The sequence below is a fragment of the Calonectris borealis genome, chromosome 1 (genome assembly GCF_964195595.1).
Source record: "Calonectris borealis chromosome 1, bCalBor7.hap1.2, whole genome shotgun sequence".
NCBI lineage: Eukaryota > Metazoa > Chordata > Aves > Procellariiformes > Procellariidae > Calonectris > Calonectris borealis.
The window spans coordinates 36,157,218-36,301,396 of record NC_134312.1 but is presented as its reverse complement, the minus strand read 5'-3'; the positions used below and the strand labels follow the sequence as shown (position 1 = coordinate 36,301,396).

The 144,179-nt window shown below is 37.8% G+C and overlaps 1 protein-coding gene across 1 annotated transcript; it reads right to left on the bottom strand.

Moving 5' to 3' along the window:
* Nucleotides 1-42,051: 42,051 nt before the first annotated feature.
* On the bottom strand, nt 42,052-127,913 carry SLC16A7 (solute carrier family 16 member 7). The gene is made up of 5 exons (XM_075148504.1): nt 127,715-127,913; nt 73,535-73,777; nt 48,975-49,118; nt 46,546-47,358; nt 42,052-43,918 (listed from the first exon to the last, which is right to left on the bottom strand). Exons 2-5 carry the CDS (start codon nt 73,746-73,748, stop codon nt 43,647-43,649), a joined length of 1,443 nt encoding a protein of 480 aa, XP_075004605.1. The 5' UTR covers nt 73,749-73,777; nt 127,715-127,913; the 3' UTR covers nt 42,052-43,646.
* Between the last annotated feature and the right edge of the window lie 16,266 nt (nt 127,914-144,179).

Below are 144,179 nucleotides of genomic sequence, written 5' to 3'. Positions count from 1 at the left end.
CTGTTATGAAAATAGCAAGGAACTGGATACGAATGAAATGGCTGCAGTGTTTTTTAGACTGACTCATGAGCATGAATTCTTACTGCTGTTACAAATCACGCTGTTCTGGGGGTTTGACCATTAGCTGAAGAATTCAAATCAATGGTTCACAATTTCCCCACAAGGACACTAGATGCATACCCTTATGTCTCATGCAGCTTGATAAAATGCAATTAATCTCTTTCTTCAAATTGGCTTGCTGCCTCTATTTATAATATTAACAAGTCCCAAGCAGACCAGACAGAAATGTATAAATTAAATGTAGCTCTGAAAGCACTCAGGTGCTTTTTATTTTGCTTTGCTTTCTCCCTTTCTCTGAGAGAGTGGACATTTGAAAATATCATGGTACTGCAGTAAAAGAGGAACAATTTCTGAAGAGAAGTTGTAAGTAGAGCTGATGATCAGCAGAGGCAACTGTCGGTTCTTGGAACAGTGAGCAAACAGAAGCACTAAGGAACTGCTGAGATGAATAGCACACAAAAAATGTTCACATGTGATAAAGAATCAAGAAGGAAGGAAAAACATAATTTAAAAATTACAGTAGAAAAAAAACCCTGATTTATCCAAATGCATCCATGACAGTATAACTTCATAAAAGAATCATTCCTGGTTCACATATTACTACTTAGGAATATAGTGGCCTCTCCAAGCTATCCTGGAGAAAGATATCTCTATGTTCTACTGAACTGAACTGGAAAGGTGATGATGTTGGCAGTCCTGACATATACACATTACAGTTTCACAATATGTGTCTATACATATTTAGTCATTTATACAAGAATTCCCATACACAAGTATAATGGATTGCTTGCTAGTTATTACGCCAATCCATTCATCTCAGGAGAAAATTCATATTCTAGCTCTATTTTTAACCTGATACAGAACTTGCAAATAGATCAGGTATGGAGGTGGTCTGCTCAGAAATCTCAGCAATTGGTCACATTATCTGCCTAAAGAATGCCCTCTTCCATCCAAAATAAAGCGGCTCATCCTGTTCTGAATATTCTACCCTTAAACTTAATCTCCCTTTATTGTGTGTTAAATATGTACACACATATATATGTATGTGTATATGTGTACACCCCCCCCCCCATGCACATACATGCATATCTGAGGGCTTCTGCCATTTCCAAGGACTTTGTTTTGAAGAAATACTTGGATGACAGTTATGCTATTTTCATCACATCACTTTTGAAATGTCTGTCAGGCTTGATTTTGATGACATCATCTGTTTTGTCTTGTGTGCTTCAGGCCACAATTTAAATGAAACTTGAGAAAACTTTGTCATCAAATAGTCTAAGAATGAGATAAGTACTATGCAGCAAGACATCCAACATGAAAGTGGGACATAAAAGACCTCCCTGTCAGCACCTGTTCAGAATCTTTACAAGTATAATTCTATCTCTGTTTTAATCTAGCCTTTAGTCTTGAAGCCTCAATATATTTTTAAATTTTTTTTTTTTTTTAAATAACTGATCTGGAGGAATTGAATTAATGGCACTTTTGCAATTTTCTCACAATTGTGAGTTTGCTCTAAACATTATTAGTAAGTAGTTATATGCAGTATTTTCTAAATTTATCATACTTATTTTAAGAATCAGGAAGTATGTTACAGAACAACAAGGGTTCTTGATTTATTTATTAATGAGCAAAGCAGTGTCTCAGATGTTGTATCTCAGAGGCTTGAATTCCATACTTATCATTTCTGGATCACAGGATCACACCTGCTATTTTTGTAAAAACAAATGAAAAGAAGAAAAGAAAATCCTTTAAAATAATACAGTTCTGTTCCTTCTCTCTCCTGTAAAGAAAAATAAGAACAAAAGAAAGAGAGGGGAAAAAGAGGAAATATTCTTAAGCAAAGTCCTGCAATGTCAATTGTGATAGTTTAATAAGTGGATGAGTGAAAGTTGCTAGTTTTGCTGCAATTTAACCAAAATATATATTCTAAGTTGTGATAGAAATGCTTTGAGCTATTCTTGCAGCCTGACACATCCCAGCTTCCCTTATACCTTTTTTGTCAGTGTAGCTCTTTCTTTTGCCTTGTTGTTTGCTTGTGTTTTGGGGAGAACATGGATTTCTCTCTGGTATTACAAAGACACTGTTCTTCCAGTCATAAGTGGCCAATGATATGGTGTATTTTTCTTTCTCAATTGAAGACTGTTAGCAAGTACACCTCTGGATTGTGTTAGGAGACTAAATTGTACACTAAATCTGCAATGAATGGTAAGTGAAGGGTGAAATTCCCTCATTTCAAATCTTACATATAATTTAAAATGTTGATTCCATCAGGGAAGGGAATGTAAACTGATGCATAAGCCTTTATGCACCTTACATATTTTCTCAAGGATCTCTGTTTAGACTACTGAGAAAAACCGAGGCTTTATTGTTAATGCTGCTAAGTCAATACTTGAATCACAAACAGAAACTGATTTTTTTTCTGACTCATGGATCGCTAGAACTGCTAAATTCCAGTTTGGGAATATATTAGCATATGTAGTACCTACCAAAGTTGTTTCTGGAGCTTCAGAGTAAACTAATCTTTTAAATCAGCTCTTCATATTTCATACTGAACGGTTTTATAAAAGGAAGGGGAGATACAGGGGCAAGTGGGACAAACATTAAGAAGTTTTTTAACCTTAAGCATTTTTATCATCAGTCTGCCTTACCATCTCTAAAATTAAGCACCAATATTGATTACTTAATATCATATGAAGAAACCTAAGACAAAATACAGAATACACAAAATTTCCAACAGGAATTTGCTTCCTCTCTATATTATAAAATATTCAGTTTTCTAGGTATAGTATTAAAAATGAAGCAAAGTATGTAGCCATGGAAAAGTCAATCTGTTAATTTGAGTCAAATTTAGTGTTGGATTTTAAAATGCAGAAAGGACCATGAAACAGAGTTTTCACTGAAACTAATAATGTTGCTCTCTTCAGAGAGGTTTCTTAATCTCTTCAAAATTTAAGAAATAAGATTAAGGAAAGGGCATAAGAAAAGTTTATCATCTTCTCTAAAAAATTGTAGATAACAAAAAGTTGTTGATATTTTAAAGGTTCCCTATGTTTGGTGGCTGAAATCTTGGTATTTTTGACATCAGTGAGATCAGATTTTCAGTAATAAGTTATGAGGTTGCTGCAACAATATCTCTAGCACACATATATTTTGGAGTTCTCCACGTACTTGTGCTGAACTATTGCCATAAGTTACAAGACTCAATTCAATAAATATTAAAGAGTTAACATACTGGAACATTTGTCTGAAATTTTACAAAAATCTTCTACTAGAACTCATTAAGTTTGTTCGTACAGTTTTTTAGTACTATAGACTGCAATTAATACATGAAAACCTTATAATGAGAGAACAGGTTTTGTAACTTTGCAGGTCCTATTGGTTTTGCAGTATTCCTGAGTTTATGCCTATTCAATACTATTGTTAGCACACACAGACAGAATAAGATGTAACAGCCATGCATTATTTAAAAGCCATGCCTTGACAAGTGATGACAGTTGAACACGACAACTTTGGAGATGCTTATTTGTTAAGATTTCACAATAATAACTTTTCAGACTTCTTGCAAAATTAAATAATAGTTTGAGGCAGCTCAGCAACAGTACTTTATTCTATTAAACTAGAAAATTCCTCCCCAAACCGTCTGGGCTGGCAGGTGTTCATCACCAGATCTAGGTTGCTATGAGACAAGAGATTGCTTATGCTAATTAGTCATGTAGCAAGAAACTCCAATTGTGCTCATTTGAAACAACTTATGTTTGCAAGGGCATATTATCAGTACCTGTAAAGCTCAAGGTGTAAAACTCAAGAATGTGAGAAAAAGCTGCTTCGGAGCAAGGCCTGTAAGGCTTATACACATAAAAGCTCTCAGGTTCGCCCCTACCTCTCTGACCCATGGACAGTTGTTTTATATGAATGATGTGTTAGCGTTTACCTCTGTGAGATAGATTAAGTCCCAAGTCCAGCTCATTCAGTTTAACTAACAGAAATTAGGAGTGCCTCTCCGAGTTGGAGCCATTGTAGTGTTGAATTTTTCTCATGTGAACCTTCCTAATGCTTCCAGGCCCAGGAGAGGAGAAGGCAGGAAATATTATGCAGTTCAAATATTCCAGTTATGATTTTTTATTATTTGTGTTATAATAAGACCCAGAAGCTCAAGCTAAGGTTAATATAGCATTCAGTAATCAACATTATAAACAGCCAATAGACATGGCTACAGAATTTCCCATATTGCCATTAGGCAAAGACCACTGAAAAGGGGCCGAGTTCATTCTAAACTACAGTTGTCCAGGATTTCACAGTCATGGTGGTTTCATTCAAGTGTGTGGGAGACAGCATAACTAATAGTTTCACTGAATGGTTTCAAGAGGAACTTCTTGTCCCTGTATCCAGGGTAGCATATGCATATTTTTCTTCAGTGCAATATGTGTAAGGATTTCCAAGAGACCAGAACTCAGGGAGTCCTCAGGCCACTGGGATACAGTCAAACTTGGGTTTGCTTATTGTTATTTTTGCCTCATAAATCTTCCAGAGCTTGCAGAAGTGCCTTTGGCCGGGAAAAGGCAGCTTGTCACAGTGTCACCCATAACTGGAGAATAATACTGTAAGTGAGGATTTGAATTCTCTCTGACCGATGGAGTCCCCATCACCCTTATCTAATGGCAGTTTCTCTGTTTTTTCAAGTACTCAAAAGCAGGATATTTTTCTCTTCAAGTTTCCTATGCCTATTCCGAAACCCAGCTAAAAGATTCCTAATGAGCAGCCCTTAATCAACTGTCAAGGCATCAGAGATCACCTTAGACATGTTCTTTGCCTACTCTTTTTCATTGGCTGGTTGTAGCTGCTCCCTGCCAAGCCTGCAAGAGCACTGAATCACTCTTTGAAGATCCCACTGTCTGTTAGAGGGCTGAGACTCACATATCTGAGGCCGTGCTGTCTCTTAGCGTAAGGTCATGAAATGAAGTCAGATCCAGAGACAGCATCTATATCTCCTGAGGTCATGCATTCCAGGTATGTAATTAGTTCAAATGGCATAACAAAATATTTATTTTTGCAGTTAGAGGCTTTTTTTCTATTTTGTCTCTGTCCTGTTGATTTTTGGTGTACTCAACACAATGCGTGTGGACTGACTCCAAGAAAGAGACTCTGGGCAGTTGTAGGTTCCCCAATGACTAATACTTGATCATACCTGTTTTAGGATAAGCATCCATCTGGCTTATCAGTATATAGGGGCTCAGATTCTATTTTCCTTTCTCTTGATGGCATGCAGCCACCTTGACAATGAAGCATTAAAAAAAAAAAATTAAAAAATTTACAGTATTTAATGTGACAGACCAGCTTATGATGAGCACAAAAATGCATTAAACTTTTAATTCATAGTGCTAATAAGCAACAGGCGGCCTTCCACAGATGCAGTGATTTGCAGTGTGCAGTTTATGTTGCTTTCCCTGATTCTACACACACCCCTCTTTTTTTTAATCAGAAGAGTCCCTGTTTTCAATTGAAACACTTGCAGAATAGTCAGAATGAAACTTTACTGCTAAAAAATCTGCACTTGTTTGTTTGCAAGAATATCTAAGGAAGAGATTTTATCTGCAATTTGTACATGTCACAGTACAAACACTGGTTTTGTCACTGTATACCTGCCTCGGGTGGTGTGAAATGCATGTGTTAAAACAAGAGGAGGAAGTTAGTTTTCCAAGTGAATGAACAATCAATTAAAATGAGTAAGAAGGAAGAGGAATATGAGGAGTATCCTTTGCACACAAGGGTCCTTTGCTGGAGAGCATTTGTTGTTCTTCAAAGGGTCCACCGTGTAGCTGGATAACAAGACAAGTTGAAAGATTAGACATTGCACAACATGCACTCTGTATAACTGCACTTGTGCAGACATAAGGTAGTGGGCTGTGGGCTTCCTGACTAGTCTGACTAGTCAAAGAGCTGCTGGGAAGCAGAAATAGCACACACAGTTCTTTGTTCAGGGAAAAGTACAGAACCTGGAAGAACCGGGGAAAGGGAGTCATAGAAACAGAATAACACTACTTCTGACTTGTGTAACACCCTTCCAACAATATGAAGGCTGCTGAATACTTTATCATACTGTCCTACTGTGTTCTCATTAGCACCTCATCATCTGAAGTGCAGGTCACTTAGTTCCCAAATAGTAATTTAGAAACCAATGTTTCTTACTTTTTAACAAAGTTTTAAATTTAGAATGACAACCCTTACAATGTATTTTCAGAAAGCTGTGAATACCCATCACTGCAAGCACAGAAAGGCAAAGAAATACTGTCTTTTCTATTGTCCCTTTAGGTGTATTTAGGCAAATATCTTTTCTATTTGCTATATCAAAGTCAGATGCAGCCATGAAGTTGGGATGCTACGTATGTCCAAAAATAACCTGTCCAGACAGCTGTCAGAAAAGGAACTAGAAAGAAAAGCTGATTCTGTAATAAAGAATATATATCCTGTGGCTTTTATTCAATGTATAGTACTACTAACATAGACCAAGATAGCGTATGTGTGCGTACACACACACAAAACCATGCAAAGGTAGGAAGAAGGAGCAGGTGCTGCAGTAGTCACAAGCACAAGAAGGATTAAGTAGATGCTGTGTTGAGTGTTGCAAAGCTTCAGCTGGGCAAAGAAAACTGATTTTGCATAGCTGATGAAAAGAGAAGGGGGGACAGAAAAAAAAGTTCTGACCTAAAAGAAAAAAGAACAAACAAACAAACAAAAAACCCAGAACAAATACCTGAGAAATAATGCAGAATCTGGTCTCTTCTCTGGCAAGAGATAACATCAGATCAATCTCAACCACAGCTTTACTTACTGTCAGTATAGAAGCTTAGGAAATATTGTGTCCTGTAGTCTTTGCTATTGAAGTCACACATGGTGTGTCACTCTGCACTTTTGAGTCAGTCACACAGTAAATTAGAACAGTTTTTCGCTCTTCTTCCATTGCCCATGTCCTTAAAATAGCTATTGGTGACCAGACTAAAAGTCTGACTGCTGAGAGGTGATCATCCCTCAGCTGGTGGTCCTGGATGATGTGGGTCACAGCCCCCACTCCTGGGAGGAGAGGAAATGGTGTGCCCACATGGCATTCCCCACTATGAGGTCCGCAAAGTACACTGTCCCGGCAAGGCTAAGGAAGTTGCCTCACCACCCCCTCAGAAGTGGTAGTAGTGTGGAGTGATATGCCTAGTAAAGGGGGAGTGCCCCAACCCACCTCAAGGCACTGGGGACAGAAGGTGCCTGGAGGTGTAGTTGCAAAGCTGCCACAATACCGTGCTTTGCCTCCTGATCCCTGGGACAGACCTGAGTCCCCTGTGCTGTTCAGAGCCTAGATCATTCTGTGGCTGAACATAAACAGAGTGCTGCCCCTACATTGAGTACGGTAAGTAACAGCCACACATTTCCAGTAACACTTGAGAATTTCCATGCCAGTGGAAATTTCTCTTGAACCTTCCTTGTTGTCCTATGCCCCCGCTATGATTCTTCAATGATGCAGAAGGCCTGAGTCACAAATCTGGCCCACACCATGCTGCTGCATATAAATAACATTGCTCTGAATACTTTGTCTCAAAGGATGCTGACAGAATTTTAAAATATTCTTCACAGAAAAAAACAGCCTTAGCCATATACAAAGTCCTATAAAAGCACTTCACTTAAGTGAATTGCTAATTAGAAAGTGTTTAATGCTTATGGTTCACAACTTAGGACATTTAATTATTTTTAAAAATTTTAAATAAATTAGTGAAATTCTGTTGCTAAGCTAATTAGGCAACTGTCTTTCATTACTGTGCTGCTTCAGCTTCTTGCCAACTTGGATTTTTACAAGTAAAATGAACATGATGATTCCAGCTTACTTTCTAGCAACCTGATACACTGAACCTTTATATCTGGCGTACCTCAGCAATTAGTATAATGTCCAAATGTAATGGGTTTGCTGGTACTGCATCTGAGCTCCACCTCTGGTAACTCATGTAATTAACTAAACAAAATAAACCAAGCATGCTTTGTAGAAGCAGAAGCTTATTGACAGCAATACATATGAAACCTTGAACCCTGCTTTGCTTCAGCTGTACCTTCTTTCCCAACAACATTTGTTCTCTTTCCGTGAATAATAAGGTAAACAGGAGTGAGTAACAGTTTGAGCAGAGGATTGTTGTATGTGTAGAAGATGGGGTCTATCCTGATAAGAAGGACCTCATCCTCTGTCTGCGCAATGCAAATGGGCAAATTTGGAAGTGTTCAAGATCAGGTTGGATGCAGCTTTGAGCAACCAGGGAGGTTGGAATAGATGATCTTTAAAGGCCCCTTCTAATCCAAACCCTTCTATAATTCTATAGTGAAAGACTTGATCATTAAGATGCCTGCATAAAATAATTTGCTCTACCACTTACTCACTTGCCTAAGTTTGTCCCAAAGTATGCTGTCCCTTAGCTGGTCAGCTGTGAAATAGAGATCGTGGCTTCTCTGTGAGAATAAATACATTTGGAGAGCAGGACAACAAGGTAAAATAGATAGAGCAGTACTGACAGCTAAAACAAACTTCTGATCCTTTCCACAACACAAAGAAATAATTAAATTCTGCAGCAAGGTGAGCATGAGATAAGATCCCCTCAAAACTCCTTTTTTTTACCTTGCATTTATTTTTTCATCTTTAAACTCATTGCAATAATAAAGCACTTGAGAAAATAAATAAATAACTTTTAAAAAACTCAACCCCTCTGCCCCTCAACCAAAAAAAGCATTACTGTTTTTTTCTTCAGATGAAAGAAAGACTGAAAAAAAAGCAGGACTATACTACAAGTTGAGTAATAAGCAAGCCTTCACAATAAGTACACTTTGCAAGACTCCAAGCAAGATAACAGGATAAGAAGCCCTCTACAAAGTGATAATGGATACATTGTTCATGATAATACCAGCAATAACAGCAAGTTGCATTTTACAATAATGTATCTTTGTGTACAGATGATAGTGTTAAAACTCCTCTGTGCTCTTTTTTCTTGCTATGAAAAATGAATAGTAAATATTAACGAGTGCTTCTGTCTGGTGTCTCGATTCTCTGTTTGAAAGATGCCACTTTTAGGTAAAGAAAGCTTCAAATGCCTGCCATTATCAAATGAAATAAAATCAGTATGAGTTCAGGCTTTTGTACTCAGAACCCTTGTTGGATTTGTAGCAGAATTAGCACACACACACAAAAAAAACCTAAAAAAGCAAAAAACCCACATACACCAAAGAAAAAAAAACACCCACAACAAACCCAGACAAAATTTACAATATTATTTCATTCATTTCTTGCTTTGGATGCAATTTTGTGCTGAAGTGCACCAGTCAAACCTCCTTACTGTATAAAATTTACCATGGCTGATCCCCTGTATAAAGGCAAAGAAAAATACGTACCAGATCTTACTGTCATTACCTACTCTTCTAAAAGAGCGGCGAGTAGCCAAGTAGCTGCAGACTGTGTTGGAGCCATGATGTCCATGCGGGCTCAGAGCCTGGATGAGGGCAACTCCAAGGCAAACCGCAGATGTGGAAGGAGTTCGTGCTGACACCATAGCTGCGACTCAGCTGGCATTCCTGCCTTAACAACAGAACCGAACAGCCTTGGCATTGGGATGAAGAAATGGACCAAAAAGCTGCAGATGGTGTTCTTTTAGAAACTCAGGTAATTAAATAACCCAAGAGTGGAAAGAAATGGAATAGTCCAGAAGCCTGTGCAGGTATATTAAGTTGCTCACAGCTGGAAGTTGACTGGTAGTGCAATGACCCAGTGGAAAATTAAATGTAGTATTTCCAAGAATTTTTAACACCTGTTTTTCTATTATCCTCTGGCCCACATGGAACTGTTCCCCTGTCTGCAGTGCTCAAAGGAATCAAACCAGAAAAATCAGAAGTATCAGCCATATAAGCAGCAAATGTCAAGGAGAGTTGGGGATAGGAGAGTCTAAACTCTGCCCCTCAAAAGGCAAGCTCACACAGAATTTGGCAAGCAGTGAGCAAAGGCCTTTCCCATGCTGCCTGTGCCATGGAGAGGGACATAGAATCATAGAATCATGGAATCATTAAGGTTGGAAAAGACCTCTAAGATCTTCGAGTCCAACTGTCAACCCAACACTACCATGACCACTAAACCATCTCCCTAAACACCACATCTACATGTCTTTTAAATACTTCCAGGGATGGTGACTCAACCACCTCCCTGGGCAGCCTGTTCCAATGTTTAACCACTCTTTCAGTAAAGAAATTTTTCCTAATGTCCAATCTAAACCTCCCCTGGCACAAATTGAGACCATTTCCTCTCGTCCTATCGCTTGTTACTTGGCAGAAGAGACCAACACCCACCTCGCTACAACCTCCTTTCAGGTAGTTGTAGAGAACGATAAAGTCTCCTCTTCTCCAGGCTAAACCACCACAGTTCCCTCAGCCGCCCCTCATAAGACTTGGGCTCTAGACCCTTCACCAGCTTTGTTACCCTTCTTTGGACACACTCCAGCATCTCAATGTCCTTCTTGTAGTGAGGGACCCAAAACTGAACACAGTAGTCGAGGTACGGCCTCAGCAGTGCTGAGTACAGGGGCACGATCACTTCCCTGCTCCTGCTGGCCACACTATTTCTGATACAGGCCAGGATGCCGTTGGCCTTCTTGGCCACCTGGGCACACTGCCGGCTCATGTTTAGCCAGCTGTCCACCAGCACCCACAGGTCCTTTTCCTCTGGGCAGCTTTCCAGCCACTCTTCCCCAAGCCTGTAGCGTTGCATGGGGTTGTTTGACCCAAGTGCAGGACCCGGCACTTGGCCTTGTTGAATCTCATACAATTGGCCTCAGCCCATCGATCCATCCAGGTCCCTCTGCAGAGCCTTCCTACCCTCAAGCAGATCAACACTTCCGCCCAACTTGGTGTCATCTGCAAACTTACTGAGGGAGCACTCGATCCCCTCATCCAGATCATTGATAAAGATATTGAACAAGACCGGCCCCAAATCTGAGCCCTGGGGTACACCGCTCGTGACCGGCTGCACATGAATCTGAATATTTTTATACACTAGTTGTTCACTCTATTTCCTAGTAGTTCACCAGAAGCAATCCTCATGAGTTGCTGAGATGGTGACAACTGAAGTTCTGAATCTTTTATATTCACCCCTTCACGATACAGGGAGCCTCTCTCTCTCTAAAAGAAAACTCTCAGAGCCTGCCATGAGCGATTGTTACAGGACCTGGCTCTTAGCCGTGGCCCTGATTTATTTCATGAGAGAAAATAAAGTCTTATTCTAATATCCTTTTCACAGATTTTAATCTTATTTTTTAAGTTAAAAACCCCCATACCTAGTAATTTAAGGTAGACTTAATTTTATCAGAGAAAAATAATTTAATGGCAAATTAATAAAGAAGGTCATAAAAATAAATTGCTTTTTATTTATAGCCCTTTTAATACCTGGTTATAGTAGGGTAAGTTCCCTCATCCACCAGTTTATTGTGATATTATTTTTATTTAGTAGGATTTATTTTGTGTTTATTAAATGTTAATGATGGGAACTCTTCTCATATCTCTGTCTCCAAATATTAATCAGGTTTGGATTTGTAGGCATTCAAAATTTAAGAAAAGAAGGTGGTTATTTTTAGATTTTTGAATCTGTGAGATCAACTCAGAAGGTGATTTTTCCCCCTTTGGTGCTAAATGGAAAAGATTATCCTAATTTTTTTCTAGCTCTTTCACCTAAGTTTTGCTATGGAATGAAACACCAATGAAATTAATACCTATGAAATTTCAGAAGCTTTTGAGGAGCGAAGCAAGAAATTAACAGCAAAATGTTAATACATAATGATATCTTAATTATTTCCATGGTGTTAAAACTGTGAGGGAGTCCACAAACAAAAAAACAACAACAACAACGAATTGATAAATACAACAGAGTTTGTGTTTTATTCTTGTTAACACAATTTTCAGGACAGCTCTCTTAGTAGTTACACTAGCTCTGTCCCTGGGTAAGATTTAAAAAGAGAACCCAACTTCAGTACAGTATATTGGATGAACAGGACCTGTCATTCTTACCTTTGGAAACCATTCTTTGGTGTAGTAGATGTTCTCTGGATGCAAAGTCTCCAGAGAGATTCATTAGCAGTGTGACTAGTGATGAGTTTTATCCTTACTCTGTCTCAATTCATGGATAGATATCAGTATTACAACTTCCTACGGAAATGAACAAGGAAACTTTATGACCCCCTTTTCTTTTATCTTTCTTTTTCCCTTCTACATTTTCATTTGGAAGTGCTTAGAAAAAATTACCATAACTATGGACACTCAGATATATCATTGGCTAATCTAAATGGAATGTTATCTGCATTTTTATGTTCAGATTCAGTGAGCCTCTTACAAAGGTTAGCAGAATCATATACAGGTTTTATTATTTCATAGTAAAGAAACATTTTAAATATAGAGAAAAAAATAAAATGCATTTATTATGCAAACATGCACATATTTTTACCTAAAAATAAATCTGAGTTTTACATTCATAACTCATTTTCAGGAGCCATTTAAAGTCATAAATATGGCAGTCAAAGGTTATATCTCTATGGGCCCACAAAACATTTGATCTACATGCAAGAGAACTCTATAGCAAAATGTACTCATTTCACTCCACTCTAAGGTACACTGTATTAAATAAATAGATAAACCCACAAAATCCTTGGGAGAGAAAAATCTGTTACAAATCCGTAATCTTCGTTCTTATTTTTTCATACTTACTTATTGGTAACACAATCATATATAAATGTGATTTGACCAAAATCAATTTTTTTTCTGTATTTGTGTAAAACAGATTATACATAAGAAAACTTTCTAATGAACTTCCCAATAAAACTTCATAACAGACAGCAGATTTCCATCACAAGCATACAAGTATTTCCAAAGTCCCCAATATAGAGTAAGCCTTCTTCTCCCATTTTAAAAGTCATCAGAAGAGTCATCCCAACGGCAGGAGAAGATTGAAAAAGTTTCTTGATAGCAAGCATGTAGAATACATTGCCTTGCATTAAAAAATTGCAAATGTTTCCCATTATATCAAATGCAATTTCCTTCTCCAATTCCTAGGATGATTCCATTCCTATAAATTTTACAGACATGTCAAGCTACCATTTCTCAATAAAATAACTATGTATTCAACTTCAGTGCCATGACTCTTAAGAACTTTTATCTTTGGCATAGTCTGTATCTTTTAAAATTCCACAACAAGGCATTAAGCTACATTTAATCACCTTTAATCATGAAACTATTAGTTTTTAATGAAGTAAGGTTGCAAAAAAAAAGTTGTACAATTTTACTATTATAACTTATAATGTCAGTGGATTTAGTACTCCTGGAAATAAAATTGAATTTCAACAAGTTTGGCAATGCGCATTGCTACAGAGTGCCAGCGCTGCTGAAGGTAGCCACAAGATTCTGCCATGGGAATTGGGGTGTGATTCATCTTTGGGACACATAGTAAAAGACTTAACAGTCACAAATGTCTTTTGATGTAGCTGTGAGGAATGATTAAGTTGGAAACATTAATCTCTCTCATTTTCATTTGTATACCAAGACAGCATGTGAACAAAGGCTTTCAGAGATTAAATAAGATGTATTGACTGACAGTGTCATTAGTCCCTAGCATTGCACATGTCTGCATTTGGAGAATATATTTCTGCTTAGAAAAATGCAGAGTTTTATAGTAAAAATACGTAAATCAATGGAGTTAGAGCACCGTTGCATCATTCAACCGCTGGCAAATTGACTCAAGAAAGTTTGACTTTTATAGCTCTATGTGACAATGGGAAAGTATTTTTGACCCCTAATGGGATTTTTTGTGTCACATATTTGTAACAATACTATCACACACACAACTCTGTACTGAGAAGTGTGTGCACCTAATGCTGTCCACCCTTATCATGAAGTGTCTCCTATTAGGTAACATGACAAAAGCTGCCCCCCACACAAGGGAGTGCAGAGGAACACCACAACTCGGGGAATCCCAGTACCACCCTGCCGACTTCCTCCAAGTGCCCCACAGGATCCATCAGCCCATGAATGGCTCATCCCCATGGCCACAAAGGAGCAACAGAGATGTGATGGCAGGGGGGACCCCAATGCCCCACTAAGAGACAGGAGCCCCTGTCCTGGCCCCAGGGCTGTCCCAGGGCAGCCATGTGCTGGGGGACATCCAGCACCAGGAGTCAGCGAGGAGGCTCTGTGGGTCTCCCCTCAGACTGGGGGCCCCACCCAGGTGTACAGGGCACCAGGTGCAGGCAATAGCATTTCGGGACTGCACAGGACTTACTAGAGGACGTTTAGGGGAGGTAATGAAGGTGGGGAAAGGGATGGATCACAGTGGTTTGTGGAGGAACAAGTGTGAGAAAGCAAAGGGAGAAGGGGAGAAAAGGAGCCAGTCCTGTGCAAACAGGTGCCGGGATGGACGTCTGTCTGGCCATGCCTACACCTGACCAGCACAGTCTGTCCTGGCTTCTCACTAAACTCCAAGTCTAGCGATTTTCCTGAGTGCGGGGCTCTGTGGGCTGTGTGCGTGTGTGTATGGGGGGGCTGAGTGCCAGGGGTGGACTAGGGTTGGGAGTCCCATGTGCCCACGATGCCAGCATGGTGTGCTGTCAGTGCATGACTCTGGCCAGCAGCAAGCTGGACCAGTCGGCAAGTGAGTCATTTGGCCTGGGGGCTGGGGAGTTGGGCACCTGGATACATAAGCTACTAGGGGAGCATGTGCTGGAGGCAGTGCAGGAGGCACCTGGGGAGAGCAAGGATCCAGGTCCAGCTTCTGGACAGGCTAAATGTCTGAGCCCATGACTGGGAGATGCACAGTGTGTGACTCACTAGACAAGACAGCTCACCAAGCACTATTGGCATTGCGTACGTGACTCACATTTTTGGTATACACCCTTGACTCATCTATGGTAATATTACTCAACGAAATAGAAATTACCAAATTAGGGAATTTTACATTTCAGATTTGAGTCCATGTGACAAAATTATAAATGCTGATTAATGCTGTCTGGCTGTATTTTCTTTTATAAAGTGATTTCCAACTGTCTATGAAGGTTTATTAGATAATGGGGAAACTCTTGAAATAGATTGAGCCTATCTAGGAAGGACTAGATTCAGATCAACTAAAACAGAGTACACCTTCTGATGCTTAAACTTTTAAAAGTTTATAGGGAACTGGAAAGTAAAGTGTGGTTGGAGAAGTGATGGATCAGTATGATATGTCACCTTACTGCTGAGGGGACCAGACCTGTTCAGCCTGGAGAAGAGAAGGTTTTGATGGGACCTAGCAGCACCCTTCTAGAGCCCATAAGGAGATATTGAAGAAGATGAGGTCTTCACAGTGGTGCATGGTAGGAGAATGAGGGACAATGAGCACAAGTTAAAACAGGAGAGCTTGGGACTGGATACGGGAAAACATTTTTCACCGTGAGGACAGGCAGGCAATAGAGCCAGTGGTCTGAGCAGACTGTGAGATCTCTGGTCTGAAGTTTTCACAACCTGACTGCATAAAGCCCTGGGCAACCTGGTCTTACCCCAGAGCTGACGGTCAGGGTGCCACAAAGCTGGCAGCTCCTGTGGGCTGGAATTGGTGGGGGCTGCCTATGGGGGCGGCAGGGCACGGTTCCCACAGCCAGGGCCCGCCCCACCACCCCAGCCAGGAGCAGGGCAGCTGGTGGGAGTCAGGGCAGCCCCAGCCCTGGGCATTGGGCACATCCCTGGGGATGGGCTGAGAATGGGCCAGGATGGGCCCGGCAGGACAGGGCTGTGGGGAGCTGGAGACCAGCCCTGCTGCAGTATCACTGGGGCAGGAACTGATGGCTCCAGGGGGCTGCAATGGTGTCCAGGTACATGTGCAGGATGGGAGGAGCCCAGGGGCTGGGCAGGGGCAGTCAGGGCTGTGGGTGCCCTCAGAGCCTGGACACAGATCCTCCGTGGGACAGGATATTGGACATCAACCTTTCAATCTGAATTATTATACGACCCTATAACCTTGGAATGGCAGCACAAAATCTCTTTTTTTCCTAAAATGAAATGCAAACAAAGAAAAAAGAAAAATAAATATTTAAAGATGTAACTTTGTAATTTTTAATAATCAAAGAACAGACTCAGCAAAGGAAGTCACTTTAAGCGGGGTATATTGACCATAACCGACTTGAATAGCGGTAACACAAATGGCAAAATACCATACTACCACTGCACAAAATGCATAGGAATAACAGAACAGACCTAGTAGTGAAGAAGCAGTGCTGCCACTTAGAGATCTTAGTCAAATATAATGAACGCATTATATTTGTATTATATTTGTAATAAAACCTAGCATGGAGTACATTTCCAAAGGTAAGTAGGAAATGTAATATTAAGTATTAGCCAAGTGATTGTGCATCTGGCAAGCTTGAAGTACAAAATTCCTAACAATAATTGGAAGACCTAGTTATTCGTATGGATAAATAAGATAAAATTTAGTTCAGCAATAAAATTTTAGACTGTTGCTTGAAGCAATTAATCACAAAGCCCGAATCTATACACTGAAACTGGTTGAAAAATGGTTTATAACCATTTAGTGAGCACAATTGAGTTAGCTGCATAAAACTTAAAAGCAAACAAAAATATCCACTATATTATTAACTTCTAAGAAACGCGTTATGGGAAAATGAGGAAGAGTTTTAAAGGAGCATCAAAACCAGTAGTGTTTGCCTGCAACACTGAGAATGTTTAATGACACCAAACCCTCCAAAAATAATCTAAACCATCTTCAACAAGATGATAAATAAAGGCTGCATGTGTAAAAAGAAGTGTAAATGAGGATCCTAAAACTAAAATGACTGCCTACAAAGACTGGAATTTTTGTCTAGAAGTATAAAAGTACACAGATTATAAAAAGTTAAATGAAAAAACATAATACATGAATCTAAAGGGCTATTTACGAACAATTTAGTAACGACATCAAAAGAAAATAAAAATTTTTTTAAAGACGTTAGAAGAATCTCACAACAGAGACTGAAGACCCAATAGATGACAAGATACAGTACTCAGGAAAACAAAGAGTGTTCAGGGAAAATAAGGATAAAACAGAAAAATATATAATATATTTTGCACCAGTATTTTTTGTGAAGACATTCAAAAATTTGCCTTCATGGAATATATTTTTATGTGGTGAGTGGAGGATCTGTTTCAAATTGTAATATGTATCATTTTAAAAGAAATCAGTAGCATTAATAGTAGCAATCACTACAACGAGGTTTTTTTGCCACAAAAAGCTAAAAGAATTCCTAGTTAACGGTGTGTGTACTCAGTTCATTAAGTTGGCTTCAGTATGAAAGAATGGCAGTCAATAAAAAGTGATGCTAATTATAAAAGCATTCAGGGGGCTTCTCAGAAATTATAGTTTAATAAATCTGACTCATACACTGGAAAAGCTAGCTGAAAATATACATTTGACAATGGTCAGAAAGAATATTGGGAAATATGGACGTGTGGTCTGAGTACGGCAGCTGTTCTTGTGTTTCTGTATGTTCCTCACGTGAAATTATCCATAATACCATTCAGTTTCACAGAGAAACATAAGAAAATCAGCAATATAAAAGATGTTAATGCATTCCAAATAATTAAAAGCCACCCAATCTATTGTAACTGATCTCTTTTCACCGGTTGAAACACAGATAAACTTCAGTCATTTAATGTACCTTGGATTTACACTGGCAGATATAGTACTGGATTGGGAAAGTGATTGGATCATTTTGCATATAAATTTGTATTGTATTATCTGCCTGATGCTATAATGAGAGGAAAGAAAGTCAGAATAATAATGTTTTGTAAAAAGAAAATACAGTCATTTCCTTCATTTTTTGTGTCAACTATAGGCTTTAGATGTATGGTTTGGTCAGTGTGATGTCTTCATGTGTCACTGGAGGAGAGGAAATTAAGTCTCTGTTATTTGCTAATATTTGAGATATTTTCTTTTTCTCTTTTTTGTGTAATCTCTGTCTTAGGGTTGAATGAAGTTTTGATATGTTCACAAAAAATGTTTAGCAAGATTACATGTAAAAAACATCTGTTTTTTCAGCAGAATATTTTAGGTGCTCCCGTGATTTCAGTCAGGAATATGGGGATACTTTGAAAGCACCATGTTACTTCATTTTCCAGGGAAGAACGTGGTGGTGGTAGGTGTGAAGCTTTTTCAGGAAGAAGTGGAAAATCAGTGGTGACTGCAGAGTAACTTGCTAGAGGCTGAATGGCTGTTAACTGCATTACTAAGTTGTTGATTTACATGTTGTACACTTACAATCAATTTTACAAGTCTGTGAGTCTAACTGACAGGAGATGTATTTACATTCTTTAACAGTTTTTGCTTGCTCAGAGTATTTCTGTTTTTCCTTGAGGTGCTTACCAACAGGGAATGTTTGTAATATCTACTAATATCCACTTTTCTTAAGAATGTCTTTTTGACTCTATATGCAAGAAGTACATATAACACTTTTTTACATTTTTTAGTCTTCCATTAAACAAAGCTTCTTTCAAAAGCCCTGTTGGTCCTGCTGGCCCTAAAAATATTTAGGCATGGACGGGGAGGGACATAGGTGGTGAGTTCTTGCATTTCTCTATATGAATGTAAAAATATAGGCAGGATTTTTTCTTTTCCTATTACATTCAATTTCTACAATAATTGCATATCAATTTACAATTAATTAATTGGTTTTTTTCAGCATAGCATGTACAGTAGTTATCCATTCTTTCCTGAATTTTTCTGCATACTATATTGATTTCCACCCACTCAAGTTGTATATTCTACACCAATATATAATATTTGAACCTGTTGATGAAGATTTAATATTTAAAATGTATGTAGCTAGTAAAAACAATTAGATGTCTTATGCAGGGTTTATTCAAATTATGGATTAGCTTGATAAAAAAATCAGATTAGATTTCTATCAGCAATGAAAAAACTTGAGAAGGTAACTGCTTAATTATTGATCTCCGTTTAAGCACTATTGTGCTGCTGTTGCCTTTGTAAGGAGCTATTTTTTGCCAGCTAGAACCTTTTTTTTCCTGCTTATTAATCTACAAAGCTGTATCTTGTAACATATTCTGATTAAAAGTGCTAGGGTCTAAGGTCCAATGAAAATAAGTCTGCTCACAAAAAGAATTTATATGCTTTGGCCTAATAATAATTTTGAATACCCACACTGTTTCAGAAGCCTATCAAATTAACAAAAAATTACGGATTTAATTTTAGCAGTGATCTTGACTATGTACACTTTACAATTTGTGATGTCAAATGAAGTTGATGAAAAAATGCAGGCTGAATTCTATATAAACCTTTTGAAATAAAAAGAAAACAACTGTTATATGGGATTAACAATAACCTGAAATCTACAAACAGTAGTAAAGGGATATTTAACACAATTTTCTGAATTATTGAAAACCATAATTACTAAGATGAAAATTCCAGGATTTGATTAGTTTTGCTTTCAGCTCTAAAGTGTAACTTTCAAGCAGGTGTATTGCAGCTCATGCATCCAATCCCAGGTCGTTATCTAAAAAAAAAAAAAAAAAAAGAAAAGAAAAAAGAAAGGATGATCCTGTGGTTATAGCAGAGTGTCTACTTGACATGTACATAATATTAATCTTTATAGAAAAGGAACAAAAAGATTAGTTAGGTGACTTACCAAAGTCCAAAATTACCACTGAAATGAAACTGTATAAAGTAGCTGCTTACATGTAAAGGTGTTTTTGCGGATGCTCTTTGATCTGAGAGTTCCCCTGACTTCTGCACATCTGCCTACCGTGCATGCACCTACAGGTTTGGACTTGACTTTTGCATAAGCATCACTGAATTCTAAAGACTATAAGAATAACACAAAGGTCACTTGAGTTGATCTATAGACAACTTTTCCACATGTCTAATGACACTAACAGGAATGAGGCATTCATGAATGGAAGGCACAGGTTCTCACTGCTACTTACCCTATACATCCTAGTGATTAAAGTCTCAAAGTAGTAAGTACATATTTACTTCCCTACTTGAAAAGGAGAATTCTAAATTTATATTTCTCCCTCTCATTTCCTACAAAATCTTTAGTGGACTGGATAGCTTCCTCCTCTGGAAGTAGTATGAAAAACTGCCATTTAATGATTAGGCTACTGACTGTCTTCAGTGTTACTAGACACAAGCCCCTCAATTCTGCAATTTGCATTACATTCCTATTGAATGAAACAAAAAAAAAATACTGGCTGACCAAAATCCAAGACTCCCTTTGGTAGGCAAGGCATAATATAAAACTATAGAATTTTTTTTTTTTCTTCTCATTTTCTGTCTACAGTACAAGGATTCAGCATCACAAGAATTACACGAGAGAGAGAAAACATTCTCAGTCCCCAGATAGTCCTTCTGCTGGAAGTTAAGGAGCTTTCCTAGGAAGCATAGCTTTGAATCCCAGTTTCCCCTGGAGCACTGAACCAAGGTATCACTCTCCTTAATGATCCTTTAGATAACCATATAAAAAAAAGACAAGCTTCTTGTACCACTGCCATCACAAAACAGTTAATTCAGCTAAATTCTGACTAATAATCCTCTGAATGAATTTCAGGCTCCAGTTTCTAAGCAGTAGTTTTTATACTTGAGGTACATTACTGAGTAGTGCTCAGTAGCCTGAGTCTGATGATAAACTCTGAAAAGGGGGAGTAGTTTAAAGGCATAATCTGCCCTGTTTAACTTAAAGACAGCTAAGTATTTAACTGAGTCTAGTCTAAGAAGATATTTGCAGGACTATCTTCTAATATGTAACCAGCTCTTCTTAAATTTAAGTGACAAACAATGCAGAACAAAAAATTGGTACTACCTTAACTGATAGGCTGCTCAAGTTATTATCCCTTACTATTTTAAGACAAATATTTTTCTTTTCCATTTAATCCAGCACCATGGATCCAGTCATGTTCTGACTCAAAGGAAAGTGTTATTTAATAACCACCACTACTAATTCCTGCATCATGCGTATTATCCTCGAGGGTCTCCAATCCAGATTGAATGCCTCAACCTTTCCTTCCTTCCACATATCATTTATAAGATCTGACAGGATCACAGTCCAGAGTAATATGGCTGCAGGGCACGTAAATAAATAATTAATTTCTACTAAAGGAAAGATTTTTTTTTTTTGTAATAACACTGAATTTTACAAATGCAAGTCAGAAGAGTCTGCAGATGCTCCATAACACTAAATGAGGTTCCATTTACATGATGGAACTTACTAATATTCCCTCCAAGTGGAAAACCAAGCAACATGGTCTTTAGAAGTTGGCCGAGTCACACCACCCCCAGTGCTAACAGCTCTTACTACTGTCAGAACACATTGCAGCTGTACTCTGGAATGTCTCTGAGAGTCTTACTACTGCATGGTCAATTTATACTTCTCTCTATTTTTCCTAAATAAACACCATGGAGAATGAATGACAAGGTCATTCATGATGAATTCATGTACATCACAAAATTACAGGTACCCAGCATGTCTACATAACTTATTATTTCTGGATTAATAACCTGCTTATGACCAGTTTCATTTATTTTTACATTATCAATAGCCTCTTTCTTCTATATGTGAGGGATGTAAGAGGATATGATCTTGACTTTCCTTCTGTGAAATTTACTGAAATTTCATTTTCACCTACATGGAGCATCTAGCGAGAAGAAGGTGGGAGATATGTGCTTTACACAGGGAAAACTTTTATCAATGGTGAATTTATTCTTAAGGAGTAACTGAAAAATTGTCATAAAAGATTCTCAGAAACAGAAGACATATCTAAGAATATATCCCTTAAAAGAGATTCCTAATTTCCCTCACAGATTAAAAGCTATTTTGCTGAAGCCAAGAATGTGCAAGTCAAATCACTGATCAGTCAGACTGGGAGCAGTGTTGGAGCAGACTGGGAATGTGCAGTGTTAGGGGGCTGCCAAATCCAGTAGCCTGATAGAGAAGAGGCTGCCATAGCCCTATGCCTGCAGATCCAACAGGTAGCGAAGATAAGCTTGTACTCTCAATAGGCACATGCACACAAACACACGTGTACAACATGCATACATACACAAATGGCCAACCACATAGATCAGCACAGACAGACACAATCAGCACTCACGTGAGCATAGACAGTACCAATGACCTCATCCTGTTACCCTCTCTGACTGATCAGGATTAAGGTCCATCACTGTGAAATACTTTGATGTTATACAGAATGCACCCCTCCAGCAGCTGGACTCAGACACCTAATCTGCCCAATAAGGGGCCCAGCTGCTGGCACCTGAGGACAGATGAGCTCCCAGGGCCACAGTCCTACTACAGCTGCTGGTACAGACACATGCACACACACACACTGTGGATCCTCCAGTCATGGGCTCAGAGGTTCAGTCTGTACAGTAGCTAGTCCTGCATCCTCAGCCTCCCCGGTTGCCTCCCGCACTGCCTCCAGCACATGTGTGCACACACATACACACAGGCAAATGGTTCTCTCAGTCAAACTGCAGACCCCATGGCCTCTCCAGGAGCTGGCCTGGACGTCAAGGTTGGTCCAGTAGCCATGGAGCCATGGCACAGACCCCTTGTCTTTCCAGTATCCAGCCTAGACCAGTCGTCACTCTGATTTCCAGCTGCCATACACACACCAACATACGCACCCTCACACAACATGCACACACACGATAGCCTTTCCAGATGCCAGCACCACAGGCATGCGGACCCCCAGCTGGTAGTCCAGCCCTGGCAGGGGCACTCAGCTCCTTCCCCCAAACAGGCACACAGCCCAGAGAGCCCCGCACCCAGGAAAATCACTAGACTTGGAGTTTAGTAAGAAGCCAGGACAGACTGTGCTGGTCAGGTGTAGGCATGGCCAGACAGACGTCCATCCCGGCACCTGTTTGCACAGGACTGGCTCCTTTTCTCCCCTTCTCCCTTTGCTTTCCCACACTTGTTCCTCCACAAACCACTGTGATCCATCCCTTTCCCCACCTTCATTATCTCCGCTAAACATCCTACAGTAAGCCCTGTGCAGTCTCGAAATGCTATTGCCTGCACCCCACAGCAATCCCGGGCAATGCTCCCATTCTGTGGGGTGACTCAGAGAGCCTCCTCGCTGACTCCTGGTGCTGGGTGTGCCCTGGCCCGTGGGGCTGAGGCTGCCCTGGGACAGCCCTGGGGCAAGGGCAGGGGTTCTGTCTGTGACTGGGGCATTGGGGTGCCCTCCTGCCATCGCACCTCTGAACTCCTTCTTGGCCATGAGGACGAGCCTTTCAACACCCCGTGAGATCAGACTGTGGTTAACACAGGCAAGGTCTGCAGAAGCACCTGAAGAATGGTGGCATGAAACCTCTATTTTTCTTCCACTCTTCCAAACTGAGAAAATTCCAAGTATATGTGAGTCTGTAAAGGTCTCATATAGGACTCTTTTTCAACAGAATTGAGATCTCTTTATCATTCCACAAATTAAGTTGGCTAACAAGTACAGAAGTATCTGTGCCTTACTCTTTACACACGATTTTCTTAGATATTGGTTAAAAGAAGAAATTCAGTTTGCAAACGTAATATTCTTGTCCTGCCTTGAAAGTGATTTTCTCAACCCCATCAAATGCAACTGGTGAGACTGCATTTCCCAAAGTAAATCAAGATCTTATATTTGAGAGTCTACGTAGAACCCCCCTGGGACATAAAAGAATGCTCCTAGAAATATTAACATTCTTTTTTCCTCTATTTAGATTTGTCCATTCCTTGAAGTGTCAGATAAGAACAGATATTCTCTATAGCTTTTCTAGTTAGGACTTTTTTTTTCAGTATCTGCTTTTTTTTAGTTTATATAAATTTTGATAATAAACTTTTCACTTCTGGCTTATATATTTACCTGTATGCCATGATTTATCCTGTAAGTGTATTCTGTCCTAACAATTAAAGGCAAAAGCTTTCAGATTTCATTATATGAAAAGCTTCAGAGGCTGATTAAAGTCAATCATAATAATTAAAAAAAAAAGAACAGTGGAAAACTCCACAAAAGATGTAAAAAGAAAAAATATCTTCAAATAAAATTATAGGAAAGAACTCTGTAGTAGATGCATAAGAATAAACTGAGAAGAAAATTAGTTACTAGAAAAAAACTTGCAACTAGAAAATTAAATATCTTAAATCTGATTCTGATTTGAAGACATATATATGAGTTGATTCCTGCATTATTTTAGATTTTTTTGATTACTGACTGATACTTGGTTCAGCAGAATCTTATTCTTACCGATGATCAGGAGGAATCAATAATTACCATTATTTTCCTTTCATCTCTGATGTATAGAACAGCACACACTTGCGGAGTTGGGAAGATGAAGTCCAAAAATAAAGAAAAAAAAAAGAGATAGGCAATCATAGCGATATGACTGGGAGAGAAGGAAGAATATTTACAAATTGGAAAAGATTGAAATAGTCACACAGATTTCAGTCATTTCTTTAGTGACAAAGAGACTAGATATGGTGCCAAGCAGTTTTGTCTTTTTTTCTGTTCCTCACCAAGGCTGACTTGGTAGTTACATGTCTTTTATCATAAAAAAGAACATCTTTGAAGTGAGACTCCATGAGCCAATTAGGCAAATTAGTTTCAAAACACACAGGATGCAGCAGTTCTCATTTGTTGACCCTTGGACAGCTGTGCTAATGGCTTTGTCTCTAGATTATCAATGTATTAGGTCAATTACAGCTACTTTAGTTTTTAAAAATGTTAGGAACCTGATTAGTGTTCCCAGCTTAGCTGGAATATGTGGGCTGACTGTCCAGCTGTATCTTCTGTTGCTGAGTTTAAAAAATATGAAGAGGACAAAGACATAGTCAGTGAAGTATCACCTCAAAGTCCAGGTCTAAATGTTCCTAACTGTGATTGCTTTAATTGGCTTTATCAACAGAAATTTTATCTGTAAACTGTATTGTTTATTTAAGATACGGCCAGCAACAATTGTCAAAAAATGTACATATTTTTCTCTTTCTACATAAAAGTGGTGAATGAATTCTAGCTTGATTTATTTGTTAGAAAGTTTTTAATTTGTACATTTTTACTTTCAATATTGTGTTATGTATAAAGATATGTACTTTAATTAATGTGAAAATACAGAAGCAAATGCAGTAGTCATTACTCTTCAGTAGTCATATTTATGTCTTGTCTTGAATTTTAGAATTATTTGTAATAAGATAAGGAATCTACAGCCATCCCTTTCCCTGCTAAAGTTATGGGGAATAGTAAACTCACAAACAAATAGTAGGGCTTCAGTTTAATAATTCAACAAGAATAAGTCAGCATGTCATATTATAACTTCCTCTCAGCCTGCTGAATATTAATAATGAATCTAGGTAAGGCCAAGAAAAAACTAAGAGTTGAAACATGATGATTTTCAAAAGATACAGAAGCAACGGGAAGGTTATTACATCATTTCCTCTGCTTGCCACTAACTTTATAGGGAAAAAGACTTCTAGATCAGACTTCTGCTATCATATTGGTGCTGGTGATCCCTGTACTCCGAAATCCATTAGACCATTTCTGATGAGAGTAAAAACAGTTCAGGAAGACTGGTCTGTGCAAAACACCATCAGGATCAGGCTTCTGTGCAAAATAAATTTATGAACCTCAGCCTGATCTAGCCATATCCCAGGGGTGAACTGGGTTTATGATAATACTGGATTTTACTGCTTGTTAAAAAAATAGTTCTTACAGGATTTTTCACTTTGATAAGGCTTTTGTTGATTTTTTTGTTGATGATGAATGAAAACAATTTTTTGTATTTTTTCAGTGAAACCTGAAGTGTGAAGAAAATTTAAATTTTACAGGAAGAAAACGAGTGAGGGAGACGGCGAGGGAGGGAGAGAAAGGTGAGGAGGGGGAGAGGGAGAGGGAGAAAAAGAGGGAGAAGGAGAGATATTCCACAGTCGCAGTGTGCAGGAAGAGACAGACATCTCTAAAAAGTAATTAATCTCACCTTACTTAGAGACCTGAGGACAGCAGAAATCCCCCTCTAGGTTTAATGAAAAGAAGGAGAAAAGTGACTTGATGTGTCAAATGACTGAGGTATTAAATACTAGCAATATACTAGCAGAGAGTTATTTTCAAATAGTGTAAAACTATGTCAATAGCAAAATACATGCATAAATAATCATTAGGTTTATTGTGAGTAGGGGGACAAAATCAGATCTGTCATGTAGCTAATGCATTTCATGCATTTCTAGTGAAAATGTTGGATTTAGTTATTGAACTCACGGAGGCTAAAAGCTCCATTTATTTTCTTGGAATGTTTTCTACTATGACTGAAAAACATTCCTTCATCAAACTTCATTGGTTCTAGATAAAACCTGCAGTGTAACCTTTGCTCTTTTCTTATTAGTTGAGTACAATTATTATGCATGAAAAAATTCATTTGAAAAAAGAAATACACTATGCTTGTGCTATGCAAAGTTATAGTATTACATCAGATGAGGATCTGGGTTCTCAAAGAGCATTATTTAATGAAGTGTTATGGATACAGTTTTACTTGGTTCTATTGTTGCCTAACACATGCAACTTTTCTGTATATACTCAATCAGTTTCACAGTTTAGACATGTGACACATCAAATCCTCTTGTTTTCTCCTAAATTATTTGTGACAAATTCACAGCTCTTAGCACCAGGCTTGAAAAGCTCTAGATGATGTATGACTTACATGGTGAGCTCCTCAAATGATCAAATATCAGGTGACATATCTCTTTTATATACCAGTCAAATCTCATTTAATTCTGGGAGAGTAATCTTTTTTTTTAAACTATTTCTTGCATTCTGTCAACAATTTATTTTTCCCTTACAGTGTTGAATACAAATATCTAGCCAAAATAAGCCAAGAAATTTCATGGAAAAGGATATGCCACTGTGATGCAGGGAAGCTATTGCTAGATGACAGTCATATGGAGACATTTTCCATAATGCCATGGAAATAAAAGAATCAGAACTGGAGGATTACTGACTTTGCACTGGTTTTCACTGCAATGCAATGGGCAGCACACTGGAAGATCAAGTTAACAGAGACATGCTGAAGGGTCAGAAAGCTGTAGATGGCCATAAAATTAAAAATTTTCAGATGATTACATAAAGAGTTGTTTCAGCACATTAACCTGACCTTTGATGAGTTTTAATTTTTTTTTTTTTTGTAGTGGATACAATTTGTTGTGCTTGAGTGTGCCTTTTCAAACTATTCTAAAAGATGTAGAGCCCCAACTAGATTTCTTACAGGAAGACTTGAATCACTCTTTAAAGTCTTAAAATTAAATTTTATTCTCCTCAACTCAATTCTAAGCTGCAATCTTCAAGTTTGAGAAGGCCAAGGATGCCTTTCATTTCTTTTGTTAAAGTATGGATTTCATGAACAGAGCAGCAAGTATGCTTTTTGATTTTATGCGACTTCGATTACCAGAACTTTTCAGGGCCATTCCTTTAATCTTCTGAGAAGATTCTCTTGATGACTCAGATTGTAAGGATAGATGTCATTTACTGATCAGTGCAAGCAGACTAAGTTTCTCACACTTTCATATATACTTTTTTTTTTAATAATCTTCCTAACAGAAGAGCTTAAGGAGATGAAATATAAAATAGACAGTTAATTATGAATATCGAGAAACTGCCTGAATTAAATGAGAATTGTTCCTTATGAGCAAGAAAGCGTTAAAAGTTGAAATATGAAACATTTTTTTAATAATTAATATTTTAAAATGGAAATGAATCAAATGGAAATTCAGCTGAAAGATACAGCTGAAGAGCTGGAGAGCTCCACAGGAAATGTATACTCAGTACAGAAGATTCCTACGGACCTTCACGCATACATGCTAGGGAAAATGAAAGTGAAGAGATATAAAAGCTGTATTCAGTACTGGGATTTTAAATTATTTGATTGGGATGGGAGAATTTTTTTAGTGTTGAGTGAAAACTTGCTGACCTTTTTTATAACCCTATTTTCATTAAATGTAAAAGAGACCAAGTAAATAGCTCTGAGAAGTATCTGCTTTCTGAAGCAAATTATTTTCTTTCTTTTGTCTTTAGGGACATTTACAAGATATTGAACATTAAATAAAATGTGTATACAAATGTATGCATATTTTTTCTATTTATAATATAAATTTTTATATATGTGTATATATATAGATAAGTTCCTGCGGATTAATTTAAAATTGCAATTCACTGCAGTCACAGTCAATTTCCAGAACTGTTACCTGCCTATCCAACTGGTAGATTTTAACAGTAGGATTTACCCAATTAAACATATGGCTGGTATTTTCAAAGCTCATCTCCAGCTGAGAATCACCAACTCATTTAAAACAGGTTGTAATCAAGTAACAAAACTGTTGGACAAGACTGAAGTTTGCAGAGCTCCATGAAGACCCTAGGTCTTCATACGTATTCAGAAATTCAGTTGTAAATCCAATGCTAGGTTTGGATGCACATCAGAATGGGCATGTTCATTCTTGCTCTGTTTTAAAAGGTTAACTGTAGAAGACCATAAACTAGCTTCTTAGAGGTTTGTTTGTTTCAACTTTTCTATAATGTAGTGGAAATCATGTTTTAAATAAAAAGCGCCATTCAGAATTGCATCACAGCAGGCAGAAACTCTGCATTGCGCCTGTGAGTCATTGTCATGTAATACAAGTGAAGGCAAGAGGCTGATTGAGATTTTCGGCAGTTCACAAAGAGTTTCAGAAACACTGTTATTAACTGAAGCGAGGAGACTGCTACACATTGAACTTCATAAATCAGACAATAACTAAGAAACAAACAGAGCTGACCATATCCTTTGTGGATTGCACTCATTATTTCCTTCCTCCCTTCTCCTTGTCTTTGTACTGTTGAAATGAAGGCTTTGGAGAACAGCTTATTTCCTGATCCTGAGAATACACTGTCTTCTTCATTGTAGAGTCCCAACAGGCAACTCATTCATGACTGTCTCACAGCCACATGTACAGACATATGTGGGTTGGTAAGCTGAAGCAATCATAGCATGTGGCGCCAGAAGACCTCCCCATTCTCTCAGCTCACCTTGTAGCCTTACGAATGAAGAGTCCAAAGCCAGTTTGAAGTGCTGCTCATCAGTCCATATGCTGCCTGTGAGGACTCCTCACACATACCCTCTTCAAAGTTGCTCACCTTTGTACAGGAAGTTGTTGCTTTCAGGTGGATGGAAACAGCAAAATATGATGTGGTTTAGAGAGCTATTTGTTTGGTGATGTGGATCAGCCAGGCTTAACTATAGCAGATACAACAGAGATGATGTGGATGATATCTTAGCAGAGATGTAAGTGATCTAATTCTCCATCTCGAAGCAAGTGGCTGCTGTGACATAGATGTTTCACTGAATCGCTACAACATAATATGTCACAACCTGTCATGCAGAAGCAGAACCATATTGCAGTAAGATTATTCCTACTCAGCAGCAATCACATATATTTTCGATTAGAGAGCATTTTGAGAGACACAAGTGTGCATTTGGAAAGCCCCTCTGAAAGGAAAAAGTGAGAGAAGAGCTAGCTAGATAGGGACCAGCTCCTAGACTCACTTACTAGCTTTTAGGGTAGGCCCTACGCACATGTTAGTGGGAAAACTCAGCCTTTCCCCTTTGCTGAGTCCTATCTCCAGACTAGGAACTATGAGAGAGCATGCCTTATCTGATGAAGTGCAGGAAAAGATGTAGTGGGAAAAGAACACATTATATCAGTTTAGCAGCATATTAATTTCTCTTCAACCACTGGTGACAAAGAGGAGCTGTCTGTGTTTCAGCATAGCATTTAGGAATGTTCAAGGGAGTAGGAGGCTTCCCTTTGCTCCACATTCTCTGCAGGTCCACAAAGCTGTAAAATGTTAATCAATTAAAAAAATGTAGGGGTAACCAGCTGGACTTACAGATGCTTGTTTTCATAGTAGAAAAGGAGATATGGTGACTGTGAGCAAGATGACTTTTCATACAGATTAGATACTGTTCCTGAAACTCTGGTGCTTGATTTATATTTTTAGCTTCACAGAGCTTTATATGTTCTTTAGCATCTAATCCATTAACACTGTTACAAATGTCCATATCTATTATTTCCTATGGTAATAAACCCCACTTAGAAAATAAGCAGCTGAGTAGAGAAGCAGTTGCCTTTAATTTAATATGTGGCTTTGAGTTTTGCTGAACTATGAAGTTACTTCTAGGCCAGAGGTGTTAGAAAGTGAGTAGCTGTGTGGTACTCTTTCTTCAGGGATGCTAGCAACCTCATGCTGAGAACTTACTGCCTGCAATTCTGTAACAAGGGAAGTGGTTCTTCAGCTGCTACAAAGGTGACAAGGAAAACAGTATGTGTTCTGAGAACATAAAAATATTAGTAATCACTGATATTACACCTTGAATTCATAGGCTTCACCTTTCTTTGCAAAGGTCTCTAGACATAATTTCTTGTACGCTTAGAAACGTAGGAAAATAGAGACAAATCAAGTCCAGAAAGTTGCTTGGAAATTTCCTAAAATAATCCATAGGAGAGATATGAAACAAATTCCAGTTATCTTGCATTTTAATTTCTTTTTATTTATACTGTGACCCTATTTTAAAGGGAAAATTTCTAAATATACAAACTTTTCTATAAAGTCTGTATCAAAAGAAAAAAGGTTTTCAGGAGTGGAAGACTCCTGAATGTGGTATTTCTGAGTCTTCTTATACTGGAAGGTTTTTTGTGTTCCTTCCACCCACCCAAAGATACTTCCAGCATGGGATTGCTTATAATTTTCACAGTCACATGTGTTTGGTCAAAAAAATTATTCCAGAATGTATTTTTCCATACAGTCCATACAGACTGAAAATTTCTTGACAGGGAAACCCTCCTTAGGACAGGCATCCTGAAGTGGAACAATCTATTCATAAAGTTTTTTGATTAGTTCCATGTGAGATTCTTAAGATTTTTGGCAAACTCCATCAGAAAGAGAAGTCCTTAAATTAAAAACTTTACATTTTTCCTGTGGATTATATTCATGCACACTGACGCTTACAGCTACCACAGAAAGAACCACACAAACTGTTCAGCCTAAAAGATTTGTGGTCATCCCTTGATGTTGTTTGGGGCAGTGTGAGGAAGAATCTGGACTGTGTTCAAAACAGATACTTCTTGACGTAACGCAGTGAGATGAGCCCCTGAACTGAGCACCTTGCAGCGCTGAAGCAAGGCGTTGCTTAGTTGTTTTGCATTGTGGATGCTTGGCTGTAAGCTGGAGAATGTACAAAAAGTGTGAGGCAAGCAATTTCCACCCCAGGCTCTACAGTCATCTGTCTGGTCGGCACTCGGAGGAAGGTGAGAGAAAGGTTATCGTGGAGGCCTCTCAGTGACTGTTGCTTCGGTAAACAGAAAACACATTGCCGAGTCTGATGACACAGATGTGGGAATAAGTTATTAACTGATACACAAAATGGAGTTGTAAATGGTTCCAGGGTCTTTCATGCTTGTTGTTGATGCCCTGCACCAACTGCAGAACTTAAAGCAGCCTTCTGGCTGCAAACTGCTGTTAATCTCAAATTCTTGAGGGCAATTAAGTATGTCACACCTTTGAACCCCTGGGACTATATACTTCTGTTAACAGCCCACTTGCCACCGTCTGCCAGCTGCACTGAATCTCCAGGCTGCTGCTGCTGCTGTTGTTGAAACAGAGTTTAAGAATGAGTTTTTAATATCTTTTCACTTGATTAATTTTAAGACAAAATCTTGCTTTAATAAACCTGAGTAGAACCCAGAATTAAGGCCATTTAGTAACACTGATACTTGTGGGAAAAATATTGCTAGAAAGAATAACTCTCTTAGAAAATAATTGCTGCTTTGGGGCATTATTTCCCATTTTCAGTTACTTTTTGTATCCAGACTGAACTTCTGTGCTTCTGGGTTTGAGGATGGGAAGATAAATATGTAGTTCTGTGAGGCAGTTATTTTCAATCAATTCAGACTGTACCTCTGATACAACAAATCCAGTGTCCATGTAAACACAAAACTGCTGGCTGTGGATTTTATTAATACCCAACAATAAACCTGTTTATTTGCAGTGGACATCGGCTGAGTAAAAAGAAAGAGGAGATCATCAATGCCAATCTACTTTATTTCAGTCTTTCAAAAGCTATGGATACTGTATCTTTTCAAATCAATGCATTTCCTATGATATTCTCCAACACAATTCTGAAGAATTTTTCTGGTGTGCACGTATCAGCAATTTCTTTTATTGGTGTTCCTTCACTTTGCATAAAATATTTGCTGTTGGAAGACATATAGTCCAGGTGCTAGTGTGCCACCGTGTGAAATGGAACAAAAGATTGCCAGTCTCTTCAGCAGTAAAAATTATCAGCAGGACAGCAACTCACTCCTGAATCCCCAGCAGCTTTAGAAGAGGGAATCATGGGTTCATTCATGTCAGGCAGAAGAAAGAACTGAATCTGTCTGTCTGTATGTCTGATGGATGATGTGATCATTGCTGAATCCTGTTGTTTCATAAATGGTATCCAACTCTACCTTTATTTCCATTCAGAAGGTCCAAAATGGAATAGAAAAGCTTTGTTTTGTAATTAAGGCAAAGAAACACTTTTTCTATGAGAGGAAAAAAAAACCCTTCAGTTCAACCTCAACCATTTTTCCCCAATTATTCAGTTCAGTGGCTGAACTGAATAATTACACTGCCTAACTGCTACTCGTCTATCATTCAGGCCAAACTGGAATTGCAGTTATTAATCAGAGCATATTATGATGGTTGGCAAAATGAACCACTGTTCCTCCAAAATAAACTCTTTGTCAGTGAAAACAGATACATGTGTGACATTTCAGAAAATTTTGCCATTTCTTTTGGTACCTAGCTACAGCTTTAGGGTTCTACAGGACCATTTCTGAAAACATTTTTTTTGTGGAAAATACAAGCACATACAAGCTATGGATATCTGAACCAGATTATGTAAAAGAGAACTTTTCTGTTAGTATTCAGTTTAAACTTATTTTAACAGAAACTTTTGAGAGTTTTAAGATGTTTGAATAACACATTTTCCTAAATATTTCACATGGCTTTCATGCTCAGAATTCAAATACCATATAAAGAGTTTTATTAAATGCTTGTGGTTTTTGTAGGTCTCCATGAACTTTGATGAGGAAAATAAAACCAAAATAGATTGTACTGATGAACTTCTGTCTGTTTTAAATTAAGAAACAAGGAAAGTGGTATTAGCAAATTTCCCATTCCAATTTCATAGACATTAAAGTGATCAAATAGATTGCGCACATTTCCAGCTTATGAAAAATGATATGAAGGGGAAATCAGAAAGGGAACAGCCATAAGACTTGACTGGGACTATATATAGTTGATATAGAAGGCACCATAACTCTTCTCCTGTCACAATAAATCTGCAACACTTTTATACAGAAAATATATATTTTTTGATTAACTACAGTTACGCAATTTCCAGGGGGAAAAAATATAATTAAATTTAGAAAAAAATAGACATATCAAAAGAAAGAAGATTCATAGCTTTTGTAACAAAACAAAAGAAACCCTTGCATAGATACTACTGCTTAAAAGCACTGAAATTAAAATTGACACTTTCTAGACATTAGCATCTAATTCTATCTTTAATTGAAATAATATGTGCAAGTTTTTAGGATGATATCTACAAATGCTGAACAGTATCTCCTCCAGTCATGCATTTTGATTCAGTTTTTTCTTAATGGAGACTTGGCCATTTCCAAGAAATTTCTCAGAGATGCTTTTGGAAGCATCTTTGGAGTTTTGAAGAACTGAGAGTTTTTGATTTTCCAAATGGTTGGAAAATAACTTTTTTTTTCCAAATTTTTTTTTACTTACTGTTGTTGTTTAGGTTTTTTTTTTTTTAAAAGAAAATCCATGTCTAGTAGCTAAAATATATTACTTTACTTGATGCATATTTTTTCAGCATGGTCAGTATGAGTGAAAAAGTTAGGAGGAGAAAAGCACATGAAAAAGGGGAAGTCATTTAATTACCTTCCAGGCCCATTTACTCTAAATTTTGACGAAATGCTAAAAAGAAAATCATTTAAGATGAATATTAGTTTTTACAACTTACTTTTCTTTCAGATATACTAATTTGAAATATTGATTTGAGGTAATTTGCAAATAATACTTGGAATCTGTAATTCTAAAATTTTAAACTGAATTGAAGAAAGTACAGTTCAAATGTTTTAAGATCCATCTGTGCTAATGGACAAAAAGTGGGTTAAGTGTCCTTACAATGCCATTCTGCCTGAGTGTTTCTGGATTTTCTCCAGGTACATCATCTTTTTTTATATCTCGTGAGAAAACAGTGGAACTCTGGATTAGCTCAAGAGTTCCTCTGTACAGAAAAGACTACAAGACTGAGTTGTCTTGCTAGTCAAAGAAACAGCAGAATCACGTCTTTATATCTCAGTTTTGAGGTGAAAACATCATTGCATTATACAATAGGATCCTGTAGGAAGTTTCTCTGAGAAAAACAGTTGTTCGAAGCGGTGGATATATTCTAACCAAATATTTGTTACCTCATGGGACATAGTTACAGTTTGGTGTCACCAGGCACTGGAAATTAGAAGTCACTTAATGAAAATTGAACTACTTATTCAACCAGTGAATGTCAATAACCAATTATGTGTCTCTTGTTAATGCACTATATATACCATTTATTTTTCTTTGGCTTATGATTCTGATTTTAGATTTAAACAATAAACTTGGTATCTCTGATCTCTAGGGGACTGTCTTATCTTAATTTAAGAAGATGAACTGAAGCATAATGTGCTATGGCAAATGCAGGGCATATGAAGAGGAGGCATGAGGAAAAATAAATGTTCACATACATACTATTAGGGGTATAATTATATTACACGTATTATAGTATATGCATATAATCTATTAGGAACTTTCCTGAATGACAATGCTTTTAAGTCTTGATCAGAGGAATAAAACTGTGGAGGTGATTACTGCTGAGCTGCAGTAAATGTAACCTATTAACTCAATTTGGGATAACCAGTAGAGTTAAAAGGGCTCATTACTAGAATAAAATACCATTTGTGGGAAAACATAGTAAGAGCTGACCTTAGAGACAAACTACAGATTGAGGTCTCCATCTGTCTTGCCACTGAACTATCAAAATACAAACCCTCAGGAAGAGGTATGATTTTTCTGCATTCAGTTTCTATTAATCAGGGATGTATTTCAGTCATGCAATCAGATTCATTGAGGCAACATATCTTGAGGCACGCAAGTGATACCAACAATGCCTTTGAGCAGGATTAAATATCATACAGTTAAATATCATATGGTTCGTTGTGCCAAAGGGAAAATTTTACCATTATGAATTTTTAACTTTATTTTTATTTTCTACTTGGTCAATGCCTGAAAATGGATTATTTATGAATATTACAAATAGTCAAATATACAAATATTACAAGGGGCTAGAATCTAAACAAAATCTAAATATACTCTGGTAGCTGAATCAACAATTCCATATCAAGAAGATCACAGATAACGATAACATTCTTTGAAAATAGATTTTAGTTATTAGAAATCTAAAAATAAAGACCATTTGCTTTCACAGACAAAGTTATTTCTTTCTTATTCAATAGTTTATTTTCTACACCTTTGTTTCCTAGTAGCCTATTATGTTTCTGTGTAAAGGATGTGTAGATAGCATGCAAAGGATGTTAGTATCTCTAATATTAATATTATCTCTAATATCTCCATCTCTAATTTAAAATATCCAATCACATGCTATAAATAAACTCCAATTTAACTGGGGCAAGCAATCATAACCTTAAGTCAACTGACAAATACATAGCATCTGGGAATGCGTAGAAAGATGAGAAGAAATAGAGTTATCTGCATCCACTATTTCGAGCCATATGGATAAATTCCTCTTCTGTATGAAAACGAGTATTAGTGATAAATGATGATATTGCATCTACATGGAATATAGAAAAACATCCCAACCAGAGTAACGGGGAAAAATCCTGGGTGTGCAGGTATTTGAGTAATGTATGAGATTAAATCATAATTACAGTGGAATTAGGAATAGCAAGAGTCTGATAACACGTCCTGCTGCTGGTAGTATCTTTCCTACACAGGAAATATTCCAGTTCTGCTTCTGTATGCAAGGAGAAGTGATTTTGAGATCTTAGCTACATTTGAATAGTGAATCAATTGATATACCTATGACTATTTGCACACTTTAAAAGTGTAAATAACTTACTATTAAAAAGTCTAAAAAAACAGCATTTACATCCTTTCAGAAACTTGACATGGAAATTTTATTTTCATTTTTCTTTTTTTTTTTTAATTGTTTATCATACACATTTTTCATTGTAATTTTCCATAAATATATATGGACAAACTTGACATATTAGACACTAGTACAAGCCTGGAATAGAACTTAATGAGCAAGTATGCATTTAAATACAATGTAATGCAGTGCATATGCATTTTACAAGGTTAATATACATTATGAACAATGAATTTTGTCAGGTCAACAAAAGGATTTGGCATCTAAAAAGAGAATATTATCATTCACTCAGATCTCTTTGGAACATAAATAGCACCTCTAGCTAATAAATGATTGTCAAAAAAAAAAAAAAAATCTAGCCAATATATTCAAGTAAATACCGTACAATATTGCAAAATACAAAAAGGAAGAAAAAAATTTGTTAGTCAACAACAATGGCTACTGCATGTTTAATTATTGCATAGCAATACCAAGTTCTGTTGGTAGACTGCAGATATGGTGAACTTTCCAAGTAGGCTATAAGTGGAAAATGCACGTATGTCTCACTTCAGGAAGGGTACTTATGTAGGTGCTTTATGTACCACTCTGAAAAAATCTCTCAATAACTTTAAGGTAGGACTTTTAAAGAGTCAGAGACAAATGTAGACTTTTCACTGGCTTGCCTACTTGCAGACAAAATAAAGAACCCAAAACCTGGAAAAGGTATGAAAAATTGTCAGTGTCTTTAGAGCCTAGTGTTCTGGAGAGTTTCCCATAATAATTTACAGGAATATTGTTTGCAGGGCCTTGAGTATCCTCATTCTTCATACTTCTTACAAGAATATCATGTCCCTCAATACTTCATATGATCTTGTCATACATTCTACAATAGATGAAAACTCAGTCTACGTGTTGCAGTCTGTTCAGAGATCATCTAGTTAATACTTCCACAGCAAAGACAACCAACCAACCCCTCCACCAACAATGTAGGCTTTACAGTCTAACAACAATGAAAATTCTCAGTGATCTTAGGCCACTTTGAACTGAGTCATGGTTGAAATACCAGTGTTATGTAATATTGCTGTTTTCTGAATGAATTTCTGATATAAATAAAACCAGCAGAAACTGAAAAATAATAAAATATACTCTTGTAGAAAACCTTTAAATGTTTCTGTCATTTGCTGAAATCTTTTATCTGCTTACAAATGTGCTTCATTTATCAGGCACAGTATGCAACTTACTTTAAGACATTATATATATTTTATATATACATAAATATATATAATATATATATATTAGAGTTTCATATATAGGGGAATACATATATACATACATACACATATGCATATATAGTCCCTTATATATAAATCTATATATACATTCCCAAAAGACATAAACCATTTTCTCTGGAAATAACAAAAATGAAGATTATAAACTGCTAAAGAAAGGCTTGAAAGGAAATAGTTAATTTGCTTTGGGGTTAAGCAGATTTGTTCGGATATTTATTTAAATATATCGTCTATTTTTTATAATCTACATTCAGAGTTTATGTTTTTCTTTTTTTATTTACATAGGCTATTAAAATAATACATATTGTGCGTTAATTTAGGGACTGATTCATTAGGAATATTATGCAGGCACAGCTAAATTTGCCAGCTGCAACAAATCCTGCATTTGCTGTGTTACATCTGATACTCCTGAGATTTGATATGGAGAAAATAAGGCTGAAGGCTCCACTGAAGCCACATCACCTCCAATGTCTGATAAAGCTCTTTGACTTTAAAAGGGTTTTTTATGTTGGCTTCAGTGGACTTTGTACTAGTCCTAGAAGGCAAGAATGGTTTGCAGACTAAAAAGAAGAATATCTTTGAAGAAACAATCATTGTTTTTGTAAAGAGCATATGAAGAACAACCCTTATTCCTTGGCCCCAGTCCAATATTTTGTGACCATCTCCCTCAACTGGCCCACAAAAGGGGGGGCAAGCTAAAATTCTGTATTATTTCTAAACAAAAGAAACTTTCTTTTTTTTCCCCAGAGATGCAAAATGCAAAGTTTGGGTGTATTAACTATGTAATGTTTCCATTTAATTACTTCCACTAACTCAGAAACGGAAAGAAAACAAAAAAAAAAGGAGGGCCAGCATCTCACAGAAAGGACTTTAGATATCTAAATGACACGTTGATTTTTTATACCGGTTCAGTGATGTAAAAACTACACCAGCATGGATTAAATCTTTAGATTTAATAAAGCTATGCCAATTGACACAAGAATTTGGTCATAAATATGCACTGCCTTAAAAATAGAACTGTAAGTAGCTTCAAATATTTGGGAGACTTTCTAATAGTCTGTACAGGTTTTATCATTATGCTTTTTGATAACTGTATTCTTCCAGGGTCATGCAAGTCTCCAAACTTCAATTGAGAGGTAGATGACGAGAAAAATGTGAGCTGCAAAACAACAACATGCAAATTATCTTGAAATTATATAGCAATGCTTATGCAAATTGTGATCAAAAAGGTGATAATACATGCAAACACTTTCTATATATATATTTATGCACAAACATCAGAAAAGCACCCATCCCCAAAAAAATCCGGAGAGCCTTGTTAAAATTGATATGTCATCTTGGAAAATAATTATTTAAAAATTCCCTTTATATTCCTCCCTGTCAGTAGAAAAATAGTCATCTATAGAGAAACTAACAAAAGTTGCCTCGATTCGATTTTGTTATAGGCAAATTTGTCAGTACCAGTTACAGCATGTTCATCTATAAAAGTGGTCACTGGCTTTGTTTATTGAAATCCTGGCTGTATGTGGTATCTGTAGCTTATTATGTATCTGAATAATACCTCCCCACTAATACTCACAACCATCCAGACCTAAAAGCAGCAAGTGAAAATGCTGCTTAGGCATTTGAGGAAAAAGAACGACAAGAAAGCATTTAAGTAAAGTCACTAAATGCCAGGCCCAAATTCTTTGTGTTACATCAAAATGGAGAACGGGGAGGGGGGGGGGAGGGGAGAAGGGGAACCTCCAAGAGGAACTAGAGTTCTCTGGGAGGAACAATTATGTACACGCTGCCAAATGATATGCACTGATATACATAAAGACCACTAAAATTAATGTGAATTTTGAATCATGATGTCAGTGAAATTCTTGCCATTCACTTCAGCAGTAAATAAAGTTGAACTTCCTCTGATAAGGACAGCATCATTAAAAAAAAAAATCTATTTGAAGATAAAATAAGACTTTCTCTAACTGTCAAAACAGTTCACAAATCACACTCCTGAAATAAAAGGATTGTAGTCTGGCTACTTATGCCACATGATTTCATATAAAAAGATGCTTTTGTGAACTTAATGGAAATACAGAACTGACAACATTTGCAACCACAGTTCAACGGTGAGAAGTGGGAGGGGTGAAATTTTGATATGTTCTTGAAAAGTACTGAGAATTATTAGTGAGAAGTCTTTCTCTGGAGTTGGAAAGGGCAATACAGAAGAACCCTTCAGCTACTAGAGAGTACGATGTCAAAAAGCCCTAAAGAGATAAAAGTATCCGTGTGTCTACTCTGAAACTACTTGAAATTTAACCTTGATGTTAAATAGGAAAAGTATTATTGATGTTATCCCCTTTTCTACTAATTTTAAAATTTTGGCATTATTTTTCTTCATTGATCAAATAAGAGCAAGATGATAATTAGGCTCAGTGATATTTGGGCAGAAATATGAAGAGGATGAAGTATACATGAGTATAAATGAGATTAAGAGCAATTAAGAGCTTGCACTGACTGATAGAGATTACAGACTCCATAGTGCATAATAGATGCATCTAGTATGTCTTGAAGTTTGAGAGTACATTTCTTGATTGTAGGGCAGAGACATCTCTTAGTCCTGACCCTGCAGTGGTGCAGACTGGGGGCAAGGTAACTAAAAGAAACCAGGGGGATTTAGAGAGTTGGTATATACCCAGGTCTTATCCTGAAAGCAGAAATGTGATGATGAAATGATTTGCAGTACAAGTTACAGCTCAGTGCAAGTAAGAGTGATATTCAGGGGTTTGAAGGAAAGTTATACTCAATTTGCTACTTTGCTCCTCAGTACAGAATTGATTCAAGGCAATTTATTATTATTATTACTTATAGAAATAAGAGCTAGATATACAAGGCAATTGCCCCTTTAGGATGTGTTATTTGGAAGACAGAGTTGTTTAATTCCAGGCAGTTTTTGCATAGATATGGTTCCAATTTTCTTCATTCATCTCTGGATTTTAACTTCCTTAATATTCAGTAATATCAAGAGTATTCTGATGGTTTTTATTTTGTTGCTAGTATTATTAGGAAAAGTAATGAAAGGGGTGCAAGGAAATGTTTCACTTGACTCAGTTCATACTAGAGGTACTTCATACCTCTGGTTGCCTGCTACATCATTTTACCCTATGGGAGTAAAAATTGCGCATCGGTGAGTGGTGGTAAAGCAGCTCTTTCTTTCGTTCTATTATTTTTTAACATAATTAACCAGAGATGAAAGAGTAGTAACTCTGCAGAGGGTTGTGTTTATATAAATTTTTATTTCCTCTGAGATAGCAACATAATTTTTGTTACTGGTGGTCAGGTGTGTCTATGGCTCAAGGAACCTTGTTTTTCCCTTATTTCCTATGCCATGTTGCATCGTATTCTGTGGTCCTGCACAGAACAGGTAAATTGCCTGCATGTTTCCTGAGAGCCTTTTTTTATTATCTTTCTTCTGAGTCCCTTATTTACTCAACAGCAACTTTTAACAGACTTAAGTCAAAACTTGACACTTGTTATCTTCTACCCTATATTCTTAATCACGCTGTTTTTTACAGAGAGATAATAAGCACCTAGAATTTTGCCTCAGTCATTTTGGTTCAGCCTCTATATTCATCTCTTTTCAAATAATCTCAGCCTTTCTACCACTTGCTGTCAAGAGCAGAGTGATGTTCCTGATGACTACTCTTTAGCTAAAATTTCAGTTCATCTTTCACAATCCAGTATTTATAACTGATATTCCTCACTGTATGAAAGCTTAGTGTCTATGAAACTCCTCATCACTTTCTGGCTCTGGGCACATAGGGCCTTCACAGATCCTGGAATTCACCCTGTGTGTTTATATAGCCAAAAACAGAGCAACACTTTTACCTCTTGGGGTGCTCACAGGGCTATGGTTTGGAAGGAGGTGCAATGTATTTATTTCTTCTCTGAAGCTGGGGGCTAGGAGAGGAATTGTAATTTTACTGGGACTAAATCATTCTCCTTTACACAGTTCATTGCTCAAATCTGAGCATGTAACCCATATTTTCTCCCAAAACTCTGAAATGCACATATTTTGTTGCTGATGTGCCTATAAAATTACAGGACTTGTAGAAGGTGTTTGGTTTTCCTGCATATAATTAGGTAAAAAGTAGGTATTAATTTCTGTACCATGCTGCAAGTAGATTCATGACGCTTCTCCTCCCAAATGGTGCAGAGATAATGAAAAAGTTCAGTATTACTGTGGAAGTTCATAGTATATAGGATGATAACCTAGCAAAACAGAAGGAAGCACTAGCAAAATTTTTAGAATGAAAATAATAATATTGAACACTACGCTTTCTTAAAAGCACTCACATATTTGGTAGATTTTACTATTAATTTTTTTCTTTTGTTATTGGCGCTTCAAAGTATGTTTAACACAGCTAGCTGTCTGTCCAATATATTTGCAACTTTTTGAGATTTAAAAAAGGGCTAAAATGATTATATTCTTTTCCCTGAATTGAATGTATGTGTATTCTGCATAAACAGTGCACAAATGTTTTATGAATCAGACCCTTAATTTTCACAATTTCTGAGGCATTTATATGCATCTCTCCAAAAAGAATAGCACCTTTCCTCCCCTACAAATAGAACAGAAATATTTTCACTTAATATCTTTTAGCTTTCAAGTGCAATGCTGATTTCTCTAAAGTAAAATCGTAGACTTATGCTTTCTTTTGCCTAAAGGAAGAGGAACAATTGTGTACATTTTAATTGATATAAGCTTCTGTGTGAAATTGTAGACACAAGACCATATACCTTGCACAAAAATGATATGTCAATACAAAGCTTCCAGACTGGCACTGTCAATGTGCCTTGCAGCATTTTTGCTCGAACTGGCATTACAAAGAAGAAGTAGCTTTTTACTAACTACATGGGAAAGGGAGGTGAGAACTGGTATAAAGTTACCTGTCTGCAAAGACCTGAAGTTAGACCTTAAATCTCCTCTCAGTAGACCATGAAACAACTAATGACTTGCCAATAAACCCAAGCACCTACTTTGAAGTCATTGCCATGAAACTGATTCAGGCCACAGAAGCCAAGGGTAAGTACCCTTTTAACATCAACAGGTTCTGAATCTAGTCCCTTTAGGAAGAAGGCTTCACAGTCCAATCCAATTCCTTCAGCCATACAGGAATATATAACCGAATAAACTCATTGTCACTGTTGTTAGCAATGTAAATCTTGGTTTTAAATCCTTTTATTTACAGGCAGATTTTAGCTTAGTTTGAATTAGCGAGGTCTGAACGTACTTTGTGTTCAAATATGTATGTTGAAGTACAATGTAGTCAGCTATCACAGGAGGAAACAACTTCTGGAATATATTGTAATTCAGCTGTTTATTGTATTTTAGAGATGGTGCCCACCAATTGTTCATCTTCTAGCCTTAATTACATATTATATTTGTTTATACAGACATAATGTATCTTTTTTGATCTAGTGGGCCTACAAAAGAGAAAAAAAGTTTCAGTGTGCTTCATTCAGGTACTCTGTCTCTTTCGAAACAAATTTTTGAGCTTATATTCTTTTTAATATTAGTGGTAAGTACAGTTTGGGCAGATTATTTCAACAGACTTTAACAATACTCTAAAGATGAACACAAAGTATCTTCCCAAATAAGATAAGAGATACTTTTGCATTAGATATACTTTAAAAAAAAAACCTGTTTTGTCATTGGAAGGCTTTATTTATAGTCTGGTTTATCCGACTCTTGATTGTCCAGAGTCATAGTTTGATGGACTCATTTGCATGGAGTCACTACCTTTGTAATCTCAATTTTGTATCACTGAAATAAATAAACTATAGATAGTAATTTAACTTAGAGTCTTGCCACGGGGCAAAAATCAGTTCCCATCCAATATTGTGACTGATCATTGTTACCACAAAACCTGGCCTGTGTCTTGAAGACATATCTCTAATGGAAGTCATAAATGTTGCCTTGTGAGCTATATTGCAGATTAAATATTGGTTTCTCTTTCTGAAGGATCTTCAAGAGCTTTATCAGCTCTGCTGGCAGCATCTTCATTCTCATTGTTTGTTAATGGTTCTGCTTCCTTCGAGTCAGCATTCTTCTGTGCTTTCTGCTTCTCATCTTCTAACTTCTTTTCTTTTGCCAAAAGCCTGTAGTTAATGGCATTGCCAATGAACAACCAGATACTGGCCACAATCACAATCACTCCGCAGACAAAATACATGTACTGATATTCACCAGTAACATCCACTAACCAACCTGAAATACAAAGACAAGAAGAGAGAAAAAGAGTCTTTAGAATAGAATACCCAATACAATCCAGATCTTTCCCTAGGAGAAATACCTCTATATTGCCTGGTTTTGAAGTTGGAGCAGAAAAGCATTTTCACATGTTCAAATAGTCTAACATATATAGCCAAATTCTAACAAAACCTGTATTAGTCAAGCTAGCAATTGTCATTGGAATCACTGACTGATAAAATATTGAAGAACAAAGTAAGTAAAGCTTAATGAATAATGACAGACAGTTTTTTAGTTCTTTCATTTTCATTCTTTCATTGTCTTATTATTTTATTCACCTCCTAATTTTGTTTCCTATTGTTTTGGAGTGACTGTCTGACACTCATGGAGGCTGCATACCGACAATAGGATGAAGAGGTATGTGCCTTTTTAGGCTGCTGTCACTGTGCATCAGCTGCTTGCTTTTCATTTTTACTTTCCTGTGACTGGTGAAAGAGATAGAAAGGCTCTTCCCTTCAGCTATCGTGCTCAACTGCTGAGTTTTGAACTCTGAAGCCTGTACCTAAAAATTACATCCACACCTCTGAGATTAATTTGGTCATGACAAGGAAAATAAAATATAACTGTTCTTCCACTTTATGAGCCATTCTTTTTAAATTTTCCCAACTGCCAAATCAACTATTTAGCTCTGAACTCTGCTACACTATCATTGAAATTCACAGGACAACCTGCACACTTCAATTTAGTATTTAGATGCTTTTACTGGGTTGAAGCCACAATGCCAGCCTATTCACCTGATACACATTTACAAGCCATCAAAGTATTTTAGTCTTTTCTTTCTTTCACAAGCCTAGTATTAGGAAAAATGCAAATAGCACTGCAATTGTATAATTCACCTATTACTGTAAATAGTACAATTTACTGTTTTTTGTCGATGAACAGTCTTATAAAACTGATGATTAAAAATGAAATTCTGCATTAACATTACTTCAGCATAATATTTTAAAGGATATGAACTAGTCAAAACTGGAATTTAGCTTTTGCATGTGCTCATTCTCTTTGGTGTCTCTATTTAACCAGATAAATCAATTATTCATAAAGTTATAGCACAAACACATGCTTTTCAAAAATTCTGCAAAGCAAATATACTGAAAAATAAATAGTTGCATATGCCATTGCTCCATAAATATTAGATTTAATATCTTTAGAGTTAATATTAATATTGATTTCAGAACCTGACTGAAAAGGCTGGACTCCAGAGGCCACAGGCTCAGTCCCCCCACTAGGTGGCAGAGGAAGAGTCTGTGTGACAAGAATATATTTTGCTCTACCATTACCAAAATGAATTTGTATGTTAAAAGATGAGGGAAATATGGAACATCTTGAGGACTATTAAACATTTACTTGTACAAATATTATTGTAGTGAAGTGAGTGGAATTGTTTTGGCATATTTAAAATTTCACTCAACAATGTTATTTTCATACAAATAGTGAGAGTAATCCTTAAAATAATTTGATAATTATAAATGGGTTTAGGCACATATAATCTTGCCGACGTTTGTGGCTCTGCTTATGTAGGTATAGTGTATGTTCACGAGGCTGATAATCTTCATATTGTTGGGCTTACACTGCAACACACACACACACACATTTAATGGACACTTGTCCATAAGATTTGAGCATCTATTTCTTTAGTCTGTTATATCAGCAGAAACCTTAAGATTATAAAGCTTACTAACAGCATTACTAAATACTGACTAAAAAGCTAGCAAACAGAAAATACTTTAGATAAGACTCTTCACCATTTTTGGTGCTAGAAGCCCAAAAGTTACGAATATAGTCCAAGCTATACACCTAGGCTCCCTTTAGGCTCCCCTTACACTCAAAAAAGAGAAGTTGGCAACATTTCCATCTTTTAGTCAATGTAGGATGGTTCACACTCTGAATTGCCTTACACATATCTGTTGGCTATAGAAACAGGCTAAAAGACTGGCTGAGAGCGAGGCTGTGGTGTAAAATCATGCCAGGGTGCAAGGCTCCATGGCACTGCACTGGAATCCCACCAGACACGCACACTGCCTAGGCCACTGAGCATGCCCCTGTCCTTTCTGGCACCTCCCTACTGGCTTCTTCTCTCTAGAAATGCCAGCCCTCTCTGTTTAGGCAAACTAAATCTGCTATTTTAAATTTACGCAGGTGCTCCTCTAGCTGCCATTAGGTTAGGGAAACTACAAGTCACTGTGAGATCTTCACAAAAACTAACCAGTGGATTCGATCAATTCAAGAGAGTAAGAACTGTGTTGGCAAAGAGCAAATTGGAGCTGAATACACGTAAATCAAGGCTGCAAAGTTAGCACTACATGCTATCAGGAAAACATACATTTATCACATAGATTTATGGGCCAGCAGAAATATGCTCTTAATCTATCAATTGCACACGCATGCCATGTACGCCTTTAGATTCTCACGTGGATCTGCAGCTGTAAAGTGCAAAGATAATTGATGCAGTGTGCTGCTGTTACAGTACATTCCTAGTCGCACAGAAAACATTAAATAACATTAAGAATAATGTTTATATTAATTCAATACTAAATTGCAAGATTATGTTATAATGTCTGAAAAAATGGAATAAAAGAGATTCTTACCTCCTAGAGGAGGCCCTATGAGCACAGGGCAACACTCCACAATGGTGACAAGTCCAACTGCACTGGAAAATCTGGCAGCCCCAACGAGGTCCATCAATGTCTCAAAAAGAACGCTGCTAACCATTCCAAATGCAAACCCAAAAAATACAGCATATATCACCAAGCCAGTGTAATTTGTTGCCAGAGGGCACAAGATATGACAGACGCCATTGTACAAGACAGCAAAACTAAAAAAGTACTGAATCTTTGGCCGGATAAACTTGGAGTTTGCTACGAGTCCCATTGAAGGCCTAGCAAACATGTCTACGAAGGCTAAGATAGATAGCAAAAAAGCAGCAGAATATTCATCAATTCCCTTGTGCTTGGCATAAGGAGCCAAGAATACTATTGGAGCGAAGAAACCGATAAACATAATGACATTTCCTGACAAATAGATCAGAAACCCTCTGTGTTTGAAGAGGGACAGATCTAGATACTTATTCATAGTTTGCCAAAAAGACTTCTTGTTGTTTTTGTGCAAGGTAGAATCTCCTGTGCCTTTTTCAACATCTTTTTTCACAGGAGGGACTGTTTTTGGTCCAACAGGTCTCATAAGCGACCCAGCCACACAGCAGTTCAAAAGAAGTCCTCCCAGAATGAGAAAGCTTCCTTTCCAGCCAAATGCATTAAAAAGGAATTGATTGAGAGGTGCCAATGTGCTCAGAAACACTGGACTTCCAGCCATGGCCAATCCGTTAGCAATGGGACGCTTCTTATAGAAATACTTGCCAATCATGGTCAGGGCAGGCTGTAAGTTGAATGCTAAACCCAGACCTAAAGAACACATGAAAGACAGTATTATTGAAGGTCATGCACTAAAAAAAACCCATATCACACCTCTTTCAAGTTATTTTTAAAATGACCAGTATCTAATCCAGTGATTCCCAATAAAGATAGTAAACCAACTAGCATCAGAGAATGAAATACAGCTTCATTGCTGTCCGTGTGTGTTAATGCCAAGACTATGTCATGGTGGCATTCTGCCATTTCCCCCTGTAGCACTGCAATAAAAGCCAAAACTCCTTGTTGTGTTTCAGCAATGACAGAGACAGGGAAATCACAGAGGAATGATGGTATCAGCACCTTGACTCACCATTTTTATATTTACTAAGCTATAATGCAATTCTCTCTTGGCTCATTTCACAAAAGTTATTAAATGTCACCTCAGCTACAATGAATGCAGGGTGTATTTAAATGCATAAATCTCCTCATTTCTTATTTCCAGCCCTATTTAAGATCAAACTTGTGTTCAAAAGTGGAGCTTAAAATGGCTAATTATTTTGGAGCACATTCAGCTCCACTTCCCCAGGTATGGAAGTCACTACTAAATGTGGAAGAGTTGTAGAGGACATGCATGGGAGAAGACCACCCATCCACATCTGCTGAACCTCTAGGCCTTCTCTCTGCATTAAGACATCTAGGCAATAAGGTCTAAGTAGCTATGCATCTGCTGGATGGCACAGGATAGAAGTTTTCTTCTCTGATAGGCCCATTCCTGGGCCCTCAATTTATTCTTTCAGTGAGTCCCAAGTTTAGGATGTAAAAAATAAGAGCTTTAAGAAATAATCACTGAACAAAGAAGGACTCCTTTAGTCCCAACATAAAGAAAGATGAGCTTGAATATAGGAACATGTATTATCATCTCATTCATTTATTACCTGCCAATATTTCACCTCACTTGCCTTCCTTATTCTGAGGAGGTAGTTTAAAGAAAAACCCACAACTTTTGATAAGGAGGTTATTTAATTTACTGGCTTTATGATCACTTTAGTTCATTGCCTTAGGCAATATCTAGGCCTTTGTTGATATATGAATAATTTTATTTGGGGATTGACCCTGGAGAATTTTAAACAGAAAGCTATTGAACTGAAAATTGTTAATACTTATCTGTGAGAGTATATGTGTGTACAAACCTAGAGAAAGTTGGTACTAGCTTTCGCATTTTTACTAGAATTCTGCTAGCCTCTGCCACGAGAAGTGCAACATGATTGAAAGCTAAAAGAATGAATGTGAAATTCTACACAAATGACTGTAATAAGTGCTGTCATGAGCCAATCAATTTTTATACCATAATTACAGTGCAGTGTGGAACAGTACATACATACAGCATTTATTGAATAAAATCATCAGTTGTTCCTGAAATATCCTAAGAAATAATTTAACATCATACCAGCTAATTTAAAGGATTAGATAGTTCAGGTAGCTGAAATAAACTGATCTTGCTACCTTCTTGGTTTGCATTTGTACAATGCCTCGCACAGTGGGTTCTTGATCAGTAAGGCTCATTGGTAGAACAGTATTAGAAATAATAGAATAGAATAGAATAGAATAGAATAGAATAGAATAGAATAGAATAGAATAGAATAATCCCTTTTAAACAGGACTCTTACCTCCAACGACACCAATACATAGATAAAGTTCCAGGACGCTATTGCAGAAAGAGGAAGCAATCATACCAAATGAACACAGGATACCTCCTGCTATCATCACAGGCCGGCTACCATACTTATTCACCAAAATACTGCTTATGGGACCTGTTGGTAGAAAGAAAATACATTAACAGGTAACAGGTAATTCCATCATACATGTCTTTGTGTTTAGGATACGTTGGAATGCCTACTCTTCCATCCCGGAAAATGTTTACCTGTTTCTATACCGATTTGTCTTACAAACACACTCTGTAAGTTTGCGGACACATGAGTCTGGATGTGGATATATTGCTACCATGACAATATAAATATTGATTAGTCATGGAGATGGATCAAAAGATTAAAGACATCAGACAAGCAAGAGGGATTGTTACAGTTCACAAGCAATCAATACTGAGATCGGTCAATGGAAGTTTTGAAAGTGCAAGGACTGAAGAATTTCAAGTATGAGACAGATATCAGAACTCCACAGAGAAGGAGGAATCTCCAGGCAAGAAAACTAACATCTGATCTTAATACTGTAGCATGTCCTGGACCCCTACTTAAAACTACACATAGACTTAAAAATATTGTCCAATCAGAATGTAAATTTCTGGCCCCTGAGGCTCATTTTCCCTTACCTCATCCAGAAAGGAGTGTTAATGGGCAGTAAGATGACTATAGGTTGTCAGGGAAAATCTAAGATGTGGTTTAGCATAAAGACCTATAAACTTTGAAAATATTGCTACAGGTCTGTTTTTCAGTTTCAACTGCAATTCAGTTTATGGTGTAATTACGTCCATACTAAACAAACAGCTAGTGTGCAATTTAGCATGACATGCATTATAAGTTTTTTAAACAACCGTGACTAGAATAGATGGTGTGCTACATATCAAGATTAAGAGGTTGTCAAAGCTCTTTAGGTAAACCTGCATACCATCTGACTGCACTATATTTGGACCAAACCATTACGAATAGTTTTGCTTTTGCAATAACTAAACTTATCCAATTTAAAAAAAAAAAAAACAACATAATAAAAAGCAATAAATTTCAAACTCAAGATAAAGCAGGCACCTGGCATAAAGTGTAATACCAGGCTCTGCATCTGATTTCACTGCAAATCATTCACTGTACTGGTAACAGTTTTAAGTCTCTCTCTTTGTAAATATCTAAAGGAATAAATGCCAGAAACTCCATGATATGAAGAAGCCAAATCCAACCAAATTTAAAAGTGTATTTTCATAGGTACAGTGTTATTTTAGACTCCACCGTTTGAATTACCTTAAATGTATTAAAGTATTATTATCGATGTACTGTAAACGCTGATTACTACTTACATATCAACAACAAAAGTCTTAAGCATATGCCAAATGATCAATTTTTAGCTTACTTCCTTACAGAAATAAGCTTCTACAACAATGTTGCCCTGTGCCTGCCCGTCTTTTCTAATAGCTTGTGAATCCAGAAGTCAGTTTGAAATTAACTTGACTAAAAAGAAAAGATTTGAGTGATGTTTAGATTTTACGGTTTGTCCATTCATTAAATAGCTTGGGTCACAAGGAGTCTAGGGCAGCATCTGTTTAAAAAAGGAGGTCCCTGTCCAGGCAGCACAGACACTGGCCAATACACTCAGCCTTCCACCAGTAAAAGCAATCTATCTTCTTGCCCAGACAGCTGTACCATTCAAGGTACGTGGGGGCATAGAGGGTAAATAGGGTGGCTATTTTACTGGGAAGGTAAAGGATGCTCACACTGAAGGCATTAGGGCTCACCTTACAGACACGTAAACATAGGAGACCAGGCTCTGCTGTTTGTTGAACTGCAGTTTAAGCATAACTATATATTGAAACCAACAGACTTGAAAATCCACAGTCTGGAATGGCCCACCAAATATACAACAGCCCAGAGATTTATTAAAAGACTTTAAATCACATATGAAGCACTAAAACATTTCACTGACAGCTTATATTATGAGATACTTAACACTTCTTTGTTTCCATTTGGGGGGAACTACTGAGCAGAACAGTGACGAGGTGGGGTTTCTCCTTTGAGGCCATATGGAGAAAGCAGTGAAACATGAAGGACAGACAAATTACACTCCAAACACTTCCCAAATATATCATGCTCACTTCTCCTGTCTTAATAAACTTGTGCGCTCATAACTACGCTGAAGCATAACTTCAATCACAACTTTTTTATTTATAGAACTATGTTTGGACAATCAGTAGTTTGGCTCATGTTTGAATTAGAAAGAAAGCCCTTTTGAAATATGTGAACAATACAAATATTTCCTCTGGATCAAAAAAGCCCCTTTTAACTTGAACCCTTTGTTTAACTCAAAGCAAAAAGTTTCATCCCTATATCAATTAATATTTACATTTTTGAAAATAAACTAAAGGCAATTTTCTGGAAAAAAAAAGTTTTAATCGTTATAATTGCTAAACACAATAATAGTATTTCACTTCAAAGATACCAAAGTAATGATTTTTTAAATTATTTTCAAGTTCTTTTTCCTGTGATGAGATGGAAGTATTTACAAAATTGTAAATGAAAAATTTGTGTAGTATTTGTTAACATTCTGATCTCCCCCAAAATTACTGCTCTAATAAATGTTGCCTTGCTGTAATCTTACTTAAAATGTTCCTTTGCTGATCCCTAGAAAAAAATGTAGGAAAGAGGCATCATAGCAGGTAAATATTTGACCATACTATTTACAAATTTATTCACTACAGGCAGCACTCTGAATTGTACCCTTACATAAATACTTCAGTTATGATGTAGATAGACCTGTTAGCAATCTGTTTCTTTTCTCATTAAACAAAGACAGCATGAAAATCCAGAAGGACAGGTGTGAGAACAAATGAAAAAGATCAGGTAAATCCACACGTAGTAGACTATCAAGTGTTGGAAAGAGAGCAATGGCATTAAAAAAGATTGTTGTGCAATATTGCTATAATGTTAGCATTTTAAATAAAACCGTGGATCAAAAAGACAGCATTGAACAGCACTGACAAAGTTTTCCAACCATAATCAAGCACAGAGATGAGCTCTATTGTAATATTCACCCTAGAAGAGTACTGACTATAATAATCATATTCTTTAATATTGTTCCATCAATCCTTCCTTCCTCCTCCTGTGGAGCCAGGTTCTTGTTTTTTTAGGGGAAGAGGTTTGTTTTTAGTGTTTGGTTGGTTGGGTTTTTTTGGGAGGGGTCCAGAAACGGCAGATTTTGTAGCACAGTCCTTTGATGGAGATCATTTTGCAAACAGTTCCTTATTATGAACAAGAAAACTGGACCTCTGTGGATCTTAACTGTGACAGTTAGGCCAGGACTGTAAGTTACAGCTTTTCAGATCAAAGCATGCAGTGTTAGCCTCACGTACGATACCTGTAAGCTAGATGTCAAATATGGATGTATTAATTTAGGTAGGCAGTGGATGAAGACACCAGAGGAAAGACAAAGCTGTCTGATGGGTCTGAGCTCTGTACTTTTAAATGACCTAAATCTGGAATGTATCATGAATTTAAAATTCCTTTAAACCTAATATTCTCTTTGAGATGTTTTCCTTAACTTAATGATGTGCATTTACCACCACAGCTCCATTTAATTTTGGGGTTTCTTTTAGAATATTCCAGTATTTTGATGTAAAATTTGTGCGTGTGGGAAATACTAATTGTTCTATAAGCCATAAAGCTAGTTTAAGCTTACTCCCTAAGTTATCTAGGAACCCTTCCAATCTGATGAGTAGGTTAAAGATTTTCTTGTGACATTTGTGTATATACTTGGTTTTAGAGTCTCATAAAATGATGCATATCCATACTTCAATGTATATGAATCTACATAAATTCTAGCTGTTTGCCTGCCATCATACATTTTATAGCCACGCACAAATTTCATTTCACTTCTAACAGCTTCTACAATTATTTAAGCAATGCTCACATACCAGCATGTATCTATATTCCTTCAATATTTTTTGTTTTTAGCAGAAGGAAGATTAAGCTGTTTAAGTACTGTAACACTGCCAAAATCATGCTATACATTAATGCACATTAATGCACTAAAGGACTGCTGGATCTCTGAGTCTACTTTCCCGAAGCCTGAAGTAACTACATAACAGATGTTAAGTCAGGAAGCCCACAAGAATATTTACTCTGATCTCTCCCTTAGCACCTACAAACCATCAGCCACAAAAGACTACACACTCCCTAAACCAAATTTAAGACCATTATCATAATATGCTAACAGTCTCCTGGCTGTATTTTTGGTTTATATCTCTCTGTTTGAGGCAAATGACCAGACTGTGAGAAGGAATAGGACAGCAACTGTAACCGGTGCCACTGAACAACAGTTTCAGGAAGGCTGTGCAGCAGGACACAAATGCTTTAGAAGAAAAGAAAAAACAGCAGCTTTTCACATTCTTCGTCATGTGTCTAGGGAAAGATGGCAAAAGTCATTTCAGCTATGTAAGCAGAGACTGGCTTATGCATTTGGGAGCTTTTTGATTTGTTTATGAAGTTTTATACAAAGCCTATAATAATGTGATACCTACGTTCTCTTTTGATGGCTCAGCAGAACATTCACTTGCACATCTGTATTGGGCAAAATGTGAGGACAAAACTGCTTTTGCTGGTCTTCAGTGAATACCAAGACCTCTCAGAAGAAATATATTGCTTACAAATGAGATTAATTATTTCTTATAATAACAAAGGTAGCAATAACCCGTATTTTCCTCTCACTTCCAAGTTTAACTTTCCAATCACCATTTTAAATCTTCCGTGTTCTGCTAAACTATACTGTTGTAAATGAAAAGCAATAAAAAAACCTACATAACTGAATAATAAGTAGATTTAAAAAGCAGATGTTTGAAGAAATAATCACTTTTTTCCCCTTAAAAGATGCTTATTGTGCTAATACAGTTTAAACATAACTCGAACATTAAAGTTTCTTTCTGAAGAAATGTACTGCTTGCTATTTTTGCGGAAATGAATAGAGAGCTCAAACTATGCACTATAAATTTAATATTCTTTCTCATATGATTACATTCTCAGAGATACACACACCCCCATATACACACATCTATACACTTACTTGCTTTTTTCAGCCCTAAAAAAATATACACTTCAAAAAATGATCTGACTCTGGAGAAAATGAGACAACTTTGTATCTAGTATCTCTAAAAGCTTAAAGGATGCAAACCAGATAACAATATTTCCATTTCATAATATCTTGAGATAATAGTACAGGCAGATCAGTTTTAAGGCCATGAAATAGAATAAAGGAAGATTTATTTGGCATAAAATCTATATCTTGCTTAGCTCTCAGGTAGAGTAACATTTATAAGTCCAAATGTATTAGGTACACACCATTAATTTATAAGAGTGAGAGAATCTAGGATACTAGAATACTCACTGCCTTTTCTCTTTTCTGTCAATTTTTTTCTTACCAAAATGAAAAAAAAAAAAAAATTTACTTTAGACAGTTCTCCCGTAAATAGTCACCACTTCCTGTGAGGGATGAAAAAGTGTTCTGTAACTTAAATGTATAATAACTAGTCAGAATGGTTACAATAGTAGGGATTTGTTTGTAGCAGTATCAAGCTGCCATAATTGCCTTTTATGTCCATAATGAGGTCATCTTTGGGTCTATTCTATATTTATATTTACTGTAGGAATGAAAGTTTCTTTAAGAAGTATATAATCTAGGTTTTAGTATTTAATTTATTTGTCCTGGTTTGATTTCTCATTGCTATAATACAGTGATGTAATTAAAGATCACTCTATCTGTAATTTGTTTCACATACAGCCAGTGCATTTATGCTTTTTATTTTGCTACTTGCATTATTTTTAGTATGGAACTAGAGATGAACCTTCTTGATATAAAGATAATTTTTTAAACATATATTGACAATGTCATACAGTGTTCATAGTGTCATTGATCCAAAGCAACCTGAAATGACTTAGTCTGAACAATACAACATTTATTTAAATAAAGTGAATTGCTGAAAGACTTTGAAAATAAATGCAATAATAATATTTCAAGTTGCACTAATGCAATATTGTAGATTGCATCCTGTCAAGTCAAGTGATTTAAACACAAATACATTTTCAGCCATCTGCTCTGCAGAGTCAATGCACCTATCTTTCCAGTCCAGCTTTATTTTTTATTTCTGTTTTCTACAAGGCTGGAAAAGTCTGAGGAGCTCCAAGAATTAACATTAGGATAAACTCCTTGCTAATATCAGTCAGGCCTTTTTTTTCTTTTTGTTTTACATTTTTTTCTTTTTCTTTTTTTTTCTTTTTCTTTTTTTTCTTTTTCTTTTTTTTTCTTTTTCTTTTTTGTTTTTTTCTTTTTTTTTTTTCTTTAAATATAAAATCCACTTGCCAGGAGCTGATTTGCTTTGCTTGGCAAAGAACCCCCAATATTTTGCTAAGGTAGAGCCTTATCTTTCACTTTAAAACAACTCCTTCAATCACAAATGCTTTAAGCAAGTACTTAGTACTGCTATTGGAATGTTGCCTCTGACATCCAGAGGAAAAGCAACCCAGAATTGATTCTGAACATGTTTAAAACCTGTTCATTAAGTTGGAAAATGCTTTAAAAATATGCTGCTTTTCTCAAGCAGGACTAAGTCAAAATACTGAGCATTCTGTGACAGTCTTATCTGTAATTCAAAAACCTTTGGCTAAATACTTTCAGTACTCTTGGACAGGCATTTAGAGAAGGCAGACAGAAAGAAATCCAAAAAAGTATCGATGAATTTGAAAATATTAAAATGTCATGCAACTATTTTTGTGTTAGATTCTTTATCACATTTCTGGGAATGGTAACCTGTGTTTCTGACATATCCTGTGTGTTTGTGTAATAGCAATGAAGGTAACATAGTTCAATAATCGTTGGAAAGCTTTCTCTGTAGTTCCTCTGTGCATTTGGCAGTATTTTTTTTCCGTTTCAGGTAACATTTACAACAGGCTGCACTGATTCCATAAACCTAGATAATATAGTAACCTTGACAGAAAGCAAAGAGAAAAAAATGCTCTTGCAATAAATATCACCAAAAAGAAATGGCTAACATTGAGTTAGGCTCGCTAAACTATGAGTTAAGATAGCTCAGCAGCTGAAAGCACAGCATGCCGGGGAGTAAGCAGTCAGTCGTTCAACCATCCATCACACTTTGCTCACCACTTCCCCTCCTCTAAGTTCATTTCCTCAGTGTCATTACCCTGAATGCACACATTCTCACTTGTGTCCTCAAGGATCCTTGAAGTCTATTAAGTTTCTATCTTTTGATGACTAATGAGGATTAATTTGACCTTCAGATATTCCTTAGGACTTTTATAAGAAACACAGTAATCATGTGTGTGGTAACCCATAGGAGCCTGGCTGATGGTAGAGTGCCTCAACACACTGGCTGCTTTTTCATGGTTCCTCCTCCCAAAAGGTTACATCTGCTAATTTTGAACTGATGTGCTGAAGTCAGGAACACATATGTCTGGCTGCAAATATGAGCTGTCTTTTTCCTGAAATGTTCAGAAGAAACAAAATAAGTGATCAGTACATTTAGCTTGCTCTAAATGTATTGCTTTTATGTAGAAATTGCAGATCCTTGATCTGTTTTGGTATTTTGTTTTTTTTTTTCCAGTGATACATCAGAGACATGAAGCAAGGGCATTACGTATTTTGATTAAAGCTGTTGTTTGGCTTAGAGGTTTTTTTCTTGTTTGCTAGGGTGCGAATGTATATGGAGTTATGGACCATGTAATTTAAAAAACATCTTCAAGTTAGCAAATTACTCTACATCTATGAATTTAAAAAAGTTGGAAATTTGCCCAGTTTTTAATCAAGGAGTAGCCATGCTGATTATTATTTACATGGATACACATTGATGCTTTATATTAATTATCTTTTGCATGCTCTGCTACAGAATTTTTTTCATGAAAGGCTAAAACATTTGATCACAAAGCAGAAGACTTTAAGATGATTTATGACATTTCTTTTGAAATTAGCAATATGAAACTTCAGAGTATTTAATAGGAAATGAGTGTAATTCTATGAGCTGCTGAACACTCAGCAGTTTTCAGAAACATTTATGGTCACCAACTACAAAAAAAGGTTCTGTCCCAAAATAAATTGCCCAAATTTCACATTGACACATTTATTGTGAAATGAAGTCAGATGCAGCAAAATATTGCAGCATTTTTTTAAACTTTCCTTATATTTGTATTTCTGTTACCTTCAGTATCACTGCGTAAAGTGAAGCCCATGCATAGATATTTGCAAAAACTAGTCTTTCAACTTGGAAAAAGGCAAGAAACAAGAAAGAAGAAAGGAGGGAACAAGGTAATGATGAAATGGAACCAAAGCACCTATAAGAGAGATGCATATAAATAGAGACATTGTGACACCAGGCACATATCTTTCACAAAGTGGCCTGCATGCCTCTGTAATGGGGATAGCTGGAAATAGCATCGGCACGTGATATGTGCATTGCAAACGGTCTTCTCAGAAAAATGTTCTTTTCCCTTCAGAAAACCGATGCAATCAGCTTGTAACTTAAGCAGTAGATGTCATGTACTGTATCAACATGAACATTAGAAAATTCAGTGGCAAATATGAAGCATTTGGAAGAATTAATAAAAGTTACCTGCAGAAGAAAAGACAATGAATTTTTAAAGCTTAGTATTTCACTGCAGTTAACTCCTCGGGACTTCATAGGCTTGCATGAATCTAAATTTAAAACAGCTTTTCAGACCCAAAAAATGTGTTGGGGATTTCACTTAAATAATATTACTGTTGACGTGCACAATGAACCTGTGCCATTAAAGGTTACTTCTCCTTCAAACGAAAAACCAAACAAGGACTTACTTATTTTTCCTCTCTGGGAATACAGTAAAGATAATAATACTAGTATATAAATATTAATAAATATAATTCTCTATAGCAGTAGTTAACATGAAAGTATTAATAATAAACTTAATAAAATTTATATCTTTTTCAAGGTTTCACCAGGAATTTCAGGAGGCATAACTCTAAGTATAGAAATGCTCCAATGAAAATATTTAGTGTCTTTCTTCCAGAGGTCTCATCCTTGAAGTATTATCCATTCATCTCAGTGGCTGCTCCTTCTTTCTCTTTGGATGGTTGCAAGTGAAAGACTTAGTTCAATTTGGTAACATCTGTGTTTGAGCACTTGTACTGAAAGAAGCATCATATTTCTGAAAAGATTAAAATAAATCCTATCTATCTGTCTGCTTTCAGGGAACAAAGGAAAATTAATACTAATCTGAAACCAGAGGTTTATTTATAACTATCCAGTATTTCTACTAGTTTTTCTATCTCAAAAATAATCTTACTAAAAAACTGCTATGCCCAGACATAGAGAGTACATATTCACACAAACACACACACACACAAAAACAAATAAACCTCACCGCTTTTCCTCATCTGATTGTTGGACTCCTAATGATAGAAATGAGTTGTTTTTTCCTGGAATAATAGAAAGTACTCATCCCATTTATAAGTATTTTTCACCTGGAAACTTCTGAACTAACTCTTTCAAGTTCAAAGAACTTGAAAATTTGTAACTGAAGAAGACTTAATGTTTAGTACTTTGTGCCTTGCCAAAGCAGATTACAATTTTTAGCTATAAAACTTGCCTTTACAACTTGCTAACTGTGTAAGCCAGATTACCAAACAAGTTCTGTATATTCTGCTGTTACAAAGGGAGGACGATTTTCTGCATTGATGCATAAAACTGAAAAGACAGACAGAGGTTACAGCATACCACTGTCACAACTGCAATTATAGCAACTTGAAAATAAGAGATATGTTGTTAATCTCAGAGCTAATGGTTGGGAAGAAAAAGAAAACAAAACAAACAGTGCTTGCAAATATTTATTTTAATTCTTCATAGACATTTCCTAAACCATGTTATTAGCTAGTTACAAATATTTCCCGTTTTTCTTTCTTCCTCTTTGAGGAATGACTGTCTTTTCTACAAATCTGTGTATGCACACATGAACACAATATTTGTAAATGTTCATTACTCACCATTACTCACTTACTATTTATTATTCCCTATTATCATTCATGTTTTTTATACACCTTAAAAATCTCTGGCTACTGTTCCTGGAAGCACAACAACACTTTGTCATTTGGAAGCCTAGCAGACATCAGAGAGAGCAAAAAGTCATAGCAAACACTTTCAGAAGACCTTGCACAGGCTATATAGTAGTTCTTATGAATGTAGAGTGTATTCTCTGCAATTCAAATTATTACATTTTTCAGATAATGCATTCACTGTGAAAAATTCAGCCAACTTCAGTTAAGATTAATATTGCCGTTTGGATTTCTCTGTCTTCTACAAATTGCCCATCATATTAATGTTCATACAATACCCCATTTTTACCCTGCACATCATCCTACAGTTTATTTGTTTTCCTCCAGAATAATATTATAACTAACTCAACTTGGAAATGATTCCTTATATATTGTTACAGGCAATAATAAGTAATTTCAGAGAAAGCACAAAAGACATGCTTCTTCCTAGTCGCTCCTTTATCATATTCCTTTCTGGTCTCAATTTTGCACTGTATAATTAAACTTCAAATTGAAAATACTCAATCTACTACCTATGATGTTTCTGTGGACCACTTACCGTGAATTATGGATCATGAGTGGATCATTAAATCTCATCTACATATTCAGAATATATGTAACGAGAAGTATAAATCTGGATGTATTTATAACTTGGAAGAGTCCTGAGAAGTCATCCTATTTAGGTCATTGTCAATAACATTGTAAGATTATTTCCAAATCCATTTGCTATTTAACAGATAAGTATAACACATAAGCTTAAAATATATTTTATAGAAATATCTTTCTAAAACATTATTTTATCATTATTTTCATTATAATTGTATTTTTAATAATATCGAATAAAATGCATATGATGACCTTCAGAGGTAAGTTGAGAAGCTTAAGAATGGGAATTTCCCAAATTCCTTTACAGCCCGTAAAAGAGATCATGTCTGAAGAACTGCATAAGGTAAATATATGTGAATAATATTTAGTTCACAACATACTGGGGGAATGGGAGGAGGGAAGGAAGGGGAAAGAGGGAAGAGGGAGGGGAAGGGAAAGGGAAAAGGAAAGATGAAGGGGAGGGGAACTTATTTGTGTTTCAAAGATACCGTACAAAATGGGAACTGAGCATTCTCATTAGGTTTTGGCACCAAAGTATTTAGAGTGTAAGTGCAGACAATGGTAATATATTAATGGGATCGTACCAGGTATTTTTCCTGGTATTTTGTAAAAGGGGAGACTGACAAAGTGGGGTGGGGGGTGGGGGGAGACACAACTACATTCAGTTGTCAATTAAAAGTGAGAATCTTTGGGGGGGTTCGTTTGTGGTTTTTTTTCCCTGTTTTCAGACAAGTGAAAAAATAACATGTATGCATATTGAGAAAATCTGTTTAATTATAGAATGATACGTAAAGGTAACACTGAATATTTTGTCTTCCAGGTCAAAAAGACTAAAAGCAATATAAACTGCTAAATGGCTAGAAACATGAAGAAAAAAATCAAAACAAGAATACTGAAAAGCCAAAAGTTATCAAAAGATTATCCTCTTAATCAACAATAGTAACGAGATTTATGTGATGTTTTCCATCTTTCAATGCATTTCTTTATTTCAGCTGTGCCTGAATCAGTAGCATTTATTACACCCTAGAGGAAGCAGAACCTTTGGAGACAACTTAGTGAACAGGTCCAGAATTCTGAAAGTGTCCCACAGATTCAGATCATTTGCCAATTTACTTAAACTTTAGACAACCCACATTTAACTGCTTTTTAAAATTAATAAACTTCAGGAAAATATTTACTGATTAATCAATAATTTAAGGAGTTCTAATCTCTTCTCTCCTCATTTTTTTTCATTGCTTCTCCCTAGCCTTTTACAGCAAAATACACATGCCTGAGAATAATACTCTATCCAGTAGAATTGAAAGAGAAATCAGATACATTTTTTTAATCTATACATTATCTGAGCGGATGTCAGTTTATCTTTGCATATTCCCACACCCACATCACATACCTTTTGTCATCGGAGTTCAATTTGTCATCAAGTTGACACTTTCAGATTTCCATCTACAATGGAAAGACCTTTACGTGATGGGTCTTTCAAATTTTTAGATGTTTCCTATGTATAGTCACATGCTATTTCTTTTGCGGACTGGATCAACGAATACACTTTCCACGGACTGTAATCAGCCAAAACATGATGATTTCCTTTAATGATGGGGAAAGTATGCCTTTCCCTATGAAAACAATATTTCATAAAATATGACCAAGTAAGGAGTGAAAGAATCATGAAAAATTAGTAGAGGAAGCCTGGGACTTAAGCAGTGGAAAAGAAATATATTATGAGGGAGTTGGGCAAAGATCTTTATGGCATTTGTGTTTTGCCTGGACTAGAGAGGAAACAACATGTATAATGTTCTCCATGCTGTCCTTTCCCTTGTAGCAGAAGAGGATACATCTCCATAGACAAGGTCTTCTGAAAATTGGGGGGTGCAGGAGTGGGGGAAGTCTAGATCGAGTCTGCTTACATGAACAGAGAATATTTGAGCTCTCATGCAAAAAGCAATATGAAGTGGCTTGGCAACCTAGTGCCATCTTATTGCACTTGAAGATAATTAACATTTGTGTGTCTTTTGAACCAGGCGTATTTACTTACCTAGTGTGAAGAAATAAAACAACCCACCACTGATAGAAACCTTATTCTCCACCGAGTAAGGTCAAGCAGCTTACTTCTAATGACTGTGATGCATCAGGCTGGATCGATGAGCTGAGGCCAACTGTATGAGATTCCCCACCCAAGTGTTGGGTCCTACACTTCGGCCACAACAACCCCAGGCAATGCTACAGGCTTGGGGAAGAGTGTCTGGAAAGCTGCCCAGAGGAAAAGGACCTGCGGGTGCTGGTCAACAGCCGGCTGAACGCGAGCCGGCAGTGTGCCCAGGTGGCCAAGAAGGTCAACGGCATCCTGGCCTATATCAGAAATAGTGTGGCCAGCAGGAGTAGGGAAGTGATTGTCCCCCTGTACTCGGCACTGGTGAGGCCGCACCTCGAATGCTGTGTTCAGTTTTGGGCCCCTCACTACAAGAAGGACATTGAGATGCTGGAACGTGTCCAGAGAAGGGCAACAAAGCTGGTGAAGGGTCTGGAGCACAAGTCTTATGAGGAGCGGCTGAGGGAACTGAGACTGTTTAGCCCAGAGAAAAGGAGGCTCAGAGGAGACCTTTTTGCTCTCTCCAACTACCTGAAAGGAGGTTGTAGCGAGGTGGGTGTTGGTCTCTTCTCCCAAGTAACTAGAGATAGGACGAGAGGAAATGGCCTCAAGTTGTGCCAGGGGAGGTTTAGATTGGAATTAGGAAAAATTTCTTTGCTGAAAGAGTGGTCAAACGTTGGAACAGGCTGCCCAGGGAAGTGGTTGAGTGACCATCCCTGGAAGTATTTAAAAGACGTGCAGATGTGGTGCTTAGGGAGATGGTTTAGTGGTCATGGTGGTGTTGGGTTGACAGTTGGACTCGATGATCTTAGAGGTCTTTTCCAACCTTAAGGATTCTATGATTCTATGATCATAAATTCAAAATAAATTAGTGCCTGTTAAAATATAGGCTTCTCATGATTTGTATTACAGATGCTGCCTAAACATCATGCATTCCTGGAGCCACCTTTCCTCTAAGGACTCATGTTGATATTCTTCAGCCAGAACATATTAAAATAATTCAATGAAATATACCTGCTTCTGCAAGGATTTAACATGTGTGCCTGTGAGGAGAATATTACTTAGATTTACTAATGAAAGAATTATTTTCTTTCCACAGGAGGAACTATGTTTCTTTAGTAAGTTTTAATATATCTTACTGAAAAGCAATTGGTTAGAAAATTGACTGATCTAGGTAAAATGTATATCTGAACACCTTTACCTTGTCAGGTAAATTTTTTATAACATCAGGAGAAATTATCCAGAAGAAATTCTATGATACATACAAATTTGTTCTTGATTTAATCCCATATGCCACTTCAGCTCTGTTTCTCAGAGTACAAGGTCAAGTGCTTTGCACTCAGGTTACTGTTTACATTTGAGTAAGTAAATATGAAAAGCTTCTAAATCACAATGGCAATGGTTTATATAACCTTGCACACTCTTTGCACAGGTATAAACTATGGTACTGTGTGAAAGACAAATCACTCCCACATGTACTATCTTTGTGACATGCTACTTGATTTTTAAGGAACAATACATAAAATTAGAGGTAGCATTGCAGGAAACACTCTTATACTTTAACATCCATTTTATTCCCAAGCTGAAAGAAAAATTTCAAGTGTTAGAATTTTCAGTTGAATTAAAACTCTTCAAATAAGTCACTTTGACATATCTCAAATGTCTTCTGTCGTACAAATAAATAAATTAGAAATATATCTGGCATTCCCATGATATAATTCTTCCTCTTAGCTTTTCAAAATAATTGCAAACATTTTGTTTCAGGTCATTCGGTACTATACTGCATTTCATTACCAAACCATCGCAAAAAAATTGCAGCTCTACAGTTTGTAATTTAGTATAAGCCCAGTTGCTGGACTGTGTTGCTCATTATTGTATACACAGTCACATAACACACATTGGACCTTGTTCTGAGATGAATTGCCCCATCCCATTCTGGGAGGTATAGCCCTTCTGCCAGTCCAGCCCATAGAAGAGAGGGATTTGTGGGTTTTTGTCAAATTTTTCTTTTTTTTTAGATTTTCTGTAACTTTCTATGACAATAAAAATGTGTCAATCAAAAATGATTATTCAGGCCAGCAGCCCCTTACAACCATCTCTAATGTTGACTACATTCTCTTCTCCCGTGAGAATCATACAATTTCAGGTCACTACCTGAAAATGTTTTGTTACATAGTTTGTTGCTTCAATGAATAATCAGAACAATCCTTACAGTCACAGTGCCTGATTCTCCACTCCTCAGTGCACTTTGCAGCATGGGAGCTCTATGGAATCTAATAAATTAAAATTGAAGTTAGGAGACTCATACTTAAGGTCAAATTGTACTGTGTTCTTAGATTTTTATTTTTTATTTATGAAGCAGAGATAAGCTTACTGACAAATAAGTCAAATGATTACTTTAACAAAGTGAATGTTGCCAGTTTTGCTCAAATACTGTAAATCCTCAAAGCTAATCTTCTATATTTTATTTATATTTTATTTTGGGGAAAAAACATGAATCGTTTACAGATAAAGTCTTTTTAAGGTGGATATAAATAAAAATGAGATTTTAATGAGTGCCTCTGGGAACACTTAAGTTGTTGAAGGTACACTGTCAAGAGATTTTGATGTTACAAACACCTACAGATAAAAAATATTTGCATAAATATATAAACAGGTTTATATGTTGACTTTGAGCAGGTGAACAATTTATTTTAACTTTGAACTTTATGAGATCACTAAGGTATTTAAAATTAAGCACATATTGCAGAATTAGCACCATAGTGTCCTTACTTGGAATGGAGTCCCAGGCAGTTATTTTACATGTCTCTGATAAGAGCATAACATCGTCAGTGAAAACTGTCATTCATCACTATATATATCAACGGATCTCTTGTAAGTTTTCCTACTGTCATCTTTCACTTTTTCCAGTGTCACTAGCCAAACTGTGACTCTAGAACATTTGGCTATAAATTCAAAGACCTGCAGATTCACCATATGTAGTACATGAACTAAAGTTCTTTATCAATAATGTAGCTATTTTACTTTAATTCTTTTATTTTACTGCATTTTTCTGGGCAGATGCCCAGGTAATCTAACTAACTAACTAACTAACTAACTAACTAAAAAATCTTATTTCACCATAAGTAATGCATGCTACTTCTCACCAGCTTTAAAGCCTTATGTTCCTTAATTAAATGTTTCATGGTAACAGTTACAGAGTCTTGGTTTCTTATGGATTGAATAGTTCCTGCAAAGACAGTCTTTAAGTAGAATATCCAGAAGTAAAACCTCCTGCACTTTATTTACTTGCTGTTCTGAAAATTACAACTATTCTGATTAGGCAAATAACAACAGATTCAACTGTTTAATTACATACACTCAAAGCTTAGCAACGTCACAGTAAGGAGGGATTAATTCTGCCATTTGGGTATATGCCAATAATTCAAACAATTTAGAACAGAACTGCTCTTGAAGCTTTTCTGAGTGAAATTTGACTTCCAAGGACACAAGATTACTCCCCCTTCTAAGGAAAGCCAAACAGGACACCCGCTTTCTTCTCCTGTGCCAGTCCTACCCTGAAAGCCATTGCAGAGTCCTTGGGAAGTCCTGATATTAAGTTATATTCTACGATGTATAAAATAACAAGAAGATAAAACCTAGGAGACATCTGCAAATCTGGAAGCAGAATGTGCGGGACAGAGAAAAAAAAATTCAGTCAAGTAAGTTTTGTTCCTGGAAAAGCAAAGGAGTCCTCTATAGGAGGGCAGTATGTGTGAAGTTTGTACCATGACAAAATTGGTACTGCCAGCTGATATTGATAGGGAAGTGTTTGGGGATCTTGTTACAAAGAGGCTGAAGTGTATTCAACTTTCAAATCATTCACAGAACAGAATAAGATATAACAGATCCATAGACTTCTATCAGCTTATAATCAGCTACAGAAGAATGTAAACTTGGTCAATTATTAGACAAACCAGCTATTCTCCCCGTTGTGTTTTTTTCTTAGCTGGTGATGGAAGAAAGGGAATTATGGGAATGAGGAAAGTCACTGCAAGATTAGAGAAGATTTACAAGCTAATAGGTAATCTTAAAATTACCAGGTATTTTTAATAATATCAGAACTAGTACAACTGAGTCACTGTCACTGAAATGTGGGAGAATTACAACCCATGCAACATACAAGAGGAAAATTAAAGAAGAAAATCAAACCTTAACCAGAACAAGCTCAAAATCACTAACCATGGGTGCATATCTCTAACAAGAATGTTCTTAGATTTCAAAATCTCTAGGGAGCGAAATATAATGTATTAGTATAGGGTAACAATCATGTAGGCTGGCATCAATTCAGGTTTGTGCAAAACGGAGATCCGAACTAGATTCCTTTAGCACTCAAAAGACAGAGAAGTCTTTCTAAAACATGATTCATTTGATGTATTTCGGACATTTAACTTAGGAAGGGATGAATCAGAAATTCCTGTTTTTATTGACTGACAACAGAAGATGTCTAGGCAACTGGATCAGATGTAGGTGCCTATGCTGAGGAAGACTAAACACATGAATCCTGTCAATATAATTTCTAGTTACTATTGTTAAAAAGCTGTAAGAGTAGCACTACTTCCTTTAAAGTTTTCTAAAAGTCAAAGCACTTAATGATAAGTGTTTCAAAGCAGTACACCAAAACCAAACAGGGCACATGTTCCCATCATCAGTGGGAAAGTTGCAAGAAGTGTTTGAACTAGATGAGGACATCAACGACTTATTTCACAATACAGTCTCCTGTTTTAATCACATTCTTTCATTTGGTTGTCTAGTCATAGTCATATTCACCCAAACAAATGTCAGGTAAAACTGCAGTGAAAATGCTTAACTGTTTCTTGACAATTAAAAAAAGCGTGCCAAAATTTGTAGAAAAGAAAGGTAAGCTTTTCTTTCGTTTGTATGCACCAACGAAACATATATCACCTACTAAAGCTGCAGTTATTTGTGCTCTTTGACGTACATAATCTTAATAGAATATCACTGTTAGATGAAAAGGTTCTGACTGATCAAAAGCTCTTCGTACGGTATATATGTTTATCTACATGTGTCATATGTGATCTCTGCAAAAATCTGCAAAACCAATCAATTAAAAGAGTGTTTAAAGTAATCATAAAGACAATTTAAAACCACCTCATTCTTTGATTTCTGTAGTTCCCCTGACATCAGCATAAACCTGCCACTAAGACCCTGGTCCACTTACCTCTGTTAACGAATACAGATCTACATATCTTTATGAATCACGGTAAAAATCTCAGCTGTTACCATTTGATATTGGCTTAGAATACCTTCTAAACATATCAGTACAACTCTGTTTCCCTTGAATATACCCTTCAAAATAAACAAGGGAATAGTTCTTAGACATTCCAAAACAATGGACCAGTAAAATTCTATAATAAGTTCTTTGTAAAGTGCTGGGTTTATTATTTCATTTGAAGCGCTGGTGTGACTACAATGGTATACACAGACTTTTCCTTCCCCACAGTACTTCTCTGGTATCTGCTTAAATATCTCATGATTCCCAGTTGTGCTAGACCATTGTTTCATTACCTTTGAATTATGCGACACACATCGCAAATACAACCATTGTACGATCCAGTGATACGAAAAACTAAATGGGAACTAATCCAACGTTATTAGTACACACAAAATAAGCATTCTTTCGTCAAAGTTTTACAAGCTCAATGAACATATCAAAGGCCTAAGTTTGTCCCTTGATATCTTTCTTAAACAAACCCAAAGTTTTAGCCCCTTAGAAAATGTATTTTATGATGCATGTTATTTATTATTGTTTGACTTTGACCCATTACTTGAAACTAAGTGGGAGAAAAAAACAAATCTTCTTTGCAGATAAAAAAGCTGTCAATATTGACTACTTTACTTACAGAAATCCCTGGTTATAAAACCAAATGAAGATCAAGAAAAATACAAAGCCTTAAATAGAAAAAGAGTGCTTAACTAACGTTCATTATGTAATCCACATTGCCTACTTGTATGTAAATGAGAACTGTTTTAGTAAAAGGTTTGAGTTAATTAAATTTAAGTTACCACAAATATTTCTATGCATCAATTCATTACTAATAACTTATGGTTTGGGTACTGAAAAAGCTTGGTAGAAGCACAGTGGGAATTCTTTGTCGAGTAATGTCTTTCTGACAATTATTCAAAATTAACATAAGCATACAATAAAAGACAAAAAACCTTATTTCTCTCAGTGGCACCATGTCCTTAATTTTGAGACTAGCTTCCTGAGTGTGGTTGAGCAGATCCCAGTAAAAACTATGTTTCATGAAAACTTAAAAAAACTGGATCCCCAAAAGACACTGAATATTTAACCATTAGATCTTATCTGTTCAGCCAGACATAACAAGTTGCAGAGTAAAAAAACAGCTTGCTCCTGCAGATAGGATGACAAACCTGTTTGAAAAAAATGTATAAAACCATCTACAACAGATCTGCTTCTTTTCACCTTTCTTCCCATGACCATTTTAAAGCATGTTTTCTAAACATTAGGGAAGGCCTCTGTTTAAAACAGCCATTGCTACCGCAGAACACTGCCCTACAAGGTACAGTTTTAGTAAAACTCAAAGCCTTCCAAGAAACCTAAGAAGTGGCTCTATTACCTTTCAAAGGCTTTATCAGGTTTCCTTAGCATTCAGGTCATCTTTTTTAAAAACTGAACTACTGTAAATTTATAATTTTTTTGTTACTCTTGATACCTCTTTTTTGTACTTATCTCCATTTGCTAGAAAGATTCAAAATGCTCTGTTCTTGTGTCACCTCATTATGACTTCTTTTCCTTTATCTGCAAGTCTCAAATTAACTTGACGTAGATGTTTTACATATATTTTAGGCTAAATGTAAAGTATTCCCTCATGCCCATGAGGCATTCGGAAAGTTGATACATTCTGCTTTCAAGGACACTCTAAATGAGGTTATTAAAATTCAACACTTTGCATATTCTGATGGAGAAAAACGCTTGTCCCTGACAACAAAGGACATAGGTCAATTTAAGAAAGCTTCTCAATCTCCTTATCCATGGCCACTGAATTCCTTGTGCCAATATTTGTAAAACCAAAATAAGAAAATGTTACCAGGGAGGAAGAAAAGTGGAGAAGCCCAGATCCTGTCCAAAAGTAAAAATCCATAACCATCTGTTGTTTGTGTTACATAGATTTCGCAACTGTCATCTCCACTGTGCACGCCATTTCATCTTCACAGCAATATCACCAAAACACCCACTGAGATAAAATCACAAATATTTTGAACATACCATATGATTTATTATTTTCCACATTAATATTTGACAAAGTCAAAATGAAAACTTGTCTATAGGTCACTTTTGTGTTGTCACCTGAAAAATCCTTTAAGGATTTGCTACTTTTGGAAATGCTTAACCTCAAACTTGAATAACTTAAGAAATACAGAAGAAGAGAGAGGAAGCTATTAAATGCTGCGTTTTTTAATTATAAGCATGTTTTGAAAAATGGTAATGGTCACTACTTACACTTATATAGCATCTTTCTTCAAAAGGGGTCCAGAGTTGCTTTTTAAATTATTTTCTTGGAAATATCATCTTGAATTTAAATGGACCTTACTTTTTTGAACTTCAGACCAGCAAGACTATCCAACATTTCACAGCCGGGTATGGCTTGAAGGATTTATCAGCGCTCAAGCTAATCTCTATAACCCAATGTCACACCCAAAAAGTTATTTTGGGAAAAAAACCCAAACAAAACAAAGAAAGAAAAAACTCAAACTGAAATTGCCCTTGGAAAAATGACAGAAAAAGAGTTAAAGCCAAGTGAGTACACCAACTGCTTTTTCCCTAAGGAAATCTAAAACTCAAGGTCAGCTGTGTCTGAAATCACCGGACCTGTCACATGGCTTTCATAGCAGCCACTGAGGCTCCTATCAAACCTACACTGAAAGCAATGAAAACATTTTTACTGGAAACAGATCGAGCTCTGATAAGAAGCTCTCTAATCACCTTTGGCTGTTAACGCTGTGCAAAGTGAGAGGTGAAGTTTTGAAAAAGAGAAGAATGAACTGAGAGAACTTGAGGTCAAATATATTTGATCTTTTTCTTGAATTCCTTAATGCTTGTGTGTGTTAAAGCATAAATATGGCTCTATAAGTATATGAATACATATACAGTTTATGTATATAAGAATACATACATGCACACACATTTTATCTACATATGTGTTCATACACATACGGAAACACAGGTTGCCCTGTCAGGATAACTCAACTAATTCCATTTTATCCCAGCTTCTGTCTTCCAGTAACAAAAGTTTGGTGGTCTCAGTCACAGTCCCTTGGATGTAGGAGTCCATCACAAAACCATCACCCTTAATTTAATACAGTTGACAATCTCTGCTCAAGAAAGGCAGAAGAAAGAGTTGCCATGGAGACTGAACTATTGCTCTTCTCCAGAGGATGCTTTTTTCAAGCACAGGCTGAACAGTAGAAGCTGTGCAATACCTGCAACCTTGATCACATCACAGAATCTTGCTTTTTGGGATGGCTTTTTAGTAAACTCTAACAAGCATCCAGCAGATGAGGGGGAAAAAGAGAGCATATGAAAACAAAAAAAAAAAAAAAAAAACCAACAAAAACCAGTATGAAAGTGCATATTATGCCAGGTTGAGAGGGGAAGAGAGTTTCATATTGATTTGATTTATCAGATTTGTCACCTCTGCTTAGTGCTTTCCTATCGGGGTGAATGCTGTGCTTGACCTATTTGCTGGAATTAACCATGACTGCAGGAGACCATATGGATTGCCAGATGGTCTGCTATAATTTAATGCCATTTATTCTAAGTATGAAGTAAGTGATAAACATAATTAACATTCTTTTAGCTCCTTACTGGATGCCTTTTATTAGTTTCTTTTTTTTTTCCTCAGGCATTGAAAGGTAAGTTAATACCTTGTTACTGAAACACAGATGCCAGCTAATTACTGCAAGAGGCTACAGCCTCCAAAGCAAAGAGTGTCTGCACAGACTCTAACTTATTCACTGACCCCACTGTGATGATTAATAGGTTGAATGCTAAGCTCTAATGAGGATGACAGATCTTAGATGTTTTCAGGTTACCTTAATTAGTAGTATGATGAACAGAGCCTTCATCACAGATGTACATATCACACTTCATAGTAAACAATACATCTTGTACTCATGCTCTGAACATGTATTTCACATTACAGCACATCAAATGCTAAGGAATCAAACACCTTCAGACAGTAAAAACAATGGAGTGATTTCCTTCAGAAATGTTTTTCCTGATCGCTATTTCATATTCTGCCAGTGATTGTCTAAATGGCCTATTTTTTAGGAAGTGGCTCTAGAGAAGCTATGGCTTCAAAGAGTGTTTATATCAGGCAGGGTCGTCATTCTCAGCATTTTAAAACCACGAGTCTGTAACAAGATATCCAAACAACTTTGCCTACTGTTACTGTACTGATAATCTTCATTGTGACTGGGGTAGGTGTTAGCAGAATGAATAGTAAACCATTTTGTAATTTTTAATGTCGATGTACAGGTGAAGTTAGTGTGCTGGTACTCAGAACAGTAAAAGAAGTATCAGAGAAAAGGCAGAAGTACTGAATGCTTTGTATTTTACATGAAAAGCTGTGCACTTGAGCCTCGCGGATAAAAATGACCACAGCTAAACGTCCTGTGATTTGCATCTGTACTGTTAATAAAACTTGGGTGAACTTTGAGATGACAGAAACAGCATAAATTAAACATTATTCAAAGATTAAAACAAAAGAACAGCACCTGTGCTATAAAGCAAATCTGCTCTTAGAAAACTTAGCTCTGATTAGAAAACGTAGTGAAAAAGAGTCCAGGTCAAAAGTCACAGCATAGAGGAAGCAGAAACAAACTCCAGCTTTTCAACACCTGTGCTCTTCCCTTGTTCCAGGCGGGTCCAGCTCTTGTTCAGGGGCCTCCACAGTTACACATGTACACTCCACAGTGCAAGTGCTGATGCATCCTTAAGAAGCAACTACATTAGAGGGGACCTGAATGTGACAGGACGTACCTGCTCTTTTACTCCACTCTTGATTGCATGAATTCAAGCTACTTCTTCACCTGGTGAATTTTGGTGAATCACTTGGTTATTGTTGCTGGTCCTAAAAAATCCTTTATGATTCTCTACTAGTTTATGAATCATTTATGATTCTCTACTAGTATATGAATAAAAATGGATCAAAATAACCGAACAGCAAGCTTTTGTTGATATTGACATCACTTGTCAAGATGTCTTTATAAGGTCTCTGTCTCTGCCAGCATTTGAAAAAAGGATCCATTTTTCCATCCCATTAACTGAAAAATTTTTACCTGAGGTGCTTAAGCTAATGCTATGCTGGCTGCAGGATCATTTTTATAGTCAGAGGGGAAAATCAGGTAGCCTGAATTCCTCTCCGTAGGCACCTACCTCTCTTCCCTGATGCTAAAGGAGCTAGGGTCATTCAGGTGTCAAAACTTAGGTAGGTTGAAATCAGAGATAAAAAATTACCATGCTAAAAATGAGACTTCATGCATCCTTCAATAGGTTGTTTACTGGACCTGATAATACCATACTTTACTATTACACAGACACCACTTCTGAAAAATATTGGAGTGATGCTCTTCAATGATTAAACATATTGAATCTCAATGTGCTATTGGCACAACGTTTTCAGTTTCTACGGATATACATTTATACATATGTACATATACATACACACACACACACACACATATATAAATATATGCATTTAATTGCTCCATCATTGCAAACAGTCTGAGATGTTCCAAGTGGTTACCTCATAACATCCAAAGAAAGGGAAATGCCTGATCTATTGCCTGAAATAATCTCTTATTCAGACCTCTGGACTCCCTGAAAAAGTGTTTTGCCTAAGTAGCAGCTAGCTCCCACCAATACTTAAAAAAAAAAAATTCTGAAAGAATGAAGAAATGAAGCAGAATTTAACAGTTAGTCTTTGAGGTTGATAGACACAAAACCCGCCAAAGCAGGTTTGACACTTAAACATGGCTTTATACTTTAAAATCCTTTTTCATCTGTCTTGTTCTTTACTTGCTTGCCCACAAGAAAAAAGATGTCAGAGAATTTATGTTCACTGTTATTTCAGTCCCAAGAATAAGATTGTCTGTATCTTAGCTGTCATACAGATAGCATGTATGAAACACGGCTCTTGGCCTAAATGGAAAGTAGGATTTTATTTTAGGATAAATAGGGACAAAATATAAAACTCCTATCTACAGAGGAATACCTGTGCCTGACTAATGAACCCTCATTGCCATAATGATTTTCTGTGTTTAAGCTCCATCACCTGATCTACTGAGAGATCTCACTGGGGCAGTGGAAACTGAGCAAATGTACCCTCAGTCCCAAGAGAAGTTACTTGGGCATTGCTTTGTTGTAAAATGTGACTCTCAGAAACTGTGAATTTAGGGCAAAATTGCAAAATAGAATTAGGTAGACAAACAAACAAAAGGCCCTAAGGGGAAAACAAAAAGGAATATAAAATGTTTTAAAAAAGAAAGTAAACAGTGCTTTAACCATGATGTGGCTACCAGTGCTCTCTGATAAAGTATGATACCAAAAGAAACATTATTTTGGTATATTCTTTAGGTAATAATGATAAAATCAGGTAGTAATTAATGCTTTAAGACCACAGAAAAAAAAACAAACTATGATATTTGCAAATTTCACAAATGTCTTACCTCCTGCATACATGACAGCCAACATTATCGATGATATCCAAGCTATCTCACTATATGATGTGTGGAAGATTTCTTGTATTTCTTTGAAGAATACTGTGATGGCTTTGGGGAATGCATAGGAAAATCCAATGGAAATAAAAGCCCCAAAGACCACAACCCATCCCCAACCTCCATCTGGAGGTGGGTACTGTGGCGCGGCTGTTGCTGGTGGCATTTTTGGCCTCTGTCTCTTCTCCAACTAGGCTGAAAAAGAAGAGAAGAAACAAGGTTTCAAACAATTTTCCTTTTTTCTTTATCAAACTTCAGTATTCAGTCATCATCTGCAGGGATTAAAAAGACTCCTCAGAGCAGAGACCAATTTCCAGCTTTCATGGGACCATGTAATGTGAGTACCTGTTTTTAGAAGCAAAATCTGTTCTGCAAAAAAACTTGTGGCAAGAATATTTGCAATATCCTATTCAGTATGTGGCAACTGTTACAAATCACTGATCTCAGTCACTGAATTTGCAATTAGTCACCTATTGGAAAGTGACGTGTTTGTGTGGGTTAATTTACGTAGCTCTAATATCTACAGTGTGGATTTAGCACAGGAATGACACAGAAAAAAAAAAAGGAAATTGGACTTATAGGAAACAATGGAAAAAAGTTACAGTAAATTATCACTAAATGCCATTGTGTTAGCAAGATTTACCAGTACCTCGGCAAAATCATCAGCAACGACAGCAAGGAATAAATTCATTACACAGTTTTTTATCATATGCTGTCATTATTCAATTTTTGACCATTGTTGATATCTCTTTACTTATCTCATGAGAACATCTGAAAAGAAGGTTTGAAGCAGAGATTTAAAGTTCCCTGTGTATCCATAAAATAAAAACAAAATATTACAATTCCATATTGTACTCTTATTTTTAAAATTTTCATCTTCATATTGGTTGATGTAGATATTACTTGCAGAAACAAGGTGGAGCTTGATGCTCTTGATGCTTATTTTTGCTCTGTTTCCACATGTCAGAAGACATCAGAAAGTCCTTCACTAATAAGCTCACAAACTTTCCACACTGTTCTCTAATTTAGAATTTACCATAATAGATGCCAGCAGAGTAACATCTTATAGAGGTTCTGAGAGGTGCAACCAGCACATTCAGGCAGCTCAAGAGATTATAGGTAATCCACATAAAACTCCTAAGGCCTGAAATAAATTTCATACTGTTATTATCATCCTGATATCTAAAAATTTAAGCTTTTTACATTCTGCATAACCTTTTTAGAAAACATGTAGTAGCAAGAATCCATTTTGTAATTCTGAGATTTTTCCACTATAAAATCCCTTTATTATTAAACACAGAGCTGGCATCCACTGTGTTTTCTTCTGTGCAATCCAGCCTACACAGACAGCATGAACTGAAAATTCCTCCTTCCTCTCTGTTTCTTTCTTGGGCATTTAGGCAACTTATTATTCTTGATTGGTCTCCTGCCATACCAGTATCGAAAGCTGTGGATGATAACAGTGTGTAGGCTGCTGTTATGATTACCAGCAAGTCTCCATGTGATTTCTTCCATGCCACTTACGGCATATTCCAATTTCTTGCAGCAAACTGCATTAGCAGTGGGAGTGATATGATCACCTTAACAAAAACTAAAAAACTAACTGTGTCAGCCTATATTAATCTCTCAGGATAGTGTCTGGAATACTTTCAGGGTAAACACCATGTAGCACTGCGTTCAATATATGCCACAAAATTAGCAAAGTGTTGCTTTTAAGATTATCTATCACTAGGCTAGCCCTGAGACAGAAACCCACTGTACTTCTGATTCTCCACTTTACTGAAGCTGATTGTAAACACCACCCTGATATTGGCAGACCTCCAGAGGGAAGCTAAATCAACCATTAAAACATCTGGCTTCTATGCAAGGTTGCAAAAGCCCAGGTAGTTTGGCTTCTGCATCATATCATACAGATTTGCTGCTGGCAGCAATAGGTATCTATTGCTCTGTACACAGAGCATATAAATCTTTTTATACATGTCCAGAAAGAACCTCTGGCCTGTACTTTGTTTCTGCTTATCCTAGTCTCAGCTTAATATTAGTCCACTGACATACATCAATGAGGAAAACCTGGGCCTGCCACTAGAAGCTGTTGGGCAAGTAGAGACAATTCTGGTTGCTGAGACTTAACTTTGGCAAAGCAGTTAAATACCAGTTTGTTTTTGCTGAATCGGGACCCATTAGAAGGAAGAGTATTTCAGAAAGCCCATTGTAACTTACAAAACACATACTGATGATCAATTGTCTTCAAAAGCACAAAACCTCAAACTGGCATGAAAAGCAGAACTCTATTTCTGTGAATTGAGTGACAGTAAACAACAGTTTGCTATTTGTCCCAGAAAGTTGTTGTTCTGCTCATCTGAGAAAACTTTTGGTTATTTCCTAAAAAAGGTTAACTATTGTTTTCTTACACTTCAAAGGTTTGAGCATATTTGTTTTCATATTTCATATTCACATGACAACACTTCTATCTCTATTATAAATTTTAGTAATGCCACACAACATCAAGGCATTGCTCTCTATAAAAATGGAAAGGGATTATCAATTTATTGAGGAAGCACTCCTTTCCTAAAAATAATACTCAACCACTTTGAAAAATCACTGCCACCAGAGTAATCAGAAGAATGCTGAAGGTTCCTGAATGTCACCAAGGCATCAGCGCTTTGGAAAGATCCCATTATATCCCTCCCTTTAGGGCAGCAGAACAGGCTCTGACAGTTCAGTGCTTTCCTCCCTTCAAAAGCTTCACAGTAAACTAAGGGGGCATTAAGGAGACGAGCAAAGGGCCATTGGCTGCTCCTATGCCTCAGCCTGGAGGCAAACTGCTGCAAAGCCCACTGCGTGGCCAGCTTGTAGCACTGCTGCAGTAAAAGGCTGTCTGCTAACCTGCACTAGACATTACGCTGTCACAAAGAAGAGCCTGGATCATTGTATCTCACACCTCCTGTTTATCCCCCAGAGTAGAGTTAATAATAGCTTCCCTGATGTTCCTTTATGATCGGGATAGCCAATTTTAGCTCCAGTTAATAAAATGTGAAAAGGAAAAAAATAATAAATACATGTTTGCACCAAGAGGAAAAAAGTATTCATTTTGCCAGAAACATTAAATCCGACATCTCAAACATCCCATACCTGCTCAGGAGCTAAAGCAACTTTCTCCTGTAAAACCTGCACTTAATATTCCTGAAACTGAATTCCTCCTAAAGCAGTCTAGCACATTAATATACCTAGCTCTAACCTAAGCCTAACTAGTAAGACTTGGGTAGTATAGGTAGTATATGGACAGGTGCAAAATCCATTAGCAACCAAAACAAAACAGCATTTTAGATGAGTGGATATAAATGTTGACAAGGGAAGAGGCAGAAGAGGGAGGAATGAAGCAGTGTCAAGCAAAATGCCTTTTCAGAACTCTCGGACTTATTATGGGCTGTAAAGAATAAAAAGAAATATGGTAGAAAGCATAAAAATAGGTGTGTGATGATGTTCATGTGAAGGACATGGTACCAGACAAAAAAAAAAAAAAAAAAGCAGCACTTGAGTAAATAAAGGTCACCACCTGTGTTTTTAGGCAGTCATATGAATTCCATCATGTGCTTAAAGCTAGTGAGCGAGCACTGCTCATACCTGTGCTTTTATAGGCAAGCAGTGGGTGAGGAACTCTGCCTGCCCTCTGCCCAGGGAAGCAGCAGGGGAAGAGTGACTGAAGCACGTCCTGAATGAAGCCATCTATCTCCCTTCTCTCTGTCAGACACAGAGGTTGCTCAGCCTTTCCATACCCTGAGTCAAACTGTGCACAAGGATTTTCTCCTAAGCTCCTTCTAGTTCCCCTGTATAAATCCCATTTATGTAAGTAGTGAACAAGAACATAGCTTACTCTATTAAGAGCTGCATGTGTCTACTAACAAATAACAGGAGAGAAACAGGGCAAGAGGACACTTTTAAAACATTTGATATGCAAGGTCTTAGCACATTTGAACTTAATTGGGCAAATGAGAGCTAGTGAATGAAAGAGAAAAAGGGAGGGAAGGAGGGAGGGAGGAAGGGAGGAAAGAAGGGAAAGAAAGGAAGAAAAAAAAGGGGAAAAAAGAAAGAGAGAAAGCAGCAAGCAAGCAACAAGGTCAAACTAAGAGCAAATGCTACAGACAAATAATGTATCTTGATATCATGCACTGTAGACTTCAGTCAGTCATGATCAACCTGTTCAGACTGCTCTTGTACCAATGCTTCATCAATATTTTGCAGTTGCCAGCTGCCAGAATCAGCTATCGATACAACAGCTTGTCAAAGACTCTTCTGAGAAGGGGTTATGTTGTTCTCTTGTTTACAGAGACTCTGATTTTACTGGGAGTTTTAGTTTTGTTTTTCTGCAACATTAGAGTAACTGTTTGCTTTTCTGTTTGCATTTTGTCTGCCTTGTCCTCACTGTGCCCCATCACCACTTGACTCAGCAGCCATATGCCCCAGAGTAAAAGAACTAGTATGTGAAAAATCTGTCCCCAGTTGCTGTAGGATAGTAGGAATATTTGGCACATGTGTAGTGCATTCCAGTTGCACACAGTAAGCCAAGGACTGCAAAAAGCATTGCAAACTTGAGCAAATTCAATCTTATAACATCCCTGTGAGGTGACTGAGAAGTATCATCCACTTTCAGATATGGGAAACAAATATAATAACAAGCTAAATAACATAAGAATTGTCCCAAATCAGCAGCAGAGCTGGGATGTGCACTAATGTCCAAGTAAGCTGTGAGTTATGACCAAGATTTTTAAGTACATGTGTGTTTTAGAAGCTCATTAAGTAGCAAATGCAGATTAATTGTACTGCTTAATACTTGAGGTAGGAGCACAGGTCGGGTACAATGTTTGCTTTATAGGTTTGAATAGTCTGCTGCTCTAACTTACCCCTAAAGAATGTTAATTACATTGCTGTATTTGAAATAAATGACTTCGTGGCAGCATTAGTAAAATAATGAGCTATATAGGAATTATACTTTTATAAAAGATCTTTGCTTAAAAGCTGCAAAAATTTCAGTTTTCTTATTTTCATTAACAGCTTTTTAACAAGTTCCAAGCAGGATGGCAGGATAGCGTGTATCATCTCATCAAATGGTATTGCCTCACCAACTTCTACAAGCTATTGTCATTATCTTGTGAGCAATATTCAATATTTGATGAAAAAAATATCTTGTTAGTTTTGTGAGATGGTTTTGCTCTGACTTAGGATTTTGTTGTGGAGAAAGAGAGGATGCGGAAAGGCTCTGACTGAAGGGATTAAGAGAGCGTGTTCTTTGCTTTTAGCTCTAACTACTCAGCACTGGAGGCAAAGAAGCACTTAATGAGCTCTGGTACCCAGCCTTACAGAACTGGCTAATCGTTCTGACAGAGGAAAATAGTCTACATTTTGTCTGAATGTCTATATTCAGAGACTGAGGGGTATGCGATAAATGAAACCCAGGTAGATGAAAGATACACTCAGAATCTGACTTTACTGCATTTTTTCCACTGGGGTCTAACCTGCAGGAGAAATACACCCTGTGTGAGACCAAAACTGCTAATATGTGCCCAGGCTATCTAGCACTTTAGAAAGTTGCTGGTCTTTGTAAAGTTGCTCCAACAGGCTTGAAGCAAAGAGCCATGTCTGTGAATGCTTTCCAGACTTTTATGTGACAATAAGATATATTACATATGTATATATATAGTATATTATAATAAATTGCATTTATGGGGTTTATGTTAGGATTTACTATTTTTGCTAGAAGTTTAAGCAAATCTTAAAAAAAAACCAAACAAAATCACCAGTCTTACTTAATTTTAAAGTCTATTTAACTTCAGTCTTTAATAGCACAATATCCAACAATATTAAAATATATTACTACAGGTATTTTAAGTATAAAGGTATATCTTACTCAGAAAAGACAAACTTTTTCTTTTTCTTGAAGAGGAGATGAAAGAACTAGTTCTAAATATTCACATCTATGAAACAAACATGGAGTTATTCAACGCATCCATAATTTACAGTTAAGAATCAATCTTGTAGTATACTTGTCATCCCACTGAAGCAGTAACAAGTATGTGCTTGAAGACAGTGTGGGAAAGTAGCCCCTCGCACATCCAGAGCAGGCGTATTAATATCATTCTTGCAAATGCCTAGGAGGTTAGCAGAGGCAGGCTCTATGGAGGGAAGCAGAAGGGAGGGAAAGACACATGTTGTAAGATAAAAATAAATGAACAATCCCAATAACTTTGTTTCTTCTTAGGGTTTGGCATTGTAATGGGCCAATTCTTAGTAACAGCATTAGCTGAGCAGATAATTGGATGTAAACGCAAAAACTGTTTGCTGAGTTAAATAACGATGATTACAGACGTGAGTTCCTGATGGCTGTGGGAATAATGAAAGGTCTAATTCACTTTTACCAAGAAGACTGGAATAAAGGCACATGTCATGTAATTCCTTCTTCCTATTTGAGGACCCAAAATAGGATTACTGAGACAGAAGTGAGCCCTGTGAGACATTGTCCTATAAAAGGAAAAAGTGTATAAATTACACTGTGAGAGTGTAATTAAAAACCCATTCGCACTAAGACCCTATTTCATCATGGTTTAAACAGAGGACAAAAGCTATTACCAAGTCACTCACTAAAGTCAAGTTTTTACAGAACTGGAACACCCATCTGAAAAAAATATATTGAAACTATATTGGAATTGTTATAGCATTGAAATCTGATTTTGATCACTGCTGAGTCTGTAGTGAGATGACTAACAAAATTTGTCAAAACTAATATTAATGCAGCATTCATTGGAGTTTTGTTGGGGGGGTTGTTGGGTTTGTTTGTTTTTTTAACCTCATATGTTGTGCTGCCACATTCTCCTGAGAAACCATAATCTGTATTCACAATCACGGTCATGGGTTGGACTTCCATTCATCATGTCTTCTGTTATTACCTTTTTTCATTGACTTTAAGGGAAACCTAAATGACTGGCTTACTCTGCATGACTAAATGCCTAGATGACTAAAGTTAAGTGAAATGAATTCCAACCAAAGTGATTGCAATTCTGTTTTAATTACTTCAAAAAAGCAGTCAATAGAATATCTAGCCTAAAGAGATTGGCATTCCACCCAAATTGAAGTGCACTGAAATGAAATGTTGATGGCTGAATTGAAAGTGCCAGTGATCCAGTCTGAAGAATTAATCAGTTTTAACAATAAGTTGACTGAGGTTGATGAAAAATTCTGCATACCTGGAAAAAAATAAACTGTCAAACTAATCAACCTTTCAAAAAAACCCAACCCAAAACTTTGTTGTGCCATTAAAGAACTAGTTTTAATAAGCTCATCTAAACCCATCCTCTATAACTCAGAGTGTTGGCTCCCCACGTGGCAAGAATATTGATCCATGTATAATTCATTTCTAACCACTTGTACCATCCTTTAAATTCCCTCATATTTAACTATGGTAGTTACCAGCTTTACAACCTGTTGTATAAGCTTATTATTTTAACTCTGTATAGACCAATTTTGAACCATTTTTGGTAATATAAGCCTTTTAGTACATCAGCACACTCATCTTCTGTAAAATTCACATTGAGTGAATGTTATAAAAAGAAATATACCCAGAGTAATGGAAGTCATGTAAATCTGAAGCTATATGTTTGATACATATTGTTAAGAGTTCTAATGTTTGGAAGATGGGGAGTTATATTTTCACTTATTTGTAATATTTTATAAATGGAAGAACTGTTTCAAGTCAGTGTTAATGGAGTTGTCTGCACAGCTGCTGCACATTGCTTGAAAAATAGATAGCATAATCTTTCCAAAGCAGCAGATTTTCCATTATCAATAATAATAGATATTCATTTTAATATCATTCTCTCAACACTAAGCTGCAGAAAAAAAAAAATCAATGATGGGAAAAGCTAGTCTATTCTTAGGCTGAGCTATTAGTTAAGGTTTTCAAAATCAAAATTCATATCTTTTTACATAAACATATAATTTGGAAGTGGCAATATTTAATTCATTTATTGCTGAAGATAATATTCACATCCATCTATCAGCTTAATATTTGACATTATGAAGATGCAATAGACTCCAATTCAAATTCTGCTGACATTAATTTCTGTAAACTTTATCTTGAGATCAGAATCCAACCCCTGGCTGTCTTCTCCACTTCAATATTACGGCCCGGTGTACTTTCTGTATATGTCCTACCACTCGCCTAAATTCTGGCCTGGAAGCATCATCTCACACATACTGGGAAAATATTTTTCTTCTATTCTCATGCAGCACATGACTCCCATGGGTGGAAATAGTTACTAATGCTTACCCGTGGCTCTCAGTGACAACTACTTAGATTATGTAATAGGAAGTAAACTGATCTGGATTCTGTTCCTAAGAGCATATGACTGGAAACACATAACAGGCCAAGGCTGGAAAATAACTCCAGACTGCAAAAGCTTATACAGGGTTCACATTTCATTTATTCCGGCCAGTTTGGAAATTGTTACTAGTTTAAGAAATATTTTCTATATTATTAATAAAATGGAAAAAGTTAGGAACAATTCTGATGACATAGAGACTTTTAGAAGCGTGAACCAGGAAATCTAATGAATTATGAATTATCTGTTAGCAAAGCTGCAGTTAACTTATGTACTATATAGAAAATTACATAAATAAGGCAAAAAGGAAATGGGCAAAACTACCAAAACTTACAATGAGGAAAACAGCTTTTAAAAGAAATTACTTGGGAACCATTGTATCTTGGAAAAGCCAGAACAGTTTCTGCAATGGTAGGTATCCAGTCTAAAAAACTCCCCAGGATTTAGGTCATAAGTAAGGAGCCATTCGGTTAATGTAGGTTTTAAAAGCTGTGTGAGAGTAGAGAAAGTAAGCCATCTATTTGTATGAAATAAAATTAAAAACATATAGATAATTCAAACTGAAAAAACCAATCAATACATAAAGGCTTTTATGTGCCCATAAAGGCTTTATGTGTGAGCTCTTTCTGCCAGTGAAAGTTAAAATGTGAGCCACTGATTCCAAGCACAATATAGCCAAAAGTTAAATTAATCCAGAGGTCCTTCCAGAATTGCTAAAACATATTAGGTCAGTAGAAAGAACGAATGAATGAACGAACGAACGAACAAACGAACGAACTTCATCCGCCTTAACAGAATTTAGCGGAGAGGAAAACTTTTTATACATTTATAAAAAACATTTTTAGAACTGAATCAGTCTGTCTTCATAAAATGAAGTGGAAGAACTCTAAAAATGTCAACGTTTTTCTCACAGACATAGTCTACCTAAGAGTTTTCTCAAGCCAGAGATGTTAATTTTCATTTTATTAATCTCATGACCAGTGATACCCGTGTCTCTGAAAAAGCAAAACATGACAGCAAGGTATGCTCCTCACTCCAACTGTCTCCAGTTCCAGGCAGACAGATAATCATGCAGATATGCTAACAAGGTGCTTGTGTTTGGGGCCACGCAGGGGCCATCCTTGAAGATGCACTTGCCATTTCTTAAGTACAGAAATCAGATTTTAATAGCACCTTGAGGACTGTGCAGGGGAAGGTAACATCTCTAACCACCTAGCATTAAAGTAGACAGCTATGTCCAGCACACTCAACTTTCAGCCTTTCTTATGCCGGTATTTATGCTGGCAAAAGATTGTAGAAGGTCTATTCTTATTTGATAGCCCGTAACTTTGAGCAGACAGCTAAACAAATGGGGAGGTATATATTTACATGGGACAGTGTAGTACTACGCAGATACTCATGCTATTTCTTGGCTAAACATGGCTAGTAGGAGCAGAATAGCTATGTTAGCTCAGTATCCCATTGAGGCAACTTAGATCTACTCAGGCATCATGGCATTGCGCTACATAAAATAAGTACATGTATGATGATTATTTGTCCAGTCTGGAACATGATGATAAAAAATTCATTTGAAGTATGTACCAAAACTAATATAATGTAGGCAATGGCAATGTTTTAGCATAAACAAATACAGGGAAGGAAGAAGTTATGATTGTATTTGATTTCCATGGGAAGGAAGAGGATGTTTAATTACAAACTTACTATGTACTTTGTCCAAGTGTTAATGAGGTGACCTGCTGATATATATACAAAACAACTTTAAAGACCAAGACGGTTTAATCAAATTCTGATGTGTACTCCTCCACCCATTGTGAAAAATTGGACATGGGGAGATCAAAAAACCTCTCTTGTCTATTATGGATGACACTTTTTCCTAACACAGCACACAACACCCAAAGAGTACAACATACTGCTGTACCTCTCAGAGAACAGTTCTACGATGCTACAGCTAAAACAATCTTCAACTAATTTGCAACAAGCTTTAGAATTTATCAAGAGTTTAATTGTTTATACATGTAACATTTGCAACTTTTTTATTCTGCCATTTACTAAATCCCCATAGAACATGCAGAATAGATGTGTGAAGCCTGTGGTTCTGCTCTGGCACAGCAGCACTGAAAAGTTGTTTAGTGCTTGTCAATACATTCAAAAAGATGAAGAGATGACCAACCACTGAAGGATGCAAGAGAAGTGCTACATAATTCTGAAACCCCTCCCCTCTTGTGCTGACATCAGGAATTTCTGAAGAATCTAGAAATCCAATTTTTTTCCCCTATTTTTTCGTATTTTCCATATTTTTATCTCCCATTATAGATTTTCCATTTAATCCCAGAAGTATGCATTTATCTTATATAACATTCATTGCCCCAGCTTTCAGTGGAGAACATAAGCCTTCTGGAACATAAGCCTTTTGACCAGAACTTACCAGCTATCTTAGCCTGTTATGAAAGTGCTCCTTTCAAACATTAAGACAAGAGGAACTCCTTTTCTTACTACAAATGGATGATCCCAATAGGCCACTGTCTGTGTTGCAGACCCGAAAAGCAGACCTGAAAACTGAAGTCCTGAAGTGCAACAGCCTGCTAATTATGCACTATGAACTTGCTATTGCAATAGTTCTGGTTTAGCTGGTAAATTACTCATTTTTGACAGAGAATATGGGGTAGCATTGCTTCATTATTCAAAAGCAACCTGATAAATCCACAAGATGCACTTTTGTTGATGTATGCTGGACTCTAACTGTAAAACTTCTCCCATGTACCAAAGTGCTTTGCTCTACATAATCCTTCTTTGCCAAAACCACACCAAAGTAAACACTCACAAGCATTAGCTTTTACATTTCTGTATCATCACAAAAAAAGCTTTACACTTCAGATTGTTCTCCCCTGAACTGAGATAATATAACACTCATTATTCTCATTATTGAGAATCTGGATCAAAATAATTCAAATCCTCAAAATTTCACTATAATAGCTGCAATAGAAACAGCAGTACATAAATATATAGCAAATGAGACAAGAAATATAAAGATCTCTGTGATATTTGCATGCTTCCAATTAGCAAAAGGGCACAGTAAAAATATTCACAGAAAAGACTAGTTAAATCATATTTACCTGGAAGCGTAATAAATCAAGAGCAAGCCATATCGAATGTAGGGCAATGAGTGCATCAATCTAAGCAATGACTCTGTTGTCCCTTTCAGCACAGAAGTTTAATCAGTTCAGAGGCAAAAAATTGAGTTCTGTTTTTCCTCGTAAAAAGCAGATACATACACACATTTGGTTGTTATCATATGATTTCTACTGAAAGCCAACTTACACATAAAACCAAGAGTTTAGCCAAACTTTCTACATGTAAAATTGTTCATAATGTCTAAAAACATGTACAGCACATTCCACATATCTACTCATTTTGTCTTGATAACAAGACAAGGAAGTGGCAGTGGAGTTTTGTAAATCTCAAGGTTTTTCCTTGAGAAAGCAATACAATGCTGGGATTCACAGCCTAAGAGCATTACAGTCCACTGAAGATTACTCTTTCAGCCTTCAAGACAATAATACTTTTCTTTGTGTACAAAACACCCAACTCTGGAGTTTATACATTTTTCTAAAACATTTAAAGACATCTCTTACTCATTTCTACTGAAGCCTTAAACTATATCCTACCTATGCATAGGTATGCATAGACTATGCATAGACTTCCTACACATAGACATTTACTTTCACATACAGCCCAACTGACTTCAAAGGGGCTTAAACGGATTTGAACTACAAATCTGTATTTCTAATTGTCATTTAGCTAGATCCTTTCTCAGTCAATAGCTGCAGATGAAACAACAACCACCTTCTGGGATGACTGGATCTAAATAAGCATTTTTTTTTCTTTACAAATTCTTATCCAAACACACTTTTCAATATTTCACTTCTCTCTCAAAATATTACTGGATGTACTGCCAGGTGTTCCTGACAGGAGGTTGACTTGTTTTAATCTGTTTGATTCAAGCACAAAATCTATGTTCCGTTCAACCTTAGTATTATTATTCCTTTTTCATGATACTTTGCATTTTGTATATTAAACATGGAATTTTGGTTTTGTTCTTTTTTTTCCCCCTGCAAGTTATGTAGGGTGAGATTCATCTCTTCAGTCAACAAAATGTTTATACTAAGAGACAAAGGTTGGGTAAAATGAACTCTGCCCTAACTAACTCCAAATAAATCTGTATGGCTTTCATGTGTAGAAAGAGCATGGGTTGTTTCTTTCTCTTCTCCCTAGTATAATTTACTGATTCAAAAACTATAAAATGCTGCATACATTTATTGCACTGTTTACATGATAAAAGAGGCATATGGTGGAAAAACGTACCTAAGTTGTGTTTCTGTGCCTGTGCATCTCAGAAAGTGGTACAATGTATGTAAGTGGTAGTACCTACGACATGAAATTTGAATGCACAGAAACTTTCATTTGCCCTTTGTGGGGAAATGTGAGATTGACCTCTGCAGAATAAAGCTGACTGTTAAAAGACAAGCATTGATAAACCTTGAATATTTAGGAAGTGAAAAAGTAGTGTAACAGAATGTATCTGTTCAGGTTTCCTGAGCAAGTATCAGAACACAAAAGGATGAAGCAAATAGTGTTGTTTTCATCTCCAATATGTGAGTAAAGCTATGACTCATTTTCTTTGCAAAATAAAACAGGTCTTTGCGGAGGAGCGCATGAGATGTTGTCTAGCTCCGGCTATTTATGTTTTTCAATTGGCTCTAGCTTCTATCTGTTATGCATTAGACTTAAACCTGCCTTGTAGGGTTAGCTGCATTCTATAAAGTCATGCATACATTTGCAGTACATATACATTACAAAATAGCTATTATTATTACCTATGATAGCTGTGCATATTTTAAATGGTAAATTAACACAAAGTACTGTTTAATTTTCCATCAATCAAAGGAAAATCTTAATCTTTTCTAGGACCACCTAAATAAGACTATTGCAGGATATTTTCATATGCTAGTTCATAGATTTTTTACAACTATTTAAATGAAAACAACATAGTAATGCAAAGATGATGTACAAATTCTGTACATAATTGAATAAAATATTTTCTAATGTACACTCCTTCAGTCATATTTCTGGAAGAGACAGAGTGGCGATACCGTACATTACAATCTGCCAATTCAGTAAAACAGCAGAAAAGCAATAGAATAGAATGCAAAAGTCTGATTTTGAATGATAGCAAAATTTTATGTACTTTTGACACTTTTCACACGCCACGTTTGAACATGCAGGTGATGGTTTCTAACAAGTGAATTTTTATGTAGCTATCTCCTGCAAATTTAAGCATGAGTGCTCACTGAAGTAAAAAAAAAGCTCCCTCAAACTTCATTTGGATTTGACAATTAATTCTGAGCTGGAAAGTGGGCACAAAAAATCAGTCCCACAAAAATAAAAGATTAAACCTTTTTTAAATAGAACAGGTACTGTAATTCTTGAATTGTTCTTAGGTATAAAATAAACAGATTGAAGCTCTGCACTCACAATACTTGTTCAGTTATACTGAATTTGTACTATTAGAGCAGCCAAACATAGAGATACAATGTAGTTCTTAATAAGAAAATTTGACCAAAATTGTGACCAAAAGCACTGTAAGAAAAGAAAACATAAATAAATAAACAAACAAACCAGTACTCCTGTCATATAAAGTTGAGGGATGATGACAACTGGCCAAATACATGTCTCTGTGATCCAGAAAAAAACATATAAAACAAAGCACTCAATTCCTTTAAGGCATGTAGGATAAAATTACATGTAAAAGAGATAGTAAAGCAATACTTTGGTAGACTCAAGGATAAGACTGAGTGATTGCTTATTACTTAATGCATAGCACATGTAATTCAGACCAGTGGCTGGATCACCTAATATAAATTGTGTTTTTATAAACACTCTTGTTTATCCTGATTTCTTAAAAGATCAAGAAAAAACCCTCTAGAAGAATATATTATATCTATCTGCATATTTCATTGCTATGGGTTGCTCATAAGTAAGTGTTGTAAAGGGCTACTCTGACCATTACCTGAGCCTTGAATCACCCATGTTCACCCTCTTCAAAGCTTTTATATCACTCACTGAAATTCACTGTCTTTTGGCTTCTGCATGAGGAACACCTCCAAGGTTCATTAGACAAATACTTTAGACAAATATAACTACTCTAGAATTATTTATTATTTTTAAAAAATTATAATAAAAGCATAATTATTTACAAGTTAACATGGTTTGAAAGAAAAACTTTACAAACAGTATCCTTCTCTAAAAACCCAAGAAAGTTAAATAGGACAATATCCTTTGTGAATAATGATTATATAATGCCAAAAAATCACCCAAAATTGTGAAAATAACTTAGAAATATTAATGAGGTTGACATGAGCAAGATAATAAGTTTGTACTTGTGCTTCCTCCATAATTATGTAAGGAAAAAATAACTTACATATTTCACATACACTATATATCTACAGGTCTTTATCATAAAGATATGCATAGCTACACCTTACTTTAAGAAAATTATTTCTTTTGTCTGTTAACAGAGCAAAGCACTGTTTTATTTGCTCTAATATATCATACATACCTGCTCTGATGTGAAATAATGTAATATTACTCTACTATTTGCTGCCAAGTAACTACAAAATCATTGTTAACTGCCAATAAAGCACTTGAAATAGAGTGCTTATTTAAGCAAAGCAAGGATGGCTCTAGGGCATATTTGCACCATGGGACTGACATAAAATATCTACAGTACAATCCGAGATGGAGTCTTTATCCTTATCAATTACAAAGAAAGATATATTTTATCAACAAACCACTATCCAAAATAGTATTATGTGCATTCCAGGATATTACACTTCACAGAAGAATGCAACATACAGATAAATTTAAATATAATAACTGGCTGTAGATTTTTATTTCTTCTGGATATCAATGCTGAGTAGCTGAATGTGAAAAATACACAGCCTTTCTGAAGTATGATGCTTATTTTACAAATAGGTTGATGTACCCAGGACAGGAAACATGAAGCAGAGAGATGTATTAAGTCTTTCAAGATGTACATTAGCTCTTTCACCCTGGAGCATACTTCCACTCCAGTATAAGTTGATTGATATATGTCAAGTTGATTGACACATTTAATTCCTCCTTTTTGGCAATTTCTTGGTTTTAGTAGATTCCACTGTATTTATTCTTTCATCTTACTGATGAATTTTTCATGATCTATATTTACCATATGAGTGTACCAATAATATTAAGTATATGCCTGACTATTTTTAACTCCATGCCAGGCATGGAAACACAGTCTTCCAGTCAAGGCAAAGACTTAGGTTTCAGGTGACCTGGACCCATTCTTTCGTTCTGCATCAAACTTTTCTTGTAATTTTAGGCAAACCTTTCATGTCTCAGTTCAACAAAGAGCTTAGGAATGCACATACATCGATTTTTATTTCAAACAAAACATTTAGGTTCAAGAGCTTTGCAAACTGGTTGTTGGTTACATGCGTCTAACATGTCTGTAGGAGAAAGACAGTCACTTCAGGAAAACCTAAAGTCTACATATCCATCTCCAAAGCAGCAATTTCTCCTGCTCAGGCTAATTTTTGTTAGTACTTGCATTTTCAGTGGCCAAGGAATATGAGATTATTGCCTCCAAAATAGAATAATTTTATCAAGATGGACTGACAATGTCCTCCTGAATAGTCTCACAACTGAGTACTCTCCTGAAATGGAAAAGATGTTGGCTACAATTTTCTTGGATAGAAAACAAACTTGAATGTTAGGTAATGTTCTGATCATTGAGCAAGTGCCTAAAAAGAAAGTGCCAGTGTCACCTAACACAACCAACAGTGTGACACCCTATTGACTAGGTAACCTCTAAAAATGTAGAACGGTCCAGACCTACCAAATGACCTCTTGTTGTTTACTTAATAGGCCCCAATGGGAGTAAGACATCCAGCACAATCAAGGCTGGGGCATTTCTGACCGTGCTAAGAAATAGAGCATTACCACTGAGTCAACTAGGAAAAGAAATTTAAGGGCCTTCACTATCATGCAGCAGGTCTTTGAGGTTTTGATTACTGAAGTTTATATATAAGCTTATATTTATTATCACGTATGTATGAAGCTTATATATCAAGCTTACATATGAAGCTTATATTCCTTTCTGTATCAAACTTTATCATAGGGAATTGAGGGGTGATAAGAACTGGCCAAATACATGTCTCCAATACAAATAGCAATCAAGACCATTTTCTCCAGCCATGAAAAGCTCTCCATTTAAGTGCCTATATATGATCAGTTTTGTTATCTTTATTTTGTCCATTAAGGGAATTCAGTGATGAGTCGGACTGTTGTAGAATATGTTGTCTATCAACTGCTTCTTTCCTCTTTCAGTCTTCAGTATGACAGAATATGTATGCTTCTCAATGGCAAGGTCTTTAACACTGTATTATTTTTGCCCTTTAAAACTGCCTTTTGCACAAGCCAATGTCAAAAGCTATTATTTAATCTATCTGCATTTTTAAAGCGTTTATCGCTGTAGTGCTGCTCCCAGAGTGGTGTACAAAGGTTAAATAACAACAGGCAGGCTACCTGCAGGTAGGCAGTGGAATCTATGTGTTCTGAGTGCTGTAATACCATGGAACAATCAAGGGAGACAGAAAAAATTAGGCTCTGCACAAAACTTTCCAAAATGTGAGTGGTAGTGGGGAATCCCAAATTTCAAAACAATGTTTTAAGTATTTTTATTTATTTATTTATTTTCCCATATTAATGGAAAAGCATCATAGCTTTATTTAGGCTGAACTCAATGGGGAAAAGGTTATTTCAGAAACATTCTTTCTCACTCTCTCTTTCAAAAAGAAAAAAAACCAAAAAACCAGATTTTTAAAGCAAATTTCTTATTTGCTATAGCACACTCATTCAAGATTTATAGATGCATATATTTTGCAGAGCGAACAATAGTAAGTCTTTTTTTAGCTGAAAAAGAGACAAAAAGCATTAGAGTCAACATTTCAGATGAGGAGAATTTTTAGTGATATGAGAAACCATAAAAGATTAAAGCCAATGTTTCAGACTTTGCAAAAATATTCCCCTTTGTCTTCAGTATAAACTTGGCAATTCAATGCCAATCACATTTTTAATTGAGAGTGAATGAAGCCTAGTAGCAGTGTTAACTTGTTGATTGTATGATAGCAACAGTCTCTCTACCGTTCATCCCACATTATTTCTCCCTCCTAGGCAAAGAAATCTATCTTTTTGATTATTCTGAATTCAACAGATTCCATTTTCAGTCGGCCAAGTGGAAATCCAATGTTCTTCTACTGGAAAAATATGACATCTTGATTTTGAAAATTCGAAATAATGATGTAGCCATAACCTCTTCCTTTTACTCATCGCAAGTGAAAGAAGCAATCCATAAAAGACCCACTATTCATCCCGAAATGTAAGGATTTACTGGAAAAATTAAAATGTTGGCTTTGGTGTTATAGGTCACTTAGCTGAAATCATATATGCAAAGTCCACACATTCAGCACTAGCCAAGCTATTGTCTGTTTGTATTTTGCAGCATGAGCAAGTGCTTGTTAAAAGACACAGAAAGAGGAGCAGATTAGCATATTTTGTGCCAAGGTAGAATTTACTCATAAAAAAGAAGAAGTTGCCATAAACAAAACAGGAAAGCATTCTGGGGGATTAGCATGACATGCATAATATTTTTTGAAGCCTCAATTGTATTTGTCATCCATTCTGCTTTCTGTATCATCACATTTCTCTTATTTAAACTGTCTTTTCTTTCTCTAATATTTTAATATCTCTGCTCATACTCAGGGATATTGCAGGAGGACTCAGCTGAGATTTCAGATGAAATACTTGGCATCACAGCAGAACAAGGTCACCTTTTAGCCTCATGACTAGAGGTTTTGGTTCACCCTCATTGACCCTGCCTGTACCATATTCTGAGTTAAGTAATGCAAGAAGGTGGGAAGCATTACACAAGAAAACGTGGGCAGGCTCAGTAATGTGTATAACCATATGCACCTCTTAGAACAGAAGCACTCGGCTCTCCCCTCTCAGTCGGGTTTGCTTCTTTCTGTGGTCTTTCATTTGCCTCTTCCTTTCTGTTCTTTTCTAGTCAAGCCAGAGAAAAATCCTGTGCTTTCACACAAATAATTAAGGTATCTTTCTGCTGTACAGTATAACACAGTCACGGGTATTTTAAAAAACTCTTTGTGGCTTGCTATCACCCTGCAGCACTTTTTCTGATAGCTGTTCTTGCCCCAGCTGACCAGCGCAGAATGCCACAGCATTTCTGGAGAGGAACTGCCACGCCAAACAGCTTCCAACTGTGAAATCATTCAACAGATTTAGGAAACAATGTAGATCTGGGCCAAACGGCTGGGTTTTATTTGATAGAATTTATCAACACAGAATTTCATGGAAATTTAACAGTTTATACCTTCTTCATCAAGTGGTCTGATTAAACACTAGTTTTAGGAGCAAATATAAAATAATTTCTATTCTCTATAACTGTTTTCTTACTTTTTAGCTTGTTCCCTGGCATCTAGCATACACCCAGTTGTTTCTTTGCAATGATCAGATTCATTATTTCCTGCAAGAAATACACATGCGTGGCCTTGATCCCTTTTTCCAAAATACTGCTGGCCAGCAGAGTAATGTGAGCACAGCAAAGGTCAGCCACAATGAAGAAAACACAGCAGCAATATTGGTTTTTATCTTAGAGCAATCAGATCCTGAATCAAATTAGAGAGGAAGGACAGAGGAGTTTATAACTAGGCCTAGAGGATAGGAATATCTACCATAAACCTTTTTTCTTCCCTCAGTTTCAGAGGTCTTACACACAGGAGGGGGGAAAAAAAGAGGCAGAAAAAAACAACCAGTCTTTATTATTAGAAGAAAATTATGTAAAACTTTTCACAGATTCCTTTAATAGCAGTTTCCAACAATTAAATCTATATGAAACTGGGGCTTTGGGATTGTTTTTCCCCCAACATGTCTCTGAGACAAAAGTCATATGAAATGTTAATGTTGATGCCAAAGTAGTTAAAGAAAAAGATATTGATTGAAATAGGTAAACAAACAAAATCAATATGATTCTAAAACCCTAGGAATTAATTCTCCAGACTCATGCTCTATTTGAAGCATGTATGTCTCACCTGTGCTGCTCTAGAAAAAAGAATTGTCTCAACAGTTAAGCTTTAAGCAAGGACTCAGAAAGGATGATTTTTTAAATTGACCATTTATTTAATGAATCTCAATTTCTGAGTAATCAACTCATGTCACGACAAAAAACCCACGCATTTTCAGAAACTGTAGAACACTTACACTGTGCAAAGTAACATGGTATAGTTAGAGTGTAAGGGCATAGGAACCTGGTTCTGTGTATGCAAGGCACTGACCAAGTTTCTCATACAGAAACTAACAAAATTCAATGTATTTTGAAAGCAAACACATCTGCATCTGTACAGCTCCCACCACCATCTGATCCCAAACGTTATAGGAGCTCTAGGCTTAAAGAATACCTTTGACTGTGTATAGGTTGAATATCCAGATTTCAGATTAATGCTGCCTAGGCCTGGCATATTTCTGCCTGAGATTTTCTGGGCAGAAATACAAGCATCTGTTTTATATGACAAAGAAGCAGGGAGTCTCAGGTACCGAGCTGCAGGAGACTGTGCAGCCACAACAGACATATCTGAGATTTCTGGATAATTGCCAAAAGTCCTAAAATTCTGACTTGAAAAGATTTCCAGATGAGAAACAAGGATCTGTGCATCAGGGTACAAGTATCTTCTAGATGTACTCAACTAAGCCATAACCCAATTGCAATAAAATACATAGATGAACCCCTCCTCTGTCTATTCTAATATTTTGGATAATATTTATATGTTTCATATTATCATCTGTGTTTTAATCCCATTTCCCATCATTCATCTTTTCTTCATCACTTTGTCATATAAAAAATAAATAGCATTTATAAAGAATTATTTTCGCACTTATATCTGTTTAAATTACTTATGGTTTCTTTTTATGAAAAGGCAAAAGAATTTTAATTAGAAATTCTCTATTAATTCAGAATTCATCAAGCAGCAATACTGTCCACTTCACTTTCCAATTTCAAAACTAAAATTTTCTTTCTAAGGAAATGTATGAAACTTCATCTTGATAATGCAAATGAAGAGTAGGATCAAGTATTTCGTATCCAAGACATTGATTTATGTGTAGCAAAACCTATTTAAGCATGTCACATATGATATGTAGTATTTTATGAAACATGAGCAACAAGGCAACTAAAGCAGAGTGACAAACATTGGAAATGATGTCAAAAGGAATAAACCCAAACCAAACCAAACCAAACCAAAACCAGCCTTACTTCAGTTTTATTCCACACACTGCACCTCCAAAATAACCCGACATTTTACAAAACTTGTTGCAGGACTTAAACTACAAAACCCTTTGCTACTACCTGACAGGGGTAATTAATGATCCATCAAAAATGACAAAGAATTAAATTTTATACTAACAGAGTAACGTGCTGAACCACCCTCAGCTGGCTGAATCCAGATAAATGAACCAAGTCATGCCATACTATGTCAAGGCTTAAATACAATTTTCCTACTTGCATGGTATGCCTGTGACAAATACAGCCTGAGGTTTCCAACAACAGACATGCTGTTATTATGGCAACTGCACAGGGTAATAAAAGAAACCTTGTGAATATCACACGTGACAAAAGTTGAAAGGAAAGTCACAGTAAATAATTGCTTCCCTGAGGCTGGGCCTGCTGCTATTCTTTCAAGTATTTCCATGACTGTTTGTTAGTCTGTACATTACACTAATTCTGCAATAAAATAATTTTTATTAGTATTACAGGTATGCACATGATATGAGATGCTGAAATGAGAATTTTGTAAAGTGGGCTTTAGGCTAGAAGAATGTATTGATATTTGATTATTATATCATGATAGCATCAATCCATTATCTTTAATGGACTTCATCCTCACGTACAGGGCATAGGAAAGAAATAAAGTTGGTTCACTATTCATAAAGATGCTAGGATGATCAAAAACTGGAAAAGATGGATGTGTCTGTAAAATTTCCATGAAACAAAATTGCATTTTATCCCAATACCCGTTTAAATAGGTAAGGCACTTCCAGTTATTAATATATAGATGTGAATTTGATGGAAGAAAGATAAATCAGTGAGGGGGGGGGGGGGGGAAAGTAGTTTAAAAGATGAAATTCAGCATTAAAAATTTAGGGGAAATGTGCTGATATAACAACAGGTAACTTTGGGGCAATATTGAAGTATTGCAAAGTAATTTTTATAACTTGTAATGCTGTCAGATTTTTCCCTGACATCTCCTCCCAGAAATATTGTCTATGAAGATATGAGGTTCTTCTGGAAATTTAGCACTTCTAATGTTGGATAAACCTTTTCAGTTCTGAGGAGTAGAATCACATTTGTACTGCTCATACTGTGCAACAAAAGAAAAGATCAAGAAGTGGCTAAATGTCAGTAGCTAGGCACTTCTGACTCATGCTACAGGTTCAGAAAAATCCTCTTTCCCATTCATTACAGAGTCAACACATTTCAGAAATTTAGTACTCACCATGAATAAATAAACAAACAATGCTCTGAAAGCAAGTTCAGACGCTGTCCTCATAAGAAATGAGGAAATACCGGAAGTAAGCCTTCATGTGAAAGTACACCTCTTTCTTACCTGCCGTTTTGCGACACCACATTGAGATACCTCAGAGGCCAAGATCCAGCTCACCAGTTTAAAATTACCCCCAGGCTCATCAGCAATGCTTTTTTGTCTGATGCCCTGTACATGAGACCATCAGGATACAGACATCAGGACAGTCTGTACTTTATGTGGACATTTCATATGTCTCATAAAAAGCCAATACATCCATCTCTTCATGACACTGGCTTCTGTTATCAGGTACCCACCCATTGGGCTGTGTGGCTTCTGGAAAAACTGAGTAGCTTTAGTAGTATCTTGGTTGGATAAGGACAACGTGAAGCTGAGTATTTAGATGAAGGAAAGTAAGGGGAGAGAGAAACAAAATGTGCAAGAAAGAGCAAGGGAAAGAAAGATGGATAAAGTGATACCTGAGAGAGAAGAAAATTAATTGTTCTTCATTAAGTATTGGCAGACAATGAAAAACAGTTTCAACTTGTTCACTATTATGGTTAGCAGGGAAGGAGAGATGAGGAATTTAGCTAAAGTACATTTCCCTAGTGACATAAGGAAATTAATGCATACCTACTTTTCTATGAACTTAAGGTTAAATTGCCCTTCAGGCACCTTTCTGTTAGAAATGCAATTCTCCTCAAGAATAGGTATCAACTGTTACCCCAGTCTTTAGAAGCAATCTGGTGACTTGGCTGATAGGACAGTTGCAATAACTAATGAAGCTGCATTTCTGTCATTGATATATTTCATTGTGATATGTGTAATACTTCTATTTGTGAAGGATTTGCTTCTGTAATTTCTCTTCAAATCTTCTATTTCAACTCTGCAATATCCAGCAAATCATCAGCCTTACAGTATGATTTGAATACACACAGGGCTAGCACTATTTTCCTCAGTTTATATCTACTGCTTGAATTACAGTAACTTTTATATTGGAACTAATTACATTTCCCCATATTAACACATCTCAAACTGTCTCTGCTTTGTCAGTCTGTTTAACCTGCATTGCACAAGAATACTGGGCCCTTGAGCCTAAAATTATGTATATTTGCATGCCGTTTTCTTCTCTTACTGCTATCGCACGAGTAATTCAGCCGCACTATGCAGCCAGATGTTAGTACATACTGTTGATCTATATAATTCTTGCCAAGTCAGAAATTAATATCATGGGATCATTTTGAACAAATAAAGTACTTACTGAGGGACAGAAGACAATGTGTCTTACGTAAAGGATGCAATGCATCCCACAAGGCTTTTCTATAGACTGTAATTAACTCTTTAATATTTTCATACATTAGAGAATGTCTTCCTCATAAGTCAGAGATTAATTACTAAGCAAAAAATGTTAATGGTGTATTTCATACTGATTGATACAAATTAGTTCCCTATTAATATGTGAAGAGAGTTCATTACTAAAGCAAAAATTCCTACTCTATGGAGTTACATTCCTGTTCACCTCTTTTCTTATTTCCAAGTTTAAAATGACTCATTTGGAATTTAAAATTGAGGCCATATCAGTAATTTTATGTATCACAGTGATACTAAAACTCAATTCATACTCTCTGAAAAGTCTTACAAAAAATAAATAAAGAAAGAATGAATTCAAGCCAGTTAAAATACAGAAATAGATACCCAATAGCACTTAAATGGTTGTTGCATTATACCAGTATTTTAGTACAGTGATGGTCTACTTATGACTAGTGATTTAAAGTGTCTGTAATGCTAGATGTGGTTAAAATACTTTTTACAGATTTCTGATTTGTCATTAGGTGGGATTTCTTCTCCCTTTTCCATTTTTCTTTATTTCACTATTCAATATCTTTATTTTAAGAGCCTGTTTTGTGGGGATGAAGGTGCAGAAAATGAAAAATTGCTTCCTCCTCACACTACGCTTAGTCTTCTGATTTGCAGAAGGTGTAATTTTGCCCTCATTCAAACAGATCTTTTAAAATATTGGCTTCTACTCATAAGATGAGTGGTTGTTATAAAACTATCTGGGGAGAAGGGGGATGGCTTTCCCTCTCACAGCTTAAAGATTTCTGCATATGAGTAGCTAAGCTCAGATAACCATGCCCAAAAAGAGCTGATTCTCCTTCTCGTAGCCCCATGTCAATTGTCCTAATCCAGAAAACAAAAAGAAGGGGTTTTTTGGCTGCCTCTCATGAAGCCTTCTTCATGTTGTATTGTCACGTACATCATATTCTCTTCATCCCAGATACCTCCTCAGTCCTTTTGCCTTTCTACTGCATGTTTCAAGGTCTCATCTCACTTCATGCCTGCCATCATTCCCTTTGTGCAAAGGGACAAAACCTAAGGGGCTCAAAAAGACTTTCTTTCCCACAGATCAACTGTTCTAGTTTTGCTTTTCTACCTCCTTCTCTCAACCTAGCGCACTACCAGTGCAGATTGCTTGAGTTGCACACCACCATCAGGCCGTCAGCTGAAGTTTTAATGATCTCAGGCTGAAGTTACCTGCCATTTACAATGTAGATTAAGTTTTTTCTTCTCCTGGCACCCTAATTCAGATGCCTTCAGGCAAGGGCTAGCCAGCAGTGTAGGCATGTGTGTGAGTTACCTCCTAAATTCTTCTGGGAGCACTGGCTGCTGCGTACAGCCTGCCAGGGGCTACCCTTCCACCAGCAACCTGGGTGTCCAGGCTGCACCAGCATGTCTCCATGTCTGCATTCCCAAGGAAGTGCAGGCTGCAAAACAAACACAAAGACCAAGCCAAAAACATACACACTATGTTATCTAATGAGTATCCCTTTTTTTCAATATCCATTTCTATCATACTCTTCTTTCACAAATACTTGAGGTTTACTGTCAACCAGGGCAAGCGCTTCAGCTTTAATGAATCTATAGCAATAAGGGAGAATGGAAAAATGAATTAACACTTCATACAGCCACCACAGATAACTGCCCAGAATAAAGTGGAATGCATGAGAAGGCTCTTCCCAGTCAATCTAAAGATGATGTAATGACATCAGTCACATAATCTCGCTGCTCTATGTCTGTGGCACTGTAAAAACTCAATGATGTAGAGAAGGATAGTAGATAACAACTACTTGCTATATCTCACAATACAAGGACAAGGAGCTACTCAAAGAAATGATCAGGTAGAGTCTTTAATGATGCATGTTTTTAAGGCAAATCCACAAAGAGTGAATTGTGGTCCGTTCTACTTCCCTAAATAAACTTTGAATATTGCCTGAAACCTAGGAGAAAAAAAAAAACAAACAAAAACCACCACCCTTCCCTTAGAAATCCTACTCCTCAAATAATCCTAACAGCCATGTCACCATCCCTTTCTCTCAGAATAAACATTAAAGAGGTGTTTTCTTGGTATTTTATCCTTCTCTCACAGGTCTAGATTTCAGAAGACACTATGGGGACATTTTGCAGTCGCTGTCAGAGTATTTCCTGAACATATTGCAAAATTAACCATTTTGAAAAAGGGAGAGTAATCATTATTCCCAAATGTGGGAATTAGTCCTTAGAGACAGTGATGAGAGCTCTCTTGACACAAGGCAATGGAGAATTTAATGAAACATAAAATAGTTTGTCAACCACTAAGCACTGTAAACCAGTAGTTACCAGGAAAGCACTTTCTTCCAATAATATTCCCCATAACAAACCTCAATAAACAATCTCATTATCTCTCCTAACAAGGACTGTATGCTTCTCTCTAGGAAAAGACTCCTCAGAAATTCAGTGGCACAAACACATGCTAAGTATTTTTTGTGGATTGGAGCTATGAAGCCCAACACACCCAGGGACTGTATTCTAGACAGGCAAATGACTGTGAAGAAGTGCACTTTCTCCTTTTGATTCATGTTTGCAGCTCAGCTGCATCATGGCTTAAGAGCATAACTACTGCTGTCAGGCTGATCTCATGGAAAGGAGGGGGATGTACAGGACAGTTGGCCGGCAACAGATGGGGATATGCTGTTCCATCTCACAGGTTGGTAGAACTCCTGTTGCAACACATGCTGTCCAGAAGGAATTCTAACTCTAATGCAGCACTGGTCTTCCAAAGGAGGCCTGGCTTTAAACCACAGTCAAGTCCTAGAATTCAAAGAACTTCTTAAATTTTTTATCTGCTCCTTTAACAGTCCTGTCATTTTTAGTTCAGATCAGTTGTTTGTGCTGGAAATTAGTCAGTTCTTTAAATTCTTTTTTGTTTAAGATAAGGTGAAAGCATGCCGTAACCTTCTCCGGCTTTGGGAACAGAACTTGATATACCTATTGACAGCTTAAGATTTCTTGTCCTTGAAGGAGAAAATTCTTTGCTTTTCTAATCACATGATAAATGCAAAAAGGTCATCATCAGTCCCAGTCACCACAAGGATGACTGCTTTCACTCATTCTACTTTACAATAACATTGGCTTTGACCATCAATTGTCTTCTAAAATAGTTAAGCTGGATTAAAATTAGACTGTTGTTATTGAAATTTACAATGAACTGAATTTATCTTTTATGCATCCTCTTAACTTTGTATAGACACCTAGAGTTTAATTTTGATATTTCAAATTAAATATTACTTGAAAACAAAAAAGTAAAACTCATCTGAAAACTTATAAAACAGAAATGAAGATACCAGTTCATTTTGACCTTCCGAGTGGAAAGAAATGAATAAATTAAACATTTATGCCATTCCTCATTATCAAGGTTACTGGACGCAATTGTAGGGAGCTCATTCCACTATGCAAACTCGCCCTGACCCTAGTCATTGTGTGTCCATATAAAGAATTATCATCTCGTCTTATCTCCTCAAAATAGAGATACTGTCTATTATGGATAAAGTTATCTATACCATGTCATACACAGAATATCAGAGGACAGTATTCATTTATAGGACTAGATTCACACCAGGGTTTAAATTACAAGGCACTAATAGAAACTAATGGAAAAGCTGAACCAATACTGGAATATACAAAATGTAACAAGCAAGTTAAAGGGGATTACAAAATAGGATTTGGCTGAGAAATACTGCTTCTTTGCATTATCATCTGTGGCACTGGGTACAAAAAGTGTTATAACTTCACAGGGTATGACAAGACACCTTGAGCTCATAGTTGGCAGATTATTAGAAATTTTATGCAAAAGACGCCTGTACAATCCCATACAGAGCCATGAGTATTCAGTAGGACATTTTTTTTCCTTATGCCTTTTTTCTCTTTTAAAATGGCTTTCAAGTAAGATATATATTAACAGATATATATTAACAGTGATGTATAAATACAACTCTGTAGTAAATCATTTTTAAACACACGAATAAGAAAAATGGATATGGTCTAATAGTCATTAAATGCTATTTTTGTATTATGCATTTCCTTTTTTTTTTAAAACTGAAGGATCAGTTTACAGAAATACATATACCGTCTGACCCTTTTGAAATGCCTACTGACCTCAAAGAAAATCTGTCTAAGAACAGGAATGCGTGTTTTACAGCTTCTTCCTCATTATCAACAAATATTTCAGTATTTGAACGAAAGGAGCAATTCTTGTGAATGTTTACACACAGCATTTTAGTACTTGTTCATATTCTTACTAGACCCTACAGCATTATGTTTCACTCTGATGAACCTCTTACAGGGAGCCTTGATGAAAAAAGCCCACAACTTTGCATAATGTGCTCTATAAAAAACAACAGGATATTCAGAGTACTCATACAAATAAAATTAATATTCAGACTAAATGTTTACAGATGTGAGCATTTAAACAAATGCAATGAGCTAGAATTGAGTTTACCTTACTCTCTTAGTTACTAATTCACCCTCACCACAAACCAGAACATAAATCACCATTGTGACCATTGACCAGTTTTGTCATTTTTTGTTTTTCATTTTGACCATTTAAGTCCATAGCCTTACTATGTGCTAAGCCATTACAGTGCTTCTGACATCAGAAGAGTTGTGAAGACGACAGCCAAAATTCTGGCCTCTAAGCCATCAGCCTGCTCTAGTGAAATCAAAGACAGATTTGCACTCAGTTTTGAGCTCAGTAAGCAAAGAATTAGACCTTGAGGCTTTAAACTTTGATAACAGGGATGACAAAAACAGCACCAAAAATCACCAGGTTATCTCCATGAAATAAACTCAGTAAACTTTTCTCCAAAATTACGTATAATCAGCCATTGTAAAACTGCTAGTGCATTAACTATTGGCAAAACTTTTTAGGTTGCTTGGAGGTTTTAGAAGGGTTGTTATATATGAAAAACAGAATTGGAAATTACTTTTGCATTTGCTTCAGTCAAAGGAATCTAATAATTTTTAAGTGCCTACAGCTAAAACTAGGCATAGGACACTGAGTTCTGAGGTTGCAAAAGACTGTAACAGAGTTACTTGTGTCAGTGAAATATACACCCACATTGCTCGCTTTAAAGCAACCCCTCATTCTTTATCATAAAAATCTCTGGCAGTGCGGAAGAACCAACTATGTAAGTGCATAGCCTTCATTCCATCATTCGGTTTCATGTGCAGGGGGATTATGTTATTGCTGCCCTCCCAAATCCTATGAAAATAAGATGTTTATCATGAAGACTTGTCTTGTAAGTAAAATTGATATTGCATTTATAAATTACATGTTACTTCAGAACACATGGGATTAATTCTTCATGTCAGCCCAGGCTCTAATCTTCATTCCCACACATGCTACCACAGCAATCATCCACCTTGCCTGTTGCCTCAGCTATGTCCAACTTGTCTTCAAATCTTCTGCCCTCATTCATCTTTTTCCATATTAGCTGTGAGCTTCTTGAGCTTCTTCAAAGCTGTGTTTCTGCCAAATACTTTGCTTGCATTCTTTACCACTGTCCTATCTTCCCTCTAATTCAGAGTCATATAGCCACAGAACCACTTCCAGCACACCCTTCACTAACTCTGATTTACATTTCACGTCCATCTGTTCTGAAATCTGACCTGAGCTACACTGATGCTTCCCTTTCTTTAAAGTTTCTCTTTAGAAGATTCATCTTTGAACTCTTTATTTTCTCAGAAATATTGGGAAAATATATAAACAAAAAATGTCAATCAAATCTATAAAGCCTGACAAGACTGGGGAGTGTCACCATTCAGTCATTAATCCTTGTTACAACTTTTTAGGAGTAGACAAGGTGTAAGAATATTTCTCCTCTAAAGCGCTTCACATGCTTTCGTCAATATATGCTAGATAATCATTAAAAAGCCAATAGCAAATATTGTGCAACGTGCGCTGGTGCATTGACTTGTCTTGCATTTAATTAGTCAATTAGTTTTGCACGGATTACCTCAGTAATCTGAAACTACCTATTGCCATTAAGTAAAGCTAAAAGGAAATAGAAAAACAGCACATTACCTGGCAGAGAGCTGCTGTCCAAGACAATAATCTGAACTTGATAGATGCAGAGCCTTTGTCCAGTTTGAACATTTAAAGACTCTTTAGAGACCTGATTGGCTGATTATCACACATGATGTTTGGACGGTTTATTTTGTGTGACCAATTGCCAAACCAACAAGCATCTCAAATTACTGAGGCGCAAGAGGTTATGGTGAAGCTCAACATTCAGAACACGATCCCACAGAAGGGCATCCTAGGTCTATGAACATTACATTGTCTGTTTAGGGTTTCTTTCACAGTTTCTTTGTCTGACATGCAGGATTTTTCCTTATCATCCTCTGTGTACATTCTAAAGTGTATTTGGATGCTATAGCCTTTAAAATGAGTGCTAATATCTGGGGACACCTGAACATAGTTTGTGCCTAATGCTACAGGAATTCAGCATGTACTGAGATGCTGGGTGTGAACCTGCTTTTTAAAACATATAGTAAGTTAAGATCAGCATTAATATGATTTTGTTCAACAAATTTAAAATGTAATAAAAATGCTCTAAAGATTATCAGCAGACGCTTAAAAGCAAAATTGCAGGCACTCAATGTGGCTAACATGTTGCAAAAGTCTAATTTTTTTCTCATTTGAACAAAATTTTCCAGCAATTAACATTAAATATGCAATTAACTTAGACTTTTTTAGACTGCTCCACTTACAGGCATAGTAAAATACCGCATTAGGCTTTATAGAGTAATTAGAAACTTCTTTATATTAATAAGCAATGCTAGCTACTACATTATTTAAAAAGCTGTATTTTACTGGAGATAAAGCAGAATTTGCTTCAAAGCTCCAAAAATTATTTCCCATTATTTCTTATATTTTACAAAAACTCACCATTTTTGTATAGGAAAAAAATCGAATCATCTGCAATACTGATGATAAAATAAATGCATACATAAAAGGCAAGTTGTACCTTAGACCAGATCATAACTTCATTCAAGAATTCTAATCAAAATGCTTTTACAAGTTCACATCAAAAGCTCTTCCTTTTTAATTGCAAAAATAACGTTAACTATTTTGCTGAGGAAGTAAACAAAAAGGTGCATGTGACGTTACAATTGCTATTTTTCACCAGTCTCACACACCATACTTGCTTTGACCCAATAACTGCTGGAAGGGATGAAACTGCATGGCCAAATGAAACGGAAAAACATTCTGATGACTCAGGTTAAAAAAAATTGAAACTTTGTCTTGTCTTAGATATTCACTATGCAACTGATATTAAAGCTTCAAAGTTCTTAGAAGTGCTTTGTTTGGGAATTTTAGGCAGTCTCTGGGACAAATTTTATGAGAAAACTGCTGTTACTTTCACTGCCCATCACTTTGAATATTCACAGGGAAAAAATGAATTCATTTTTTCTCAATTAATTTCTTAATTTATCTGAAAATAATGATACTAATGATGATCTGCATTTCTAAGAACCGTGGCTATCTCGCATGAAAAGTGAGATGAGTTCTAGGACTACTGGACAGATACCCAATATGAAAGTTGCTTAAAGGAAAAGACCAGCCTAATCATGAGAAAATATTATCATTTAATTGATCTCTGTACTGTCTAAAACTTTAATTTGAATCTGAAATGGTTCCTTTGGGAAGGATGAAATATACTGGAGACAATACGTGGCAGTGATAGGTAAGTCTCTAATGCCAAGCTGCAGGGAGGACTATTTGCAAGAGGTCTTTGTCTCAGCACTGAGGACAACAGCAGGAAGGGAACGTGTTTGCTGACACAAGCACATAAGAAGAGGACAAAAAGGAAGTAAACATGGGTTGCTGAACTCTGACAGAGACCCTGCGGTGACAACAATGCCACGTTTCCTATTATTGGAGAGAAATAGGAAGTGATGCATTGTTCATGCTGGACACCCTCTGTTAGATTTTGACAACTTCTGTTTAGTCCCGGGTACAGCTTCTCACCCTGTCAGCAGAGCCGCTCCCCCCCACTGTGTCCTTTAGTGGAAGGCCCTTCCTTCCACAGGATCCCCGTCCTGCTCCAGACAGGGGAAGAGAAAATCACCTCTGGCCTCAAGATTTCTGCGTCTGTGAAAAGGAGCCACAGAAAGAGGGATTAACAGCAGGTACCACTGCGATGTCCCTAGAAGGTGAGCCCTAGGGATGCTGACAGCATGGTCAACATGAGTGAGCACAGCACAGCACCAGCTTGGCATCATGGTGGCGGACCATAGCTGCCTTTTGTCCATCCACTTCACAGAGCAAACAGAAGGGCTTAAATCTGTGCCTACACTGAGGCTGATCTTCTAAATTCAGGGAACTGAGCATGAGGTAGAAGGTCAGAGCTAAGGCTAAAGTGTGTTTGTGAGTGACAGAGCTAATTGGCACAGGGCACGCCAGTGGCAGGCAGTTGGCCTGCAGTTCACTGTCATCTTGAACTTGACAAAAATAAAAGTTAATACTGTCTTGGACTGTTGTCTATAAAAACATATGGATACCAAGAGGGCTATTACTCAACTCGCTATACGAGACTAATCTGGCAGTATATTTTGTGAATAATAATGGCAGTGGGTTTTTAAATATAATACAAATCCAGCTACTTGAGAGCTCCTCTGAGATAGGTGCCTAGATGTAGTTGCTTTACTGCATCTTGCTGCCCACTCACAGACAGGTACATACTTATTAACTTTAACCATTCCTTCCTGGAAAAGAGCTAGACACCAGAAAGAGGCTGAGGTTTTCTTCCAGGATCATGAGCTTAAACTTTTAAAATCGAAGTAAGTTCACCATAATTAGAGACCCAGGCAACAAAGGGAACCTTGTGGTTGGTGTCTACTACAGGCCACCCGGTCAAGGGGAGCCTATTGGCAATGCCTTCTTACTCCAGCTACAGGAGTGATTGCGCTCACAGGTTCTCGTCCTGCTGGGGGACTTCAACCCTGAAATCTGCTGGAAAAGTAGCACGGCGAGCTGTAGGCAATCCAGGAGACTCTTGGAATGCATTGAGGATAATTTCTTAAGCCAGTTAATAGACAGTCCTACCAGAAGGGATGCAATACTGGACCTGTTGGTCACCAAGCAAGTGAGCTAATTGGTGACTTCAAGACTGGAGGCAGCCTGGGCTGCAGTGATCATGCACTGGTGGAGTTCCCAGTCCTGAGGAATATGAGTCAGGCGAAGAGTAAAGTCAGGACCCTGAATTTTAGGAAAGCAAACATCCTGTTTGCTGTTCAAGGAATTAGTCAATAGGATCCCCTGGGAAACTGCCCTCAGGGACAAGGGAGCAGAACAGAGCTGGCAGATCTTTAAGGACACACTCCACAGAGCGCAAGAGCTTTTGATCCCCAGGTGTAAGGAATCAGGAAAGGAAGGCAAGAGACTGGCATGGCTGAGTCGAGACCTGCTGGTCAAACTAAAGGGCAAGAAGGAAATGCACAGGCAGTGGAAGCAGGGACAGTTATCCTGGGAAGAGTATAGGGATGCTGCCCAGTTGTGTAGGGATGGGGTCAGGAAAGCCAAGGCATGCCTGGAGCTGAACTTGGCAAGGGATGCAAAGAATAATAAGAAGGGCTTCTACAGGTATGTCAGCTCAAAGAAGGAAGCTCAAAGAAAGCAAACCCCCCCTGATGAGAAAGACTGGCAAACTGGTAGCAACGGACAAGAAGAAGATTTTTTTTGCCTCAGTCTTCACTGGCAACCTCTCTTCCCACACCTTTCGATTCGATGGACCACAAGATGGGGACTGGGGGAGCAAAGTCCCTCCCACTGTAAGAGAAGATCAGGTTTGTGACCTCCTGAGGAACCTGAATATACATAAGTCTATGGGACCTGATGAGATGCATCCACAGGTCCTGAGGGAATTGGCTGATGTAGTTGCCAAGCCACTCTCCGTGATATTTGAAAAGTCATGGCAGTCAGGTAAAGTCCCCAGTGACTGGAAAAAGGGAAATATTGCACCCATTTTTAAAAAGGGTAGAAAGGAGAATCCTGGGAACTACAGGTCAGTTAGTCTCACCTCTGTGCCTGGGAATATCATGGAACGGATCCTCCTGGAAGCCATGCTAAGGCACATGGAGGACAGGGAGATGATTCAAGACAGCCAGCATGGCTTCACCAAGGGCAAGTCCTGCCTGACCAACCTAGTGGCCTTCTATGACGGAATGACTACATCAGTGGACGTGGGAACAGCTACAGATGTCATCTATCTGGACCTCTGTAAGACCTTTGACATGGTCCCCCACAACATCCTTCTCTCTAAATTGGAGAGATATGGATTTGATGGGTAGACTGTCCGGTGGATGAGGAATTGGTTAGATGGTCGCTCGCTCCAGAGGATAGTGGTCAATGGCTCAATGTCCAGATGGAGATCAGTGACGAGTGGTGTCCCGCAGGGGTCCGTGTTGGGACCAGTACTGTTTAATATCTTCATCAATGACATAGACAGTGGGATACAGTGCATGCTCAGCAAGTTTGAAGACGACACCAAGCTGAGTGGTACAGTTGACACCCCTGAGGGGTTGGATGCCATCCAGAGGGACCTGGACAAACTCGAGAAGTGGGCCCAGGTGAACCTCATGAGGTTCAACAAAGCCAAGTGCAAGGTCCTGCACCTGGGTCAGCGCAACCCCTGGTATCAATACAGGCTGGGGGATGAAGGGATTGAGAGCAGCCCTGCCGAGAAGGACTTGGGGGTACTGGTGGATGAAAAGCTGGACATGAGCCGACAATGTGCGCTCGCAGCCCAGAAGGCCTACCGAATCCTGGGCTGCATCAAAAGAAGCGTGGCCAGCAGGTCAAGGGAGGTGATTCTGCCCCTCTACTCTGCTCTCGTGAGACCCCACCTGGAGTACTGCGTCCAGCTCTGGAGCCCTCAGCACAGGAAAGACATGGACCTGTTGGAGCAGGTCCAGAGGAGGGCCATGAAAACGATCAGGGGGATGGAACACCTCTCCTATGAAGAAAGGCTGAGAGAGTTGGGGTTATTCAGCCTGGAGAAGAGAAGGTTCCGGGGAGAACTTATAGCAGCCTTTCAGTACTTAAGGGGAGCTTATAAGAAAGATGGGGACAAACTTTTTAGCAGGGCCTGTTGCAACAGGACAAGGGGGAATGTTTCTAAACTAAAAGAGGGTACATTTAGACTAGCTATAAGGAAGAAATTTTTTACAATGAGTGGTGAAACACTGGAACAGGTTGCCCGGAGAGGTGGTAGATGCCCCATCCCTGGAAACATTCAAGGTCAGGTTGGATGGGGCTCTGAGCAACCTGATCTAGTTGAAGATGTCCCTGCTCATGGCAGGGGGTTTGGACTGGATGACCTTTAAAGGTCCCTTCCCATGCAACTATTCTATGATTCTATGATTCTATAGCCATTTAGTCTGGATGCCGATCTGAACTTCAGCTCAGGTTTGCTACTTACTAACATCTGTTCCAGTACAACGTCTGTTTATTAATTGACACTTGAAAAATAATCTCTTTTGCACATAGCCAAGTGATCTCATTAACATTACAGCACAATTTTTCCTTCAGTCATAATCCAGGGATGTTGCTTTTCTTGAAAGAACGCTTTACGTTAGCAGTGGCAATAGTATATTGCTATATAGCTATACACCGGTCTGTTCTAATAACGGAGGTTTGGACACAAAGCTATTTCCTGTTGGTGTGAGGTTTTTTTTTTTTTTGGTCTAATCCCCTGCAAGACCTCAGGTATTGGGTGACAATCTCCATTTCTCCTGTGTCTCCTACTAGTATATACTTTTAACTTTTCACATTTTAGGGAAGGTTTAAGTTTGTAATAAAGCTCTGCAAGATATTCTTTGGCTTACACACAATTTGTGGCTTTTTCTGATTTAAGGGAGGGATTCATCATGGCCATATTTAGACATCAACAGTGCTGACATTTGCATGTGATCTGGATACCTAGGTTCCACTTATAGTCAGTGGGCAGAAATGAACTTCTGGGTCATATCTCATTTACCTGTTTTAGACATCTAAGCTGTAATGAAATGATACGTGGCCTACAAGTGCCTATATCTCTCCGTTATATAAAGTGAGTCTAGATAACTTGCTCAATTATAGATATCTATGCTACTGAACTCTACATTTGGATGAACCCAGCCCTATACGCTCGTAATACAGTTTCTTGGTATTGCAGGGGACTGGAAATAATGACCGAGTTCCTTCTTCCAGTTCAATGTTTTTAAATCTTAAGTGTTTTGGGGTAGGTAGGAGGAAGGTTTTCTTATTTGTTTATTTAACTCTTACGAAATAAGAAAGTGAAAAATATGTGTTCTGGATTCTAAAAATGTTCTTTCCATCTTCTTTGAAATAGATCCACAGCTTAACAGTATAGTGTTGAAATCTGAAATTTTGCAATCTTTTCTGTATTGCTGAGAAAAATACGTTCAGTTTGGCTGAGTAATGAGTCTCTGAAAAGCATGTGCTGCAATATCCATATTTTGTTGCTGTGTTTGTAAAATGTGCAACTCAGGAATGTTGCATCATGAACATTTTTGTGGCTATCATGGCTGTATAGAAGAAAATTTATGGAAGATGCAGATAAACTATCTCATGCTTTGGGTGCATACGATAGCCAACTAATACTATCCTTTTTGAAAGTAAATCTTCAAGTCAAGTCTTATATAGCAAAAGCAAATCTCTAACTGTCTTGTTAGACAAAAAAATGACAAATTTCATATGTGCAATTTTAATTCATAATTTACTCAACTAAGTCACTGTATAAACCATCCCATTTAAACTTGAAACAATGTTCAGTGCCTTACAGAACAAGGTAGAGGGCAGCTTACCTTATGTAAAGACTGGACAGTTGCCCAGAGCTGCAGAATTGGAGAGGCAGCATTTTTAGAGCCAATTTGTGACTGCACTGATTAAATTGCTAATAAGACATTAATTTTTATAACGTATAAATACTTTGTCTCATATTTTTCTGGAATTTTGTGAGACTGTCTTTCATAATAGCTGAATAGGTGGCATTCTAAAATTCTATAAAAATGCCTGGTATTAAAAATGATTTCTTGCAAATGTTGGAGTAGAGGCAGCGAATATATTTTACTCAAGGCAACAAAATGGCTAGGGCTGTCTCTGATGATGCAGATACCGAATATGCATCAGGGACTGCTTACAAGTGACCAGAAAAACAGTAACTGTTTGCCAGAGATACTGCCAAGACTTTTTGAATAAGCTCAAGAATTCCATAATAGATCCATTTGCAGGAAAAAAGACAATATTAATTTTAAAATATTCTCTGTGAATATTTAAAAAGTGTTATCATTCAGGCCTGAAGTTTTGTTGGCTTAGATAACTGCAGATACACAAGAGCTTGGGTAATAAGATATGCCATAGGGTGTGACAGTGCACAAGTTTGATGTGTTAGGTATGAAGAAAATGCACGTCACATTGCCCAACATTGTGTGAACACGCAGCCTTTTGGGCTGGTTCTTGCCTGATGCTCCTGTAAGCGCACTTTTGCAGAGGTTAGCATCAAGCGATAATAAGGAGGGAATGGAGAAGACCATAAGGAACCATGAATGTACAACAGCAGGACCAGACAAACTTGCTACACCTGGGTAATGAGAAGCACAAAGATTTCCTCATCTGTCTCCAAAATGGCAAGAACTCTCCCCTCTTGTACACCACCTTTCAGAATGAGCCAGACACATTGGTGGATTAAAAACCGCAGCACACAGAGGGCTGTGTGCACCTGTGCACAAGCTGCAAACACACAGGCTGAAGAGACTATCAGTAGTTTCCTTCTCACCACCTGTAATTTAGTGCTCGTCGCAATGGCACTGTGGCAAAAACACATGCTTCCCCACCAGGCCCTTAGTCTGCCAGCCCTCCCCAATGGCGACCGCTGCTTCAGCCTGCTCCACGGGAACACTCACTGTCCTCCCTCCACTCTTTCTCCCTAATCCCCCAACCTCAAAGGCTGGCGGTCTCACCCCCCATGCCCTAACAGCTCTAAGTAACTCAAAAACTTACCAGCATACAAAGTCCAAGGTAAGGAAAAACTACTCCATAACTGACTTAAGGCTTGTTCACCACAAGACCGATACTTCATGTTTCCCTTGGTGCCTTGATTTCCCTTCAGTCCTCCTCACTATCTTGTATTTAAATGTATCTAAACAAATATATAGATAATCGCTCACAAAATAAAATAATGCAATACCTTCAAAATAATTTTTAAGGCTACTCTATCAGGGCAGAGTTAAGCAGTGATTATTTGAATATCACCTAATGCCTTAAATAAAGAAGTACTTTTTACTAACTTTCTACTTTCACTAACTTTCTTACTTTTTTAAAACACTGCAATAGCTCATGAAAACAAAATATGTTCAAATCACTAATATATGTTTGCAATTTTTCTGTTTTACTCAAATCATTTTAGATTCTTATACTGAATCCCTTCCTTTGTCTTTCATAAATCATTTGTGGGCAAGTGTATTTTTTAGAGTAGAAAAATATCTTTTTCTAGTCAGGTCAGATAATGTATGTGAGCCTAATTCGGTGAAACTGAGTGTGTACATGAGACTTACTGAGTATTAGAAAATAAAGGGTGTTCTTCAGAGGGGAGAGGATGCCATGAGGACATTGCAAAATATAAGTGAAAAGGAAAATGAGCTTGAGTAGAGTGGTACTACTGCCTTTACTGGCATCTTAATTTTTAATGGTATTCGTCTTGTGAAAGCCTGCAACTCTTAGCTTTAACTTAGCAAATCTTTGTAGTTGCATGATTATTATGTTAAGCGAAAAATATTTGTTTCCAGCCTATAAGAAAAAGCAAGATGGTCTCCACCTTGCAAGTTTATGATTTACATACAGATATATAAATTGCTAAATATGTATTATATTTGTTGGAGGTACACTCAGCTTTTCAGCAAAATTTGGACCATGATTAAGGGAGGCATTTAAAACAAGTAAGCAATAAATGTAGATGTACATTATAGTGGGAACATGACAGTTGTACTTGGGTATATATTACTTTAACATATAAACATGGTGATAAAAATATTCGGCAATTGATGAAGTAATTTTGTTTAAAAACAGGAAGGAGATATAACCCATAGTGATTAAAGGGCGTAGTATAATGTCTTTCTACTTTGCCTAGAGGGGCAGCTGTGCTGGCAGAAGCTTTCACCCCTGAGGGATCAACTCTTGGTGGTAGTTCCTACCAGGGTAAAGCAGGTTTATTTTTATGGGCAGAAATCCACACAAATCCTGCCAACTGAGGCTCCTCAGGAGACAGATACATTTTACGCAACTCCCAGCTGGCCTGAATACCGCAACATCAGCACCTTTACCTTACAGCTCACTTTTCTTTTTTGGTCTCTGAACTAATCAGCTTCTTTCAAGCCACCCTGAGCATGTGTATTTGAGATAAATACAACACTTTTAGCCACCACAGGGAAAAGATTCAGATCAATGTACAGGTTCACTGTAGCTCTACAGCAGGTATTTTGTGCATGTGTGTGTTTTTTTAAAGATGGTAACCTTAGCAGTAACACAAACAGCCTCTCAAAAGTCAGCCCATGGTCCACAACAGAATGGCTCAATCTGCTCTAATCCTTATGCTGCTGCATTTTGGGATTGAAATTAAAGCCAGTGCTCCAGCAATACTGTGCACTCCCTCCGCTTTGAGGGACAGAGGGCTTTTTAGGTAGCTCATGCTACTATGGCTTTCCTCAAAAGCAGGACAGAAAATGAGTCGGTGCATTGCTGGACTGCCTGAGAATTAAAGCCCAGCAGCCTGACAGCTTATATCATGCACCTTTCTTTCTTTCTCTACCTTCAAGGCCTTGTATCTTCTCACTGCTGTCACCAGCCTTCCTACACTTCCTACACTGCTTAAAGAATCACTGCAACACCCTCCAAGACAAGGAATTACCAATTCTCTGAAGGAATTAAAAAAAAAAAAAAAGAAGAAATCAAAAAACATCTTACATAAGCTCTTCTCTCTTTAGAACAAGTGATAGTCTCTCGTGGTTCCCGTTTGCAGCAGAGAGTAGGCAGCCCATTTCTATCCTCAGCAGGGCCCAGGTAAACAGTGCTACCAAATGAAGAAATGAACAGGGATTCCTTCTGGCAAGGTCAGAGGAGCAGATGGAAATGACCCTGGGACCACGAGTTCAACCAAATACAAAAGGTTCCGTGCTCAGTGGGGTTTGGTTAAATAATTCAGGTCCAATCTTTTAGGAACACAAATACAAACCATTCCCTTCTCAATGGGGTAACAGAAACAAACACACAAAGTTAATGAACCCAGCAGGGATTGACCAAACAGTTCAAACTCCCCTTTGGAGCAGCGAGAATAGCTATGGAGCAAACAACCTTAGCCAGTTGGTACTGGAAAACAGAACCTGCTCTGCTTTGGTTGGATGAGTAAAAACTTCCTTGATTATAGGAGTCCTTCATTCTTTAGAGGGCTAAATTTACTATTAAATGCTGATTAAAGAGTCATCCGTTCAGTTCTGACAGATCATGTGCTAAGTCGAAGCAATGGCAGTGAAAAGTCTTCTCCAAGCATTCAATCCCTTTGTTTTCTTACTGGTCCAGAATCTACATCTCCTTACACCCCAGTACATGCAGGTTCCCCTCCTTCAGACCCATGCTTTCTTTCACTGTTCTCCTTGTATGAAACACCCTTCCTTTTTTATCCCTCAGTATCACTATTCCTTCTATGCACCTGGTCACAGAAGTGTTCCAAAGGAGTCAAAAGGATCTTATGGAAAATACATCCACATGTATATATGGTACACATGGCGGATCAATATAGACTGTAAATACCATACTGCAACACTAGCACTTCCTGAAACATCAAACCAATATACCCGCACTTCTTTTTCCAGTGCTTTCTTCCTTTCACCACTTCATCTCCTAGTATGCAGCATGTTGCATATTTCTTCCTATTTTTTGTATGTTTGTATATATACATACAATTATTTCTATTAGAAAACTATCTCCTCACTTCCATATATTCAGTTGCCATAATGAGAAGCAAGTAGATGCTTCCTTGAGACTACACCAGAATGCAAGATTCTCTGCTTATAAAACAACTGTATCTGCTATTCAAAGTACTTATAAAATAGGCTGTTCAGCATACAGTTATAACTTCTGATTTCATCCTCTATGAGTGCTAGTTAGAAGAGAGGATTGATTTAAAAGTAGGATTTAAGCTTCAGTTATTAAGAGATAACAACCTACTTACCCAGGATCCAGTAACACTGAAATTAAAGATCCTAATTTAGGTGGCTAATTTAGGTTTTACAAGACTATTGTGCCGCATACAAAAAATGTTGTGCTTATACACCTGGGATAAAACTGGTAAATGGGGGAAAAGAAAAAAAAGAAAGAAAAAGTCTGTAACTCCCCCACCAGCACACACAGAAGGGAGGGGGGCCAATAATGCAGAAGAATGCATGGTTGCAACGGCAAGGGCCGGCAAGACAAAGAGACTTCCCCTGAAGCCTGAGCTGCCCTTGCAGAACTGCTTCACCACTCTGCAGGCTGAAGAGGAAAGACCCACCACAGCAGGAGAGACGCTGGAGCCGAGTAAGGCAGCCCGATCTGCCTCCCTTATAACAACCAGTGCAACTAAGAAAAGGCAACAGGTGGTAGTAGGCAACTCCCTTCGGAGAGGTACGGAGGCACCCATTTGCCGACCGGACGCACTCTCTAGAGAGGTGTGCTGCTTACCGGGGACTCGTATCAGGGATGTCACTGAGAGACTACCAAGCCCTGTACAATCCATTGACTATTATCCGCTGCTGTTGTTTCACGTGGACGCCAGTGATACAGCCAGGAGCAGTCTGAAGACTATCAAGGACGACAGAGCCCTGGGAGCAGTGGTAAGGGACCCTGGAGCACAGGTGGTTTTTTCATCAGTCCTCCCGGTCAAAGGGAAGGGGTTTGAAAGGGCCAGTCGAATCTGGTGAATCAACAAATGGTTACAGGACTGGTGCCACAGCCAGGGGTTCGGCTACTTAAACCATGGACTTGCTCTGAGAAACCTGGTCTACTGGGGGCTGATGGGGTCCACCTGTCAGAGAAGAGAAGAGCACAGGCTCAGTCATAGGTTGGCCAAGCTGGTGAAGAGGGCTTTAAACTAAAGTTGCCGAGGGAGGGGAACCTCAATCCATCCCACTCCTACCAGTTTGATGTCAGTGCCAGCAAGAGATGCCCAGAGCCTGAAGAAGGATCACAGGTCAGCAGGAGAGCATCTGAAGAGCGGCACAAAGGAACCCCAGCCAGTAAGACAGCTTCATCGGGGGCCCAACTTAAATGCCTCTATGCAAACACACGTAGCATGGGGAATAAACAACAGGAGTTAGAGACGTGCACACGACTGCAGGGCTATGACCTTATTGGCATCACGGAGATGTGGTGGGGTGGCTCCTGTGATTGGAGTGCTGGAATGGAAGGATACAGGCTCTTTAGGAAGGACAGTCAGGGGAGATGAGGAGGGGGTGTCACCCTCTATGTCAATGGCCACCTGCAGTGCATGGAGCTCCACCTGGGGATGGATGGGGAGCTGACTGAGAGCTTATGGGTCAGGATTAAAGGGAGGGCAGGGACAGGGGACATTACGGTGGGGATCTGCTACAGGCCACCTGACCAGGAAGACCGAGCAGATGAGGCCCTCTATAGACAGATAGGAGCAGCCTCACGTTCACAAGCCCTGGTCCTCATGGGGGACTTCAACTACCCCGATATCTGTTGGAGGCACAACACGGCAGGGCATAAGCAATCCTGGAAGTTCCTGGAATATCAGTGATAACTTCCTTCTCCAAGTGATAGAGGAGCCAGTGAGGAGAGGTGCCATGCTGGATCTTATTCTCAGCAACAAGGAGCATGTGAAGCTCAAGTACAGCCTTGGCTGCAGTGACCATGAAATGGTGGAGTTCAAGATCTTTACGGCACCGAGGAGGGCACACAGCAAGCTCGCTACCCTGGACTTCAGGAGAGCAGACTTTGGCCTCTTCAGGGATCTGCTTGATGGAGTATCATGGGATAAAGCCCTGGAGGAAAGAGGCCCCCAAGAAAGCTGGGTAATATTCAAGGATCACCTCCTCCAAGTTCAGGAGCGATGCACCCCAACAAAGAGGAAGTCAGGCAAAAACGCCAGGAGGCCTGCATGGATGGACAAGGAGCTCCTGAACAAACTCAAACACAAAAAGGAAGCCTACAGAGAGTGGAAGCAAGGATAGGTATCCTGGGAGGAATACAGAGAAATTGTCCAAGCAGTCAGGGATCAGGTTAGGAAAGGGGAGGCTTAGGGGAGACCTTATCGCTCTCTACAACTACCTGGAAGGAGGTTGTAGCGAGGTGGGTGTTGGTCTCTTCTCCCAAGTAACAAGCGATAGGACAAGAGGAAATAACCTCAAGTTGCACCAGGGGAAGTTTAGATTGGATATTAGGAAAAATTTCTTTACTGAAAGAGTGGTCAAGCATTGGAACAGGCTGCCCAGGGAAGTGGTTGAGTCACCATCCCTGGAAGCATTTAAAAGACGTGTAGATGTGGCACTTAGGGACATGGTTTAGTGGTCATGGTGGTGTTGGGTTGACAGTTGGACTCGATGATCTTAGAGGTCTTTTCCAACGTTAATGATTCTATGATTCTTAATGATTCCATGAAAGCTAAAGCCCTGATAGAATTAAATCTGGCCAGGGACATCAAGGGCAACAAGAAAAGCTTCTACAGGTACGTCGGGGATAAAAGGAAGACTAGGGAAAATGTGTGCCCTCTCCGGAGGGAAACAGGAGACCTGGTTATCTGGGATATGGAGAAGGCTGAGGTAGTCAATGACTTTTTTGCCTCAGTCGCCACCGGCAAGTGCTCAAGTCTCACCGCCCAAGCCACAGAAGGCAAAGGCAGGGACTGGGAGAATGAAGAGCTGCCCACTGTAGGAGATGATCAGGTTTGAGACCATCTGAGGAACCTGAAGGTGCACAGGTCCATGGGACCTGATAAGATGCATCCACGGGTCCTGAGGGAACTGGCACATGAAGTTGCTAAGCCACTATGATATTTGAGAAGTCGTGGCAGTGCAATGAAGTTCCCGTTGACTGGAAAAGTGGAAACATAACCCCCCTTTTTAAAAAGGGAAAAAAGGAAGACCCAGAGAACTACAGGTCAGTCAGTCTCACCTCTGTCCCTGGGAAGATCATGGAACAGATCCTCCTGCAAGCTATGGTAAGGCACATGGAGGACAGGGAGATGATTCAAGACAGCCAGCATGGCTTCATCAAGGGCAAGTCCTGCCTGACCAACCTAGCGGCCTTCTATGACGGAATGACTACATCAGTGGACGTGGGAACAGCTACAGATGTCATCTATCTGGACCTCTGTAAGACCTTTGACATGGTCCCCCACAACATCCTTCTCTCTAAATTGGAGAGATATGGATTTGATGGGTAGACTGTCCGGTGGATGAGGAATTGGTTAGATGGTCACATCCAGAGGGTAGCGGTCAACAGCTCAATGTCCAGATGGAGATCAGTGACGAGTGGTGTCCCGCAGGGGTCCGTGTTGGGACCAGTACTGTTTAATATCTTCATCAATGACATAGACAGTGGGATACAGTGCACGCTCAGCAAGTTTGAAGACGACACCAAGCTGAGTGGTACAGTTGACACCCCTGAGGGGTTGGATGCCATCCAGAGGGACCTGGACAAACTCGAGAAGTGGGCCCAGGTGAACCTCATGAGGTTCAACAAAGCCAAGTGCAAGGTCCTGCACCTGGGTCAGCGCAACCCCTGGTATCAATACAGGCTGGGGGATGAAGGGATTGAGAGCAGCCCTGCCGAGAAGGACTTGGGGGTACTGGTGGATGAAAAGCTGGACATGAGCCGACAATGTGCGCTCGCAGCCCAGAAGGCCTACCGAATCCTGGGTTGCATCAAAAGAAGCGTGGCCAGCAGGTCAAGGGAGGTGATTCTGCTCCTCTGCTCTGCTGTCATGAGACCCCACCTGGAGTACTGCATCCAGCTCTGGAGCCCTCAGCACAGGAAAGACATGGACCTGTTGGAGCAGGTCCAGAGGAGGGCCATGAAAATGATCAGGGGGATGGAACACCTCTCCTATGAAGAAGGGCTGAGAGAGTTGGGGTTGTTCAGCCTGGAGAAGAGAAGGTTCCGGGGAGACCTTATTGCAGCCTTTCAATACTTAAAGGGGGCTTATAAGAAGGATGGGGACAGACTTTTTAGCAGGGCCTGGGGCCTGTTGCAACAGGACAAGGGGGAATGGTTTTAAACTAAAAGAGGGTAGATTTGGACTAGATATAAGGAAGAAATTTTTTACGATGAGGGTGGTGAAACACTGGAACAGGTTGCCCGGAGAGGTGGTAGATGCCCCATCCCTGGAAACATTCAAGGTCAGGTTGGACGGGGCTCTGAGCAACCTGATCTAGTTGAAGATGTCCCTGCTCATGGCAGGGGGTTTGGACTAGATGACCTTTAAAGGTCCCTTCCAATCCAAACTATTCTATGATTCCATGATTCTACGATTAAGGTTAAAAACACATTCTGGATCCTCAATAAAAAGTATCATTCAGTAGTCTGTAAGAATTCTATTCTGTTAGACTAGCAATTTAAGTATAATAATTTAAAAGTAGGCTTGGACATGGCAACTATAATAGATTTGCTAATTTTTCAGGAAATAGGTACCAGAAAAAAAAATCATGGCCTCATAGCTAAAACACATTTGCAGTGAGAACTATACAATTTAAGTCATCATTTTAGATGTATAATATTTCAGCAATGCTAAATTATATCCAAAAGTGCATGCTGATTACCTAGTTAAGCAATAACATCTTGTTTCATTAACACCTTTCTATGCTATCACATTCAGAGGAAGAACTTATTTTAATCGTGGAAACGACAGGCTTTTGTATGCTATTACATTATATATACAATATGACTCTATTTTCCAGGTTGCATAAAACAATCAGCTTTACTATTAAGCATAGTGATGGAAGTCACTATTATTTTTTTAATTAAAAAAATAATTTTGATCTGGAAAGCGTCAACTGGATTAACACTCCTGTATGCATTTGGGTGCTACTGGACACATGACGTATTCCCATTTCACGTGTCAGAGCTCCTTCTTCATGGCAAACTGAGGGGGAGTCGCTTGTGCACATGCAGATCAACTTAACAGACACGCATAGTGGGATGCGTTAATTTACTGCAGGCTGGCATAGGGCTTCCAGGTGCTGTACAAGCTGTAAATCAGGAACAATCCCCTTTTTGCCCACCAACTGCTAAAGCACCTGAACGAATCCATATTGCTGAGTCCACGTTGGTTCCCACTGAAGGAACATCATTACTCAAGTAAATCTCAATGATATTTCTAGCCTTTATTTAATTTTACAGTGTTAAGTGTAATGGTTTTGAATGTGTCTTACATTATTTGCAAAGTACTTCTGTAATTCAAGGTATTCTCAACCACCAGGCTAAACAATGACTGTAAAACTCAACACTTGCCTTCTATTTTCAAGATTGCAATATTAATGTTGGAGAATTGTATTGCTCAATTGTCTGTTAATTTTTTCTCATATCATACTTCATATTCATTTCTTTAATAACAACTTCTTTGACTGGATATGCTGGTATACACAACAGCACTGACAAGAGTGCACACCAGTTTGGTGATCGGACAACAGAACTATTCATCAACAACAAAACCCTTGCTATGGCCTACAATTAGCACACAAAAATAATAAAAGCAAAGGTCAACATTCTCTCTAATCCTTTCTCAAAAATAAAAAAAAAAAAAAAAATGTGAAGACAACTAAAACCCACTCTGACTGAAAATATGACACATTGTTCCACTTCTGCTACCTTGAAGATATTTGCCTCTGTGAAATTCCTGAAAATAGTATTTCCTCAGGTTAATGTCTCTTTCCCTTCTACTCTGTTTTCAACTTTTACATTTGTCATTCTTCTAAGGCTACATTTTTTCTTTACCCTGAAAGGCAGAATTAAGAAAGGGTAAAGAATGTAAACATTTGTAACCCTAAAGATAAAAATAGCATGATAGAACATAAATACTGGTTACTATGGAGGAGCATCATCTATGCCATATAAAAGCTGTCCTACAAGTGAGAACATCTCTGACAGTTTCCAGTTTCAGTGTGGAAAACCCAGTATGCCAGTAGGATGAGCAGAGCAGAATAGTAACTTGAAATTTTACTTTGAGTATTTTTATTCTAATAAATGGGGAAAGGGAAAATGCTCTCACAGAAAGAAAGATGGGAAAAGAAGGACAGAGAAGATGGACACATGAAAGCATTTGTCTGGAAACAGAGAAATCATTCTGGCAATCGTTATGAGAAATAATTTCCATTTAAACTAATCAGGCAAGTCAAAATAAGTGATCCAAAAGACTAACTAACTGAGTCTTGAGAAGCAGTCAAAAGAGTCTCTTCAGCCATTACTGTGTGTAAACCACAAGTAACCCCTTTTAACCCAGTGGAACTACACAAGAGGAAAGGAGATCAAGTTTGGACCCGGAGTCACAAAGACAGAGGAAATGCCAATCAAACAACACTGACGTATTCTTTGACTGAGAGAAAACACCACAGTGCTTTTATGTCTCAGTTTTAAATGTCCTTCCTGGATTTCTCTACCTTAGGTGAGTTTGGCCCTTGTATTCATTAGCTTTGCTTATAAACCTCTTTCACTATTCTAATATAGCTAAAACTGAAACAGGCTATGCACGGTGCTCATAATGCTCTAGTGTTGTTATGTATGAATGAGGAAATAAGCTAAATTGAAATAAAGCACCCTCATATCCAGCATAACTACATCAAAACATCTCTTTTTGGATAAATACATCAGGAAAACACGAGAACAAAAACTACGTTATGCCTCTAGGCAACATAATTATATCTGCACAAGAACAAGAATACAGGATCTTCTTTTTTCTTATTCTTCACAAATATAATGCGTACTTCATGCTTTGTAAATACAGGCTATTATGGCATATTCTTTTCTACCTATTTTCCTTAAATATACAACCCAGAGATCTCAAAATATGCAAGCCTTTTTCACTCCTTGCTAAATTTGGTGTGATGGCTTCTAACCATGGGCTATTGAGTCCCCTGATTCGCCTTTTGTAGTGCTGGTGAGAAGGGAAAGAGGATGCCTAATGGAAGACAGGGAGTTAGGACCCCTATGTGATACAATGAGCAGAGATCTTATAAATTCCTCAGGACAGAAAGGGAGCCTTTAGTTTAACACCATGTACAAATTATTATAAAGATGTACATCTTAAAAAAGGGTTTGATAATGGGATGATAGGCCCATTGCCTTCTTCAGCTTCTAGCACCAATTTCCCTCCACAGTCTATTCTCTTCTCTCCACCTGCTCCCAGATGCAATCCCCTTGCTCAGCCAGTTTGAGTCTCTGTCCTAGGCACATTTTTTCCGTCTCTGAAACCAGTCTTCAGTTCCAGTTCTAACATCAGCAGGAGGCATTGCCGAGAACACAGGGTCCAGTACCCAGTTTCAGACCCGAATTCATCCCTGGCATAGTCTGCAAAAGCAGTTAACTTCTAGAAAAGATTTGTTCAGTGGAGAGTGTACTCAGCAAAGGCAGAATCGTCAAGGAATTTAACATGTAAAATTCCGATTGTTAAGAAATCAGACATTTACATTCCCATGGGGAGCTTATTTGCATCATTAAGTTGTTCTTTTTTCTTTCTTTTTTGAACCTGCCCTGAGGGCCGTATTAAGAATGCAAACTGTAAGAGCTCAATTTAGTAATCACCACTCCTGTGGCATTTTAATTCAATAGCATGGCAAACTGTTGAGACATCCTACATTTTAAGGTTTCAATTTCCATCTCTCAATAAGGTCAGCAGAGAAAAGCAGCTATGTCTCTCAGAAGCCAAGTTGTTATAGTTGGTAGTTTGAACATAGTTCTGTGTCACTTCAAAGATTCTAACCTTCAACGCCAGATATTTATATCATTATCCCAGAGATTTGAAAAAAATGCCACAAAGCACTTCAATCCTAATGTTAAACCTGCTCTAATACAATTGATTTCAAAAGCATACACTGAAAGTGAGCGCATTTCTCTATCTGCAATACTAATCAAATACATTACAGTAGGAACTGATTTTGTTTTAAAAAATCAAATATGCATTTTGCATATATGCTTTTGCCATTTTTGTCAGCAGAGAAATGGTAAGTCTTTTTGGTTTGTTTCTTCACGCTTTTAGTACTGTAAAATACACATTTGTTCTCAATATTCCTTGAATTCAGAAAACAAGCACTGTGAAGTACAAGTCTGAAGTTGACACTATGAGTTTGAAACTAATACAAGTTAGAGACAAATTGAGATTTCATCTTTTTTGTCTCCTTTTTGCTTGTACCATAGACTGCAAGTGTCTAAGTGATGAGTGGCAAGCATGAATGCTAAAATCTTAATTAATCTATTTCTATGAAAAAAATAATTTCTATCTTTTGGGATGATGCAGTGCTGTTTTGTGACTGATTTTACGAATTTCTATTGCATGGCACACATGCAAAAGGCAATGTACATCATTGCACTGTCGTTACCACCACTGTAGTGACAGCAAACGGCTAAAGTTCTTTGATGCCAAACACATTTTGAACACCATTACAACTCTTTGTCATATGCACTATCCCTAAGTGCCAAACTTGGGAGTGCTGCCAACAGTTTGCTATCACTGGGGCCATATGATGGAAAGGGCACTACACAATGGACATGCCTGAAGCTGCAGCAGGAATCTGCTAGCAGGTGTGGGAAGATGAGCTATTCTAAAGGACCAGAACTTTTAAAAATACATAAAGATAAGGAAAGCCATGAAATACAGGAGGTGTTCTGAGCCATCTTCAGTGCAACATGCTTTCTGAATGTTCCCACAGCACCTTGATCATCACCTACAGCTGAGTCCTCCAATGGAAAACCTTAAAGAGATATAAAAGTGAAATAAATCCCAAGCTTGCTGTCAAAACAACTGGAAAATGTTCTTTTGGGGGATACAAATGTTCAGGCTGGAAGAAAGCAAACACTGTTTAAATAATCCTGCAAATCTGGGCAACTCGTCTGCGGAGTTCTATGCTTTGACCATTAAAATCAGATGCTGTCATTATCTTTCATAGTAACCATATGAAAAGAATTCAAATCCACCTATTCCAACTTCTACAATGTTTGGGCTTTCTGCAGTTTGTCAATAGCTGACTTAAAAGTACAAGTTTCCTACAGTCTGAAGTTATTAGCCAATTCTATATGATTTACACTATTATTCAGAGCATTGCATTTTTGTTGAGTGGAACTGAAATACATTCAATACTTCACATTCAATAATCATGACACCAAGGCAAAAGAAAATGCATCAACAGCTAAATTAAAAAAAAAAAACAGGCTTAAGTTTGTTCTCTAGTGCTTCCTGATTTTGTGAATTAACATTAATTCCATTTCTTAAGATCTTAAGTCTCACAACCACAAAGGAAAAAAGTGTATCATGCTAAGGCCCTGTTCTTTTCCATTAATTTTCCTCCTTCATTTTTGGGAACTTTTTTAATTGCCCTAGTTATGTTAATATCCTTTTGGAAATGCTTATTCAATTTTTATCAGCAAATGCTCTTAATGCACACCTCTGATTACATACTACTGCAAGTGTCATGAGACAGGAAAGTACCATGTCCTGAAAATAAAAAAATATTAGCATGTAACTGAGGGCCTGACCTTGAAGATAACAAATAAAGGAACTACTTAAAAACACTGCATAAACTAAAAGTAAAAATATAATCAACAAAAGAACAAGCTGACGATGAGGAATCACACCCCCCCAACACAAATATAATGAATTGAAAATCTTGAGATTGCAAGGAAAAAAAACAAACTGAGACTTTTTCTAGTTTGTCAGCCACCATGAACCTGGTTAGCTAGACATTTGCTCTTCAATAAAAGCCTAACATTATTTTGATTGCTTGACTATAAGACCAAAAGCTATAAGAAATATCGGAAATATGTGATAGATCGTAAAGCCAAATAGAGTTCCCCAGTCAGTTTATCCAATATCCTCTATTCCTCAAGTCATGGAATATTATCTCCTTACTGCTATATCCCAAGTACTTTTGTCTGAATACTGCAAACTTTTCTTCAAATGTTCCAAGATTCATAATAAAATTATGAAGGTTGGCACAACAGCTCACAAATACATGCAAGTCAAGGAATGCAAGTTTGGACTGAGATGCATATGTGGGACACAGCCTGTTTCTCACTTTCATTTGACACGTTAAAGAGCTGGTCAATGAGGTCCTATTTTCCTATCTAGCCTCCTCCTTGGTGCTGTGCAAACATTAGGCCATATGTATTACATGAAGAGATGCAGAAACTGGTAACGTTCTCTAGCAATTATTAACAGCTATGGCCTAACCCTTTTTTAATAAAAATCAAAAGCGAATTACATTTTCATAATCATACCAACCTTGAAACATAAAATGCATTTAACAGCACAGATTATTAGCATAGCTCAAGAACATTCTTCTTTTCTTGATCCTTGCATAAGAAAATGGACAGCTTTAACTCTGGCAAATGGTGTAAGGGATATACTTAATTGAGAATTATATTCAGACACCATCTTTGCTAAAGCAAATATCTACTCAAGAAAAATTCAACCCTTCACAAGCATCCTGTGATGTTGCAATAGGAAAAAAAAGCAGGTGAGCAGTAGTCTCTTGTCTTGAACTGGAAGGGGCCCAACAATAACCAGAGTTACTGGAAGCACAACCACCTGCTCATCATAAAAAGAGGACAAGATAATTTACTTAAGAAACAAAGGATACCAAACAGAGTATTTTTTCTAAAATGAAGAAAAAGAAAAACAATGGGTACCAGAAATATATTTTTATATATGTATAAATATATATATATATCTTTATATAGAAAGGAGAGTAATGAAGAAAAACATTTTAAAAAGCATTAGCTTGCGATTTAAGAAGTGCTCTTTTCTCTCCCTTAACTTGCCTGTCCGTAAATAATAGCATCTCCTTTAAGGCTGTCTACAGGATCTCCTGCCTCCATAAAACTCAAATTCTAGAATGAGGATTTTGCCATAGCAAGAGCTGAGTGAGTTTAAATCCAACATACACCCCAGAGAAGTGACAGATGGAATTAGGTTAAAGAGCTGGAAGGAGACTTTTTTATATACTATTAATGATGCATTCATTTACATTGAAAATTGCTGAAATAGAATTCCACCTCTCTTCATTGCAGCTGCAGAGCCACAATGTTTACTACACTCTGTTGCTTTGATATTTGCCTTCGTGATATTTCAGAGTCTCCCCCAAAAGTTTATATCTACTTTTCCTTCACCACTTTACATGTAAAATACCTGTTCAGATCATAATCACTACATAATCCAAAGAGTTTTTGTATCCATAAAACGCCTGAATTTAGTTTTCTGCCTTCCATGAAGACCTTGCATGAAGACCACAGTTGATATTTAGGCTATTCCACATCTCCATCATATAAATAAAGTAAGGCTGACTTTATTAACCAAAATCACTTACTGCTGCCATAAAAGAAAATCCATAACCTCTAGCCATCACTCTTTGCCTATTCAAAATGATTAGCTGTTTTGCTCTGAAGCCACTTACATTGTAAACACTATGTTGCAAATTAAGCTAGCTGGGCTGTTACAGATACATGGAGATACAGTTCTATAATAAATTGCACAAATAATAGAAACATTTAGAGTATAATTTCTTCTCTGAATTTATTCCACCGTGTGGAAGGAGTAGATATTCAGCACTCATTCTCAAGTATGATATTCAAAGTTAGCAGACAATAATGGAAGGAGAGAAGAGAGCTGTCTTTAAAAATAAGAAGTGAATCACTTATACATTATTCCCAGATTTAATACTTGTACATAAAAGTATTTACCACTTTCATTGAACTATTTGTCAGTTTTCTGCTTCCTTTAAATATCAGTCTACATCCCTCTGTCTTGAAGACTAACTTTCGTATCATGATTCATCTAGACAGAGCTGAGGCAATATCTTGTTGGCTCGACTGGTGTGCTGTTAAGTTTACGGCCCCATTCCTGCAATGGAAACTGCAAGCACCTATTTCATTACTATTTGATAAGCAACTTGAGAGCCACAGATGGATGTCACTATGGAAACACGAGTGATTATTATAGAGACCAATGAAACAAGAATGGACGCCTCCATGAGGCAGCAGCTTCCTTCAGTTTCTTTCTTTTCCCAAAGCAGCTTTCAATAATAATTTCAGTAAAATTTCTTCACTGAAAGCTCAGGCTGGCCTCTGAAAAAACAGCTGTCTCTAAATGTTATTCTTTTTTGTTTTGTTTTCCTATCCACCTGACTGGAAAAGCAGTGGAGAACCCGTGTCACTTCTGCGAGCCTGCAGGACTGAGAGGTTAATGTCCCCTCCCAGGAGTACCAGGGGACACTCTGGTCTCTGAAATGTGAACAGGGAAACTTCTCGGTCTCTTCTAAGATTGTTTCCCTGCTTCAATGTCTTGTAGGGGCCACTTCAACAACCACAAACCCAGGGCACGGGTGTCTCCATGGGCACAGGGAACCCCTTTTCTCTCGGGACGATTGCCCCTTGCCAGGGAGACTCTTCAGACCATTCCCTTCAAGACCTTGAGTCCACTGTGTGCTAGACAAGGTCAACTAAAGAGAACGATGGAGGAGGAGTATTTTCCCCGCTCTGGTACCAGTTACACCAGGAGCTCAGTACACACCCACTAACTAAAGCCAGCGATGTTTGGAGATAATAGTGCCAGCATTGTCAGGCTGAGAGCAGCCCAGAGTAGGGTAACTAGTGCTGCAGCTGGCATGGTGCAGCAGAGGGTCCATCCAGACCCACCTTCACCAAGGTCATCCCGACCACAGAGCTATGACATAAGCGCATCTTGCAGGCCCGTTTCTGATGACGACAAGCGCGGCAGCCCGGTTTTTGCTTTGCTGCAGTCGCCGCCGCGGCTGCCCGCCCACGTTTCCCGGCGGAGCTGCCCGCGGGGCGGGAGCGCCCCGGACCGCGGCTCCGCTCGGGCGGGCGGTGCCGCAGCGCCCGGGGAGGCGGCGGGAGGCGGCCTCGGCGCCCCGGCTCACCGCCCCGTGGGGATGCGCGCAGCGGCGCCGGGGCGGGATCGCGCCGCGCCCCCCCGAAGCTGCGGCCTCGGCCCGGCCCCGCCGCCCGCCCTCCATGCCCCGCTGTCAGAGCCGGCCGCCCGCATGGCAACGAGGCAACGCTCGCTGCAGGGCCGGCGGGGCACGGCGGGACGTGCGGCGTCTCCCTGCAGTGGCTGCTTTGGTACCAGGGGACAGCGCCCGCGGGGGGCGGCGGCTGTGCCCCACGCGGCGTCCGTCCGTCCGTCCGTCCATCCATCCAACCATCCATCCCTGCGTGGGCGGCGGCTCGTGTGTGCGTGTGTGTGTGTGTGACTGACAGTGCGGCGCGCACAGCGCGGGGGCAGCCGCCCTCACGCAGCCAGCCGGGGGCCACGCCGGCGCGCCCCGCCTGCGGCAGCCCCTTCTCCGTCCCCCGGAGCCCTCCCCGGCGGGGGCGACCTCAGCGGCCTCGCTGCTCCTCCTCCTCCTCCTCCTCCTCCTCCTCCTCCTCCTCCTCCTCCTCCTCCTCCCTCCTGGCGGGTAGGTTACGTTACCTGGTCTCTAGCTCGGGCTGGATCTAATCCCGCGGCCGCCGCCGGCTCCTCTCCCTGCTGCGGGGGTGGGTGGGGTAATTAATTTATTTATTTCCCATGAGGTGTCCTCGGCAGCAGAGCAGCGGCGGGAGAGCCCGGGCCGGGCGGCAGGGAGGGAGGCCCGGGTGCTGCTGCGGGGCCGACGGGGCGCCGCTGTCCCGGGGGTGCTGCCGGGGAGCGGCCGAGGCGTTTCAGCACCGGAGCGGGGGGGCGGGGGCTGAGGAGGAGACGCCTCCCGGGCTGCCCAACCCGGCTCTGCGGGGCCGGCGGGGGCGCGGCGCCCGGCCTGGGGAGACGGAGCCAGCGCGGGAGGTGGGACGCGCCGCGCAGGGCTACGGCGGGCACCACCGGGCTCCGGAGCCCGCAGGGGCGAGGTGGGAGCCCTCTCCGCCTGCGGCCTCCCCGCCTACCTGCCCGCCCGGGGCCGCCGCCGCCGGTCCCGGAGCCGCCGAGCGCGGAGTCCCCCTCGCTCGGAAGCGCGGCCGGGGCACCGTGAACTCCCCGGGGAACAGAAGGGCGCGGAGACCCCTAACGGGCGCGTGTCGCGCTTTTCACCTCGCTTCTGGCAGCACGAGACGTGTCCACCCCACCCCCACCCCCCCGGCCCCACCCCGTTCTCCTCCTCTTCGGGACTGAGGATGCCAAGTATTTCACATTATAAGGCTGTTTGCACTCGCTGTTCCACGGAAAGGTTGCAAAAAGGCGCATCAGTTTCCTCGTGTTAGGGGGCAAAAAAAAAAAACAACAAAATAGAGATCTTTTGTGCTAAACGCGGGAGCTTCGTCTTCTGAAGCAGGAACTGAAATTTGGCCAGTCAGCAATGAGTTGTTGATTAAAATCTTGGTCACCTCTTCCTTTGCCGCCTTTTTCTCTCCCTTAAAAAAAAAAATTACAAGCACTGTTTTGTATATATCATGAACGTATTTATGAAAGTGGCCACTGAATTCTCAAAAAATTCTGTCCTTAAGGCTAAAATCCTGTAGGGAAAGAGATAGAACATAATCATATAATTGCATAATTAAAGCTTTTACCATAATGCCTATTCTCATGGGTGAAGTAGTGTGAGGAGGCTAGAGTAATTACAGTTGTTGACATTATGTTGCAAAATATACAAAGGTATGAATTTACAAAAGTAAATGTGGTTATCGTGATTTTTTTTTTAAACTTTATTGCATGTTCTTTGTTTAGTGAGAGCTTTATGAATAGGATCTTTACAGACGTGTTAGGAACTGAGATTGCTCGTGTAGGGATAGGAAGAGAGAGAACTTGGGTTGTAGTTGGGGATATTCCAGTTTGCTGAGCTGCTAGTGAAAGAGGGAAGGACTTGATAGGGTTGTCTGTTTATCTCCCATTGACAACATTTGAATCCCTTAACTAGCATCAGCCACAATGAACAAAAAAGTTTGAAAAATAATCTGGAAAGGAGCATGGCACTCCCCAAAAAAGCTGCAGCATGAGTGGCAGTACCTATTACACATCAAAGAACCTGTCCACAGAGGACTGCCATCTTGAAGGACAAATTCATAGAGATCAAGTTTCTTTGGCTCCATTGCTTATAAATGTTTGCTCTTATGTGAGAAGTGTTAGTAATCATTCTGTATTTTAAACTATAAGTATTAAACCAGAAGACACAGACCCAGAAATGTAACATTTTATCATTCCTTCTTTCTCTAGGATATTATTGTTATAATCAGTGTATCATCTGCTTCCACTGCAAGTTCTTCAGATTCAGGAGAGAATACTTTGTCACGTGTTTATAAAGCAGCCAGGTCGCTACAGTCTCTGGGCAAATCCTGGCACTGTAGTCGTAAGGAGCAGTAAGTAGTTTGCTGGTAGAAACAGCAAACGCTTTTATTCCTGAAAATGACTGAACAATTTGGAGTAATACTTAGGTTATGTACCTGAGTCCAGGGACATTTTTAGGAGCAAACATCCATGGTGACTGCCAGGGTAGCTCATGGAAGTCACAGTTGCATTAATTTAGGTAGCTGTGTCAGTCATCTCTAGTGCAAGTGTGTGAAGGGAACCTGTGCCCACCAGCCCCACAGTCACAGGGTCTGTCCTGGCAGCAGGTTGCTCTACAGGCTTTGGAAGACCAACAAGCACTCAAGAGGGGCCCACTAAGCCAAGTGGAGGGAAGAGCAAACACTAAGCAGGTGACTCTTGGGCATACAAACAAAGGAGGCTTGGGTACAGATGCCCATGGTCAAACTCACTGTCACTTCCAGCTGGGCCTACGATTACAGGATTAAAAATGTGTAAATTAGGATGAAATCTGATGTAAGATCTTTCACAGAGAAGCTGCTAGTGCTGAAATCAAAGTTGTATACTTGTCATTACAGCGGTGTTAAGCTCTTTTCCATATTCAAACACTTTTATGCCCTGAAGAAAATCATAGGCCATATAGGACCTCAGACAGTTCCTGTAAAATGCAGAACATGGCTACATTGTCTTTTACAGTGAAATATTAAACTTTACATACTGTTTTATAGAATGTTAGGAAAGTGATTTTCAAAGAGAGCTAAAAAATAAATACATGAAGATATAAATGGTACCTGGTTTTCATTGCATAGTTCCATTTCCTCCACTGATGTGCCTTAACTAGAACAAATATATAGTTATACAGATATAAATATGGAATTTTTTTATTTATGGATGTACAGAATATATATTATAGACAATAAATTTTACACAATGATATATATATGGAACGTGTCCAGAGAAGGGCAACGAAGCTGGTGAAGGGCCTGGAGCACAAGTCTTATGAGGAGCGGCTGAGGGAACTGGGGTTGTTTAGTCTGGAGAAGAGGAGGCTCGGGGGCGACCTCATCGCGCTCTACAACTACCTGAAAGGAGGTTGTAGCGAGGTGGGGATTGGTCTCTTCTCCCAAGTAACCAGCGATAGGACGAGAGGAAATGGCCTCAAGTTGCGCCAAGGGAGCTTTAGATTGGACATTAGGAAAAATTTCTTTACTGAAAGAGTGGTCAGGCCTTGGAACAGGCTGCCCAGGGAAGTGGTTGAGTGACCATCCCTGGAAGTATTTAAAAGACATGTAGATGAGGCGCTTAGGGACATGGTTTAGTGGGCATGGTGGTGTTGGGTTGACGGATGGACTCGATGATCTTAGAGGTCTTTTCCAACCTTAATGATTCTATGATTCTATGATTCTATATATGATAAGGTGTATCACGTAGTATTTGCTGTATTACATAATATGTACTGCACGCTATGTATAACAGTACTACATATAGTACAAATGAATGTATTCTGTTTATATATAATAAATTTGTATTTATATTACTACTGCATACATTAACGTATGTATATAGAAATAGTAGATTACATTAACATATGTTAACCATTACATAGACATATACATTTTCTGTACATACATATGTGCCTCATGCAATTTCTTTCTATGGAATTTCTTTCTATACCCCTTTTCAGAACACCCTCTCTAGGAAAGGTGTATCCATCTTAATTGACTTACTGTTGCTGTGTGCTTCATTGCATTTTGCGTTTTCTAGTCCGAGGTAGAGACTGAACATAAGCTAGCTGCAGTGTGTGATTCTGGCCTACAGTCTACACAGGTTTAGATACAGCTTAGTGTCTGCATCCTGCTTAAAGTCACAAAAATTACCATGAGCCCTCAGACTAAAGTTGGTGTATGATTTTTTTTTTTTTATGTGGACCGTGATTGCAGTGGCATCAGGTTTTTAAAGTGAATGCACTCCTCTGTGAATGCTGCAGAACGAGGGCTCTGAAGTGATTCGGTTCTCTGGTGCAGATTTAGAAAAACCTGTCATCATTCTACATCCTTCCAGTCTCTCTTTCAATGTAGGAAGCCCATTATTCAAAGTAAAAATGTTCATATCCACCCTCTAAGGGTAAGCATTAAAAATGTAGCAGTGATAGTAATTAATAATTTACATGTGAATTTCAAGAAGCTAGCAAAGGTTCAGAGCTGTGTGTGCACGTGTCTATGTGTCTGTGTATGGGAGGGTGGCATTCTGTATTTTTCAGTGATCTAATTGTAAAGAAGAGATTAAACAAACTTATCTATATCTAACGTGTATGTGAAAAGAAGTCACACATCTGGTTATTCATTCTGTGTCCATTCAATAGTGAGATAGACTTCGGGAGGTCGCATGTTGTACTCTCTCCTGTTTTGGTTGATACCAGCTTGAGGTCTTTTTCGTGATATTAACGGAAAAAGTTTTAAAGTATTATTTTTCACCAGAGAAAAAGGAAATGCTGCAAATGTTGAATACCTGATGATGTTTGGGTAAGTCTCCTAATGGAATAGTCCAGTTCCCCCACATGCCACTTGTCATGCAGTTTCGTTTGAACGCAAAATTTTACAGGTCCTCTTCTAAGCTTAGATTCCTCTGCTACATCACAGGTTATGTCTTCTAGTCGCAGAGTCTGGATCTAAAGGGTGCATGTTTATGATTGTGTGTCATTCTGGCCTACATAAGATTACATTCTGATTATGAGTTTTTTTTCTGGTTTATTTCTGTTCCATAAATGCACAACTCAAACTTCTCTCGTGTCCATATGCAGACTGGTGCGGTGTGCATGCTTCCCCTCTCCAGCAAATACACAGGGTATTATCATTAGAATTATATTGGTAAATCACCTAGGCCATCTTCTGTAAGCTTGTATCAACAACTAATCATTGTCGGCCTGTGTCTCACTCCACCATCATTCATACACACAGATAACTCTGTCGCTAGCGTAAAACTTTAATCCTAGTTTTGTTAGTGAAAGAGATATGTATACTTCAATTTTTGTGATAAAATCCATACAAATATTATTAGACTGTAGAATTGTAATGATAAAATATAGCCAAAGCATGTCTTTCTATTGAGGTCAGTTTTCTTTATGAGCATCAACCATGTCTATTCCAGGCCCAATAAAATTCTTTTCTTTTACAGCTCTTGGGGACACAGAACACAGCACATTGTAACTCCAGCGATAGACTCAACTGCGAAAGATCTCTATCAGGCATCAGAGAGAATTTGAGGCAGCTGGCGGTTATCAGCTGAAGCAGGTAGTCAGTAGAAGTGTAGAAGATAAATAGATAATAGAAAAGCAATCTGGAAACCTGGGAGAGATAATAAAGCTCTCTTCTAGAGGGGAGGTAACAACTCAGGTAGGTCACTGATGAACTCAACTCCCAGATCAGTGCTGTGTCTAATACTGCTGAAAATACAGTAGCAGTTCATACCTGTCAGCTCCGAAGTAGTATTCAAGATGTTGTTGAAAATGCAGTTTGACATATTCAGTTATAGAAATCACTATTGCAGTAAAGTGAAGAAGGATCATACTGCTGAAAGACAGCTGACCAAAATCCCAGGGACACTGTGACCCTCTATTAAATTACAGTTGCCAGAATAGAAAACTAGTTACACCCCCTTCTTATCCTGCATGCTGTTGTGTCTATACTGCCAGTGCAACCATTATGGAACGTTCCTGCCATACTGACCGTGGTCCTCTGTGGAGCACGTGATTTCTTTTTCGTGTAATTTCTACTTGTCTTAAAATAACTGAACCATTCTGTTTTCCCTAACGTGAGCACAAGGAAGAGAGAGAAAGATCCATGTCTATGAGTAAAAGAATGTGGTGTTTTTAGAAGCTGTATATTGAAACAGTCTTACAAAACATCTTTCTCTTCAAATCACTCCTAGAATTCTCAAATTCCTGCCTATAGAAAGTGTGAAATCTTGCATGAACATGCAAGGAAACTGATACCATTTCTTAACTCTTCTTGCTGCGTTGTAGCAAGATGTTGTAGGACTGTTGGTGATAGGGAGATAGCAGGAGATATTTTTGTGAGAGTGGGCACAAAAAAGAAGTCTGTCACTGGCATCTTTCCACCAAAGGCGGCCTCAACTTACTCCACTGACATCTGTCTGTATTTTGTTTATCCATTCAGGTGGACCATACAAAGTAGCTGATGTCAGTGAAATGTGAATTCTTATGGAGCTGACAACCAAAAAAAAAAGACAAAAAAACCCCCTTCTGCTGCTCAATTTGTTTTGAAAGGTGCTTTAAAAAAAATCTATCTGTACCACAGGAGTTATAAATCATTCTGTGCATTTACACTGAAAGAGCATAAACCAAGACACATACATCAAATATTTTTTAGACTATTTAATAGCTACCCCTATTAAAGAAAGTCCTAATCAGGAAAGCAACATATTATATTCACAAAACCCATTAACAAAATGTAGATGTGCCCATGTTGCTGGCTGCATAAATAATGTGTGTCCTTTGAACAGTCCTCTGTAATTCTTAAAAAGTAACTGATGTACACGTTTTTATTTTTTATGTATTGGTTTAATACTTGTTTTACTATGCCACTGGACATGAATTAATTGTGTGCCTCTGTAAATTCTGCATCTAAGTAGTGATTGCTGAGGGTGTTTTTCCTTTCATATCTATGACTGCTAAAATAAGAAAAGGCCAAAATTTCAAAGCTTACATGCATTAGAAGTTTAAAATTACCTTCTGCTATTTTGAGGCCTGATTAGTCTTTCCATTGTGCCAGTATAATCCTAGTGATAGACTCTGGGCCAGTCGAGATCCATTTTTTACATCAATTTCTCAGTTCAGATGTTATACAACTGCAAATTGCTACCACTGTATTATAAGATACACCTAACTTCATTAGATTACATATCTTTTTAGGTAGTAGTAGAATTTTCTTTTTGACTTACATATTTTTATTTGTTTTTAAAAGAAGATGAAAAAGAGATAGCAAAAAAAAAACTTAATAGATAAAAATTTAGAATGTGCCTAAATGTTTATTATATAAGATTCTTGTATATCAGTAATTATCAGCTAACAAGATACTGACAACACGTTGTCCTAAACAGTGCAGATAATAACATAGGGAATATATGGAGTGAGAAGTAAGGATGCATCTCTCCCAGGGAAGCATCCTTAGCATTAGGATAGAAAAAGGTCTTTTTTTACTTTTTTCTTTCTCCCACAAATCCTTTGAATGTTTCGGTCTTTTCTACACTGTGATCCAGATTGAAGAGGAAAAGTAGTGAATAAATAATTCAACTCCGTCTCAGGCTACATAACTCTCTGAGATTCAGGTACTCCCATAAGAGGTGTAAACAGAGGGAGGTCTTAGCATCTCTTTCTGGTCAAGTTCCCTAATTGTGCGTAAAAGGAGACATCCTTCATTACCTGGATGTGCTCTAAAGTGAATTCAGTGCTCTGAATCTCAGGGGATGAAGGTGTCTGTTCTGTGTAGGTACATGAGTCAGATAACTGTTCAGACAAACATCATGATTAAGCATTCCCAAAGATACTTGCTGTACTGCCAGTGGAAAGGGAAAGGCTTCCTCCTTAAGGTTTCTGAATTTCCTTGTGGAGGCACTTAACCCACTGACTATATGAGACCTGGGATACCTAAGGGACTAAATCTGAATCATCCTGCCAGGCAGATGTTACAACACTCGCAGCTATAATAGCCTGAATACAGCCCTTAAGAGAAGATTGGTTTGCAGAAACCTTAAGCATCAATGAGCATACTCTGATGGGATCACATTCTTTACTCAAAGTAATGTAAAAACCCAACTCCTGAGTTGGTTTACAGAATATCATGAACATCTTGAATATCATGAGCATATTGAATGCACAATTAATCTTCAGTGCTTTCATTTGTTATTCATTGTGTTGAAAGTACTGGACTATATGATCAAAATCATACATGAAGAGCTTTTACTTCTTGCATTTATGTCTTCTTATTAAAATCTTGGTTTACTTTGCAGCTCTCCTCTGGGATAGTCACATTTTCCCAAAGTGGGTAAAACCTAAGAAATAGAAATGTGTTTGGATTACTAGTGCTTTGCATGCTTCAAAACTATAAAAATCCTCAGTATATCATGTATTTACTTTCTTTACTGATTAGGTCAAAAATGTAGTTTTGCAAGATAAGATATTATAAAAGATTTCAGATGTAATGATATGTTTAAGTTTTGGGGGCTACATACCCAACAGGTCCTTCTCCCAACACACAAGTTGACACCGGAAGACTTTTGAAGAAGAAACCACATGATTCTTAGGTATGTGGTTCTACAGGGAAGTAAGAGGAAGCAGAAGTCAGGTCTCTTTTTTTGGGGGCAAGGCCTCAGACTGCTAATCCAAACTCTATTTTCCCCAACAGATACGTGACATGGCAGCTATGTGTTTGCAGGTGTTTGCATATGTGCTTTTACTTCTTTTGGGTGACTCTCGTATTGTGTAACAATTAGGCCTGCTGGAGCTTCTGCTGGTGCCTGGGATCACACTATTCTACAAAGCCAGTAGTAAAAATTTCTTTCTTCATGTTTCCATTTTATTGTCAGTCATTGTCTCATTGCCAGTAATGTCTTTGGATACACAAGTGTGATATCTTGTATTGAAATACCCAGTTTTTATCAAATGGCTTGAATTCTGCAGCAGTTTATTGTAGTCCAGGGTGAGTCTTCAGTGGAGATTAAGAGGCTTTAGGCATCTGTATGGAAGTGCTCAAGTGTAAGCTATATGTGTAAACTCCCGTTCTAGACAACAGAGTCAATGCAATCTGTGGAGCCTACTCAGTGCCTTGCCAGCTGACGAACAGGTTTGCATATATTTCAGAGTGATCCGGGTTGTTCTCTAGGCTCCATCTGAACACAGAGAAAAAATGTGGTGTCTTGTAAAATGTACTGTCAGTTTCTGTGTCTTGCAGTTCTCTAAAGGACGCAACTCCCAGGAACTGGAAAAATATTCTACTATAATCATTACATTTCTGACAAAAATAGCAAAAAGAACTTTCTTGAGTTTCTCCCAAAGATAAATTAGGATTCCATAAAATTGTCAAATTTTCTCTTGTCAATTGCTGTGACTTGTGCACATCATACACCTCTACAGTCTAAACTGGTAACGTGTTATTTGGCCAAGTAAAAGCAGTCTTGGGTAATATTTGTGTGCCTTTATCCTGAAAATGTGTATCAATGTAATGATGTCAGTTCTTGAATCTCTTGGGCTTATTCAATACAGTTAAGATGTTAACAGGATTATTTGAGTTGCTAGCATGTAATAATGGGAGACTGCATTTGTTGATGCAGAAGGTTACTCTGAATTTGGTGTCTGAGTGTCTTACCCGTTCCATGTGAATAAAATACTTTCCTTTAAACACAGTTTTTCATTTCCTTTGTAGTGATTGTATAAATCAGGGGAAGTCATTTGTCCCTTAGCATAAAGATTTTTACTTCTCATAGCACCAAAGGCCTGTTTTGGTTTAGAGCATTGGGTTAATCTGAAGATCAGCAGCTAATATACCAAAGAGCAGGTTTGAACCCAACCATCAAATAAAAACAGAAAGCAATAGCAAAGGACACAATCCAAGTTATGGTTCGACTAAGGTCATTCAGGGTGGCTACTAACCCAGGACAGCTACAGAGACAGAGCCTAGACAGCTGCAGAGCAGTGGCAGCCAGCCAGTGTTCCTGAACAGATGAAGATGAGGCCAAAAGGAGGAGGACTTAAATCTCAGATATTAGCTGCTCTAATATAGAACAAACAAGCTATATAAGAACCTTACATTCTGTGACAAGAATTACAACAGCTAATTGGAAACAGTCCTTGAAGCTTCTTGTGCAACTTTCCAAATAGAAATTCTCATAACCGAAGTATTTAAAAAATATTGGCGTTTGAGACATATTTAATTCTAAAAATTGTATACACTAGGTACATCATAAACAATCTTTCCCCTCAAATATATCATGTACTGAGTCATTAAAGAAAGGCTATGACTTCACAGGCACATTTCAGTTTATGCGAAGATAATCCTAGTTACCCTTCTTTGGCTGGGAATTAGGATCTGTGAGCCCAGGTATATTCTTTTTAGTATCCCAGCTAGCCCGCTCTTCATGATGGTATACTGTGTCTTGTGTACTTTAATTGTTCTTTGAACAAACAAAAACTATTTATGAAAGCCCTGCTTATCTCTGAAAGTACATTTTTCAGATATAATCTATAAGCTGTGTGCACCTCCACTGACTGAAAATGTTACTTTTCCTATCTTATTTGTAAAGCACATTAATGCTTTACAAAATAGTTGCAGACCCTGACACAAAGGCCTGGCGATTGAAAACTAGACAATTAAACAGCTCAAAAAGGAGGAGAAGAAATGCGGTACAAAAAGATCTCTGCAGAGAGCCTGTAGGTGTCTGTGACCCTCCCCATTATTCTCTGTAGGACATACTCAGGTAGTTTGGATTAGCCATGGATACAGATGATGTCAGAACAAGTCCTCTAAATCTTTTCAGTTTTTCATTATAAAAATACGCTATAGAGCTGTGGTATCAGATATGAAACAATCCCTTACATATTTTTTTAATGTCAATAGAATTGTTTTTCAGTAAGTTTTAAGTTATGTGTGCTGTATACTGTGGATATTTTTTTCCTATTAGATCCAAAAGTCTTTCCTGATAAGGGCATCCTTTCTCAAAGTACTTCTTAAAATAGACTAGCTTGATGCTGTGGATAGCACTTTGACATTGAAGAAAACCAGGGAGATGCAAACAAATTCTAGCAAGTCTGGAAGTAGTGCCTGTATACTTCAGAAATGGTTTGACTCATTAGTAGATTAATAGGCTGCACAGAGCTGGATCTTTGAAAGAAGTCAGTGAATTAAGGGCAGACTATTACCCTGTAGCTCCCATTAATATGCACATAACACAGATATTTCTGTCCCATACAAATCACTGGAACAATGGATATAGGTTTTATATAAAATCAGCATGGCCATAAAATGGAGTGTAGGAACATTTTACAATTACTGCAGTTAGAACGGCCAAAGCCTTTGAATACAACTTTGTCAGGATTTTTATTCTCAAGAGCTACTTATTCACAAATCTGAGGTAGCTGAACATCACAGAGTTAGGTTTCCTAGTATGGTTATTTTTTGCTCAGTAATAATTCATAAAACCATTTAACAACTCTTATGTAAAAATATGTTTTGTTATATCTGATAGAAACTATACCTGATCTTGGCTGAGGGCAAGAGAATGGGTAAGATGACCTGTCATCTATGATTGCAAGCCACTGTTCCTATCTTTCAAACAGGGACCAGTTGTGATGACAGATAAGTGAGATACAGCAGTCCCTTCCAAAGGGCTTGTAGTGTTCTGTGTGTGCAAGGAGGTCATAGGAAAGGACAACAAGGTCCCAAACACTGCACATTAAAGAGTTTAGTTGCTGGGAGGAGCCTCTGCCAGGCACATTTTGAATTTCAGTTACTTTATGTGAGATTCATATGACCAAATGGAACTTTTGCAATGTTACAGCTACATTGGAGCTAAGCATCTAGGCTACCCTTATTCTCAGTGATTAGAAGTAGGCATTTGAAGGACACAGTTAATTTCATCAAAAGGTCTAAAATGGGTCAGTGGAATTGTGTTCTGGAACTGCCCATTTGTCTCTCTTGACTACAAAGACAACCCAGGGTGTTAGGACAGGTATAAGCATCTGCAGTTTAAAAATCTAAAGTTAATTGAAATTACTTCCATCCTAACTTTTCTCTTGTTTGCATATTGCCATCTTTTTTCAAGGAAAAATTGATCAGTGGACTCAAAACAGATTTATCATACTGCCTTTAGCTGATTTTTGGCTGCTCAATAGTTCATTATATCCACTCTGTTTGTGTGCTACAGTACAATGACTTATCACAGGCTTCCAGTTTTGGCTGATAGTTCTGCACCAGATAAGCACATTATTAGTTAAGCTGAAGAAAATAAAAACAAAAAGCCATTAAGTTATGCATGAGAACTTATGAACTTCCACAGTAATGACCTTTCTCCTATAGTCTCCAACACTGAACAATGACGAGGATGGAGATGGCACAGATTGTGTTGTCTTTCCCGATTTTACTTTAGATGTAGTAAGAGAAATTTCATCCCGATTCTGCCTGCCTATCAACATATGCCTCTAAACATAAAGACTTAAAATTTTCTTGGTCAGTTCACTATACTTTAACTGCAGGTTACTACTTTTATGTACTCCATACAGACTATTACTTGAAAAGTGTGCTTTGAATAGATCCTGTAGCGTGGATGTAATATCCAATAGAAGAGAAAAAATGGCACAATGTTTCTCCACTCGTATTTTGTGTAAGGTATAAAGAATCTACTTACAGATGGCTTGAATCCCCACAAAGCTCTGCAGGAGCAGGAGTGTTTTATGCATTGGCAAGTCCAAAGCTACGGCTAATGAACCCAGGCCAGCAATACAGCTACTGGGACCTGCCCATAACTGGCAGCTGATCTGTGATATTCATGGAGAAGATATTTTTTTCCTGCATGCAACATCTCTTTGCCAAGTGTATTCAGACTTGGCACAAGTAGAAATATTTGATGCTCAGCTATTTTCTGCTTTGATAGGAATTATTGGTGTTTGGTGAATTTTTTCTCCCACATATTCTCTGTTTCTTAGAGCCCTCATTAAATACTTAGCTAACCACAGTTACAAAAATACGGTAAAAGAAGTAATATTCATTAAAAAACCCTACCCCTACTTATCTTCTTGTAATGATACTGATAATTTAGAATTATCAAATAAAACAAAGCGTGATTTTTCAAAGGGGACCAAATTGGATGTATATATAATGAATTCAATTTCAATTTATTTCTCAGTGAGAATCTTTAAAGGAGAGAAAGATGGAAAAATTATAGACATTTGTTTTGAGCAAGCACAATGAGACTGATTTGTTGTTTATAAACCAATGCTCATGTGTTTTTATGCATATACGACTATACAATTAATTTTGCATCTTAGAGAACTGTGTGTGTTTAGTACTTTGTCATACATTCCTGTCAATATCCTGAACAAAAGGGGTGAATGTATTGTAGCTCAAAAAAGTAAAAAAAAACCAAACAAACAGCCCCCCCCCCCCAAAAAAAAAAAAAACAAACCATCAAAAGTTCTGATGGGGAAAAGTTCTCTCTATATTGGGGTAATATTTGGGGTAATTTATTGGTGTTTTTCTGAGTGTTTCATTTTGGTGGTGTTACGGTAATGTTTTTATTGTGAATAAAGTCAGAAGTGCCCAGATTAGCAAATGAGTGCTTTTCTAAATCTTATAATGAAAGATCAATAAGTGATTCTAAAATTACTTGTGACAGATCTCAGCAATAATAGAGGAATATAGTTTTCAATTCATTTGTGTACTTCAGCGCATTTATGTCAATGAGACTGATTATGTTTTAAGGCTGTGCAAAGAATTGATTTTTCAATTTAGCTTCTGAATTAAGCAATAGGAATAATTTCTATTCTGAGAAACCAGTGTTTTGTATTTCCTTTTTTTTTTACTTTAGGTCCCAGACTGATGAAAAAAAAATCAATTAGTTTGAGATCGAAGTATTGTGTGGCCTTGTACAAACAATTTTCTTGGAACACAGGTAGGAAAAAACAAAGGAGAAGATGGACCAGATCCCGACAAAGCTGCTGGAGAAAGCCACATATTTCTTTCTGTTGGAGTGTTAGAACGTCCACCTGCGTTGTGCAGCCTAGGTTTAGTTTTCAGTTCACCTTAGGGGAATTAAATCTTAAAATCCTCTAATCTTAACTGCCAAGCTGCAAATGGTTTTGTAAAGAGAAGAATAATTCTAGCAGAAGTAACAGAAGCCTTATCTTCTCTCTTCTCTGCAATACCCTCAGAATATCTATAGCCTTGGGAGAAGGTATTAATTTAACCTACGAAAGAAACTGTTTCAGATTCCTACCCTCAATCAGAAAAAGAACAGATCTGAGTTCAGACAAGCACCATAACGGGTAGGATGTGGAGCATCCCAGCAAAGGCTGGGAAATGTATGGATAGGATATCCATATGTTGGAACTACTCCATTTTGTATAAGACATCATCACTAAGTAAGAGAAAGCAATAGCTTGATAGTATTGGATTCAGAAAACCTTTCAAGAACCACTGGATCTAAAAGCACTAATACAAAACAGCACAGTAAAAGGTAAATATAATCTCCCTTTTCTGCTTTGTACTCTGAAGCTAGGATGCTAACCTAGGATCTGGGAGAAAGTTGGGAATTTAAGCAGGGACTGCCAAATTTTGGATGAATGTCAGGAGCACTAGATTAAGCAGGCATAATGATAGTTCTACATTTGTGTGTAATGAAATTTTCAAAATTCTGGTAATGAGCACATTTGGCTTGCACTCATATAATTTTGAAGTGACTGAAAATGCATATTTTGAGGAATTTATACATTGTCAAATCATCATCGACATCATCATCTCTACTCATCTCTGCTCATCTGACAACAGCCTTAGCCACAGTCCTTCAATGGATCAGGATGGAGCAGAATTAAAGGATACCATTGGGAACGCTTGGCACAAGAAGGGTGTTTGTTATGGGGTAGGTTTCATTTTGCATCATGTTACTAAATTACTGCAGCTACAGGAAAGGGGAAAAGAACTATTTGTAGTTTCTCAAATGCACCAAATGTTGGAGTTACAAAATTGAATTGTTTCACTTAAAGAATAAATAAATGAAGATTCAGAAAAAAATGTTAAGATGCTTATGTGCTGCAAAGTTGGAACATGACTGTATGAACAAGGACAATATGGCAACATGGCAGTCACTCCCTCTAGTCCTCTGCTCATGGGGTTTAGTGACTTCCCTGACTCCATTTTTGCCACACTTTGTTTTCTTTGTCCTGTTTCTCAGTGTATTTCATAGACTGAGCTAAAGGACGTCAGTCAGAATTACAACAGATCCTATTTCCTGCCACATTAATACCTGCTTAATACAAAACTCTCCCTTCTCTCTGTCTCACCTACAAATACACACAGAAAATTAAGAATAGGTGGTTTTGCATAACCTGATGGTTTAAAAGTTTGTAGATGGAATTAGAGCCTGGCTTAAATCAAAATGAGTAAGAGGAAACAAGAGGTCATTTTAAACTATAATGTTATATAAACTTGTTTTTGAAAGAAGGAACATGAATGATGTAAATTATATTTGTTTACACTAAAGGAACTCTTGATTATGCAGTTTCAAGGTTTCTAGGAAAGTCATGTAAATGTCTGACTGAGAACCTACAATTTTTTTGAGAGGAAGTGTGCATGTACAGCACCTCCAGAGGTTTGTTTTTTATAGACCTCAGAAACAGGATTTCAAAGGATATCTTTGGCAATCAGGTTCAATCTCCTGCTATATTGCTGACTATGCTGTTATAATAATTTTTAAGATTTAGACATCTATATTAAAATAAACTTTTCTTTCCCACAGTTCCTCAATATTTTCTTCCCACAATTCCTCATGTCAGATGGATTCATTTCAGAACTACTTCTCTCTGATAAGTGTCATGGTCTCTTTATACTCAAACGGGGTACAATATCAGCAATCCAAGGTTTCTGTTCACAGCCAGTTACTCTCTCCTTATTCACATATTTATCTTTACCTTATTTTGACAATGCTCTTTTTAAATTAAACTCTGACTTACCTTTTTGAAGATACAAATGTCTGGGTTTGTTTTTTTCTTTTTCAAGCTGCAAATTGCTCCCTGTAATTAATGGCCTATTAGCTACTTATTGACTCAAGAAAGGATAAAACTTGTTCATTCAAAGAACTCAGGATATAAATTTGAGAATGAAATATTTTCCTTCACTGCACTATGTAGTTAGATCAACCTGTCCATTAAGAAGTGTACTAATGCAAGCATCTTCATTACTTTATGGAGTTTATGCTGGTTCTTGATTGACACCATTCACAATGGTAGTGAACTATTGATTTAATAATAGTCTTGGGGTGACTCATGCAGGAAAATATTTTTGAAGCACACCATAAAAATTATGCCAAAAAACAAATAGCTATTCCCTCCAAAGTTGATAATCCTTTGCTGCATTTGCAGAGGCCAGGCAGATTGCCTCCCAGCACTTTTTTTTCCCTCCAGTTTCCTACGCAAACCAAGAATACAATCTTGATCTCCTTCAGGTCTGGGTTCCCTATTCCCTGCAGGTATTCTAATTCAGATAGTAGCCTTTATATTATTTTGATGGAGCAATGTCTTTTGCTATGACTTCTAGCATGATGCTCTTAGATTGAATTTTGGGTTCCCTACTTTCCACACCTGAAACAGATCAAGATACCTAAATCTCAGAAGGGACATAGTCTTCAGTGACTTCCAACTCTGGAGATGTCTGTATTCAATTAGCACCTCTCTTTCAGTCTAAAGCTTTGTACATACATATATAACTACAGAATTACTTTGTCTTGAGCAGCATTGCCTTCTCTACATCTGAATTCCATTACGATTTAGAAACCTAAAGGCTGTTTCCCAAAGGATCCAATCTAGTAACTGTACATCGGACAGTTTAATGAACTGGCAACAGCGAGTTCAACCTATGCCAAGCCACAACCTCTTCCTTCA

Excerpts from the sequence above, each read along its gene's own strand:
- SLC16A7 (XM_075148504.1), bottom strand. The coding sequence starts at position 73,748 with ATGCCACCAGCAACAGCCGCGCCACAGTACCCACCTCCAGATGGAGGT. Across the intron at positions 49,119-73,534 it reads GGCTGTCATGTATGCAGGAG|GTCCCATAAGCAGTATTTTG; the intron begins GTAAGACATTTG and ends TTCTACCAACAG. Across the intron at positions 47,359-48,974 it reads ATGTATTGGTGTCGTTGGAG|GTCTGGGTTTAGCATTCAAC; the intron begins GTAAGAGTCCTG and ends TGTGTTCTTTAG.